Source organism: Saccopteryx leptura, chromosome 7, assembly GCF_036850995.1.
Source record: "Saccopteryx leptura isolate mSacLep1 chromosome 7, mSacLep1_pri_phased_curated, whole genome shotgun sequence".
NCBI classification, from domain to species: Eukaryota; Metazoa; Chordata; class Mammalia; order Chiroptera; family Emballonuridae; genus Saccopteryx; species Saccopteryx leptura.
The window spans coordinates 41,961,572-42,105,750 of NC_089509.1; the positions used below are offsets into that span (position 1 = coordinate 41,961,572).

The 144,179-nt window shown below is 36.8% G+C and overlaps 1 pseudogene; it reads right to left on the reverse strand.

Annotated features, from left to right (window-relative positions):
• Nucleotides 1–38,717: 38,717 nt before the first annotated feature.
• LOC136378666 (ER lumen protein-retaining receptor 3 pseudogene) lies at nt 38,718–89,203 on the reverse strand (annotated as a pseudogene).
• Between the last annotated feature and the right edge of the window lie 54,976 nt (nt 89,204–144,179).

A 144,179-nucleotide genomic window follows, 5' to 3' on the forward strand; every position in this document is an offset into this window, starting at 1 on the left:
AGAACTACATGATTCCATACATTGGTGGAACATAAAAATGAGACTAAGAGACATGGACAAGAGTGTGGTGGTTACCAGGGGTGGGGGGAGGGAGGACAGGGGGAGAGTTGGGGGGAGGGGGAGGGGCACAGAGAACTAGATAGAGGGTGGCGAAGGACAATCTGACTTTGGGCGAGGGGTATGCAACATAATTTAATGACAAAATAACCTAGACATGTTTTCTTTGAATATATGTACCCTGATTTATTAATGTCATCCCATTACCATTAATAAAAATTTATTTAAAAAAAAAAAAAAAAAAAAAAAAGATAGATCTATTTAATGCTCCAGTGATGAGTGAGAGAAAGTAATCTTCCATTATTTAAAAACTGTGTAATCATTCACTAGCACATTACTTTGTAGAGATAGGTATTTTTCTTGTATACATATTTTTGGGAAAACAGCTGTGTTAGGCTTGCTCACTGGTTTACTGGCTGCAAGCACTTTGCTTGACTAGTGCATGAGCATGTGGAAGGAACACGTATGTATAGGCCATGGATGCTTGTGCTCAAAGGAGATTGAGGATTGCAGATGGTGGATTGCCTGCTCACCCTTCTGAGGGGACTTTTTGCTGTTCATTTGCCTGAGAAGTGGTTTCCCCTGCTTGTTTGCTCATCTGCTGTTGTGAGACTTTATTAAATGGTAATGACCCAACATTTTCTGGCTCTGCATTTTCTCTACTGTCTGCCTGAATCTAATGTGGACCTTCTTGGCCTTGGCCACTGGCCTTACATCTGGTGTAGTGGAAAGGATTCAGATCAGATTAGTACAAGGCCACCAACACCCTTGAAGGGTGGAATAGAGGAGTGGCTGTTCCCAGTTGCTCTCCTGTTGGGGACTATGGGCTGGCTCTTTTTTACAGCCCTGCAAGAAACTGCATGAATTCAAAAGCTCCAGGATCAGCTGCAGACCCAGCATCAATGAGAGTCAACTGGAATGAGTGCTGGAGAAGGAGGCTAACTGGGTTCAAGAGCTGAAGTGTCAGATGCACCCTGAGTACCAATAGTGTCTGGAACTGAAATCGTCTCTGGAGGAGTTATAGGTTCATGAGCTCTAGTTTGCTCTGGAAGTGAAATGCTGGCACCAGCAGTTGTTGGTGAAACAAGTGTGGGTTCAAGAGCTCAATTCTCAGCTTCAGATCAAGAGCTGGCAGCCACAGGAGCTGAAATGATCGCCAAAGCAGCATTTGTGCTGGTGGAGTGGCTCTGAGCCCGGGGTAGCAGACATTTCCAACTCCTCCTCTTCTGAAGGGGAGGCTCAGGCTGAAGCTGCCATTCACAGACTCAGAGCCCAGTGGTCACCCAAAAGGTAAAAACCCAGCAACCAAGAGTCCCGAAGAGGCCGACACAACCCCTGCCACAGGTAGTTGAGCACTCTGTGGTCTTGCCCTATACTCAGGCAGAGCTGATAAAGTTGGGGGTGAAATTCAGGCAGAAACCCATCAAGTCACTGGCAGCCTGGTTGCTGTGGTTGTGGGACATAGGGGGTGGATGGCAGCATGCTCTCTGGAACAGAGATGGACTCTAAGGATGAGGGTGCTGCTGCCCATGCTGCCCCCCTGACTAATAAGAGAAATGGGCCTGTGAAGGTTACCTGAACACAGATGTGAATAGATTTGATTGTGGCCAGGGCAGACGGGGAGAAATTAGACAGCAAGCCTAATGAAGTTCTGTTGGAGCTTTGGCAGCAGCTTAAGCCACAACAGAAGTTCCAGCCACTGAAAAAGCAGCCTAAGCAGGTGTCCCTGGCAGCTGCAAAGAAAATGGCTCATATTTGGGTTGCATGGTTGCAAGATTACTTGCTGCAGACAGCTGTGGAAGAGGAGAATGCCCAAGACCCTTTATCCCAGTTTGAATAGGTGGAAGGCTGAGGGAGCTCCTCAACAGGGAAGGGCAGGGGCTGGAGAGCCCATGTGACATTGGCATCCTCTGATCCCCTTCTAATGTGCAGAAGGTGTTGGCATTAGAATGTAATAGGTGTAATGAATGATCATTGAGAGTGTAATGATCTCTTGGACTGTGACTAGAGGTGGGCACTGGCTTCCTCACTGATGGACACACAGCTTGTGGACAGTACCATAAGAACCCCTGCAGGGTGACGTGGCACCTGTAAAGGCCCTCCTGCACCGAGAAGCTGTTCCCATTCAATTGCAGAGATGCACCAAGGACACTTTTTGGTTTCAATGGCCATAGCCCTGGACTATATATACCCTCCCGCCTACTGTGGGGTAGGAAGCTAGAGGTGGGCCTCCACATAACTCCCTGGGCAGAGTGCTCCAGGAGACAATGTGAAGGATAATTTTGTAACTGTCATTTTTGGTAATAGTTTATGTATGTAATATAACTATTGCGAGGCGAGCAACCCTAAAGGGGTAGAATGTGGGGAAACAGCTGTGTTAAGCTTGCTCACTAGTTTACAAGCTGCAAACGCTTTGCATGATCGTTGTGTGAGCATGTGTCTACACCATGTGTGTACGGCCTATGTAAGGCTATGGGTGTTGGTACTCAGGAGGATTGCAGATGGCAATTGCCTGCCTGCTACAGTGAGGGGCCATTTTTGCTGTTTGTTCCCCTGAGAAGTGGTTTTCCCTGCCTGTTTGCTGTTGCAAGACTTTATTAAACGGTAATGGCCCAATACTTTTTGTCTCTGCAGTTTCTCTACTATCTACCCAAATCCAATGTGGACCTGCTTGGCCTCAGCCACCGGCCTTTCACATATTAATGAAAGATGTAAACTTACATATAAATCAAGTGTTTTATATTTTATATAGTGTCTTTGATTTTTAAATTTAAAAAAATCAAATCATAACAGTAATCATCATAGTAACGTCTCTAAATCATATTCAAGGTTTTAAAAAAACAAACAAAGATGTTAAGGATGTAAGTGAACAAGAATACTCTTTTTTTCCACTTAGAGGGAAAATGTGTTAATTGTGGCTTCTATAGGCCAATAGCTGTATTCTTGGCCTCTTTGGTTGACTTGAATTACTGTCTGAAAATCTCTATATTCAATAAAAAGAACAATAAGCCATGGGCTTCAGTGCAGACATAATTTAACTTCTGTAATTATCCTTTATTACTTTATAAACAAATTTGCTTTAAGGAAACATTAAATTATTATTCTAGTTTTAGAGAATATTGCCAGCCTTGTGTATCATTCATATACTCTGACTGTTCTAGCATTGGACTGGTAAAAATTTACTTTGGTTTTTAATATTTCTTCTATAACGATCAGGAAAAAAAACAACATTTATTTCCTCTTTTCCATTTTATCCTCACCTAACATGTTACCTTATTACCCTATAAACAAGGACTTTAAATGCAAATAAGAAAATCATACCAGAAGTTTCAACTGTCAACTCCTGCTTAGAAGATCGTTAATAAAACCTCCCTGTCAAGATTTGTGTAACATCTGACAAAATCACTGGTCTGAAGTTGCAAACAAAGTATTAATAAAGGCAGCTCCACTGTGGCTTAATAATCTCAATGACAGACACTTCTTGGCAATCAGGGTTTCTCTGATGATCATCTAATAAAAAAGAAAAAAAGTACTGATTTTATACCATCATCTGTTTGGTTGAGTTTATAGAGAAGAGAGAGGACTCATCCATAATCAAACACATTCAAACGCACCTTGCAAATCAAAGGAACATACACAGTAAAGTGCTTCTAACTCTGAATTTTGGTATCTAGGAGCAGTAAACAAAATAAATTCAGTAAAACTTTTGTAGGCTGAGAAGGCCGACAGTTTTCTTGGTCGGAGCACATATTAAAATTACAACTTTGAGGGAATCTGGTGTGCTAGTGTCTGAAACCTGACTTCCCCGCCATGTGAAGGTATGGCTATTAATTTGGTTAATTTCTACTGATCATCCATAATAACTTACAAAAGAGTTTGAATAATGAAATAATGTAGAAAGAAATTTGGTTCCAAAAATAAGCCTTTCTAAGACAGAAAATGTCTTAAAAACCCTCAGTATTTAGAGGCTTAATTAGTATACTGGTCCATTATGACATCTAGCTCGTTTCATTACCCTCCTAATGTATTATTAGTTGGCAGTTAAATACTGTCTGCTGGGACCTAAGAGTTTTTCCTCTTGTCTTTCCGGTCATAGTTATTGCCTGGGACGACAGCTTACCTGTAGTGAGAAAGAAATGGAACACCAATTAGAAAGCTTTCAGCCCAGCACCCATGGAAAAGCCAAAAGCTGATAAAGGTCAGCGTGAAATTTGAATGACAGGGCTAAAGTCTTTTACTCATAATTTTGTGTTTGCAATAGAATTCAGAGCAATTCACAGCCTTAAAGTCCTTAAGTGAGAACAGCAATTAATTGTAATGAATAATCTGACAAATCTGGTTGACATATGGCTGCTAATGCCCTCCTTTCTAGTGGGAGCAGTGGAAGGATTAGATTAACTCAAATGAAATCTGGGACCGCCATGCCATCTGCATGTTCAGTAGGAAACGGTACACGTTAAATGGTGAGTGGGTAGATAGCTGTCTTGTACTCATCTCTCTCTGAGCCCTTGGCAGATCTGGGAATAGCAGTTTTATTACTGCACCAGCTGCCTGTCAATAGAGTAATACGGAAAGGAACAGAGTACAACCTAGAAAGCTAATATACCAAGAAGCTGTTAAAAATTAACTAGATACAATTAACATGGATTTCTAAATTTCTCTGTTTATACAATGCATATTTATATTTTGATTTTTGGTTCACCCTGTTGAGTATTCACTAATTAAACAGTTTCATTGCCATCTGCACTATTTGTTTTATGCCCTATGTGGAGATACAAGTGGCAGGTAGAGAATGAATTTTCCATATTTTTGGAAGTGAATAAAACTAACTTGCACTTTTCCATTAGAGCAAGGGTCAGGTAGAAAATGATTAAATGAAATTTACAGATAATTGCTAAACCTCATTTAAAAGTTCTTTCTCCTGCTCTCAAATTCTGCCTCCCCCCTCTTTTAACTCCCAAGTTAACAAATAGTGGATTGGAGTTCATTCCTCTTTCCCCGGTTGGGTCCCTGTGCTTCCTTTGAAGAAGGAGGTGATCATCAGAGAAGTGGCTAAAAGCAAGGGTGAGCTCACAAGCGTTGTGTTTGATTTCTGCAAAATCCAGTGTTGACGTTTGTGTTGGGAGAGAAAGACGATGCACACACTTATCTCTTCCCACCAGCCTATCAAGTGTCCATCACCAAGCAAAATTCCTTCTTGATCTTGCTGCCTCGCTGAGTGGAGTTTACTTTTTATTTTACTTGAATACCTTGTATTAAATGCCTAGGCTACACTGGTATTTGAACAAACAGGCCATATACAGACCTTCCCTTCGGGGTGTGAGGTAAATCCCTACCCAACATACTCACTTTCACTGAGGCCCCGGTGGCCACTGCCGGTTATTAGTCACTGGAGAATACAGCTCCTGAAACCTCATTCCGCTGCTTTCTCTTTATAGGCTTTTCACATGATCAAATTAAATCCATACAAACCTGTGTGCTCAAAAAGAAAACAAACGAAAATTCCCCAATCTCTTGTCACTTGCCGTTTCTTAGAGGATTCCACAGAGCACAACACTCTCCCATCTGAGCTGTTTCTCTTTCTTATCAGAATTGCCAGTATGGCCCTGTTTTACACGGAGGTGAAACTGAAGTGCAAGCCCATTAGCTAGTTCACTTTTAATCTACCAACAAGTCAGCACTACTTGGCAACACTCAGCTTTGTCCAAAACGAGCATGTCAAGTGAAGGATGAAACAGAACTCATCTTCCTGCAGGCAATTATGGAGAAAAGTCAGAACACTCAGAGAGACAAAATGCCCACTCCAGAAATGTTAGCTTTGATGGCCAGTTTTTAATCCATTCTTGTCTGTAATTTAATGTGGAGGCAGTGGGAAAACAGTGAAAGAAATCACTGCTCTGTTTTAGGAAAATGTAATCTTGACCCAATGTTGTATGGTCTCAGACAAGACACTTCATCTCTCTGAGCTTTAGTTCCCTCTTCTGTATCGTGAATTGGTTCAACTACGTGATATTGGGGGAGGGGTAGATGTTTTCTATTTCTTCTTCATTTGAAGTGTCTATAATTAAAATGGAGTTGGCATTTCTCCTATCCGTAAGCAGTTTGATGGCCATCTCTAATTCATCTTAAGGCTTTTTAAATCTTAAATGTGCTTCAAATACCACATCTAGTAATGACATAGAGTAAAAATCAACCTGAAATCCCAATAACTTGTTTGTGGTAATTAAAACATATCTAAACTTACATGGTTGTAGAAGAATCTCCTACCTCTGGGTAGTTCTTTCTTTCATCTGCCTCCAAGCAAGATAGTACTTAGCAAAGCAGAAAGAAGTGATGCTATTTCAAAGGTTAGTAAAGCCAGAAGATTTTACAGCCTTTATTGGTAATACCACCCAATATTTTAAGAGCATTCTTAATATGAAGTTTTTATATCCTAAATGTAAGACCTCTCTCATTTTTCTGCTCACAAGGGTAATAAAGGTATTGCTGTTCATAATGGCTGAACTGTTTATTACTGTAGCTACACTAGTATTTTTAACAATTAAGATTTATAGTACCATATGAAATTTTTACTCTGTGATCGTTTTGAGATATTTTTAAGCAGCTTTTCTAGTTGCTAATTATACATGTTATGATTGAAAAAGTTCTACTCTTACTCAACCATAAAATGAAATATATAGATTAAGCCTAAAATCTCTATAATTTTCTTCTCAGTAAGAATAATTTTGGTATAGAATTAGAAATATATGGACACTTCCTGGATAACATTCAGGGGTACTGTTCAAAACATTTCATTTGATGTTAAATTGGTATGAAACAATGAAAACAGACACCATCTGGAAAAAAACTGGTATGGCCATAGAGATGTCTACTGTCTGAATATTAGTAATATTTAATGTAAATATTATAGTTGTTCAAACTAGTGGTTACATTTATGGTTTCAATACACAGGCTGTGGGACCTTTGAACTTTGAGCAGAGCAATGGTTCTCAAACTTGTGGCCCAGGGTCAGCAGCTTCAGCAATACCTGTAAAGATGTGAGGACAGCAAATTCTCAGGGTCTCCGCACTGGACGAGCAATTCTGTGTGCGGAGCCAGCCATCAAAGCTTTATGTAGCCGTTCAGGTAATTCAGATGCATCCCCGAGTTTGAGACCCATTGCTTTAGATGAGAAACTTTTAGTTACCTGCTTCAATGTAGAGCTATTCTCATAAACAGAGCACTCTCTTGTATTCAAAAAAGAACAAAAAAAGGGGAGATAAGTGAATGAATGAATGAATGAAAACTTGATCCACATGGGGTGATATAATGCTACAGACAATTGCCTTAAAAGTGTACTCACAGGCAAGAAAGCTACTAATTACCCACCCTAGTTTAAAATTCATCTGTTAGGAAGGTTAGCAAATGGTTTGTATGGTTTTTAAGGTCTTTTTCAGATTTTTTAAATTGTATTTTTTTTCTCACCTGAATCCCTGCTAAGCTTTTCTTCTTTCTCTCTTTCTCTTGTGAGTGATTGTAGAGATAAGCTGGTTACCACCATCTGTTGAAGAACACTTAAAGCGTTTTACCCCTATCTACTTCTTCCACGTTCATTGGTTGTTTGGCTTGGATGAGAACTGTCCTCATCCTTCCACCAAAGCTTAGACTCTCTGCTAACCCCATAACCTTTCTGTCTCTCTGGGAGCTCTTTCTTTCACCACATTTGAAGAGAAGTTTTCTAAACATTTTGCCTTTGTTTTCAGAAAGAACCTCTGAGATTTGTCATTTAATTGTTCATCTGAGTTTCAGAGACTTCTTCACAACAGATAAAATGAAATTACTAAAACGGGAAGCCATTATTCTCTCTCCCTTTAGTCTTCCTTAAGAGCCTGGCCTTAAAAGACATTCAATGATTCTTTATTAAATTGAATCACATCACTTAGCCTAAATCACCTTCCCTCACTGGTCATTTCCCCATCTCTCTAGCTTCACTGGCCTTTATTTGAAGGAAGGGTTGCATCATGATTCTTATATGGTACAGTTCTATCTATATAGGATTCATATATACAGGATCATACTGGATTTAGAAAAATCTACTGCTACACTGAAGATGGATTATTATTAAACTCTTATTAACTACAATTCCTTGAAACTCTTTGATATCTCTCTCTCATACAGTTTGTTTTTCACTAGTTTATTCTATTAGACACAGCCTGGGCACTTTCTCAAGATATTAAAATAATACCCATGTCATTTTGTGCTATTTGCCAAATAAATGAGCCCACCTACTTTTCTATATCCAGCTCTTTGAGAAAGACTATAAAGTAGTTATATTATCCACTGCTTGGGCACAGCCTGCCCTACATTTCAATACTTTTCAGGACATTTCCTTAGAGTTGGAGAATGAGGTTACATTTTTAAAGGCAATTTTGTGTACTGTGATCAAGCATATTAGATTTATACACATTACTTTGTACTATAAGGTTTGTCCCACAGTATTATTATTATTATTGCAGACAGTTCAATTCGGTCTGTTACCCATTGCTCTTTATGGCATACTGTTCTCATGGGGGTTTAATACAGGCTTTTAAAATTTGTGGCTGTGTATCCGATAGAAATTTAGAGAAGTTTTCTGTTTCTTTACATAGTAAGATATAGAAATCTTTTTCAAAGATAAGATTTTATGTGGAACTTGTTTTTCAACACTGCCGGATAAAAGCCAGTTGACTCTATTTTAATGTACCTGCCTATTTCAATAAATGCTACCTCTGAATTTCCTGTCCTAAATTTTTTAGTCACTGTATTTGTAAAGATAGAAAGAAGCATTTTAGTCTTGGGTGGGAGGTGCCATTTGTTATCAATCACTTTTACCAATTTATTAATGATAGATTATTTATTTATTTATTTATTTATTTATTTATTTATTTATTTTTACCAGTGTAACAGGCTTTAATGAAAGGAAATCTGCCGGGCTGTTCAGACCACGTTTTAAGGGTTAGGTTTAGGAAAGTAGGAAGGGTAGCGGGGCATTTGCTGATTGGCTGTCGCTATCGCTGGGCACAGGGGTGCTTTTCACCAATTATGGATGTTGGTGCATTTTCAATCGTCAGCAGTTTCAACCGTCAATGACTTCATCAGACATTCCTTTGTGGTTGGTCACCTGCCAGCAAGCCCTGAAACGAAACTCATGCTGGCAGGGTTAAAGAAATGAAACCTAAGAATTAAAGGAGTCACATTTTCTTTTTTCCCCACTCACCTCTTGAAAACTCTAACTTCAGTTGATCCTGCCATAAAGTCCTGGAAAAAGTATATGAGAGTTTGAAAAGCTAGCAGTTCCTACAGCATTGCGGTACATTTCAATTTTACAGCACAATGAATACTGACAATATAATAGAGTCTTTAAAAACAAAGGGAAAGCTAACTATGAATACTGTAAGAATTTTTAATTTCACTAAACTCAGCAGGTGTAAGAAAGCATTCTTTTGCATATTAGGCCTATCAAGCCGTTATAAAATTGAAGAATTTAATCTGCTTTAATAACACTTTGAGTCCATATCATATTTAAAAATGTTCTTTAAAAATGTAATTTTTAAAATGAAACACAGTTTCAGATGTCTATGTCCCTTATAGACACCTGCATATTTAAATAACATGTTTTAGACTGAATAAGGTTTATAAAAAAAAATCTGGGTGCAAATTAAAAAGTTATTTTTTTCTTGGATGGTTATAATAAATTTACTAGATCAAAGAATCACATCCTTTTATTTTAATAACTGTCACCTGGGTTAAGCATTACACTTAGTTTAAAAAATGCAAACACTACCTCTACTTCTAAATTTATTTTGTTAATGCAGCCACTACATAAATTTAGCACTTTTTTTTTTATTAATTGCTCACACTGAAAAGGGATAAATTCAGAATAACTCTGTTTCAAAGACCTAATTGCCAAGGACCTAGCCTTAATATAAACTAGGATAATTATTATGCAAAGCATACCCACCCAGAATGTTTGCATAGCTATCACAAGCGCTTTCATAAATGATGCTTTAATTAGTCTTAATTAGAATTTGTTTAAGTCAGCAGGGAATGCAGGGCCCGTGAAATGATGTATGTAATAAGCATCAGGCTCACTTTTTACTTGGGGAATAGAGCTGACAAAATCACATCACGTTAAATTGATTCAGTCAGAATTAAAATTCTTATGGTATTAATTAAATGGGGGATCTCATTAGCAGGCTGCTGGGTGACGGAACGACTCTTTGGCGACCAGATGTGAGGAGAGAAGCACGGAAGGAGCGTACCATTAGACCAAACAGTCATCTAATTCTTACATACAGACATGGTGACACTCAGCTTCGTCCAAAATTGTCCAACTCTATGTAATATACTCAAATACTAGGACCTCAGAACAATTTTTTTGGTCATTTGACTTCTTCAAGCTTCTGCACCTCACTAAAAATATTCTGAATATTCAGAAACATCATTTTTTATTTGACAAACGAACTTAGTAAATTTGAGAATCAATCAATAATTATAATGAATACTTTTTTATTATTTAAATATACGTTTTCCTTAATGGACGTGACAGTCATTGAGAAATTCTTAATTTCTTACCTCTTTTACTGTTTTTGATTCAATAACAACGCTAAAAACATAATTTCCATTTAGTCAAATAAATACGATGCCGATTAATGCGTTCACGGAGCCACTGGTATTTTTTTTTCTTTCTCCTATATGGTAAGGAAAAGTCATATTTTGTTATTTATAAAACAGTTCTGAGCTTGCAAGTCTAGTCATGGATGGATGATATTTACTTCCAATTAGCATATGTTTTGTGAATGGCAAGGGGCATATGCTGTGGCTGTGTATACTTTCGGTCAATATTAACAATTTAAGGCTTTGGCTTCATTCCTTCCAGCATTTGTAAAAATGAATATTTTTCTTATAAATGCTGAATGAGTAGAAAAATACTGAGGCTAAACCTTTTTATTAAAAGATATGGAATTAAACAGCTGATATTTAACTATGGAGGAAGTGAATCTTAATTACTACCCATAGGAAAACATGAAGTTTTTTGATACATAGCCAAACCTTGAAAGAAAAATTATAAAGTAAATTTAATAGTTGGTAGCACTTAAAAATTGTACCCACTCACAATTTGTCATAAATAAATAAATTAGTAAATAAAAGTGCAATAATCTATAGTCGACTACTATATAGATGAAAAAGTAGTTTAGATTTCCTATTATTTTAAAACTGGATAGAGTTCTTCCATATTTGAATGGCGAAAAATATTACTAGAAATATAAAGGTGAATGTGGACTGTGGGTAAACTATTTCAAAAGAAGAGATGCATCCTCGCTTCCCTAATAAGATGATAAAATTTAGTCTCAACAGCAGTTTCTTCTCTCCAGTAATTTTTATTTTCATGGAAGGAATTTTATGTTGTATTATTTTCTGTTTTACTTAGACTTTTTCTCCCCAAGATGCGGCAACAAAATTTAAAGGCGCAATATAGACTTTAAAAAACACAAAAGCATACAAGTAAAGATGGCAAAAAAAACCCCAAAAAAACAAAACACAAAAGCCAAAACAATAACAACAAAAATAACTGCTTAAGACTGTCTCGCTCTACTGTGAAATGTTGTGTTTTATATTTTGACTACCCATTCAGTCCCTTTCTGACAGGTTGTTGAGAGTTTAAGTAAGACATAACAATGACCAGCCATTCATGTCCTGAGAACATTCAAAACAGTCAAAACACAGTAAGCCAATGCCTTTTTAGCCTAGCGTAACAATTGAAAATACACTTCTGTAGCCATCATGCTTAAAAACCTCACTCTGGAATCAGTTTAACGAGGACAAAAATTGATCTAAAGTTGGGCCATTACCTTGACAACACGAAGAGAGAAAATGTAGGTTCACTCTGAGTTGATCCTTTCTGCAAAGATGTTGTTTTACAGAATAAACATTATGGAGTGTAGTTCTTCCTTAACATTTTCAAACACAAAGTCAAGTGGTTTGTTCTTCAACGCTGTTGTATAACACATACCAAATAAATCAACAACTGTGCTGGTGACAGGGCATTTGCATATCATAACTGAGTAAACATACATATTAAGAGGATCTGCAAATGGGCAGCCTTGAAATGAATTCTGCTTGCTTTAAATGTTCTTTTATGTACTTATTTTGGGCTTTAAAAATATTTTATGTGTTCAAAACAATAACCCTAGTTTGGTGCCACAATCAATCATGATTGGAATAAATAAATCCCAACACATCCTATTTAGGAAACTGGCTTTCTCATGGCTGTTTTTCTTCTTGGAGAAAAAAAATTGCATTAATTTTGTAACTATGCCTGGAGCCACCTCCTGTGTTCCTTGCCTTTAGCAACAGGCAAACCTCTGTTCAGGTATTTTGCAGCCTAAAGGAATATAGTAGAAAGCTTATATAAACATTCAGAAAAACAAATTAATAACCCTAAGCTCTCTAAATGCACTGAAGAGGGACAGGCTACATAGTATGGAATGATTTTGATTAAGGTAAGGCCTTCTGTCCAATATTCAATTTCATTTGTGAAATTAATAGCTCCTCTAGGAATCCAATGCATTTAAACTCAGAAACATCTACTTGTCATCTCATGAGGATACGGTGAAGGGTATGGGATTTAAAATCACAGGGCATACACTTGAACCCTGCCTCTTCTACAAGCTAGCTTTGAGATATTTGGGAGATCATGAAAACTCTACATCCCTTACATGAAGAATGAATGCTCAGCCTATCCCCTACACCAGTGGTCCCCAACCTTTTCTGGGCCACAGACTGGTTTAATGTCAGAAAATATTTTCACAGACCGGCCTTTAGGGTGGGACAGATAAATGCACAAAATAAAATTATGCGACCGGCGTAAAAACTGTGGTATTTTTAAATATAATTGTCGAACTTACGAGACAAGCATCAAGAGTGAGTCTTAGATGGATGAAACAGAGGGAATCTGGTCATTTTTTAAAAATAAAACACCGTTCAGACTTAAATATAAATAAAATGGAAATAATGTAAGTTATTTATTCTTTCTTTGCGGACCGGTACCAAATGGCCGACGGACCACTACCGGTCTGTGGCCTGGGGGTTGGGGACCACTGCCCTACACCATACTCCATGAGGGCAAGAGCTAGATTGTCTAGCTTTGTCAGAGTCCCAAATACAACACTGCTCATAAATTTTTGTTGAATGAATAAGAAAATAAATCAAATCACCTTACTTATGTAATGACAAAAGAAAACTGAAATTTTACATTTAGTAGCCATCACATCATTTGTGAAGAGCAGGGTATAATAAAGAAGGAAAGAGGAAAAACATAGGCACTCACCAGGAAATACAGTTTTGCAGCAATGGGTGAACCAGAAAAAGGTAACAAGAGTAGATTTATTAAATCTGGAAAGAAATATTGCTTGTTACATTATTTTGTTTAACTTGAGCCTAGGAACAACATCAGAACAGTTGTAACATGAGAAAATGACAACAAAAAAATGAAAATATTGACCAATTTGTCTTGTTTATGGAGTATCTATTAGGAGCATTTAACTCATTCAAACATTCTGTTCGAAATATTCCTGCATACAAATGTAATCTGGTAAGATGGCATGGCTAAATTCCACAGTAAATTAAATTACAAGACCAAATAAAGATCAGACATCATAGTATTCAGAAAGCTGAGAGGAAAAAAACATATATGTATGTATGATCTTAAAATGATGACAGTAAGAGTGGGAAGGGAGGTACTGATGCCAAATCAGAACTCATGATATTGTTGTCTATGTGACCCTAGGACAAATCCCTATTTTCCACCACTTCCACTATTGGTAAGTAGTTAGAAACAATCCATGTTCTTGAACTCTTAGGGATATAAGAGTAATATGATGATACTTTAAGTAGCAGATATATTTCTAGGTTAGGATCCAAATAAGAAATCCAGGAGCACAAGGAATCTCTATAGAACCCTTCAAACATTTTATTGCCATTTATTAGAAGAGGCGATTTTTTATGTCCTGTTACTATAGACTCTATCAGCTGTTATACTCTGTGCTTATAACATCCCATTCTAAAATCCTAAGTATGTTGACTTATTTATTTCTGTTATAGCTCCCAAACTGATTCTTTAACATATAATTCTTTCATAAAGTGTAATACACACAACATCTGGAAATTGTATACAGAAGGTTGATTGTAGTTAAGAATGACTCGGCCCTGGCTGGTTGGCTCAGTGGTAGAGCGTTGGCCTGGCATGCAGAAGTCCCGGGTTTGATTCCTGGCAGGGCACACAGGAAAGGCACCCATCTGCTTCTCCACCGCTTCCCCTCTCCTTCCTCTCTGTCTCTCTCTTCCCCTCCTGCAGCCAGGCTTCATTGGAGCAAAGTTGGCCTGGGCACTGAGGATGGCTCTGTGGCCTCTGCCTCAGGAGCTGGAATGGCTCTGGTTGCAACAGAGCAACGGCCCAGATGGGCAGAGCATCACCCCCTGGTGGGTGTGCTGGGTGGATCCTGGTCGGGCGCATGTGGGAGTCTGTCTGACTGCCTCCCTGTTTCCAACTTCAGGAAAAAAAAAAAGAATGACTGAAGTTTTGATGTTTGTGGCCAGCTTTCAAGCATCACCTCTCCCTCTTCACCCTCTATCTCTATTTCTGGGAAAATTATATATATACAAAAAAAAAGCATTCTCATTTTCTCCTCTGCCCAGGTGGGAAGTTCAAACCATGCCAGATCCAATCAGTGCATGTGAGACCCTGACCTCAGTCCTTCTTTTCAACCACCTTTAATAAAACCTCACAGCAGACTCCTTTCCCAGATCTGAAGCCATTTTCAGACTAGCAACACCAAATAAATATGTCTCCTTGGCACTGACAGAAATTCACGCTAAAAATGGAGGATAAGGATCTATTTATTTGTTTGTTTGTTTTAACACCATGTGCTTTTTTATCTGTGATTTCTTTCATGCCTTGGATGCCCTGTGGACCAACAGCTCTGTAATAGAACAAAAAGAAATAGATATTGATATGATTAAGAATATCAACAGCAGGGACAGAGGTTAGAATGAAAACTTGAAGGGCTATCAAGTCCCATTTCTTTAGGGCACAAGTTGATCTCCAGCTGGGATCAGAAAATTACCCTTGTGGTGTAGCACTGCCTAATTAGCTGCATTAAGGAAGGCTCAGCCTTTCTCTGAGAGCTGGCCTCAGTTGGAAACAGGAAACTCACCTACTTCACTGGTAAGGCTGTAACACTTAATTAATTAATGGTTGCAGCATATTTATGAACTTGGGATAAAAGGGCTATAGGAATAAAAGTATTACTATCTTTTTTTCTTATTGCTACTGGGAAACATGACTCACTTTGGCAAATTAGTAAATCCAAACTGAAATACATTTTCCCCCAACGACTGATGGATTATGAATACCTTCAGAATTTCTTGCCTTTCAATTAATTCTATGTTTTTATTAATTGAATTTATTGGGATAAAATCGGTTTGCAAAACCATACAGGTTTCAAGTGTACAACTCAATAAAATGCCATCCACACGCCGCATGGACACCCTCTGCCCCAAGCCAACTCTCTTTCTGTCCCCACTCTTTGTCCTCCTCTCCATGAGTTCTAAAAACTTGAGTCAGTTTTGTAACTCTGACTTATTTTTACTATGGACTTTGATGCCGGTGTAATAAAACCTTAAGCAAGCACTGACTGTTATTTGCTGTAATGTTGGACATGAGGAAAATGGAGAGTCATCGTGCAATAATGAAAATTCTCATTGTCCATACAGATAAGGACTCAAGGTAATGGTGGTGTGACTGAATGAAATTGGGAGATGGCTCTAACTGAAATTTAACTCGGAACACCTCTCCCTTGATTTTCTATGAAGTAAGTGTAGTGCATAAAAGCAAACAGCTCCAGTGAACTACTGAAGAAATAAAGGTGAGCAGAGGTGGATCCAGTCCAAGCTCTGCATTAATAACAAAGGCTGGAAAGGAAGTCAAACCATTAAAAAACACTGAAAGGAGAAATGAGGCAGTGGTTTGGCACATGGAATTATGAGCAGGATGACAATAAGAAATCTAAGTAGGACGATGCACACATCTTGAAAAGGTGGAGTGTTTATGTGGTCTTTCTCGTTTCATAATGAGCTTATATAGAGGAAAATAATATTAAAGTTTTTTTTTCTCCTTTTAAGTTTTTCCTTAAATCTTTTGTCTCTGCTCTATGAAACCAGCCCCAAATGTCAAATACCCAACAATGGCACCATAAATGCACAAAGAGAATTATGTTTTCCACTCACATCTTCTACCTTCTCACAGGAAGATAGCATGGAAAATATACTTCCACTGGGCTACTGCACTGACTTTTAAACTTCCTAATGTTAGAAAGGGACTTAGCCGGCAGAGAGGCCCCAAATGTGTTGATCTACAGTGCAAAACACAATTGATAAAAACTCAACAGAAGAAGGCTTTAGAGAAAATGATAGGTATGGAAAGAAAACCATTTTCTAAAGTGCCAAAAGCAATTACCACTTGCACTTTGACCTTCTCATTTTTTTTTAAATACCAGTAGGAAGGAAATGCCTGACCAAATGCTTTGCAGAAAGAAGACTGGGTCAGATAAGGAGTTCGGCCAGAGGATAACCAACTATCACGATGTTTTCTGGGTATCAGGGAGTAGGGTATGCCTTTGTGAAATGATTTCAAAATGCTTACTGTCATTTGGCAGTACAAGTAGTTGAAGCCTGTGCAAGACAATGCTGTTAATTTTAAAAAGAGATTTCTTGCTCTCTTTTGCATTTCTTGCCTTCTATCTTCATCAAGAAAAAAAAAAAAAAAGGTGATGTGGTAATCTGGCCTGTCCAGCCCAAACCTTCTCTGAAGTATACAGAAAAAAATTCTCAGCACAGAGGCCCTGTTATCAAGCAAAGTATTGATGCTTTAAAGCACTGTCCATTTCTTTCTCCAGAGACAGGACTTAAAATCCTCGCCTATTTATGTTTGCACTTTCCTTAGTCTCTGTGTTTGTCTACATATTGTTCATTATGAAAGAAGTATAAAACATTTATATATGTAACATATTATGTATTTATGAGAATATCATGGATATGCATACGCATATGTCTCTTTGGCCCAGTTAAAATTCAGGAAATGGTTCCCACATCTTGAACAAAGTATGTATGTTGGAGGTCATTTTTGAAATTTAGCATTGAGCAGACTTTGTATGGTGAGAATTTTCTATGTTTGGAAAAGAGAGCAGGAAAATACAGTGAAATAACCAACCAACCTACAATCCATGGGTAATCCCACGAAATCCTCTCAGACTAGTTGGTTAATCTGATCCTCCCATTTACTGTTTAAAAACATTTGTGACTACACCGACTAATGCTTTGTCAGTGCTCAGTTGTATTGCCAAAGCATAAAGACAAAAACAAAAACAAAAACAAAAAAAACCCCCACAAAAATCCAAGAGCATAAGGTAGAAGATTAAAAAGTATTGTAGGCTTGTTAGAGCTTCTATTTAACTCACTTTCTTGTTTGTGGCTCAGATCTATTAAAAACCCTGACACTGGGTTAATGTTACCAGCATCTAAATTCTGTGATCTTATCTACCTGTAGGTTTTGACTGGGGAACGGGTCTGTACTACAGTGAGGTACCTGCCAGCATTGAGAAGAAGTAGACTCAGGAATCTGAGACATTTGAAAGAAGACAAACAAATGCACTGGGACTATGAAATTAATAAGGGAGAAAAGAGCTGATGGAGTAAAAAACTAATTACTGGTGGTAACTATTTAAAAAATATTACTTTATGAGTTTTTTTTTTTTTTTGCTTACTAAGCCCAGGTCTGCAAATAAGAATGCAGTAAACAATAAATAACATCTTTCAGGACCCAAGAGACTCACCGCCATCAATCTATGAATTAATCACCATGTATTTGTGAAGAAAAGACATGGTCTTTATCTGCAAGAATATTATAATCTGGTTAGTGAAAAAGATACTCATGTAAATGAGGTTCTCAAGGCATTATGTCATATCTTCTAGGGAAACCTGAAGTTTTCATATTAGCTCATGCTAAAACACACAAATACATTTTTATTATCTCGGCAACACCTTCCCACACCATAAATCAGGGCAGAAACTCAGCCATCTCTCCTACACATGAAAGGCCCCAAAGAGTTGCTCAAATGTGCTCATGAATTGTTCATTTCTGTTTTCTGCCCCAGCTTCCTCATTGATACCTATAAAAATCTTGAAAAAATAGTCTCACCTCTTCAGTGGATGCCAAAGCCATCCAAAAGATGACTCTAACTTTGGATGGCACGTCACCTTTTCCTAAAGTGCAAGGGATGCACAGTGGTTTGCAGAATAGCCAGGGAGAAGACATGCTCCCTAATTTGTGTAGCCAGTGTCATGCCAGCCCCGGAAGTAGCACTACTTGCGTCCTAAGTATCATAAAACTATTCCTGAAAACATCTTAAACTCCTGGTTATAACTGCCCTGAAGGTGAAGGGATTTCTGCCATCACACAAAAACAAACTCAATGCCATTGCTTTTGTGGTTCATGCTTTTTACATACTTCTGGGTCCCAGGTGTCAGGCACTATCCTTACCTTTTTGACCCAAAATAAAACTTTCGTGCATATCAACTTGTGCAAAAGTAAACATTGCCCAAGTGGGGTGGGATTGTGTTGTAATCTTTAATCTGCTTGTCCTCTACTTGAGATCAGCTGTGTCCTGAGCTATTATGAAACAATAAAGTAATTCAGAGGAGTGGAAATTTTCTCTCGTCTAAGTAGGTCAAACCAGGAAAGAAATAACAGGTGGCACTTTACCTTTGTTGTAAGAATAAATAAAGTTCTGTAGGAAGGAAGGAAAAGGGAGATTCGAGTGACTTTCCAAGTGAAGGAATGATATAGTAAATGTTGGTGTGCCATCCATATTCCTGCTTCAGGAACCGGGCACTCATTGCCTCAGCTTCTAGGAGTGTGGGTTGCTAAAATTTGTAGCTGAGTCATGGTCCAAAAACATCCCTTAGCCCAAAGGACTTGTGTCACCCAAGGTTATGGAGACTTTCAAAGGGCAACCCATACCCAACAAATGGTTAAGGCAAAGGTACTCAATCCAGTCTCTCAACCTAACAGGAGACACCTCTGCAGGTCAACCCAGCTGTGGAGCTCCCACTGGGTTTGGTTGAGGACTCCACGGCAACCATATCACCCCACAACTTCTTCCTCTGCCCATCCTGCTTTCATCACTTACTTACAGGTGTCCCACTTTCTATTAAATTTCCTGCATGCAAATCTCAGTCTTACAGTCTGTTTCACAGAAACCCACTTAAGAAAAGTAAGAAATAAAATAAGATTTTTAAAAGAAAACAATGAATTTAAAAGCTGGCCAGGGTACAAGCTTAGTTAGGAATGCTTGTTTGGGACATAAAGCTTGAAATGAAAGTAGCACGGAGGTCCTATAATTCAAATTATAAGGTTAAGCTTTTATCTAACAGACCTAGATCAGCAAATATGTGGCCCAGGAGCTCACAGCACATTCTCATCCTACTCTTAGAGTGAATATCATCAATCAATAACTGCTCTCTTCCCCAGGGAGTCCCAGCCTGACTGTAGAGTCCTTCTCTAGGCTGAGAACCAGTCTGATTCATGTCTCAGGAAGCCTATACTCATCCCAGCTATACATTTTTAGGAGTAACTTAATATCATTCTAATTTTTCATAAGAACTTAAACATTGAGAATAGAGGAATGTTTGTTAATTAAGAGTAGTTATCTCGTAGTCATTTGATATACAAACTTTAGTACCACTCTGAGGTGTAAACTATAGAAATAGAGAACAAAAAATGCATCTACATAAATACTAAATATGTGTATATTCACCATTAGGGACAGAAATTTCTTTTTGAAGTTTACCTCTTTGAGAGTGTTTTGAGTCTATGGCCATACCACCCTGAACGCGCCCGATCTCGTCTGATCTCAGAAGCTAAGCAGGGTCGGGCCTGATTAGTACTTGGATGGGAGAGTATATTGAATTGGGTACCTTTTTTGAGGCTAACATTTTATATTCTAATCAGATAAGATATACTATATGTAAGATGAATTAATAATAGGATTTTAAAATATACTAAGTAATAAATAATATATGGTCACATAAATTTTAACATTTTCAATTTTTTTTTGTGACAGAGGACAGAGAGAGGAACAGATAGGGACAGACAGACAGAAAGAGAGAGATGAGAAGCATTAATTCTTCATTGAGGCACCTTAGTTGTTTATTGACTGCTTTCTCAATTGTGCCTTGACTGAGGGGCTACAGCAGACTGAGTGACCTCTTGCTCAAGCCAGTGACCTTGGGCTTAAGCTGGTGAGGCTGTGCTCAAACTAGATGAGCCCACGCTCAAGCTGGCAACCTCTGGGTTTCAAACCTGGGTCCTCTGTGTCCCAGTCCAACACTCTATCCACTGCGCCACCGCCTGGTCAGGCACATTTTCAATTTTGATTCTTCTCAATATCACTGTCATATTTAATTCTGACATTTTTGCATTATGAAAGTTTGTACTGTCTTATTAAATATGTCTTCGGGGTGGTGAGGGTCTGTATCTTGACTCACAGTATCTCGTGTTACTTGTGTGGAGTGACCACACACCCCCTCAGTCCAGAACAAATTCAAGTTGTGCCGTGTTCTACTTCACTATCATTAATAGTACCATTTTTCACTCTCAAGAGGGATAGAGTCACTCTATCTTTAAATAACTTTGTATTTACATTTGTGATATAAGTTGTATTTCAACCAAAGGAATGTGATATTCACAATTGCATTCAAATATCCATGGCCTGAAAGAAATTTTGTGCTTAGTGAGTTTTCATCTCTCTCTGTTGTGGAAGTGTAGCTGGAGGAGAAAGTGGTGTAAGGGTCAGCAGCTTCAGTTTACTCAAAATATCTGTCATGATTTTATTTCTCTTGCTTCACATTATACATGCACACTGAAATGTAGAAGAAATCCTGGGAAGACCATCTAGAAAAACCACTATTTTTTTTTAAAAAAAAGCATGTTCCTCTGATAAGGAACATTTTTCCTTATCAGGGAAGGCCCAAGAGGTGTGTGGGTAGATGGTAGTGTGTTTGAGAGAGCAAGAGAGAGAGAATAAAAGCACAGACTTTGAAATGTTTCCACAGATCTTCATCGTGTCAGTTGAAGAAAAGAGCCCAACAGTCCCCCTACTGTACCTTGAGCAACACTTTAAGTCATCATTTCATTTAAAGTTTATTTTTATTTTATATTGTTTGGGGCCCCATGATTTAACACAACATTGAACACTCCAGTTTTTCATATGTAGATATTATAAATGCCTTGTTTATTTTAATCATAACCAAGACACTAAAAGTGAATTCAAACATAGCTGCAAACAGATATTATTAGATTTATATACTGAAAAGCTTCTATTTTGCATTTTTTTTTGTATGCACCATTTTGATAAACATGATCCAGTTTCAGGCCTTAACAAAAGAGAACAAATAACAGTGCTGCAATTAAGTCTACTACTGCAACTGAATTGACAGTAAACAACTGAAAATGCATCCCATTGCGGGGCGCCTTGGTGTAGTGTCTCAGGCCCTACTACTCTTAGTGGGCCTTGAAGGCTTCGTTGTATGACAGAATCAAACACTAAATGTCATCAAGGAGCCCCAGGAAGAGAGTCAAAGAAAGGCTCAAAGAGCTCTACTCTGCTCAAGAAAGTAAGGATTTTAAGATATGTTTGAAGTCTAAACAAATTTATTAAAGCAAATATTTTAGTGCTCAAAACCGCAAATACTTAGTATCTGGAAAACTCACTAAAATAGAAAGATATTTAAGAATTCTAAAGAGCAGAGGCATTATTGCCTGGAAGTAAATACTAAAATTGAAGACAAACATATGCACAGTCCACATCTCAGCATTTATCCAATAGCACAGATAACAGAATTAGTGGGATGCACACGTGCACACGGCCACATCCACCCACAAATATAGCAGCACTAATCTGAGAAGAAAATGTGTGCTTTCTTCTGAATTTGGTTTCAGGCATGCTCATTGCATCTCAATGTTTGACATTTGAAGCTGCCACCTGCTCTATTTTAAAAGCAACTATTAGAGAATATTGCCCCAAAGTTAATTCTCAGAAAAATCCCTTTTTGCCTAAATTATCATAAATAAAGAGATCACATTTTTTTTTTTCAGTGAGAGGCAGGAGACAGAGACAAGACTCCCTTATGTGCCAGACAGGACCAGTATCCACCCAGCAAGCCCCCTAAGGGCGATGCTCTGCCATCTGGGACCTCTGCTCCATGCTCAGCAAGGAGATATTTTAGCGCCTGAGGTGAGGCCACTGAGCCATCTTCAGTGCCCAAGGCCAACTTGCCCAAACAGAGCCATGACTGCAGTAGCGGAAGAGAGAGAGAGAGAGAGAGAGAGAGAGAGAGAGAGGAACATATATCAAGTGCCCTGACCAGGGATTGAACCAGCAACTTCTGCACTTTAGTTGATTCTCTAACCAACAGAGCTATCCGGCCAGAGCATTTTTTTCCCTTAAGTTTTAAACCCTGTCTGAGGCTGGGTCCCATTTTGCTTTTTAATTAGAACAAATAATTACTTATCAGAATTTTCTGCCTGAGTGTGCTGTACCTCTTCTGCTAAAACTAAGTCTGCTTAGCTAGCATCTAAGTTTATTCCTTGAGAAAATGATGGTAACAGTTATTTTATCTATAGTAAAAGTCAGCATTTAAAAAAAAATTTTATGAAAAATAATATAATAATAATGGCATTTATATAATTATATATATTAAAGAGGAAATAAGGTAATTTTAAAAAATGACCACGAGAAGTTATTTTTCTCCTGAATGACCAAAATACCATGGGAAGTTTGGGACTGTGAACGATCCTTATGCACACCTGTACTGGGCTTGCTAGCACTGCTTTCTCTTCTACTGTTCTTTTCTCATTCTCTTTCGACCTCTGCATTTGTCACTCTCTTTTACTTTTTCCAGAATGGTACTTTGGCGAAGATCTACTTTCAGTGTTGGAGAACACTATAAGTGATAAAAAGATGGGAATGCTCAACAGTCCATTCACCAGCAAATATTTCATAACTTCACAAAAAATAAGTACTTAAATACAAACAAACAAAAAAACAAACAATACAAAAAAAACCTAGTCTTGCTTGATTGTGGTGGCATAGTGCATAAAGTGTTGACCTAGATTAGGACGCTGAAGTCACTGGTTCCAACCTTGGGCTTGCCTGGTGGAGGTATATATATATATATGAAGCAACTACTATGAGTTGATGCTTCCTGCTCCTCTCTTCCTATTTCTCTCTCTCTCTCTAAAAAAATAAAAAAAAATTTAAAAAACAAAACAAAAAACCTAGTCAAAACTTACTAAACATTCATCAACCTTACTGCCTAATGCATTTATTCATGGCCTATATATATTCTCTTCTATAACTTTTTCCTTCATGTCTTCATCAGAATAATTGGGCTTATGTGAAAATTTCTGAGTAAATTGTTCATTTTTTTCTATCATCAAGTATATTTATATACAAACTGATAACCTGTAATAGCTCTGAAAAAAACATTTATAAAATTTAAGCTAATCTTTATTTATTTCTTATTTGTCTGTCCTCCTATCTTATCTAATTCTTTATACTTTATTCCCAAATCTTTGGCTAGGGTGTACCTTGTTTCTGTTTCTTATATAATGATGACAAGCTGCTAAGTAGATGCAAATGCTAATTCTGTAGTTTTAATTTCACATGAAACTTCATTTATGTTAAGTATGGAAAATTAATTACTCCTTAATCACAAGTCCACAGAACTTAATCACCAACTACAAATAACTACATTAAAGGGCAATGCTATGGATCAACCATAAATCAACAAAGCAGGCAAATTTTGCATTAAACCCAAAATCCAGGTGGGTATTCATGACTTCTACCTGCTAATAAAAAAAGGGTACATTTTCTTGTGCTAGAACAATATTTTTCATGTGTCATTACTTTTTTAAATAATTTTTTATACTTTCTTTGGGCCAGACACAGAAAATAAAATAGTGATAAAATCATTTCAGCCCTTGAAGAGTTTACAGTTGACTAGATAAGCTGGACAAGTAAAAACAGAAGGGAATTAATGCCTTGATGAATGGTCTTTACAGATGTTTGAAAGGGCAACAGTAGGAGCAAGTAGTTCACCCAGCCTTTGGATAGTTTGTGAAGGTTTATGGGACCAGAGGATATTATACAGACACCCTACAGTCAAGATTTACTCATGTATTTTCTTATTTCACTTTTCTCCACCTTCTTCAGTAGGAATTATACTTTTTGATGATCAAAGCAGTGATGTGCTGGAGCTTCCACTGGCTGGCAGCTGACGAGAGCCCATTGTTAATGTTTCTTTCCAACTCAGTGATGTAATGTAAGTTGCTTGAAACTGGTAATGGTAATAGTGTTTACACCATGGAAATTGGCAGATGCTACAAAGCTGTGCTTAAACAAATTCCTCTAGAGAGTAGGTCATTAAATATTTACCAGCACACCACCTTGCCAAGGAATGTATGTAGTATTCCTTGATTCTAGTGGAAAATTTAGTGGAGGATAATAAGACAAAATAGTGTTTCCAATACCATTAAGGCATGGTCTCTGATAAAAGCAAAGATTCAAAGTATAAATAAAACACTGCCCCTGCTTTCTTAGATGTTAAAATAAAGAAGGTAAGACAACTTCATAAGTCACTATGTCAAGACCAAATCAATTTTAAAAGTTCAAAGGAGGAGAAAAAGGATAGAAGGACTGCTTTAATATATATATTAAATGACTGGTTTATAGATTGTTGGGTCATTAAAGCCCCATAATTATTGTCATGCAAAGTAGGTCAAGCAAGAGTATTGTTTTGGGAAATGAAATTTTTCAGAGAACTTTTATCAAGCTGCCATTCTTTCAAAATAATTCTACCCAGTGTCAGCAGTAGAGATTATGTAACAATGTTTAAGAATGCTGGCATATCCCTCTGAGTGCCTCCAATCAAATATTTCATTACTATGCAATACTGGGAAAGTTACATAAACTCAGTGTTTCAGATTCCTCTTTCTTAAAATTGGGAAGTAGGCCCTGGCCGGTTGGCTCAGTGGTAGAGCATTGGCCTGGCGTTCAGGGGTCCTGGGTTCGATTCCCAGCCAGGGCACACAGGAGGGGCACCCATCTGCTTCTCCACCCCTTCCCCTCTCCTTCCTCTCTGTCTCTCTCTTCCCCTCCCCCAGCGAGGCTCCATTGGAGCAAGGATGGCCCGGGCACTGGGGATGGCTACTTGGCCTCTGCCCCAGGTGCTAGAGTGGCTCTGGTCCTGACAGAGCAACGCCCCAGATGGGCGGAGCATCGCCCCCTGGTGGGCAGAGCGTCGCCCCCTGGTGGCATGCCGGGTGGATCCTGGTTGGGCGCATGCAGGAGTCTGTCTGACTGTCTCTCCCCGTTTCCAGCTTCAGAAAAATGTAAAAAACAAACAAACAAACAAAAAAACAAAAAAAAATTGGGAAGTAATACTAGTTAACTTATGGAGCTTGTTGAAGATTAAATGAATTCGATACTTGAAACCATTTAAGACCTGCCTGGCATATCCTACATATTTAAATGTTATCTATTGTCTTTATTAGCTCATGTTTACAAGAACTGGTGGCTTTCACAGAATGCCTTAGGCATGGTCTGATCCTATTATTTCAAATATTTTTACAAACTTCCAGAAGTAATTGCTGATTCTTCAGCCTGATAAATATAAAGATTGACAACTATAAAGATTTACCATTTGAACATTTGCCCAAATTCTCTACAATTAACCCAAAATATTTGTAATACAATTATTTTTTTCTGGTATTATGAACATATATAGAAGATATAATTTTTCTTTACAGGAGATATTACTTCTCACAATAGATTTACTTAAGCAATGAGAGAGAAAAGTCACAGATCTGAAAATATTTACAATGAAGTTGGTCTCATAAGATGATGTGTTAAAGAAAAATAAGGTTCATGGAAAAATATTAACACTTAAAAAAAGACACAGACTTCTTTCCCTCGTCATTGAATCATTTAGCACCTGTCGTTTCTATGCACTATTTATTTAAAAGCAATAGATAAAAAGTGACCTTTCAATAGCGAATCCTTGCTTCACTTACAGTTCTACTTCTGGTGTCCCAGAAATCCTGTTTAGAGCCTTGCTCAAGGCCACAAATGTGGCAATAGCTAAAATTATTTCTGAGACATAAGAATTTTTGGTGATTAATCACTTATAAAATTCTTTGAAAACAAAAATCTTCTACATAGGTTCTAATTCCACAAGACCCAAGAACTATAAATCACCTGTGCAAAGAACCTAATCGTATACTTATTAATGGAGTGATGTTTGGTTAGAAGATAAGAAGACGAGAAAGTGAGCAGGGTTCTTTTATGGGGTTTAAAAATTATTCTGGGACGGTTGTACTTAATGCAAATTAGCCCTAAAAATATACCAGATGCCATGGTACAAATAGTGATGTGAAAAACAGAGGGCCTGTGTTCTGATCCCAATGTTACCATTAATTTGCCAAGATGTTGTACATATCACTAGATCTCATTTTATTTTTTCTTAGAGTATTGGGTTAGACATAGTGCTTTTTGAACTGAGTTCCAAGAAGTCCTCAGTACCCCAAGAGACTGGTCTGAAGAATGGCATTGGGTAACATCAGCAGCACTCCAGCCCCCTCCCTCCCACCACCACCCACTTCAATCAGTCAAGACAACACCACTTCAATCAGTGTGATAGATGAAATATTTAAAAGTTTCCTATATTCGCTCTAAGCAAGTTTTGTTTGAAAAAGATCACCGGTTAAAGGTTGAAAACCAGTAACTGATTCAGACAATGGTTGAAAACCCTTCTTTACAGTTTTCCCATCACTAGCTTAAGGAGGTGATCCTTTTATGTAATACTCAAAATAAACATATTACCCTAGGTTATCTAGACTCATAATTATTCAGAACATGGATTACTATATGAAACTCTGATGAAATACAAATAATAAAAGGTGAATATTTATGAGGATGGACGTCCTTTCAGTACTTTAAATATTACAGGTGAACAAAAAAAGTATGATCTATGTTTTAAGGCATATTTCAATTAATTCTTTTTTCCATCCAAAGTAACTAACCAAGGAATTTTATACTGAAAAGTCCCTTGAGGGGCCTATTATTTTACAGATGAGTGATCAGAGGTTTACTCAGAGTTGCTTGAGGAGGTATTCCGCATCCAGAGTTATTTTCTCTGTGTCATATGGTTTTGCCAAAGGATTAATCCAGAAGCTACTTGAAGCAACCATTGGAGATACTTAATCATTTTTGTCTCTCTCTATCTCTGTCTATCTTTGTCTCTGGTCTTTATCTTTGTCTCTGTCTCTTTTCTTCCTTCTTTTTTTTACCCTCTTTTCCTTCATATCTTCTTTCTTTCTTCTTTTTCTTCTCTTCCATCCTTTCTTTTTTTCTCTCTCTTTCTTTCCTCTTTAATTTATTCTCAAAACACTTTTTGAATTTCTAAAAGGAGGAGCTCAACAACACTCTACCGGCATTGGACATTTGCAGTTATATATGAAGGTCTGGTACCTATCTCATGGAATATATAGATATAATCCAGAAGAGGAGACAGGCAAGTAAACTGACTATATGAATATAGAGTGCTAGGTGCTATGGGAGAAATATTCATGGGAGCTGCTGAAGCCAGAGGCAAGACTTTTAAGCCACAGAAGCAATTGGTAATGGACACAGAGGAAGTGGCATTCAAAGCATGTTTTGAAGAATGAGTAGCTATTAAATAAACAAAAGTGTGTGTGGGCCTGTACATTTATGGGTATGTGGCTGTTGACAGAGTATTCCAGGTAGAATAAAAAAGACACAGATGTCTAAACAGATGATGCAGTGGTGGATCTTCAAGAGTTTCAGGAAGGCTGGATGGATGAATGAATGACAGGAAGGGGTGTAGGAAGATGAGAGCTATAGGAAGCAAAAAAAAATGTAAGAGTCCTTATAGGAGAAAGTTTATGGGTATGAATCTTACCGCAAATATTATGATAGCTTTTGATCAAGGGAATGCCATTATTAGACCTGCATCTTAGAAAATAACTGGTTGGTTTATGTGGACAGACTGGCAGGGGCTTATACGGAGAGAATCCTGAGATGGCAAAACCATTAGTCAGTGCTTCCAGGCATCTGGGAGAGAGGGGTGAGGGCTATGGTGTGTGCTGGGGAGAACTGACACCAAGGAAGAAATCCATGGCAAATTAATCAACAATTAACCCTGACTTTACCTGAAGGGGATAAGAAAAATACATGGTAGGGAATAGGTTATTTTGGTCCTCCCACAGACCTGGCTGCATCTGACAGAAAAGATCAAAATCCTATTGCAATTCCACATGTAGGAAATACTCCCACAGGTCCTTCCATGACATTAAATTCAGCCTTCCAACTCCCATAAGTTCACCATTCAGCAAATGTTTCCAGGAGAGTTAAATATAGTACTGTTTAGGTTTTATGTTTTTTGGGTTTTTTTTTTTAGAGAAACAGAGTAACTGTAATAGTCTGACCTTGAGTTTTCTTCCCCTGGATGTTGGGTGCATTTTTATCACTCTGAAGTCAATCTGACACTACGTAAGTTCAGAGAGCTTTCCTAGTTTTGGCCAAAATTCCCTGGAAAAGAGTTAAAATCAGTTCAGGAAGGAGAGTCACATCCATGAGATTATTCAAAGTGGTCAATGCATTACTTGTTTAGACCCAGTTATAAGGACTGCAACGGACTCACGGGAGTTTGACATGGATGTGGGGAAGGATCTGTATTGTAAATTATAGAAACAGAAAGACCTTATTTTAAAACCAATGATTAAAACTACCACACACAAAAGTAGATCTGAGCATACTTTTATCTCATTTTACTTATTGTACCGGAAAGACTCAGTTTGGATCCCAGGGCCAGTGTTTCTCAAATGGTGGTGCCAGTCTCAGCAATAACAGCCTGACCTGGGAACCTGCTGGGAAACCAAATTTTGCACATTGCTTTAGACTTACAGCTGCATGGGGTGGGTGAGGTAGTAATCTGTGTTTAACCAGCCCATGAGGGGTTCTGATGTACATTAAAATTGGAGAACCACTGTGACTCAATTATTACCATAGTCCAAAGCCTGGACTCTAGAATCAGACAGACATAGCTCCAAATTCTGGCTCTGACACAAAATTGATTTACTTTATCCTGGGTCATTTACTTGCCTTCTCCAAATGTTAGTTACATCATTTGAAAAATGAGAATAAACATATGTCCTACTGCATAGGGTAGGTGTACAGACTCAATAACATAATGCATTTATTTATTAAGTGATTGATTCATTGATTCTATACTTACTCATTGGGCATCTACTTCCACTTAGGCACCATGTTAGGCCCTCAGTATTTAATGGTGAATAACAGAGACAAGATTGTTACTTAGGAGAGGGGCAGATATATATTCCAGCACATTACATGTTGTGGGGACTCAGCATCATGTCTATCTGGCACACAGAAAGCTCTCAATAGATGCTGTTTGTGATGAGTATTAGCTAATTGTTTCTTTGAGTCAGAATTCCAAGAAACATTGTTAAGATCAGTATAGGTCTGGCTGGAGCAGCTCCTTGAAAAAACAATACACACCCTAGTTCTTAAAACAGAATGAAACCTAGGGTCTGTAATTTATGAAAATCAAAGTGCCACAGAGTCTAAAGACAACATTTCATCCTAATGAAAACGGAGATAAACTCAAGGACTGCTGTTTAGGTCATTTTGAAACATTAACTGCGTTTGTAAGGACTTCAAACACCCCAAAGTTTCTGTCCTATTGCCTGCTGAACACATTTAAAAATGGACTGTTCCATTATTAAATGATGCTTGAAAGCTTTGTTTGATCTTCTGGGTATCCAGGAAAAGCTGCTACAACTTTCTTAACAGCCTCTCTCATCTGGTGATGGAGGCCTAGTCATTTGAATAAAAAAGGGCAGAGAAAATGCTGAGAGGCAGTTTGATCTAACTCAACCTTTTCAAATGACTACACTAATATTAAACATATGAATTTAACTGTATGTTTGCCCCTTTATAAACAGGGCGAACAAACAGTATATCATTTTTACACTTGAACTGTATTATGATTTTAATGCAGGCTCAGGTGAGGTGAGGTCAGAAGATACAATTAAATGGATCTGGTACCAGCTGGAGATTAGGCTCTCTTTAACCATGCTTGGGTGATTTATCCATCAACAACTCATGTACTGCTCCATAAAAATTGATATCTGTTTAAAAATAGGTATTAAAATACAATGTACTTTTAAAATTAGAGACTAAAATATTGTGTAGTTGCCAGCAGGTAGTTTATTTAATATTCATGTGCAATATGAAACAGAAAGATTCCTGTTCTTGGAATAAATATCTATTAGAATAAATTTGCCCTCGTTGCTGATAGATATGGAGCTTCTGTGCTTGGTCGGGTCCTTGGAAACAAATGCAGGAGCAAACTTTTAAATCATTTACAAGCCCCCAGCATATGCAATGGTGATATGTAATTGCCTCACTTGTTAAATAGGTCTATCTGCTCCTCAAGGATTTATTCTGATGCTGTTTTGTTTCCCCCATGAAAGGGAGCTTAAAAAAAACAAACAGGAAAAATAAATAAAACAAAAATGCCCAGAAAACATGTATATTAAGGGGAAATACAAAATCTTGGAGTTTTTTTTATATTCTGTGAACTATGAAAGGTAGACTTTAATCTTGTAGTAGAATTTGGTTCCTAATAGACATAAATTCAAATATTTGGATTTTCAGTATTGAAAGCCAACTTGGAGCTCTAAGTAAAGGGCAATCCTTTGTCTGTTAATATGCATATCAAAAACTTAAACAAGTGAGCATTTAACAGGGATATTTGATTAACCATTCACTGAAAGAAAAGTAATTCTGCCTGTCTAATCCAGTAATTTATATAGTTTAGTGATTTGCTTGTCAATAATGAACATATTGCCCTAATATATTACTGTAATGCTTCATTTTCATTAAGACATCTGCCAACTTTTCAAAAGACCTTTTCCATTTGGGACTTGACTTATAATTGTACAGTCCCTTGGGGGGAGTTTCAATATTATTCTAATCAATTTTATCCACAATAGACAATATGGATGATTACATCGCATTGTAATTTCCAAAGTTACCTTCTTGCATTAGTCATTTGCAAAGAGAGGAGACACCGTTTGACACTGTCAGAAAGAAAACTCGGTGCAGCAATGGAGCAAAGAATATTTTCACCATTTGAATGCATCACAACATGAATATGTATATGTACAGATATGCTTATATAATTTACAACCACACTTCAGAGCTTTATGGTCTATAACATTTATATGTTTTTTTATGCAATCAGATGATAATGGATTTTACAACCATAGATTCAAAGTTAGAAAGTCCTCCAAGATGTTCTTTCTGTGTGTGGACTCCATGATAATGCCAGTCTTTTTCCTTTTATACAATAAGGGGAGATGGATCATAGTTCTATGGAAAACTGGAAAAATAAAAGTGGTCTTAATCCCACTCCATTCCAAATTGAATAGAGGCTGTGAAAAAAATCATTCCACTAAACTCTTATTTATAACAACTGTAAGATGTTGGCTTCCATCTGTACCCTCTAATTCAGTTTTAGACTTCTTTTGACCCACAAAGGGAAGAGTCATACATCCTACTTATTGAAGGACTGCTCCAAGACCCCCGAAATCATCAGCATTAATGTCTTCCCCCTGGTCATTTAATCTATCTTGAAGTGTAGAAAGCATACTGCTGACATGTCACAGAATCCTACTTTCAATTCTGGAGCATTATAAAAGAAACAAATAGTCTAATAAATAATTTTAAATATGTAGTAACAAAGGACATCAGAATAACAAATAATAAAACTTTTGATAAAGAACAAGTCAGTGATAGTATCAGCAAAATTTAGGTTTTTGGATTTCCTTCTTGTTTTGGTAAATGTCAGTTTTTCTGACTTTCATTTTTTAAGCACTAGCAGGAAGTAGCAAAAATGATCTCCAAGTTTCAGGATTCTACATTCAAGAATTTTTCTTATTTTTAATGTATTTATAAATTGTTTCAACAAATCATTTTTATTTTAAAGTTTTTTTTTAAATCTTTGACTCTTACTATTAAGTTGAATTAAAAGAAATAGTATTGGCTCTCGTTAAAGTTAATAAAGATTTTTTATTTTTTGTTTATTGATTTTAGAGAGAATGAATGGAGGGAAGGAGAGAGAAAGAAAGGGAGAGTAAGCCAGCCAACCAGGCAGACAGACATTAATTTATTGTTTCACTTTTTTATACATTAGTTGGTTGAGTTTTCTGTGTTCCCTGACTGGGATTGAACCCACAACCTTGGCATATTGGGTGTATCTAAGCAACTGAGTTATCCAAAGTTGCCAGTAACAAATATTTATCAAACACAAGGTGATTTTTTAGAACATATATGGAGAAAAATTAAAACACTATCCAAGGACTTAATGAAAGCTTGAAAATGAGAAAGAAATTTGTTTGTAGATAAGAAGATTTAATACACAAAAGCTTTTAGTTTTATATAAAGTAATATAGTCTTATTCAAAATATTACCAAGCCTTTTTAAAACTTGAATAAATGAGTTCATCTGGAAAAATAAACTTGGGGTACATGGAGTAAAGAAGAAAAATATTCTGGGCTGGAATTGATGGGCCAATCTGGGAAGGATGTTCAGAAGTTGACAAGTAAGGACATTTGATGGAATGCAAAGTTCATCTAGAACAGAGGAAGATTAGGTTATAAAGATAGAATGGACCCAGATGGGGAACAACTCTTTATTTTAAACTAAGTATGGGGACTTTCTTCCAAAGGAAAGTAATTTAAGAGTTTTAAGCCTGGGAATTACACTTGGAAAAAGCTACTCTTTAAGAGCAGCTCAGCAGTAGTGCACATGATGGATTGGAAGGGGAAGAGACTCTAAGCAGGCAGAATAGTTAGAAGGCTATTGAAGTAATCTATGCATGAAATGGTAAAGGTCCAGAATGAAATAATGTAATTTATAAGTGAAAGGACCTTCACATCATCTACTGCAGTAGCTTTTTAAGCTTTTTATTTAATCATAACCTATATATAGTTAAGAAATGTGTTCTACCTATACGTACATAGACATAAAACAAACAAAAAGTTTAACAGAACAGTATTTATCCTTAGTATTTATAACATTTGACATTTTTTCTCTATTTTTTTTGTTTTAGAAAATACTGATAGGAACACACTATATTTAAGATTTTCTAGCAGATTGTAACTTGCTGTTTGTAAACATGTCAGGTGCAACCCCTTTACTTTTCAAACAGAGAAACTAAGGGACAAAGACACCAAGAAACTTGCTCAAGGTCTCACTCTTAATAATTACACTCCAGGTTCGTGGCCTTCCATGATAACACACTAGAGTTAGGATGGTACCATGGGAGAAATTCATAGAGCTCATAGTGATTTTGGAGGAGGAATAAGGCAGAGTGACTGACTGTCAAAAATCAAAGTCAACTGCAATTTTATTTTTGGTTAGTAGGGTGAACAGGTTTGCCATAGAACTACATACAGATATCTGAAGAAGAACTGTGTTGGGAGAAATATATGAGTTCACATTGAAATGAAAAGGGCAGACGGATAGCAAACTTCCCAGCAGACACAGAGAGCCGCAAAAGTAAGTATTCAAATGAAAACTCTTGTAAGTCATTGATTTGGGAATGGCCAATGACATTCAACATAATAATTGTGTGCTGAATACCTCTCCTCATCATGGCTCTGTTACTCAAAGATGAGTAAAATCAGGCCCCTTTACATGAGAAACTCTTAATCAAAAGTTTGTTGATAGTACTATATTTCCTTGGAGTTAAACCGCTATTGTTGCTAAAATTTTAATAAAATTTGTTTTCAAACCTTTAAAATTCCCTTTAAAATTTCAACCTTCTACTGTTTTATCCAATGACTTTACAGTGGCTTTTACACAAATGTGTATTGTTTTTCTCTACAGTAATGTATTCGTGTGTGTGTGTGTGTGTGTGTGTGTGTGTGTGTGTGTGTGTGTGTGAAGTGTCATTCCTTTTGACATCTACCAATATTCCTTAAGATGGCAAGTTGCCTCTTACCAGATTACCTCTGAAGAGAAACAGCTTTTGCCAGGGAAGTGAGCAGCTGGGTGGCAGCCTGCCGCAACTCTGTTATGTTATTTTTCACTGATATAGCATTTTAATATAAATGGCTGAAATGCATTCTGAAAATAGTTATTCATCACAAACAAACTCCACAAAGCTGGTTAGCATTTAAGCTGTTATATTTGTGGGTTGACTTCTTTCTAGGCGATTCTCTTCCTTTAACAATAATGATGGTGATTTTTATACTACCTGTTGAAGGAGGAAGAAAGGGTGCCAGTTCTGACTTAAAGGAACTTTAATGTGATGTAGTGTAGGGGTTTGTCCACCAGAACCCATTTGGCAGTGTTTGCAGACATTTTAGAGTGTTATTGATTGGAAAGAGTTTCTTTGTTACTGGCATCTAGTAGGGAGAGACCAGAGATGGTGTTAAACCTCTCCCAATGCACGGCAAAGCTTGCTCCCCCACACCTCCATCACAACAAAGAGTGTCAACAGCCGATGTTTTTGATAAACTATAAGTGCAAAAAACAGAAGAGAAAGCAACATAGAAAGATTTTCATCCTAAAGTCTTCTTTTATACTCATTTTAGTTTTCTATACAATAAACAATCTTATCTCAACGAGTCCCTTATTGAATTCTTGCCACCACCTGACTCTGATCCTGACCTAGTAAGCCCACTTCTGAAAATTTACTGTATGGAAATAATCTAAAAGAAAGACATCACCATAGGCATATTCTTTGCAGTTTTATTTATAACCTAAAATCTAACCCTATTGTAAGATGAATTGATTTAGAGGTCATAATATAGAATGTAAGAGAAAATATAGATTTTACAATCAGAACTGAAATTTAGGAGAGAGATCAAAGCAGGTAATATAAATTTGGAATATTAGTGTTGCCCTAATAATATTCAATGTATCTATATTTCTGAATGAAATTTAATCTGCTTCAATTTTTACCTATCTGGTTGGCAAAAAACAACCTCAGTTATTATTGAAGGTTCCCAATCCTGCCTTCAATATGATTATAAAAAAATTCTGAGTTTACTTGGGGCTGGAAACCTAGGGGGCAACTAAGCTCTTAATCTGAGAGAGTCTGTGTCTTCAACATTACTTCTTCTGCTTTTTCTTTTATGTGTTACTACTCTTGAGCCCTGGTACCCACAGCACAAACGCACGAAGAGATGTCCTCTCAGTGTTCATTCTCTCTGCTCCTGGTGGGCTTGGGAGGAATACCATATGGAATTAGAGTCTAAACCTGGACACCCTTATCTGTTTTAAGGTGCTTCAACTTCTTTCTGGTCAGATTTTGCTCCATCTACTTTTTCCCTTTCAAAAAATCTCATGTTTGTGACCCAGAAACACCAAAACTCCTTCATTTCCCATTTTTATCAAGGTCAAAGAAAATATTTAGAAATGCCATAAAGAGATTATCTGGATTTGGATGGTTGTGTGTGTGTGTGTGTGTGTGTGTGTATGTGTGTGTGTGTGTGTGTGTGAGAGAGAGAGAGAGAGAGAGAGAGAGAGTATGAGAGAGAGAGAGAGACAGAGACAGACAGAGATGATGATTAGGGTTTTTTGGTAAATGATGAAAGATATGAGAGATTAGTTGAAAACTATAAGCAAGAAAATGAGAGCCACACAGCAAAAAGTTGACAATACCTTCTTTAGTGACTGTTAGCAGAGAAGCCAGTGGAAAGAAAGAAAATTATAATCAGACAGATGAAATAATATTCCAGGAAAAAGGAGATATTGGTTGGAATCATATCCCTAAGAAATTACAGAAATATAGAGGGTTATAAAACCTGATAAATTATTTGAATGAGCAAAAACTGATCACCAAGACAATGAAACTTTCAAGAGTATGATTTCAGGAGCATAATACAAGTTAGGTTATACATAAGAGGGTAGGTAATCAGCGTATAAAAATGAGCGCAGTCGGATCAGTTGATTTTCAAATCTGATAGTTAAAACAAGTTAAGAAAGAGAACCTACCTATGAGGGACAATAAAGTATAAAAGAGAATTTGTTGTGTAAAGAGATTTATACATACACTTGTATGCAAAAATAGGGCGTTTCACTGAACAAGAACAGCTTGAAGACAAGGAAGAGCTGAGAAATCGAAAGGGAAGTAACTGAATAGGAGGAAATGAGATTAAGAGCACAAGTAGAAGGCATAACCTTTAAGAGGAGGATGGATATGATTTTGAGACTAAAGAGAGGAGCTATGTAAAAATGTTTTTAAGTGAAGCAGGAAAATGAGAAAGATTCCCTCTTAGAGCCCCCACTACTTTAGTAAAGTATAAATAGAGTCCCTATAAGAGAGGGCTAGCAGCTTGGGGACCTGATTCAGAGACTGATGATTTGCAAAGATGTTTTCCCCAAATTAAAAGTTTAATATAGTTCATTAAAATTAAATAACAGTAAAACAAGCCTAGCCTTGTGTTAATTTTTTGTTTATATGCAAATTTATAACTACCATCTCACCTCCTTATAAATGCCAGGACACGCTAATATAAAATCATTTTAAAAAAATGAATTATGAGCACAACCAGAAGCACAACCCATGTATCAACTTGGGCTGACACAATTGTTTTTATTTCTAATAAAGGCCTTCATTTACTTAAAATGTCGCTCCCTAGGTATTCTATTTCTCTCTTAAACGAGTAAGACCATTGCTGTAAAAAAAGGAAATGACACTGAATCAAAGCCATTGAAAGTATTATTTGGAAACTTGATAGGGCTACAAAGAATCTTAATTTTGAAAATGCAGTAAAATTTGACTCCATCATAATAACCACAAGAGGCAGATCAATATGACTGAGTTAAGGTCTGTTCTATAAATCATGACTAGGTGAATGAATTAGGAAGAAGATAAGCTATAACCAAAATGGTGTAGAGTGAGATAGGAACACTCCTCTCTGGAACTGGAGTCTAATAAAGTTCAGCTCAGGGTTGCGTACTGTGGACAATGGTATATCACTGACAAGTCTATCCTAAGCATAAGCATAGAATCTCGGTTTTAAAGGCATAGTTCTCATTCTCTATTTGTGTAAAATAACAATAACACAACAAAAATAGAAACATAAATTACAGAGGCTGAAGTTGAATATGTGAGTATTAATGTGAAGTTTGGCAATATATCGTACATTTACGATGTAAGGGCTATATATGTGTTAATGATTTTTATTGCTTAAATTGTTTAACTAAGCAAACATTTGTCATGGACCACATACAAGGTACTGCATAAGCACATAAGAACAGTACGTAATTCAGAGATGTAAGAGACTGGTCCCTGACCTTTAGGTGCTTAGATGTAGCAGGTAGAATAATCCAATTTTTTAAAATTGCTCACCTATGGACAAAAAGCTTCATCAGAACTATTGTGAGGGTACAAATAAAATTTTAAGACATGGGGGAGAAAGTGTTTATACTCCCATTAACGTTATAAAAATATACTGTTAGAGTAATTTTTCTATTTCTTTTTACATTTGTATTATTACAGATTAGCATGGTACATGCCTATGCAAATTAAGCATTAAATAATTAAATAAAAATGGAAGGAAGAGTGTTGGAAGTTTTTAGAGAGAATATAGGATTCATTGATTTAATCAAATACTTATGAATCTTTCTCTGTTGAAGGTACAGCAGTTGAGAAGATGGTTCCACAGTCACAGTTCTTGTCCTCATGAAGCTGCTGGTCTGGCAGATTTGAATGTTGAAGGCATTCAATTAATTTCAATTAGTGTAATATATTTAAAGTTTAAAATTTAAAGATGAATGACATATCACAACCATGGGTATTAAATAACTAAGAGAAGAAAAAATGTTTCTCATATAAAAGACAGCTTAAGTGAGACAGAAATAGTACCAGGAGTCACTATGAAGCATTAAGAGTCAGTCTTTTAATATCATAGCTAAAGATTTAAGCATCATATTGGTCGAGTTTCATACTAGAGAGGGTACAAAAAAATATATCAGGAAGAATAAAATGCCATTTGTGCTTTGTTCATGTAGTAGAAATTTAATACAGAGTTTTTCATGGATACTAGCCAATTTCATTCCCTTTTAAAGTATGTTTTCTGTTTTGTTTTGTTTTGTTTCGTTTTTGAGAGAGAGCAGTAGTATATTTGACCCATTTGCAAGTTTGGCACCTAAGGTTTCTTGATGTTCTTGTTGACATTACACAGAGCCATGGTTGTGTAATTGGCTCAGGTTTTTCATTAACTCTATAGAGGAGGTATTATTGATAAGGTCTTCTAGATAGAGTGACCAGTGCTTTGCTGAAATCCATCTACACTAAGCATTTTTCTGGCATTAATTTTAACATTTGGTCTGAGTCATGTATATGTACCTCAGTAGAACATTTCAAATATTTTATTTCAATATCCTGTTCTTTAAGGGCCCTCAAATTGGCATTGGAAGAATTACCTTCTCTCTTTTAAGGACTTTGATCAGATATAAGTAGAAGAAATCACAGTAGAAGATGGTTTGTACCATTCCAGACACTGCTGTAATTTAGTCATAGAGATTCTTATTCTGGTACCTCCTGGTCCAGTTAGCTAGGTAGAGTGCCCAGTATTGTCCAAGAAAGAATAGATAGTAAGTAGTAATGGTCTCTTTCTCTCTTGCTGATCATGAAGACCTGGGGCAGCATGGCCACTGATTACAGGTAGATGGAGAAACTCCAGAGGATCTCCAGGGGAGTGAAATTATAGTTCTCAAGGAAGGAGAAGCCAATTGACTGAGGCCCTAAGAAACTCAGGCAGAATGTGCCATTCTCACTGTCAAGCATTTCTGAAAATTTCCATAGATCATATGAGTATATTATGACAGGCACAGAGGAGAAAAAAGCACATAGTGACTGTGTTATAGAAACGGATGAAACTAGTTAATAGGTCTAGGTACCTGGTGGCAAAGAAGAGAGTGAAAAGGATCTGGTTCTTCCCAGAGATGTCTGTGTATGTAACACTTGGACCTCCACATCTTCCCCAGGAGCAAGATCATGGCCAGGGGATGGCCAGGGGACTGAAGGGACCACCTGTATTCATGCTATCCAGCTGGCTCTGCACCCACCTGTAACTTACATAGCTCCTGGGAAACTTTCTGGCAGCCAAGTGGCTGCCACTTCCCTTAGCCAGCCTGTGACAAGCATGCCCTCAGCTCTGCACTGTGCCTAGTCTCCGATCTCCACTGTTGGGACAGCAGGCTCTCAGCCAGGGGGTAATGTGGCCAGTAGTCATTTTCAGAATCATTTTTCAATTACAGTTGATATACAATATTATATTAGTTTCAGGTGTACACTCCAGTGATTAGACATTGCATAACTTATGAAGTGATCATCTCAAAAAATCTCGAACCCATCTGACACTATATATAGGTATTAAAATACTATTGACTATATTCCCTGCACTTTATATTTCTGTGGCTGTTCTAAAACCACACATTTGTATTTCTTAATCCCTTCACCTTTTTCACCCATCCTGTTAACTCCCCTCCTATCTGCCAACCATCAAAATGTTCTCTGTACCTTTGAGTCTGTTTCTGTTCTGCTTGTTTATTTATTTCATTTTTAGATTCATTTGTGGGTAGATATTTATTTACTGCCTTCTTATTGTTTATATTTTTAAGTCTTTTTTAATGAAAAAAGTAGAGAGGGAAAAGATTTGATTGTAGGATGCAAAGTAGGTGAGTTTGCCTGAAACGGTGTAAGAGAGAATGTTTTGCATTGCAGTAACAAGGAAGCTTAAGATAGTCTTGAGTCAGATAATGAAAAGCTCTAAATGCATATTAAGGAGTTTGCACTTGATGTAGTTGTGAACAGTGAGAAACAAAACTTTCTTTTTTGATAGAGAGAAAGAGGGAGAGAGAGGAGAAGCATCAACTCGTAGTTGTGTCACTTTTAGTTGTTCATGGATTGCCACTCATATGTGACTTGACCAGGTGGCTCAAGCTGAACCAATGACCCTTTGCTCAAGTCAGTGACCTTAGGTTAAAGCCAGTGACCTTGGGATCATGTAGATGAGCCCATACTCAAGCTGGCAACCCAGCAGGCAAGCTGGTGAGCCTGTGCACAAGCCAGATGAATGCCTGCGATCTCGGAGTTTGGAACCTGAAACATCAGCATCCCAAGTCAGTGCTCTATCCAGTGGTGAGATGCAGCCAGTTCACACCAGTTCAGTAAAACAGATACCTAATATTTTGTAGAGTTCAGCGAACTGGTTGTTAAAATGGTACTTGTAATCAGGGTTCTCTCTAAGATTGGTGCCTGGGCAGCAGTCTAATGTGGAAATCACAAATTTACATTCCTTCTTCTTTTTTAATGTTCATCTGCACAACAGCATATTCTAAGTGCCCATAGTGATGTATATTCCACCTATAAGTGAAAAAATTGCAAATGAGGATGACAATCAAGAAGCAATATGAAAATATCTTAAATAAGGGATTTATTGTTTCCATCAAGTATTATTTAATATTTTTTCATTAATATTTTAAAACTCTTTATTACAACATAATCTAGTTTTGTGTACCACTTTTATTGTTCCTATTTAAGTACTTAATGCATGAAATAAACTTTCAGTATATCTTTTTTATACTTAAAATGATCATTAGGGCAGAAAACCCATTGTTAAATTCACTGGGGAACAATTTCTTTTTCATTTTCTGGTGTATGAGATTTTAGAACTGTTTCTATATATAAGGTCTACCGGAAAGTTCTGTCCGTTTTTGGAATAAAACAAAATACAAATTTTTCTTACTGTCAATAAACTTTATTAAATAATATAATCACCATTATTATTAATGATTTCTTGCCAGCGTGAGGGCAATTTGTATATCCCATTTTTGAAAAATGTTTTATCTTTTGATGCAAAAAATTGAACCAGTGCTTGTTTGATATCTTCTTCATTTTTGAATTTTTTGCCCTTCAAAAAATTTTGTAAAGACAAAAACAAGTGATAGTCAGAGGATGCTAAGTCCAGGGAATATGGTGGATGCGACAGACATGCTTCTGTAGCATTTCTTCCTTGTTGAAATTCATAAAAATTACAGTGGCATAAATGAACTTTATCAGTAGCCATGGGTACACTATCGCTTCACACATAAGACTAACATGAATCAACTTTGTTTTAGTTAATTTGCTACGTCAGTATGTATACATTAAGTGATAAAAATAGAGAGGCACACATGCGCCAAATAAACATGTGCTTACGTTTCAAGACTTGTTGTGATAGAAACGGACAGAACTTTCCGGTAGACCTTATATTTCTGCATCGCTGATTCCAAATCTGAAATTCGTCTTTGGTGCATGCTCTAGTTTTTATGCAATTTTAATTTCTTTTTGTTACAGTTAATGGCATGCATTGGTTTTTATATTTTTTTTATTAATTTTTTTTTATTTTTTTATTTTTCTGAAGCTGGAATCGGGGAGAGACAGTCAGACAGACTCCTGCATGCGCTCGACCGGGATCCACCCAGCACGCCCACCAGGGGCGACACTCTGCCCACCAGGGGGCAATGCTCTTTCGCGACCAGAGCCACTCTAGCACCTGGGGCAGAGGCTAAGGAGCCATCCCCAGTGCCCAGGCCATCTTTGCTTCAATGGAGCCTCGGCTGCGGGAGGGGAAGAGAGAGACAGAGAGGAAGAAGAGGGGGAGGGGTGGAGAAGCAGATGGGCGCTTCTCCTGTGTGCCCTGGGTGGGAATCAAACCCGGGACCTCTGCACGCCAGGCCGACGCTCTACCACTGAGCCAACCGGCCAGGGCCTTTGCATTGGTTTTTAAATTGGAGTTAAATGGCAACGACTCTTGGATTGAACATAACCACAAGGCAATTAATGTTTTACAAACATCACTTTTACATAATTGTAGTTGTTTTTAAATGTAAAAAATTATTATCTGATAAAAACATCCTCTTATTTTGTTTTAAGATTGAATCATGGCTTCTTCGAGTAGGCATAAATGTAAGAATAGTCCTGACCTCTTCTGTTATATATGTGGCTGTTACACACTTCAACATTAATTGCAATATTTCATCATTTGTGACACATGCATATATTGCCTATTTTCAAGTTCCCCTTGGCAATCAAGACAAGAATTGGGCTCCTCATATTGTGTGTCATAATTGTGAGGAAATGCTTTGTGACTGGACAAGAGGAAAATGCAAAGGAATGCCTTTTGGTATTCCCATGGTTTGGCGTGAACCTAAGGACCACAGCAGTGACTATTATTTCTGTCTGATCCATACAAACGGCATCAGCAAGAAAAAAACAGCATATGAGCATATGATCACATATCCTAATATTCCTTGAGCCAATACAACCTATCCTACACTCTGATACACTCCTGGACAAAGAAAGTGAACATGATGATCAAGAGTATTTTTATAAAATTCATGAGGAAATGGTTGTAGAATCTGAAGGGTCTTCTTCTGATGCCAAGCAGTCATTAACCCCTCAGCAGTTTAGCCAACTCGAATTGAATGACTTAGTAAGAATGATATAAAAATTGTCCTCAACTTTCTGAAGTATGAGGAGCATAACTAGATCATTTGTGTGGATCTTAAAATGGTAAATTTCCTGCTAGGACAACAGAGAGGTTTCACAAGTATCCTTGCTTTCTGTGTTTGTGGGACAGCCAAGCTCAGGAGAAAAACTGGGCACAGAAAGAGTGGCCAAAACATGAAGCTCTGGAAGTAGGGATGCAAAATATTGTGAATGAACCTGTAGTTAATCGGGACAGGATCATTTTTCCCCCACTTCACATTAAACTTGGCTTAATGAAGCAGTTTGTTCAGGCTTTGAATAGAGAAAGTGAATGCTTTCAACATATTATTTCTGCTTTTCCTGCCTTGTCTTTCAAGAATATAAAAGCAGGTGTATTTAATGACTTCAAATTCGAACCCTCATACATGACAAAGAATTCGCCAGAAAGATGAATAAAGAAGAGAAAGTAGCATGGCAGTCTTTTGTGGCAGTTACAAAGAACTTCCTTGGCAACAAAAAAGCAGAAAACTATGAACTTCTGATTCAAAGGATGCTGTTGGTTTTCCGTGACATTGGATGTAACATAAGTGTTAAGAGTCACTTCCTGAACAGTCATCTTGATAAGTTTCCCAAAAATCTTGGAGCTATTAGTGATCAGCAGACTACTGCTGGAGCATCAAACGAGATTGTCCTCAATAAATCCACAAATGCAAGAGCTACAAATGCAAAATTTTGCCTGAATAGAATTTAAATAAGTTTTGCGCAAATTTCCTAATTAAAGTAAGTGTTTTAATATGTTCTATTTTGAAATTGTAGACAAATTCTGATACAATCATATCTTTTAGTGTATTAGTGTATTTACTGCATTATGTGAATTATTATATTTTCACAAAGATTATGCCCAAGAAGACATTCTACTTCATTATGTTAAACTAAATGTTGAAAAATTTACAATAAGATGAAAACATAAAATCTTGAATTGCAAAAGAACTGTAACTTACAGAGAAAAACTAGTGTCAGATTTGAGATCAGCACACTTGAATTAGGTAAAAACAAGTGTTTTTGTGGATGCAACAAAAATTTTGTTCCCCAATGTTATTTGAATTCCTTCACTGGCTCTATCCACTGTGCCACCACTGGCCAGGCAGAAAAAAAGCATTTTTTTAAAAATAATTTTATTTTTTTAATGGGCGACATCAATAAATCAGGATACATATATTCAAAGATAACATGTCCAGATTATCTTGTCGTTCAATTAAGTTGCATTCCCATCACCTAAAGTCAGATTGTCCTCTGTCACCTTCTATCTAGTTTTCTTTGTGCCCCTCCCCCTCCCCTTTCCCTCTCCCTCTCCCACCTCCCCCCGTAACCACCACACTCTTATCAATGTCTCTCAGTCTCACTTTTATGTCCCACCTACGTATGGAATAATGCAGTTCCTGTTTTTTTCTGATTTACTTATTTCACTTTGTATAATGTTATCAAGATCCCACCATTTTGCTGTAAATGATCCAATGTCATCATTTCTTATGGCTGAGTAGTATTCCATAGTGTATATGTGCCACATCTTCTTTACCTAGTCATCTATTGACGGGCTTTTTGGTTGTTTCCTTGTCCTGGCCACTGTGAACAATGCTGCAATAAACATGGGGCTGCATGTGTCTTTATGTATCAATGTTTCTGAGTTTTTGGGGTATATACCCAGTAGAGGGATTGCTGGGTCATAAGGTAGTTCTATTTTCAGTTTTTTGAGGAACCACCATACTTTCTTCCATAATGGTTGTACTACTTTACATTCCCACCAACAGTGTATGAGGGTTCCTTTTTCTCCACAGCCTCTCCAACATTTGCTATTACCTGTCTTGTTAATAATAGCTAATCTAACAGGTGTGAGGTGGTATCTCATTGCAGTTTTGATTTGCATTTCTCTAATAACTAAAGAAGATGAGTATCTTTTCATATATCTGTTGGCCATTTGTATTTCTTCCTGGGAGAAGTGTCTGTTCATGTCCTCTTCCCATTTTTTTATTGGATTGTTTGTTTGTTGTTGAGTTTTGAGTTCTTTGTATATTTTGGATATTAGCCTCTTATCTGAGCTGTTGTTTGAAAATATCATTTCCCATTTAGTTGGCTGTCTGTTTATTTTGATATCAGTTTCTCTTGCTGAGCAAAAACTTCTTAGTCTGATGTAGTCCCATTCATTAATTTTTGCCTCACTTCTCTTGCCTTTGGAGTCATATTCATAAAATGCTCTTTAAAACCCAGGTCCATGAGTTTAGTACCTATGTCTTCTTCTATGTACTTTATTGTTTCAGATCTTATGTTTAGATCTTTGATCCATTTTGAGTTAATTTTAGTACAGGGGGACAAACTGTAATCCAGTTTCATTCTTTTGCATGTGGCTTTCCAGTTTTCCCAGCACCATTTATTGAAGAGGCTTTCTTTTCTCCATTGTGTGTTGTTGGCCCCTTTATCAAAAATTATTTGACTATATATATGTGGTTTTATTTCTGGGTTTTCTATTCTGTTCCATTGGTCTGAGTGTCTATTTTTCTGCCAATACCATGCTGTTTTGATTGTCGTGGCCCTATAATATAGTGTGAAGTCAGGTATTGTAATGCCCCCAGCTTCATTCTTTTTCTTTAGGATTGCTTTGGCTATTTGGGATTTTTTATAGTTCCATATAAATCTGATGATTTTTTGCTCCATTTCTTTAAAAAATGTCATTGGAATTTTGATGGAAATTGCATTAAATTTGTATATTGCTTTGGGTAATATGGCTATCTTAATTATATTTATTCTTCCTAACAAAGAACAAGGAATATTCTTCCATCTCATTATATCTTTTTTGATTTCCCTTAACAATGGTTTATAGTTTTCATTATATAAGTCCTTTACATTCTTTGTTATGTTTATTCCTAAATATTTTATTTTTTTTTGTTGCAATCGTGAAGGGGATTATTCTTTTGAGTTCGTTCTCAAATGTTTCATTGTTGGCATATAGAAAGGCTATTGACTTCTGTATGTTAATTTTGTATCCTGCGACCTTATTGTATTGGCTTATTGTTTCTAGTAGTCTTTTTGCGGATTCTTTGAGGTTTTCGATGTATAGGATCATATCATCTGCAAAAAGTGATACCTTTACTTCTTCTTTTCCGATATGGATGCCTTTTATTTCTTTGTCTTGTCTGATTGCTCTGGCTAGAACCTCAAGTACCACATTAAATAAGAATGGAGAGAGTGGACAACCCTTTCTTGTTCCTGATTTAAGGGGGAAAGCCTTCAGTTTAGTGCCATTTAATATGATGTTAGCTGATGGTTTATCATATATGGCCTTTATCATGTTGAGATATTTTCCTTCTACACCCATTTTGTTGAGAGTCTTAAACATAAAATTGTGTTGTATTTTACTGAAAGCCTTTTCTGCATCTATTGATAAGATCATGTGGTTTTTGTTCTTTGTTTTGTTGATATGGTGTATTACGTTAACTGTTTTATGTATGTTGAACCATCCTTGAGATTCTGGGATGAATCCCACTTGATCATGATGTATTATTTTTTTAATATGTTGTTGTATTTGATTTGCTAGTATTTTGTTTAGTATTTTAGCATCTGTATTCATTAGAGATATTGGTCTGTAGTTTTCTTTTTTTGTGCCATCCTTGCGTGGTTTTGGTATGAGGGTTATGTTGGCCTCATGAAATGTGTTTGGAAGTATTGCGTCTTCTTCAATTTTTTGGAAGACTTTCAGCAGAATAGGAACCGAGTGTTCTTTGAATGTTTGATAAAATTCGCTGGTATAGCCATCTGGGCCTGGACCACAAAGCATTTTGAACAAGAAAATGTATTGAAAAAAATAGGGTTTTGGAAATATAAGTTTGCAATTCTTAGCAGGATAGACTAGATGAAACTTTGAGAGATGTCAGTCAGAATTATTTAGTGCTATTACAGAAGCACTAGGGTGCAAGTCCCATGGGAGTATTGGGGATGTGGTATTCAATAAATGGTTGCTGAACTAATTAATGGTTATGTTCTCTTATTGGAAAAATCTAAAGTTATCAACACCAAATTCAAAACAAGACTTGCCAGGAGTTTTACAATTTATATACTGAGAATATTTTCCATTGAGCATGCCCCATGACATTTTAAATCTATTTATAGCCCTACATGTCAGTTAAAAGAAATAAAAACACATCCATCACCTCACTTAGTTAACTTTGTGTGTGTATGTGTAACACTTAAGATCTATTCTCAGTAACTTTCAAGTATAAAATAACATCGTATTAACTATAGTCATCATGCTGTACTTAGATCCTCAGAACGTATTCTTATACCTGAAAAATTGTGCATTTTGATCTATATCACTTCATTTTTCCCTCTCCCCAAACCCTGGCATCCACCATTGTACAGTCTATAAAATCAGCTTTTTTAAAATGTCTTTCTCTCTCTGACATGTCCCTTAACATAATGTCATCCAAATATCCATGTTGTTACAAATGGCAGGATTTCCTTCCTTTTTAATGCCTGAAAAATACTCCATTGCATTTTATTGATCTTTTCATTCATTAGAAAGCATTAGGTTGCTTCTTTATCTTGTTTATACATGAATAATGTTTCATATATCACATATATGTTTTGAAAATATTTTCTCCAGTTCTCTAGAACATATTTGCCAGTGATACATCTGGTAAAGCAGGGGTCCCCAAACTTTTTACACAGGGGGCCAGTTCACTGTCCCTCAGACCGTTGGAGGACTGGACTATAAAAAAAAACTATGAACAAATTCCTATGCACACTGCACATATCTTATTTTAAAGTAAAAAAACAAAACGGGAACAAATACAATATTTAAAATAAAGAACAAGTAAGTTTAAATCAACAAACTGACCAGTATTTCAATGGGAACTATGCTCCTTTCACTGACCACAAATGAAAGAGGTGCCCCTTCTGGAAGTGCGGCGGGGGCGGATAAATGGCCTCAGGGGGCCACATGCGGCTCGCTGGCCATAGTTTAGGGACCCCTGTGGTAAAGGGTTAATATCCAAAATTTATAAAGATTTATAAAAGTTAATACCAAAAAATCAAAGAATCCAATTTAAAAATGGGCAAAAGATCTGAATAGACCCTTCTCCAACATGGATATAAAAATGGCCAATACACATGTGAAAAGATTCTCAACATAATCATTGAAGAATGCAAATTAAAACCACAGTGATATATCACCTCACATCTATCAGAATGGTTATCAACAAATCTACAAACAACACGTGTTGAGGGGGATGTGGAGAAAAGAGAACCCTCGTACACTATTGGTGGGAATGCAAATTGCTGCAGCCACTGTGGAAAGCTGTATGGAGTTACCTCAAAAAAATTTAAAAATGGAACTGCTTTATGACCCAGCAATTCTACTTCTGGGAGTTTATCCAGAGATATTTGAAACACTACTTCAAAAGAATATATGCACGCCTATGTTTATGGCAGCATTTACAATAGCCAAGATTTGGAAACAGCCCAAGTGTCCATTGGTACATGAATGGATAAAAAAAAGCTTTGGTACATTTACATGATACAATACTACTAGGCTGTAAAAAAAAAAAAGAGGGAAATCTTACCCTTTGTGATGGCATGAATGAACCTGAAGATTATTATGCCAAGTGAAACAAGCAAGTCAGAGAGAGGAACGTTCCATGTAATTTTACTCATATATGAAATCTAATAAACAGAATGAATTAATAAGCCTAACACTTGTTAGGGGAAAAGGGTTAAATAAGGAATGGTGAGATTGCGCAAAAGAGAAAAAACTCCTGAACAGGGACAACAATGTGGTGAGTGATGGGGATGCAAGGAGTGGGGAGAAGTGGAAGAGGATATGAGGGAATAAATGGTGATGGACAGAGATTTGACTTGGGATGGTGAATGCATAATACATTGTACAGATATGTGCTGAGAAATTGTGCACCTGAAACCTGTATAATTTTGTTAACCAGTGTCACCCCAATGAATTCAATAAAAAAGGGGAATAGAAGAAAATATTTTCTCCCATTCTGTAGGTTGCCTTTTCCATTTATTAATAGTTTTCTGTATCCTACAGAACTGTTTAGCTTGTGGTAGTCTTACTTGCTTATTTTAGATTTTGTTGCCTTGCTTTTGGTGTCTTATATAAGAAATCATTGCCAACAGCAATGTCAAGGGTTTTTTTCTTATGTTTTACTCAAGGAATTTTATGATTTTAAGTCTTACATTTAAGTTTTTGATATATTTAGAGTTAATTTTTACACATGGTGTAAGATAGGGGTCCAGTGTCATTCTTTTGCATGTAGCTATCCAAGTTTCCCACTACCATTTATTGAAGAGACTATCTGTTCTTCATGATGTGTTTTTTGGAACCCTGGTCGAATATGAGTTGACTGTATAGGCATGGGTCCCACTGATCTATGGCCTGTTTTTATGTCAGTACCAATCTACTTTAGTTCCTATAACTTTGTAATACAGTTTGACCTCAGTTAGTGTGAGGCCTCCAGCCTTGCTCTTCTTTCTCAGAATTGTTTTGGGTATTCGGAGTCTTTTGTGGTTCCATACACATTTTAGGATAGTGTTTTTATTTTATTTTTGTGAAAAATACAATTGTAATTTTTTAAAGGTTTTATTATTTTGAAAGAGAGAGAGAGAGAAACATTGATTTGTTTCACTTATTTATGCATTCATTGGTTGATTCTTATATGTGGCCTGACTGGGGATCAAACCTATAACCTTGGTGTATCAAGACAATTCTGATAAAAATTGCTTTGAATCTGTAGAAGGCTTCTAGTAGTATGAACATTTTAACAATATTAATTCTTTCAAATCAAGAACACAGGATATCTTTCCATTTGTTTGTGTTATCTTTAATCTCTTTCATCAAAGTCTTATAGTTTTTGGGGTACAGATCTTTTACCTCCTCAGTTCAATTTATTTCTATGTACTTTATTGTTTGAATGTCTTTGTAAATGAGATTGCTTTCTTAATTTGGCTTTTAGTTAGTTGTTAGTGTATAGAAATGCAACTGGTTTCTGCATGCTGATTTTGTGTATTCTTAGGCTCATTATATTCTTTCAGGGTAAATGAGTATACAGAGTTGCTATTAAAATAGAAGAGAAAGTGATCTTTTTAAGGTACTTCTGTTTCATCTGTTTAAATGTTGTTCCCTCAGTAAACTAATAGCTTATGTCAGGGTCATGATGTCTTCCATATCCCATACAGAGTGTATAGTATCAATTAAATGTTTCTTATTCATGTATAAAATCCCAAAGCACTCCATGTGAAAAATTCAAAATCTTTTGTCATCCGATTGCTTGTTATACGTAGAAAGACCATCTTAGTTTCATTATTATGCATATTTATACAAATAAAATCCAAGTTCAGTAAAAGATAATAAAAGTAACTAACATGATTGAATGTTTACTATGAGCCAGTCTCTGGTCTGAGTTGTTTACATAGATGAATACATTTATTCTTCACATCAATTTATGAAGTAGGTGCTATTATATTTCTGTTTCATAGAGGAAAGAGTTGATGCAAGGGGAGGTGAAATAAATGGTTCTAGTTGGGACAGTACTAAAAATGGTGAGGAGGGTTTTGAACACAGACAGTCTGATTTTAGAGACATACTTTCAACCAGAAATTTTTTTCTGTCTGGGGCCAGATAGTAAATATTTTAGGCTTTGCAGGCCATACGGTCTCTGTCGCAACTACTCAACTCTGCCGTTTAGTGAAAAGCAGCCATAGATAATGTGCAAATGATAAACCTGGCTGTATTCCAATAAAACTTTATTTATGGACAGTAAAATTTGAATTTCATAAATTTCCATGTGTCACAAAATAGTATTTTTCTTTGAATTTTTTTTCTCAACCACTTAAAAATGTAAAAATCATTCTTAGTTGTGAGACATAAAGAATGGAGATGGTGACTGATTCTGTGCCCCAGGCTCTAGTGTACTGACCCCTGTGCTCCTCCACAGTGTTCCTTAGTCTCTATGAAGAGGAAAGCAGTGTCTTCCTAAATTCACTACTCGCAAAAAAAATTGGGACTTTTTAATTTTTCTGCTGAATTAAGGAAGTATATGAGGATCTACTAAAAAATGATTGAGGATGGACCTAAAAATAAGTTATTGGATGAAATAACATCTAAGTCCCCAAACAAGTTCCTGAGGACACAAGATCTTTTTATGTCCATTATTTATTTGCTGCAGAAAAGACCCTTTCTGAGAAAGATGGCTCTTTGTTGGGATTTAGAAACAAGGATTGTAGACAAGTTATCATCTAAACCAGGGGTCCCCAAACTACGGCCCGCGGGCCATATGCGGCCCCCTGAGGCCATTTATCCGGCCCCCACCGCACTTCCGGAAGGGGCACCTCTTTCATTGGTGGTCAGTGAGAGAAGCATAGTTCCCATTGAAATACTGGTTAGTTTGTTGATTTAAATTTACTTGTTCTTTATTTTAAATGTTATATTTGTTCCTGTTTTGTTTTTTTACTTTAAAATAAGATATGTGCAGTGTGCATAGGGATTTGTTCATAGTTTTTTTTATAGTCTGGTCCTCCAATGGTCTGAGGGACAGTGAACTGGCCCCCTGTGTAAAAAGTTTGGGGACCCCTGATCTAAACCATGAATGGGCCAGCGAAGGCCTGCTGCCTCTTTCTGTCCCTTCTGTGAACACTACTCCAGAGAGCTAACACGAAGAGCCATGGAGGCCATGGGACAGTTGAGAAGAATAGGAGAAGGAGTTCCATCCTCATTATCTCTCCACCTTCAGTACTGCCTTCCCAGGCATACCTTGCCACTCTCCAAGGTCCATGCTATTTGCAACCTGTACATTAGGAACTCTGTTGTTGACAACCGGGGGGGGGGGGGAATGTCAACATCTCAGTCTAGTGCAGGGGTCTCAAACTCAACTCAGCATGTGGGCCGCAGAGCAAGATCACAGCCGTTCAGCGGGCCGCACTAGGTCTACAAAAGGCAACTGTTACGCAACACTTTTCTCACTGCAGTTGAAAACAAAAAAAAAAAAAATCAGTGCAACAAGCACAATCGTACATGCAGTTTACTCAGTGTCACAAAACGACCAGAAACTGTAGTTTGCATCACAACTGCTGTTAACTAAGCTAATATCTAGCTAGGATGCTAGAGAAATGAAAAATACAAGTAGGCCCCTAGGCTTACTTAATTTTATCCAAAATATTTTGAATTTCGTGGATTAGTCTGCGGGCCGCACAAAATTGTTCGGCGGGCCGCGAGTTTGAGACCCCTGGTCTAGTGAGTGGCCTTACCACTGGGCTGCTGCCCAACTTGAGAGGGCTGCAACTGTACCCGAGTGTCACTGAGACAGACAGTGAAACTGATCATGGTGGCCACCTACCTCACTGTTTGCTAGGACTCTTCCCCTTTGATCTAGTCCATCATCACCCTGAAAAAGTCTTCTTTAGATAACAGCTCTTCACAAACCTTCTCCACTACCTGGAATATCCACCTAGACAAACAAGCCAGGCCAGGCCAAGAGTTTTTCTATTGTTATATAAGTACTAGCTTTATATCTTCAATTTTGCCTCTTGGTTCACAAAACCTTAAATATTTAATACATGTCCCTCTGACCCAATTACTAAAACCTGTCTTAAATCATGGCAGACACTACCAAAATAAGAGGAATAGGGAGAGTAAAGGGAGGTTGTTTTGAATTAAAAGATGTATGCTTTTGCTACAATTTAGCCTGTTCAGTATTTCATTTGATAAAAGGAAAACAAATGAAGCTTAAGCAAATGCATGTCTAGAAAGTGATGGGACTGACAATCTTTCTCTACAATCATGTGTGACATGTGATTATCTTTCAAAATGGCACCCTCATGAAGCTCCTCATGAAATTTAACAATGTTGTCATTGCTGTAAAACATTTTGACACTCTGCTTTTGGAGTTGCCCTCTGAATTTACAAGTTGCAAAAGATAATCTTAGAGGGGGAATACCAAGTCATATTTTAGATTTGGAAGAACATTTGAAATCAACCTCAGCATTCTACAGTCGCAAGCCTCCTTCACCCCCCAAAATTAGTTCCCAGTTGACCACCTTTCTTGTTAGCAATACTGGCTCTTTTCTAAATTAATTTATTATTCTAGGATGAAATATATATTCCTATTGAGGATAGTAAGAATGATAAATCATATATTGTGAAAGTCATTTTACAAAGAGGAAATAAAAAATGCTCTCAGTGAAAAGAATGATCATTTCTAGTAATGATCAATAATTTGTTTGGCTACATAAATTTAGGTGAAATTTTTTTTCAAAAAAATCATGTTACTCCATGATCAAGGAAAGTACTTTGAATTCCTTAATATTAAAAAGTTTTTGGAGTTTAATAACCTTCTATTACAAAAAAAAGTCTATCTTATTTCATGTTTTCTTGGATAATTCAGCATTACCCAATAAAATATATATTCTAAGATAAACACATCAGTATAAGTATTTTTCTGAATATTTTCACATTGGTTTTTAATGAAGGTAGACAGAGGGGAAAGGTCATTATGATAACTCTATTATTTTAGCAATAATCCTTAGACAAAATAAGAGCATTACATTTTGTTTTGTCACCACCAACATGGTAACTAGGTTTTCTTCTTTCTCTTTCTTTCTTTCTTTCTTTCTTTCTTTCTTTCTTTCTTTCTTTCTTTCTTTCTTTCTTTCTTTCATTCTTTCTTTCTTTCTCTTTATTTCTTTTTTTTAATTTCACAGAGATGTGCAACAGAAAGCAACCAAATATAACAACTCCCTTTCACAACCATGTGGAAGCAACTTGCTTCCTGCCATTTCTCTCTCTTGTGATATTCCAAAGTGAAAATGAAATACAGATACTATCAAACTGTGGCTGTGACAGATAAAAAAAAAGAAAGAGAGACTTCTATTTTACTGAAGTTCATTTGTTTTCCTCCTTCATTTTACAGGAAGCATCACAAGCCCACAGAGTCCCTGAGAGATGGATTTTACTCAGAGGCAGAATGCTAACTTTGCTCAAAGATGTGTAAATGCCACGTGCCCAGATGGTCCTTTTGCCTATTCATAGGGAGAGGCTCAGAAACACACATGCATCTTTCTGTGGTCAGTCATAACAGATTTGTTCTAAATAAGCCGCACTGTTTTGCAAGATGGCAGGGAACTGTCAGGCTGTATTTTAAGCACAAATGTTTCTGCCAGACAGACACAGCATATACCATGTGCTTCAGGAACACACACACATGTGGCTTTGATCTGAGGACAGAATACAGACCTTGTGTTGTCATTTCACAGCTCTGATCAATAAGCCCGGGATGTAGTTCTTGTATTGCCATTCAATTGACTCAAGAGATTTTATGGTATTCATCATACAGATACAGAATGAACTAGACAGACAGACAGGCATTCCTTTTTATTCTTTACATAGTGATGGTCCTTGGCCAAGTTTGATTCTACATATTGCTCCTGAAAGGGTCATTGTGTTGGGAGTGGGTAGCCTAGTAGTCTCCTACCTAATTTATTTTTACTACTTTTTTTCTATTAAGAGTCATTTATCCATCAATGTTTTAATAATAGTAAAATTTAAGCTACTTAACATTTTGTATATTATCAGTTAGAATACAGTCCTTGGAAATTTACAATCTCAAGTAGATATTTTGAGATAGATATCTTTAGTTAACAAAGATTAATTTTAAAAAATAGAAGCAACAATTTGTTACAGAAACTACCTTTCAGAGGTTAACTGCAATGTCAGGTAATATATAATACTTATATAACTAACTTGCTGACTAAGTTGGGAAAGAGCCCCATAGTTTTTAGGTCTGACTATTGTGGGACTGGTGATTCCCATTGGGTTTGTCCTGGCAGGTATCCTGAAGCAAGTGAGCAAGGTGAAGTCATACACAAGAAAGCACAATTAGATGTGAAGAATGAATAAAAGTGACCATTGGACTGGGGAGGAGGGAAAGCATGCTGTTTAATGCAGCTAATAGTTAATTAATTAACTAGTTAATTATATCCCGCCCTGGCTGGTTGGCTCAGTGGATAAAGCATCAGCCCGGTGTATGGATGTATCTGGTTTGATTCCTAGTCAGGGCACACATGAGAAGCGACCATCTGCTTCTCTCCTCTCCCTCTCCCTCTTCTTTCTCTATTCTCTTCCTGCAGTCAATGGCTCCACTGGTCTGAGTGTTGGCCTCAGGCACTGAGGATAGTTTGGTTGATTTGAACATCAGCCCCAGATCATGGATCTCGGTCAGGGTTCATGGCGTAATCTGCCTCTCTATCTCCCCTTATCTCACTTAGCTTAAAAAAAAAGAAAAGATATATATATCCCATCTCATTCCAAACAGAATTAGAAGAGGTTTACATAGATATGTATTTTTGTGAAGTTGAAAACGGGGAGGCAGTCAGACAGATTCCCGCATGTGCCTGACCGGGATACACCCGGCATTCCCACCAGGGGGCAATGCTCTGCCCATCTGAGGCGTCTCTCGGTTGCAACCAGAGCCATTCCAGTGCCTGAGGCAGAGGCCACAGAGCCATCCTCAGCGCCCGAGCCAACCTTGCTCCAATGGAGCCCTGGCTGCGGGAGGGAAAGAGAGAGACAGAGAGGAAGGAGAGGGGGAGGGGTGGAGAAGCAGACGGGCACTTCTCCTGTGTGCCCTGGCCAGGAATCGAACCTGGGACTCCTGCATGCCAGGCCAATGCTCTACCACTGAGCCAACTGGCCAGGGCCCAAAGATATGTATTTTAAACTTAATGGTGAATAACTGAGAAAAATAAATTAGGATAGGAGAGAGGGAAACAATCAAGATAAAGATTATACTCAAAACATTGGCTCTAAGAATTTTACCCGAGCTGGCTTATACATTTGACTTTGTGCTTTCCAGCAGTCTAAAAGAAGATAAATAAGATCATGGCAAGTTCCATAGTGTCCACTAGGTTAAAATACACCAGTTTTGTAAATTAATCCTACTTATTTCGAAGATGAAGCCTCAAATAAATTTCTCTCCTGGCTCTCATAAGGAAAACACTATGATGTAATAAACAATATCTAACAACACTCTTGTAGTCAAAACAGTAAGTTCCATTAGATACCTTAAAAAATAAACTTACTTAAATTTAACACAGATATAATCTAAAGTACAATTCAATGAAAGTAATTCTATTTCAAACTTTGTGATCCATTATTTAAAGATAAAGCTGAGTGCTTAGAGAAATGAATAAACATACAAGTTTTAAACAATTTGATAAATATTTCTGTGACCAAGTTTTGATTATTTTCCAGTGAAAGCCTTAAGTGTGGGTATTCTTTTGGAGATTAAGGACAAATTTTTATGCCTTACTCTAGGCAAAATTTGAGGTACGATTCAACACCTTTTATAAACTTGAATATTACAAACTAAAACACACCACACACACACCTAAATAAAATATCGCTCATTGTCACAGCCAAGATTTTTACTAGCAAATAATATCACACACAAAAATGGCCATTTGGGACATCTGTATTTACAATACTTTAGCATGTTTTGACTTTTTAAAGAAAATGTGTGATATGACCAATGAAATTATTTGTATTATGTCACTGCAATCAAAAGTGTCAGATGAAAAGCCAGGAATCAAAATTTGGAAACGTCTGTTATACAGGGTAAGAATGAAAATATAACATCTTAATAAATTATATTAATACTGATCAGGAAATCCAAGAGTATATTTGCAGCCTGTAATGCTAATATCATACCAAGCGTAAGGCATTTCCTAGGGGATTAATGACCAGAGGGAATTAATGGCCCTTAGCTTCATCTCAGGCCACTTTCCCAGCCAGTCATTAATCCTAAGAAATGTCCTGAGCCTCAATCATTACAGCTTAATTGAGATGTCATGAAAAGGGTTAAAGAAGTTTTGACTACTTTACTACATGAATACTAGCAGTGAAATGCATTTAGAATCCCTGTTTAAAAGACATGTAATTGCCTCAGATTCTTTATATTATCATAACTCTTCAAAATTGATTGGTTTTAGGTTTATGGAAAAATATGCAAATTTACAGAGGATATGACACACAGTTCTCATTGTAGGAATAAAAGTAGTTCACACAGAATTCATCTGATTGAGTTTGATTACTGAACAAAATTTAATTATTTCAGATACATGATCAGACTTTTCTGGAGATGCACATTATAGAAAAGAAGTAGTTGGCATGCATGATTGTTTGTCAGTTCAAATACGTCATCTTAAACAATAGTTACTTGTGGGGGGTGTCCATCATTTCTAAGAAGCACTGCTATCAGTAACTGCATTCAAAGTAAACAAAATTTAAAAAGGATTCCTTTCCTACTCAAGATGCACATACAATTAGTCCACATGGAGTCAGATAAAGGACCAGCAATTTGTCTTAGTATTTTGGAACTATACCCCCTAAATAAAGTCTCTAAGCAACTTACAAGAATGTTTTGTTTGCATAAGAATCTAAAGAGATCAGATAAAACAAGGGAAGCTGGAGAATGGACAAATAATAAAAGTGGCCAATCAGAATAAAAAACAATTATAAAGACTCTCAATAAGGAATCACTTTTTAGCCAAATATACTATCTGATGTAAAAAGGAAAAAATTCACTAGAGAGAGATCTTAAAATACACATTTGATTGTCCTCCTTGTAGCTTTGATCTCAGCTGCTAACCACAGGGGCCCCTTTCAAATTTTGATTTTTAGTGATGATGTTTTATTCACCAAGTTGCATCAAGAGCTCAGCAATTCACAAACCTTTCTTCTTCCTCTTCTTCTTCTTCTTCTTTTCTTTTTTTTTAAGTGAGAGGAGGGAAGATAGTGAAACACACTTTTGCGTGTTCCCCAACTGGGAGCTACCTCACAATCCCTGTCTGGAGCAAATGTTGGAATCATCTGAGCTATTTTTAGCACCTGAGGGTGCTGCACTTCTACCAACTAAGCTATCCTCAGTGCCCACAGCCAACCCTCAAATCAATAGAGCCACTGGCTGTGGGACAGAAAGAGGGAGAGAAAGAGGAGAGGGAGGGAGAGAGAAGCAGATGGTTGCTTCCCCTGTGTGCCCTGACCGGGAATTGAACCCAGGATGTACAAACTCCAGGCCAACACTGTATCCACTGAGCCAACCAGTCAGGACCACACATCTTTTGTTTTTGATTCTCTTCTCAGAACCACAGTGAACCCATTTTTTAAGGAATAAGTATGTCCATTCTACCATATTCTTGAACACTAATTATCTGAGTGGTGATAATATATATATAAGTGCATGTGAATATGTATTTTATAGAATTGTACACTTGAAAGATATGTAATATTATTATTCAATGTCACCCCATTAAGCTTAATTAAAAAATAGACAAGCATAGCTTTCAACAAATCTCCTGCTATAGCTCTAATTCAGTTGCCTACTCACTTTTGGAGTATCTTTGGTTTAATAACACCATTTTAATTGTGTGTATCTAGATATGAGTGCATATGTATTTGGATATAAGTAGGATATGAATAGGATTTTTCTTGTTGCCTTAACTTGAACCTAAAGTTTAGGACAGAGAGTTGCTATATATCTTCTCCTTCAAAGAGAGCGGACAAAAGTGGTGGCCAGCCCACTGCTTCAGGGTTTATTATTGAGGTATTTGGGCTATTTGATATCTCCATCCCACACTCAGCACCCTCACTCCATCCCAAGCTAGTAAAAAAGAATTAAAATACAGTATAGAGGAAGCAGAAGGCATGGCCTGAGTCATTTGGAATGCTGTGATTCACATAACACCAAGCCAGAGGAGAAGGAAAATCTAAAAGAATCTTCCCTCTAGAGATTGGAGAAAGGTGCAAGGTTGACATCTCATTCCCTAGTCAGACATCTGTCAGTCCATTCTGAGCATCCCTGAGCAAGAGAAACAAGGACTGGGAAGAAGTGGCAGTGTGGAGAGGGAGGCAACTGAGGTGTGGTAAAAATGTAGGAGTTTCTCTTTGCGCTAAGAGACACTTTGAAGAAGAAGAAAGCAAGTGTAACTCTCCAGAATACTTAACTAGTGTAGAAGAGAAATTCAACAATATTTCATGCTTGTACCTCTGAGTTGCCATAGTTCAATAGATTGGTTACTAATGTAATAGATGCAAGCATGCCTCTTGATGGTCTCCCTGTGTGTCCTGGATGCTTATCATTCTTATGAGTAATTTATCAAGTCATCAGTTCTTGTATTTACAGAATAGTTAAGACTGTAAAATCAGAATGCCAGTCAACTTATTAAAATCTTTGTCTAGGAGATTTAGTTGGTGACTTTTGTATACTCCTTAGCATAATCACCAGATTATAGAAAATCCAGGAGTATAATTAATTTTAGCTATAGCAAATACAATGATCAAAGCCATTAATTATTAATTAATGTTATTAGTTACTAATAGCCATTTAAAATATATTTTTCTTTTGTCATTCTTTATGTCCATATGTCATCAAACCTTGTTATTTTATTATCTAACCTTTTCTTTGTTCACTGTTTCCACTGTTATCAGCTTGGTCCAAATCACTGGTATTTCTCCCTCAGATTACTGTAAGGAGTACTTAACTGGTTGTTGGGCAGATAAAATATATTATGCTCACTTTGTTAAAGATGGCCCTGCCCACATGGAAGCCCATCACTCAGGTGATATTAATGTGTGTTGGAGGTGGGCTGTGGGCAGGCAGGATCCTTGTAGCCTGGGGCTTGGTTTTAGGACTAAGCCTTTCCCACCCTTTTTGATGTCGGGTGATGCAATCCCATCATGCCTCAAGATAAGTGACTTTGTATTAGAAACTTTCCTATTTTGTATATTGGATTAAAGGTTTTGATTTCTGCACTATAAAGTGGGGCAGACTGGGAACTTGCTCTCTCTCAGTTACTGAGATTAGCCTTAGAGAGGAGAGCAGGGAAAGGCCACATGAAAGAGGTCAGGAGAAGCAGCCAAGATGGTGGAGTGCTGAGTGAGAAGCCAGTTTGTGCAGAGTTTATGCAGAGAGAAGGAAGGAGATGGGGAACAGAGGTTGATAAGTCTGGTGAGCTAGAAACCTTTGATTCTAGGAAACTCGGATAAGTCAGTAGCTTTGTGAGCACTGAATGAGTGGGTTTTGGAGCCCAGTGTGTGTTTTTACTTGCCTTCCAGGTACAAGCTAGGATTAAAGATGATTGCTCACCAGTTCTTGGCTCCATTGTTTCATTACTGTCTGTCCAAATCTAATGTGAACCTGCATGTGTCAGGCTGCTGTGATAGTGGCTGTGGATACTGGCCATACACTGGTCTCCCTGCCTTTACTGTTGCCCTTTTATGGTTTATTTCCACTTGGCAGCCAAAGCAATGATGAAAGCCCAAGTTCGATCATGAAACTTCTTTCGGTAGAATTTTCTAGGGTCTTTAAATTATGTGCAGAGCAAAGGTCAAAGTCCTTCCCATAGTTTTTAAGGTTTGTTGGGCAGATAAAATGTATTATGCTCACTTTGTTAAAGAGGCCATCGCCCAGGTGATATTAATGTGTGTTGGAGATCGTTGTAACCTGGGGCTTGGTTTTGGGATTAAGCCTTTCCCACCCTTTTTGCTGTAGGGTGGTACAATCCAATCATGCCTCAGAGAAGTGACTTTGTATTAGAGACTACCCTATTTTGTATTTTGGATTAAAGGTTGTGAAGCTACACTATAAAATGGGGGCAGAACGGGACTTGGTTCTTGGTTCCTGAGATTAGCATGAGAGAGCAGAGAGAGTAGAGCCAGCAGCAGGAGGAGGCCACGTGGAGGAGGCCCGGAAAAGCAGCCAAGATGGCGGAGTGCTGAGTGAGATGCCAGTTTGTGCAGTTTGACGCTGGAGAAGGAAGGAGATGGGGAACTGAGGAGAATAAGTCTGGTGAGCTAGAAACCTTTGATTCTAGGAAACTCGGATAAATCAGTGGCTTTGTGAGCACTGAGTGTGATTGGGTTTTGGAGCCCAGTGTGTATTTTTACTTGCCCGCCGGTGCAAACTAGGATTAAAGACTATGGCCCACCAGCTTTTGGCTCCGCTGTTTCTTTACCGACTGTCCGAACCCAATGCGAACCTGTATGGGGGAGGCTGCTGTGATAGTGGCCACAGCCCTGGCCGTGGCTTCTGGCTTTACAAGGTTCTACAAAATCTGCTTCTTTATCTCTCATAATCTATCATCTCCCTTTTTATAGTAATTCCTCACTCACATTTTATGCTTCATGAGAAAAATAATAGCCAAGTTTTATTTAGCATCTACAATGTGCTAGACACATTCTAAGTACTGCCCCAATATAATATAACTAGTAAGTAGTGGAGGTCCAATTTTATCTCAAACAGACTAAGCCTACATGCTAAATCCTTATACAATACTGCCATCCAGTATGTATTGTGGAGATGGTGTATTCTCAATAGTCAATGTTTCTTAGTAATTAAGCTGACACTTTAGAGTTAAGTGGAGCCAGATTCAGACCCTGATTTCTCCTCTTCTTATCAGTGTCACCTAGCAAATTACTTAACTTTCCATTATTCAACTTCTTTATCTGATAAATGAGGGTAAAAATAACTCCCTCACAGCATTTTTTAAAAAGAATTTTTATGAGTTTATTTTAGGCAAACTGTCATCAATTGCCAGGAAGCAAAATAAGGCAGTTTTACCTCTTATTTTATACATCAAAATCATAGGAGCCTGACCAGGCGGTGGTGCAGTGGATAGAGCATCGGACTGGGATGCGGAAGGACTCAGGTTCGAGACCCCAAGATCACCAGCTTGAGCGCAGGCTCATCTGGCTTGAGCAAAAAGCTCACTAGCTTGGACCCAAGGTCGCTGGCTTGAGCAAAGGGTTACTCGGTCTGCTGAAGGCCCGCAGTCAAGGCACATATGAGAAAGCAATCAATGAACAACTAAGGTGTCGCAACGAAAAACTGATGATTGATGCTTCTCATCTCTCTCTGTTCCTGTCTGTCTGTCCCTATCTATCCCTCTCTCTGACTCTCTCTCTGTCCCTGTAAAAATAAAATCATAGGAGACTACATAAAACCCTTGGTGATTGTTGGTCAAATAAGTTTGTAAATATGATATATATGTTTGCTCGCTTATAGTTTGCATTGGGTGTGGGGGACAGACTGTAAGCAGGCAGGGTGGTTATAGCCTAAGGCTTAGTTTTAAGACTAAGCTTTTCCCCACATCCTTGACTAATTGCATGATGTGGGGTGGTGCACTCTTATGAGGAATCCCATTATGCCTCAGATAAATGACTTTGTATCAAAGACTTCCTTGTTTGTATATTGGATTAAAAGGTTTTGATTTCTACACTATAAAATGGGGCAGACAGGAAGCTTGCTCTCTCTTGCTAATCCTGAGATTAGCATTAGAGAGCAGAGAGCAGATAAAGACCATGTGGAGGAGAGGAGCAGCAGCCAAGATGGCAGAGTGTTGAAGGAGAAGCCAGTTTGAGCAGAGTTTGTGCAGAGAGAAGGAAATGGGGAACAGAGGTGAATAAAGTTAGTGTGCTAGAAACCTTTGATTCTAGGAAACTCAGATAAGTCAGTAGTAGCTTTGTGAGCACTGAATGAGTGGGTTTTACTTGCCAGTAAAACCAGTGTGTGTTTTACTTGCCCGCCAGGTGCAAGCTAGGATTAAAGATGATGGCCCACCAGTTCTTGGCTCCGTTGTTTCATTACCGACTGTCCGAATCAAATGCGAACCTGCATTGGCCAGGCGGCTGTGATGGTGGCCATGGCTACTGGCTATACAGTGATAGATGGAGAAAGTGAGAGAAAGTAAAGCAGAGGAATCTTTGAGAATAGATAGAAAGAAAAAAGATATATACTGAAAATTGTTTTACATAGGCAGGCATAAAAATAGTTAACAGTTAATTAACATGATAGTAATAACAATTAGGGGGTTTGTTGGTTTCTGGCCTGGTGTAGTGGCTGCATCTTGAGGAGGAAGGAAAAGAATACTCTTACATTTCAAAGGTATGTTATGCGGTATGCTATGGTAGATGTAAAAGACGACAGACAGGCTGGATTAGACAAACTACCTCTCTAGTTCATGACTGCCCACCATGAACTGTGTGTAGGTAGAAAGTTTTAATCTCAGACCATTTTATGTGGTTATTTTAGGTCCCTGAGTTTGCAATGCCACCATGCAGACCTCCCCTGAGCTTATCAGTTTCAGCATGTGGCTCTCTTTTTGTCCATACTTCCTCCTTTTGGTCATAAATCAACCCACATGATTCATTAATGACCAACTTTTGGTTAGATAATGGCCCTCACAGCATTATTACAAAGGATAAATAACAATATAAAAAATATTTTTAGTGCTGTATCAGATAAAGCATATGTGCTCAAAGCACTGTAAATTATAATTATACTTATATAAGGGTATAGTTTCAAAGAAAATCAGTATTTCCCTTCTCAAGGTTCTTACAGTGCTTTAAATGTAGACATTTAGAAATATGTATTAAAATCTGTGTTACATTTGTATTAAATATTTGTAGAAAATTGAATGTATTTACTACGTTATCAAACTAAAGTGCAGGAAAGAGGAGTGGTTATTTTATTTATAATTCTTCACAGGATGTTCAAGAATATAGACTTCTCATTTCACTCATTACAGACTTTTTTTCTAAAATAATAGTTTATATGAAAGCTGACATATACATACTAAAATTTTATATTGATGCAAATTAAAGGAGACAAGTAATAATTTGGGATAACAAAGTTTATAACAGACAGAAACTGAACCTCCATAAGTCATAAACTCAAAGTTCTTTTCTTTTAAATAAAAGGAGAAAAAGTGGGTATAGGGGCTACTCAGGAGGCCAGCATGGATTTGCACATCTAAAAGTCATGATAATAGCTAAACATTGGTTATGTTAGATGTAAGGTATTTTTCCCCACCGAGAAGGAAGGATGAGGGCTTGGAGCCATAAAGTGTGGAATAATAAACGGCTTTATTGAGTACAGAGCGCGCATCCCGCCCTGCAAGGTTCCCTGGCCCTGAGGTAAGATGGAGGCTAGGGAAGTTGCAAGGATTAAACCGCGCGGGAGATATTTAAAGGGGTCCCTCTAGGGAAGTCGAGCTAACAAGACATGGTGAAATCCCACTGGCTGGTAGACGGTCACTTTTTTTCCAAACGGTTCCTGTAAAACCTCCTTTGGCGCACTTGGTTGTGGGCAGTCCTAGTCAAAGTTCGCGGGTCTGAGTTTTCCAAGTGACCATTCCCCATTATCCACCAACCTTACATTAGAGTCAATGAAAACTAGTTTACCGTTGTAAAGCATGGTCTTAAATTACCTAAATATGTGTCTTGAGTAGAGTCTCTTTAATTTTTGTTATATTACTTCAATACTAACATTTTTTTCCAGTTTATATTTGCTGCCTCTCCTCTCCTTCATGTGGCCTTTCTCTGCTCTGCTCTCTAATGCTAATCTCAGGAACCAAGAGAGAGCGAGCTCTCGGTCTGTCCCCATTTTATAATGTAGAAATCAAAGCCTTTAATCCAATATACAAATAAGGAAGTCTCTGATACAAAGTCACTTATCTGAAGCATAAGTGGGATTCCTCATAAGAGTGCACCACCCCCTATCATGCAACAGTCAAGGGTGTGGGGAAAAGCTTAGTTTTAAAACTAAGCCTTAGGCTATAATGACTTTGCCAGCTTACAGCCTATCTCCCACACCCAAAGCGAGCAAACATATATGTCATATTTAAAAACTTATTTGACCAACAGTCACACAGCTAATATATGGCTATATGGCCTGTAGTCATGGCCACAACAGCTGCCAGGCACATACAGATTTCCATTAAATTCAGACAGATGGTAGAGAAACAGCAGAGCCGATAACTGGTGGGCCATCCTTCTTTTTTAGCCTCATACCTGGCCAGCAAGTATAAAACACACTGCTTTCCAAAACCCACTCACTCAGTGCTCACAAAGCTACTGACACATCTGGGTTTTCCTAGAATCAAAGGCCCCACTAGTCTCAGTCACCTCTTTTTCCCCATCTGCATGCCTTCTCCCTTTTCATCTCTGCAGAAATTGGCTTCTCCTTTAGCACCTGGCCATCTTGGCTGCTTCTCTGCTCCCACTCTGCAGAAACAATATACCCTTTGGCAAAAATGGCCTCCTTCCCCTCCGTCTTAAAGCTTTTTGGTGTGAAAACCCCTCCTCCAGCACACATTAGCATAACAAAGCCCCTTCCCAAGCAGGAAGGTAATTAGTAGTTTCACCTGGCAGCAGCCATTCATGTGGGCAGTGGCCATTTTTAACAATAAAAGTGAGCAAAATTAAATAACACATATTTTACAAACTTATTTGCCCAACAATGGCTAAACTGGAATTTGAATCTGCAGAGTCTAATATCAGACTACATTTCTAACCTCTACATCATGATAAGAAAACAGTCCGATATAGTTTTCTCATAGTCAAGAATCAGAATTAATATCTATCTTGAAAAACATGTCTCCTAAGCATCTATTAATATCACTAATGCCTGCAGTTATAAATGTATAGATCACAGTTGGTGATGTCTTTCAATTCTTTGCTTTGTTTTGATACAACCTCATTTCTATTTCCCGTTTATCTCCATTAATGGGACTATTTTTTAGAACTTCCCTTTCCCAATGGTTCTCTGAACTCTCTTTAGCATGGAAGCTATATTTTCATTTTATCACATGACTTGATGAAATTTATCACAACTCTTTGTTTCCTTTACTGTTTGGTTGAATTATATCTTTATACAGTTATCAAATTAAATTTGCTAAATGCCATATAATAATAGCTATAAGTAATATTTATATATATTTAAATCTTTAAGGATTCAAAAGGATTTTCCAAGTTGCTGAAAGGCCTGAGATGCTATTTGTTTAAAATGTAGCACTGAGATGTATATTTCCATAATGCCATTCTTTGAGAACTCTGTAGCCCATGCCATTGATTTTTAACATATCCCTGCTTAACATGGCTAGCAGTTTTCATTTAAGCTTCTGTAAAATAGAGATAATGAGGCAAAGGAAGTAAAGACCTTTTCTTATTGTTAATTGTATTCTTTAACTCAAACTATTCAGTTTATTATGAATCAAAGAAAATGAGTAGTGTGCAATGACAATTAGAAAATATATCATCATGAATAGGAAATGTTGATTAATATTTTAGTAAGTTATGTGAAGAATAGTATCACCTTGTAAAATATCTGCTGCATAACTACCCTTGTGCAGAAGAATGGAGATGCCTAGAGACAATGTCATGTCAACAGGGCCAACATGGCTACCATGAGAGTATACCACTTTTATAACTCAGTGACATAAGCATTTTGACCAAAATTTCCAATTTCTTTAGAAAAAGTGATGATTGATTGTGTGGCTTCAGTCTTATCAATAGGAGCTTTTTAAAGATAACTTTATATTGGAATTCAAATGTCATCTTTACTTTTGCACAATCTTCTGGCTCTCTTTCCTGGCTTATATTGCGTTTACTCTTAACAAGAGCTAAACAGGGTTATATCAACAGAACCTTGCTTAGAAACTACTCCATTTAACACAGCACCTCTTAGGTGATAAAATGGCTGGTTAACAAGTGAAAAACTCCTACTCTCAAGTTTTACTTAGGTTGGTTATATTACTTGATTAACTACTTTCTTCCACAAATTATGTGATTATATAAAGACAAAAAATTAAAAATGAAACTGCCTTATGACCCAGAGTTTCCACTTATAAGAATATATTTTAAAAAACCCGAAACATTCGTTCAAAAGAATATATTTACAATAGCCAAGATTTGGAAACAGCCAAAGTGTCCATCAGTAGATGAGTGGAAAGAAAAGCTGCGGTACATATACACAATGGAATACCATTCAGTGGTTAAAAAAAACAAAAAGGAAATCTTACCCTTTACAATAGCATGAATGGACCTGGAGATTATTATGCTAAGTGAAGTAAGCCAGTCAATAAAAGACAACTACCATATGATTTCACTCTTATGTGTAATCTAGTGAAAAAAATTAACAAACAAAATTTAAAAAAATATTCATAAATAGAGAACAGTTCTTGTTCCTGTAAGTGCCCTGACCAGGGATCCAACCAGCAACCACTGTGCATTGGAACGTTATTCTAACCAACTGAGCTATCTGGTTAGGTCAACATTTGTCATTTCAACATTACTAAATGTGACCACCAAAATTTTATGGGGAACAATGATATATATATTTGGTTACATAGTTTAGGGAAATTATATAGAAAATATATCATTTTAGCTGGTGATACTAGCAAATATTTATTAATCTTTCAAAATTATTAATTCTAGAATTTTATAATGAAAAAATAGTAAGTCTAATTCTATTTAATTGTTGAATGTTTATATGAGTCTGGTGTTGTTCTAAGGGCTTAACAGAAATTAAACTAAAAACAGGACTTGCCCCCCTTTTAGAGAAAACTATTGTTTCAAAGTGGTTAGAGACTCTTTATGTCTTAAGAAAATTGCCTCACCCAGTAGAGCACCTTTAATTTCTTCTCTTACATGTAATTTATTTTGACTATGAAAGTAGTATATATATATCTCCTTTAGGAAAAATTTGTAAAAGTCAGTGAAGTCTGAGGAGAATATGTTTCCTCATAACAATCCTTTATAGAGCCAACTACTGTTAGCATTTTGGAAGATGTTTTGTTTTCTTCTTTCTTTTTTATTCTTTTTTCTCTTTTCTTCTCTCCTCTTTTTCTTCCCACCTTTTCTTCTCCCCTTTTTCTTCTCCTTCACTTCTCTACATATAATGGTCTTTTCCATGAACTTTCTGAAACATTTACCCATTTTATTTACATATTTTTATTTTTAAACTATATTTTGCCCTGGCTGGATTGTCAGTTGGTTAGAGCATCTTCCTGAAATACAGAAGTTGTGGGTTCAATCCCTGGTGAGGGCGCATGCAGGGATGCAACAGATTGATGTCCCTGGGTCACCCTCTTTCTATTTTATTTTCTCTCTAAAAATCAATAGAATAAACATTTAAAAAACATTTTTAACTGTTGCATAGTAGTCTATTAAGTAACCATTTTACTTTGCATTAGGTACCAGAACCATCTTTTCAGTAGACATGCCACTTTGTGATCATGGGGTAGCATATCAGTGACAGAGACTCTTGTGGATTAAGAATCTTCAGAAAATTTTGCGATCACATGATAACTGTTAGACCATGGGAACTAGGGTATGGATAGTTCCTATGTGCTTCTCAACTAGAGTGGACACTATAGCTATCTCTCAGAAATGAAGACAGTGAGTTTTGGGACCTGCCATCTACTTGTTTTGAACAGAGTGAGAGTATGTTTAAACATATAAATACTTTTTTTTAAGTCATAGAAAAAGTGGTTTCAATAATTAAATTGAAATAAAGTTTTTATAGAAGAATGTGTTATATAGAAGATGTTGAGTAGATAAAGTCTGGACCACTGTGATCATTATAATTCTCTCTTTTAGCTTCAAACCCACTCTTCTATACTCAGTTTTTGATACTGAAATTGAATTAATTTATACTTTACCAGTTAACCCCCTTCATATTTTGCCAAAAGAGACACTAGAGAAAATTTGGAAGATTGAATAAATAAAAAAGAACTCATTACCTCTTGTTTTCTTCTAATTGTTGTCAGGTGATAGCTCTTCTCCCTGGCTGTGACCATTGATCCCACAAGTAGCAAATGATTGCTGTTTGCAATTTTTCCATGCTATTAAAATTAACCTCATTACATTCCTCTCAGAAAACTCAGCATCAGCTAGACCATGTTTCATCCTCAGAAGACTGAGTTCAGTGGGATTTCTACTTAAAGGTCTTAAACACCAGTACTAGCTGAGAAGTGCTCTTTCCTCAGAGATCTGAGTCCTAGTACCACAGGTTTTTCAAGTTGTGAAGCTTTAATGATTCTCTTTGTTCCTCCAGCTCAGGTTTAACAGTTGAAACTGTTCCCCTTTTGCCTTTTTAATTTTCTAATAACCAGTTAACAATTCTGTTTATTTTTTTCTATTAAAATAATGAATGTAGTTTCTGTTTCTGCAAAAATCCTAACCTAGTCTGACCGTGTCCAGCCCTTCAATCTGAGGCCTCAGGAGCTTTTGCTCTCTTCCTTCCCTTCAGTTTCTCTAGGTCCGTCTCCAGCAGCCACAGAGGCCCAGCTTGGTCACTCTCCAGCCAGAGGGCTCCCTCCTTTGTCCCAGCTTCGGGTGGAGATGAGCGGGACCACGTTCAGAAGAAAACATTCACTAAGTGGGTCAACAAGCACCTGATGAAGGTAGGACTCCTTCATAATTGCTGCCCTAGCACCTCTGGCCTCTTTTAATCTGGATCTACCAGTCTCTTCTCTCAGATGGTTTGGATTGCTTTTCCTGTCTCAAGTTATTAGAGATACACATGTAACTTTTTTGCCCAGCTGGGGAGGAGTGGACACACGAAAGTGGTCAAGCCCAGCTGTAGGCTGCCTGCAATCCAGCCTGCAGGGAAGGGCAGGAGCCCTGGAAGGAACAGAGACCCGCCCTTGAGCAAGGGCGCAGGAGCGCAGCCTTGCCCCGTCCACGGAACTGAGGCTTGTGGCTTGACACGTGAGCCGGCTCATCCCGCAGGGGTGGAGTGAAAGCCCAGAACAGGCAGAGTCCCCTGACTGAGCGTGGGCACACAGCCCCATCCGCTGGAGGAGCTAAGGCTTGCAGTCGCCCCACGACTGGGCTCCTCCTGCTGGGGCGGGGCAAAAGCCTGTAATCAGGCAGAAACCCACAGCTGAACAAAGGTGCTCACCCCTACCCTCAGGCAGAGCATAACCCCACCTGCAGGGGGCGGGGGGGGGATGCAAAGGCCCAGGCCACCGAGGCTTGTACGCCCGAGCACGTGATCATAGCCCCTCCTGTGAAGGAGAGGCAGAAACCACAGCAACAGCCTCAGTGGGCTGGCACTGGCAATGCCCATACCCTAATGCCCTTGGCAGCAGCAACAGCAGAGTGTGGCCGCCTGCAGACAAACCACACCTAGGGAACACAGAGGCTACACCCAGTGGACTTTAGTGGCCAAGACCTTCTTTTACACAGAACATTTTTTATTCTCATTTTGAAGGCAGAGAAATGCAACACAAATGAATTAAGAGAAATCCACAGAAAAGGACCTCAATGAGTCAGATATAACCAAATTACCAGATGCAGAGTTTAAAATAACGATTGTTGGGATGCTCAAAGATCTTAGAACAATAATAGCTGGTCATTATGAACACCTAAATAAAGATATAGCAAATATAAAAAAGGACATTTAAATAATAAAAAAGAATCAGTCAGAAATGACAAATACAATATCAGAAATGAAGAACACAATGGAAGGAATTAAAAGCAGGATGGATGAAGCTAAGAATAAAATCAGCGAGTTAGAGGACAAGATACATGAAGGCATGGAAGCAGAGCAGAACAAAGAAAAGAGACTAAAAAAATCTGAAGAAACTCTAAGAGAGCTCTGTGACAACATGAAAAGAAATAACATCTGTATCATAGGGGTTCCTGAAGAAGAAGAGAAAGAACAAGGGAGAGAGACTTTGTTCAAACATATTATAGCTGAAAACTTCCCTAAATTAAGGCAGGAAAACATCTCACAAGTTCAAGAAGCACAGAGAACTCCATTAAAGAGAAACTCAAATAAATCTATACCAAGACACATCATAATTAAAATAACAAAACTAACTGATAAAGAGAAAATATTAAAAGCTGCTAGAGAAAATAAGGCTATCACCTACAAAGGAGCCCCCATAAGGATGATTTCTGATTTCTCAACAGAAACACTTGAGATCAGAAATGAATGGCAAGAAATATTCAAAGTAATGCAGAACAAGAGCCTATAACCAAGACTACTTTATCCAGCAAGGCTATCATTTAAAATAGGAGGAGAAATAAAAAGCTTTCCAGACCAAAAAAAAAAAAACTCAAGGAATTCACTACAACCAAACCAAGGCTGCAAGAAATGCTAAGGGGCCTGTTGTAAACAGATCAAAGGAGAAAAAGAATATAGAAAAAGAGGAATACAGTTTTAAAGAATAAAATGGCAATAAACAACTACATATCAATAATAACCTTAAATGTAAATGGATTAAATGATCTGATCAAAAGACATAGGGTAGCTGCATGGATAAGAAAACAGGACCCATACATATACTGTCTACAAGAGACACACCTTAAAACAAAAGATGCACATAGTCTGAAAATAAAAGGATGGAAAGAAATATTTCACGCAAATGGAAATGAAAAAAAAGCTGGGGTAACAATACTTATATCAGACAAAATGGACTTTAAAATAAAGTCTATAGTAAAAGATAAAGAAGGTCACTACATAATGATAAAGGGAGCAATCCAACAGGAAGATATAACCATTATAAATATCTACACACCTAATATAGGAGCACCTAAATATATAAAGCAGACTTTGATGGATTTAAAGGGTGAGATCAACAGCAATACTATGATAATAGTGGAGGATTTCAATACCCCACTAACATCACTAGATAGATCCTCAAAAAATAAAATTAACAAAGAAACAGCAGACTTAAAGGACACACTAAATCAACTTGATTTAATAGATATCTTCAGAACCTGTCACCGTAAAGCAGCAGAATATACATTCCTTTCAAGTGCTCATGGTACATTCTCTAGAATATACCAAAAGTTAGGACACAAAAGCAGCCTCAACAAATTTAAGAAGATTGAAATCATATTTAGCACTTTCTCTGATCATAATGGCAGGAAACTAGAAATCAACCAGAACAGAAAAACTGAAAAATACTCAAACACTTGGAAACTAAATAGCATGTTATTAAATATGAATGGGTTAACAATGAGATCAAAGAAGAAGTAAAAAAATTCCTAGAAACGAACAATAATGAGCATACATCAACTCAAAATTTATGGGACCCAGCAAAAGCAGTCCTGAGAGGGAAGTTCATAGCATTACAGGCATACCTTAAAAAGCTAGACAAAGCTCAAATAAACAACTTGACCCTGCATCTAAAAGAACTAGAAAAAGAACAGCAAGTAAAGCCCAGAGGTAGTAGAAGGAAGGAAATAATAAAGATCAGAGCAGGCTAAAGAAACAATACAGAGGATCAATGAAACCAGGAGTTGGTTCTTTGAAAAGGTAAACAAGATCAATGAACCTTTAGCCAGACTCAACAAGAAAAAAAAGAGAGAGGACTGAAATAAATAAAATTAGAAATGAGAGTGGAGAAATAACAACTGACACAACATAAATATAAAATATTGTAAGAAAATACTATGAAGAACTGTATACCAAAAAACTAGACAACCTAGATAAAATGAACAAATTTCTTGAAACATAATCTTCCAAAAATTAATCTGGAAGAATCAGAAAACCTAAACAGACCGATTACACCAAATGAGATCAAAACAGTTATCAAAAAAACTCACAAAAAAGAAAAGTCCTGGGCCTGATGGCTTCACAAGTGAATTTTACCAGATATTCAAAGAACTAACTCCTATCCTTCTCATTTACAACAACATGGATGAACCTTGATAACATTATACTGAGTGAAATAAGTAAATCAGAAAAAACTAAGAACTATATGATTCCATACATAGATGGGACATAAAAATGAAACTCAGAGACATGGACATGAGTGTGGTGGTTACAGGGTGGGGGAGGAGAGGGAGGGGGTGGGGGGAGTGGAAGGGCACAAAGAAAACCAGTTAGAAGGTGACGGAAGACAGTTTGACCTTGGGTGATGGGAATGCAGCATAATCAAATGTCAAAATAACCTGGAGATGTTCTCTCTGAACATATGTACTTTGATTTATCAATGTCACCACATTAAAATTAATAAAAAAAAGAAAAGGAAATTCCTAATCTAAACAGTGGGAGTTGAAAATTGAAAATTACATCACCAAAGAGATCTGTATTAAAGAAAAGATAGAGGCTATAAAAAAAATCCTAAAGGACAGAGGATGCCTGTGAAGGTAACCAGATAGTTAAGAAGTGAGTGGGTATAGCACCAGTTAAGAAAAAGTCATCAGTGAAGCCATGTAGCAGAACATTCAACATGGCTAAGAATAAAACTATTTTTCTGGAACTTTATGTACTCAATTACTCTCATTACAATGAAGGTGGGGCTATTTGATCTGGAGGATAAGCTTTAGAAATTTTAAGTCATTCATGTTTGGCAGCCTTCATCTTCTGTAGAGTCTAGGGTAAGGAGCATCAGACAGTAAGTGAAAATGAAGACAGAGGCAATAAGAGAAGTAGTATTCACAGGAGGTCAGAACATTGACTGGGTGTTTGATGGTGAAAACAAGGCATAAGGTTGTTTAGTATACTATTTTGTTCTAAATTTATTAAGATTAGAATTATGTTTTATTGCATGTCAGTATAAAGGGACAAGGTTACCATTCTGTATAAGTGTTCAGTGTTCTCTCATGGGAAGAATAAATAGCAATTTGACGGTATCCATTCCAAAACACCAAGGAGAACAAAAAGAGCTATGTTTTTAATTAATAATCTCAACTCGTCTCAACATTGAAGTTGGTAGTTTACACTCTTATAATGCTTCAAAGCAGCCTTTGTTTGAATTGAAAAGCACTGGACTTTTATACTGCACATTCCCAACTGCTAACAGAATAATCATTTCATCTTTGGGATGTAAAAATCGTGAAACAAACAGGAGAAATACACAAACCCTCAGGTATGGTTGGAGATTTTAACATCCCTTATTCCACTCATAGACAAAAAAAAAAAAAAAAGAAAAGAAAGAAAAGAAAAAAAAATCAGGAAGAATATAAAGAAATCTAAACCACAGACCTGAATTAATTGACATTTACAGGACACTAAGATGACACAGAATAACTATAGAACATTTATTTTTTCAAGTCTATATCTAATGTCCAACAAAATAGCGCATATTTTGTATCATTAAATATGTCTCAATAAATTTCAGGAGATTGAGGTCTTAAGAATGTGTCCTTTGACCAAAATAAGATAAAACCAGAAATCAGTAACAGAAAAATATCTATAAAATCTCCAAATATTTACAAGTAGTGTTGGTAATTTTTTCTATTTGTGTTAAATGAATACTAGATAAAGCAATACTTAATTTTGCATTGACACAAAAATATAAAGATAACAGTTATTTTTATTCAGTGAGAGGAGGGGAAGTAGAGATAGACTCCCGCATGATCCCTGACTGGGATCTACCTGGCAAGCCCACTAGAGAGTGATGCTCTGCACATCAAGGGCATTGCTCTGTTGCTCAGCACCCAAGTTCTTCTTAGTACCTGAGGCAATGGACATAGAACCATCCTTAGGCCCCAAGCCAACTCTCTCCAATCAAGTCATGGCTGCAAGAGAGAAAAAGAAAGAAAGAGAGAGATAAGGGAGAGGAAGAGGGGTGGAGAATCAGAAGGACACTTCTTTGTGCTCTGACAGGAATCAAACCCGAGACTTCCACAAGCCTGGAAGAAGCTCTACCACTGAGCTAACCTGCCAGGGCCAATATCATTTCTATGACAATAACAGTTAAAAGAAGAAAAGTTGAACCTATATAAATGAAAAAATTTTGTATACTACCAAGTTAGTATTAACCCAAGCTATGCTATTATAAATGAAAATGGCCATCCTCAGGGCCATTACCAAAAAAATAATACGAAAAGTATAATAAAAGAAACAAAGGACTTAAATAATACAGTAAATATATATATATATTTAAATATATATGTATATTTAAAAAAAGAGGACAATAATGGAAAAATATAGGGCAAAAGAGACATGAGACAAGTAGAAAGCAAATAGCCAAATGGCAGTTATAAATTCTATGCTATCAGTAGTTGCATTAAATATAAATGGAGTACTCATTTCAATCAAAAGGCAGAGATTGGCAAATGAATTTGAAAACAACAGTATCTGACTGTATGTTTCTACAGAAATTTCACTTTAGATTGAAAAATATAAATAGATTTAATAAAACACTGAAAAAGATATACCATACAAAAAGAAACCAAAATAGAGCTGGAGTAGCAAAACTAAAACCAGACAAAATAAACTTTAAGGCAGTGTTTCTCAAACTTTCTGAAGTCGGGGCGCATTTAAAATCCTACAAATAATTGTAGGTGCACTATATACAAATTTCTGAGAAATATGTTATAATAAATAATTAAGTCAAATATTAAAAAATATAAAGTGCAAGCATGCTTTTATGGTAATTAAACAAAATAAATATGACAAAATTAAATTTATTCTGACATTAAAAACATTTTATGTTACATTTTTCAAGTTATGCTTTTTAGAATTCATAAAAAAGAGGGGTTAAAAGATAATAAAATGACAAAAAGTTATATATATATACATTCTTAGTAAGATTTAGTAAATTCAGCATGTCCTGGCATGAATGTGTTGTTTTTTCATTCTTGTGTTTATGACAAACATGAGCCTGATTGTCCTAGCAGTTTCTTCAACGTTTGGGCATATATTTGAAAGACAAACTCATTTCCTCATCAACATATTGAAGAATTCGTCTCTTTTTACTCTTAATTGTGTTGAGGGTAGAAATTCCTAATTCACATAAATAGGATGTTGAAAATTGTAGTAAAATGTTCAAAGCTTTTTTAGATATTGCCACATATTCTTCTTTTATAGAAATCCAAAAGGCTTTAAGAGACTATTTCTTCCCTGATCAGGCAGTGGTGCAATGGATAGAGCATAGGACTGGAATGGGGAGGACCCAGGTTCAACACCCCGAGGTCACCAGCTTGAGCATGGGCTCATCTGGTTTGAGCAAGGCTCACCAGCTTGATCCCAAGGTCTCTGGCTCAAGAAAGGGGTCACTTGGTCTGCTGTAGCCCCCCCCTTCCTGGTCAAGGCACATATGAGAAAGCAATCAATGAACAACTAAGGAGCCACAATGAAGAAGTGATGTTTCTCATCTCTCTCCCTTCCTGTCTGTCTGTCCCTATCTGTCCCTCTCTCTGACTCTCTCTGTTTCTGCCACAAAAAAAAGAGGTAGAAGAGACAATTTCTTATGTTTAATTATTAATCCAAATCCCCCACCATACATAAAATCTTAACTTACACCAAACAAAGAATAGAAGAAACTTGCCTCCAGTCTTTCCAGGGAACATGGGAGGTAATGTGAACAATCCAGCACCTCAGTTTAACAGCCTTTTGCAACCTAATCAGGCAAGTGAGATGGGGGTTTGGGCAGACTATCAGCTTACAGCCAATTCCCCACACCTCTGTCCCCCAAAAATCCAAACTCCAAAATCCCTGTTCGTTTTTTGGTCTCTAACAGGCACATATTTCTCTGGAATACCATAGGGTGCACCTGGAAATCTTCTAGGGTGCACCAGTGCACCCTGATGCACACTTTGAGAACCACTGCTTTAAGGCAAAAATCACTACTAGAAACAAAGAACATTTTAAATTATGTGTCAATCCATTAAAAAATATAATAGTTATAAACATATTTACCTAACAACAGAGTCCCAAAATACATAAAGCAAAAAATAACATAATTGAAAGGAGAAATAAACAATTCAATAATAACAGTTGGAGACTTCAATACGACAATTCAATAATGAATAAAACATCTAGCCAGATCAATAAGAAAATATGACTTGAACAACACTATGAAGCAGTAGACTTAATGTTTATAGAGTACTCTACTCATCAACAGCAGAATACACATTCTTCTCAAATACACAGAAGATTCAATAGGATAAACCACATGTTAGAGCATAAAACAATTCTGCATAAATTTAGAAGTATTTAAATAATACAATGTCTTTTTCAAACACAATGGACTAAATTAAAAATCAGTAACAGAATAAAATCAGGGAATTCAAAAGCATTTAGAAATTAAATAACATATTCTAAAATAGCCAATGGATCAAAGAAAAATTCAGGAAATTAAAAAGGAAAATATGTTGAGATGAATAAAAATTAAAACACAGCTCAGTAAAAGTTGTGGAATAGCCTGACTAGGCGGTGGCACAGTGGATAGAGTGTTGGACTGGGGACGCGGAGGACTCAGATTCAAAACCATGAAGTCACCTGCTTGAGTGCGAGCTCATCTGGTTTGAGCAAGGCTCACCAGCTTGAGCCCAAGCTCGCTGGCTTGAGCAAGAGGTCACTCAGTCTGCTGTAGCTCCCCAGTCAAGGCACATATGAGAAAGCAATCAATGAACAACTAAGGTGCCGCAACGAAGAACTGATGCTTCTCCCCTCTCTCCCTTCCTGTCTGTCTGTCCCTATCTGTCCCTCTCTCTGTCAAAAAAAAAAATTGTGGAATACAGTTAAAAACAATGCTTACAGTGAAATTTATAGCATTTTTATAGCATATGTTGCCTATAAAATGGCTATGTTTAAAAAGAAGGAGTTCAAATCAATAAACTAACTTTCCACTGGAAAGTTAAAACACTGGAGCCTGACCTGTGGTGGCGCAGTGGGTAGAGTGTTGACCTGGAACACTGAAGTCGCCAGTTTGAAACCCTGGGCTTGCCCGGTCAAGGCACATGTGGGAGTTGATGCTTCCTGCTCCTCTCCCCACCCTAAAAAAATGGGTAAATAAAATCTAAAAAAAGTAAAAAAAAAAAAAAAAGATATTGAAAAAAGAAAAGCAAATTAAACCTAAAGCAAACAGAAGGAAGGAAATGATAAAAACTAAAGTGAAAATTAATATAATAGATTAGAAGAGGAATAGAGAAAAATCAATGAAAATTTAAACTTGTTTTTGGAAAGATTAACAAATTTGAAAAGTCTTTCACTGGATTGACCAAAAATAAAAAATAAAAGAAGATTCAAATGACTAAAATCAGAAATGAAAGAGGAGATATGACTACTGACAATAGAGAAATTTAAAAAAAATTATTAAGAGTGAAAATAAATATGTCAATAAATTAGATTAATTAGATAAAATGGACACATTCCTAGGAAGGCATAAACTAACTAAAGCGAAGAAATAGAAAATCTAAACAGACCTCTACGAAGTAAGGAGATTAAATTAGTATTCTAAAACTTTCACAAAGAAAAATGTAAGCCCAAATAGCTTCACTGATCAATTCTACTAAACAATTGAAGAATCAACACCAAACTTTCACAAACTCTTTTATAAAAAAAAGAGGGTGAATATTGACCAAATCATTCTATAAGGGAAGTACTAAAGTACTGCCAAAATCAGGCAAGTGCATCACAAGAAACTGTAGAGGAATATTGTTTATGATAGATGTAAAATCCCTCAACAAAATACTAGCAAAGTGAATCCAGCAACATACCAAAAAGATTACACAGAATAGCCTAGTAAGATGTATCCCAAGAATGCAAGGTTGAGTAACATACAAAACTAAGTCAATATTAATAGAATAAAGACAAAATGCACATCGTTTCATAGTTGCAGAAAATGAATTTGACAAAATCCAACACCCACTTAAAAATCATTATATTTAAAAAATTAAATTTAATGGGCTGATATTTATCAATAAGAGTACATAGATTTCAAGTAAACATTTCTATAACATTTGAACTGTTATGTTTTCTATCCATCACCCAAGGTTAAATAATTTTCCATTACCATATATTTGTCCCTCTGTACTCCTCTCCCTCCTAACCCCCTTCACCTGGTCATCACTTCGCTTTTATCTATGTCCATGAGTCTCATTTTTATATTGCACTTATGTGTGAAATTCTATAGTTGTTAGCTTTTTGTGATTTACTTATTTCACTTAGTATAATGTTCTCAAGTTCTATTCATGTTGCTGTAAATAGCAATATGTCATCAATTCTTACGGCTGAGTAGTATTCTGTTGTATATTTGTGCCACTTCTTCTTTATCCAGTCTCCTATTGAAGGATACTTTGGTTGTTTTCGTGTCTTGGCCTCTGTGAATAATGCTGTGATGAACATGGGGGTGCATGCATCTTTGCATACCAGTGTTTTTAAGATTTTGGGGTAGACACCCAGTAGAGGGAGTGCTGTGTTATAGGATAGTTCTATTCTTAATTTTTTGAGGAATCACTGTACTTTATTCCATAATGGTTGTACCAGTTTATATTCCTACCATCAGTGAATGAGAGTTTCTATTTCTCCACAGCCTCTACAACACTTATTACCTGCCTTGTTAGTAACAACCCATCTAACAGGTATGAGGTGGTATCTTATTGTAGTTTTGATTTGCATTTCTCTAATATCTAGCAAAGATGAGCATCTTTTCATATATCTGTTGGCCATTTGTATGTTTGCAACACCCTTTAGTGATGGAAAGAAAACATTCTATAGACTAGAAATAAAGGGAAACTTCCTTAATCACATAAAAGGCATCTACAAAAAACCACAGCCAATGTTATACATAATGTTGAAAGGCTAAAACTTTCTTCCTGTGATAACCATAAGATAAAGTTGTCCATTCTCCCCACTACTTTTTTTTTTTTTTGTATTTTTCTGAAGCTGGAAACGGGGGGGGGGGGGGGGGGGGGGGGGAGGAGACAGTCAGATAGACTCCCGCATGCGCCCGACCGGGATCGACCTGGCCCGCCCACCAGGGGCGAGGCTCTGCCCACCAGGGGGTGATGCTCTGCCCCTCCCGGGCATCGCTCTGCCACGACCAGAGCCACTCCAGCGCCTGGGGCAGAGGCCAAGGAGCCATCCCCAGCGCCTGGGCCATCTTTGCTCCAATGGAGTCTTGACTGCGGGAGGGGAAGAGAGAGACAGAGAGGAAGGAGGGGGGGTGGAGAAGCAAATGGGCGCTTCTCCTATGTGCCCTGGCCAGGAATCAAACCTGGGTCCCCCGCATGCCAGGCTGACGCTCTACCGCTGAGCCAACCGGCCAGGGCCCTACCCACTACTTTTTACCACTGTGTTGGAGATTCTAGCCAGGAAAATCAAGCAAGAAAAGTAAATAAAATTGGTTTTAGGAAAGGAAGAAATAAAACTATAAATATTTGTAGATGACATGATCTTGCATATAGAAATCCTAAAGAATCCATAAGAAAATGTTATAGCTAATAGATGAGTTCAGGAAGCTTACAGAATGTAAGATCATTATACAAAAATCAGCTATATTCTATGAACTGGCAATAAATAATTTGGAAAGGAAGTAATCTCATTTAAATAGCACTAAAAAAATTCTTAGGAATAAATTTAAGAAAAGAAGTGAAAGTCTTTGAAATATCATTGAACAAAATTAAAGAGGACCTAAATAAATATAAAAACACTTATGTTTATGAACTAGAAATCTTAATTGTGTTTAGTCAACAGTGTTCCTTAAATTGTTCTGCAGATACAGTGCAACCCTTATTTCAGCTCCTTCTTTTATTTTGAAGAAATTGACAAGCTGATTCTAAAATTGAGATGGGAATGCAAGAGATTCATAATAGTCAAAATCATCTTGATAAAGAAGAACCAAATTGCAGGACTCACATTTTCCAATTTTAAAATTTATTACAAAGCAACAGAAATCAAAGTTGTTTGGTACTTGCCTAAGGATAAATAAGGTAAAGAAAATACATTTGAGAGTACAGAAGTCAACCTATGTATATAGAGTTAATTAATTTTTGACAAAGGTACCAGTACAATTCAATGGAAAAAAAAGTACTCTTAAACAAACAGTACTGGGAAAACTCAATAGCCACATGAACAAAATGAATTTAAACTACTTACTGTTTAACACCATATATAAAGTTACTCAAAATGAATCAAAAACCTAAATTTAAGAGGAAACTATAGTCTGACCAGGCGGTGGCGCAGTGGATAGAGCATCGGACTGGGATGTGGAGGACTCAGGTTCACAACCCCAAGGTTGTCAGCTTGAGTGTGGGCTCATCTAGTTTGAGCAAGGCTCTCCAGCTTGAGCACAAGATCGCTGGCTTGAGCAAGGGGTCACTCAGTCTGCTGTAGCCTTCCAGTCATGGCAAATATGAGAAAGCAATCAATGAACAACTAAGGAGCTGCAGTGAGGAATTGATGTTTCTCATCTCTCTCCCTTCCTGTCTGTCTGCCCCTCTCTCTGTCTCTCTCTGTCTCTGTCACAATAAAATAAAAAAAAATAAAAAAAATAAAAAGAAATAAAAAAAAAATAATAGAGGCAAACTATAAAAGTCTTAAAAACAAACATAGGTGTAAACCTTCTCGACCTTAAAGTACGCACTAGTTTCTTCGGTCTCACACCAAAAGCACAAGTAAAAGAAAAAAATTTTGATTAAATTAAAGTTTATAAAAGTTAAATCTTCATGTGCTTTAAAAACACTATAATAAAAGTTATAAAAGACAACCTACAGAATGGGAGAAAATATTTGCAAAATTATATATAAGATCTTATATTTGGAATATATACAGAACTATTTAACAAAAAATAATAATAATAAATGACCCAGTGAAAACATGGGCAAAAGATTTGAATAGTCATGCACTCAAAGTAGCTATGCAAATAGTCTATAATCACATTAAAAAATTGGTCAACATTATTAGTCATTGGGGAAATGAAAATCAAAACCTTAGTGAGATACTGTTTCACACTTACTTGGATGGCTACAATATAAAAGAAAGACAATAACAAGTATTGGCAAGGATATGGAGAAATTAGAACAGTCATACATTGTTGCTGGAAATGTAGAATGATGCAACCACATTCAAAAGCAGTTTGGCAGTTGCTCAAAATGTTAAATGTACAGTTATCATATAACCCAGCAATTACACTCCTAATTATAAACCCCCAAGAATTACAAATGTGATCACACAAAAATTTGTACACAAAGTTTATAGAGCATTATTTTTAATGACTGATAAGTGGATAAAGGTCAGATATCCATGCTTTGAATGGAAGAGTAAAATATAGTATACCATAAAATAAAACAATTTTTAGCTTTTAAAAGAAAGCATGTACTGATGCATGTTACCATATGAACCATATGAATAAACCTTGAAAGTTGTTGTTGTTTTTTTACAGAGACACAGAGAGAGAGTCAGAGAGAGGGATAGATAGGGACAGACAGGAACAGAGAGAGATGAGAAGCATCAATCATTAGTTTTTTGTTGCAACACCTTAGTTGTTCACTAATTGCTTTCTCATATGTGCCTTGACCATGGGTCTTCAGCAGACCGAGTAACCCCTTGCTTGAGCCATTGACCTTGGGTCCAAGCTGGTGAGCTTTTTGCTCAAACCAGATGAGCCCACGCTCAAGCTGGCAACCTCAGGGTCTCGAACCTGGGTCCTCCGTATCCCAGTTCAATGCTCTATCCATTGCGCCACCGCCTGGTCAGGCTTGAAAGTCTTATGGTAAGTGAAAAAAGTCAGAGACAAAAGACCACAAATTGTATGATTGCATTTATATGAAATGTCTAGAATAGTTAAATCCTTAGAGACAGAAAGTCAATTTATGTTTGTTTATATTTGAGGGAAGGAAAATTAGGATTGACAGTATTTAGCAGTTCTCCTTAGAATGATAAAATTGTTCTGGAATTAGATAATGGTGATGGTTGCACAACCATGTGAATATACAATAACACACTTTAAAAGATAAAATTTATAGTATGAAATTATATCATAATTTAAAATAGTTTTAATATAAATTGATTAAGGTTACCTATGTATATTTGAAGAAACTGGTCAGTTTATTAAAAAATAACAGTATTAAACTAAAAATTAAAATTATCTTTTTATTTTAGTTAATCCTTGATTCTAGCACTGGCTGAATGGCTTTATTGTAGTTTAGTCTTCATTGTTACAAAACATACAACCATAACTTTGTACAACCATAGCAGCTGCAAATTTGGAACAAACCACATGATCATCAATAGTACAATGAATAAACAGATACTAGTCTGTTCAATGAAATGTTACTCAGTAATAAAAAAAAATCAACTCTTGACTGATGATAGATCACAGATCTCAAAATATTACTTGAAAGAGAGAAGTCAGGCACAACAAGTAAATACTGTATGAATTTATGTATATGAAATTAAAAAACCAACCATATGAATCTTCAGGGATAGAAACGAAAAGCAGGTTTTTCTGAGAGACCATTAACCGGAAAGGGTTAAAAAGAAATTTTAAAAATATATGACTATGTAAGTTATAGCATAAAATGGAATTTTCTATATTAATGGTAATTTTCAGTATTTTAAATGGTTACATGGATACAGACATAACTCTAAAATCATACATACACTTAAGATTTGTACTTTGTTAGTTTAAAACATTTTTATAGTAGCATAATTGACATATAACATTCTATTATTTTCAGGTATACATCGTAATGATTTGATATTTATATACATCGCAAAATAATCAAGATTTTTACATTTTGATGTTTATACGTTGTAAATGTAAAAAGAAACCTAAAATAAAGAAAATCAAATTTAAACCCTGGCTGGGTATCTCAGATGGTTAGACCATTGATCCAATACACCAACATTACAGGTTTAATCCCCAATCAGGGTACATAGAAGAATCAACCAATGATCGCATAAATAGATGGAACAACAGATTGATGTTTTTCTCTCTCTCTCTCTTTTTCTCTCTTCCTCTTTACCTTCTAAAATAAAAAAAAAAACATAGTAAGTAAAAAAAGAACAAATTAACTCAGTTTGCATAAAATAAATAAATGGATGAAACAGAATTAATAAAATAAAAAACAGAAAATCAACCAAAGCCAAAGTCAGTTCTTTAAAAAAATTACTAACACTGACTACAATTAGCAAAAGAAATTCAAGAGAAAACCACAAATTTTAGGAATTAAAAAAAGAGAGAATATTATTACAGTTTTCACAAACATCAAAATAATAAATCTAATATTTTAAATAACTTTATGTCAAGAAATTAAATAACAAAGGTGAAATGGTAAATTTTCTAAGGACAACTTTTGAAGTTGACACAGTAGAAACAGAAAATCAAAATAGCCATGTATCTATTGAAGAATTTGTATTTTAAATATTTTCCCATAATGAAACTCCAAGGCCAGATAACCTTACAGATAAATTTTATCAAATTTTTCAGGAAGAAATTATAATTATTTTTCATGAACTTTTTTAGTAAACAGAGAAAAGTGAATTTATCCTTCATATTTTGAAACCAGTATGACTTTAATATCAAAATCTGACAAGAAAATACAAGCAATGATAATAATGATCAGTGTTCTTCACAGATCGAGACAAAAATTCTTAACAAAATATTAGGAAATTTAAGTCAGCAATATATAAAAAGAAAAGAATGCACCAAGACCATAAGGATTAATGTCATAAATTCTAAATTAGTGTGATATTTCATAATCACTCAAATCATCTCATCAAATGCATAAAAAACATTTAACAGTTTCATAATAAAAATAAAACTCTTAAGAAATGAGAAATAGAAAACACCTTTTCAACCCAAGAAAAAGAATCTATTAAAACCTACAAATAACATTATATTTCATGTTGAAAGACTGAATGCTTTATTCCTAAGGTCAGGAACAAAGCAAGAATAGAGCTTTTACAATCTCTATCCAATATGCACTGACGATCTATAAATAATGCCAAAAATTTTAAAAGCTTAAACCTTGGAAGGAAATAATGTCTTTCTCTGAAGATGACATGTCAACATAGAAAACCCTAAATAATATACAAAAATCTATTAGAATTAATCAATGAATTTATTAAGATTATAGAACACATCATCAATATACAAAAATCAACTGTATTTCTCTAACAGCAACCAATTAGAAAGTGAAATTTTAAAAAATCTATTCAAAACAACATAAAAATAGAATACCTAAGAATAAATTTATAGCTGTGCAAAACTTCTAAAATAAAAACTAGAAAGCATTGCTGAGAATATTTTTAAATTAACTAAAAAATAAAAATATATGTTCATGGATTGAAAGACTCAGTGTTAAGATATACATTTTCCCTAAAACAGTTTATAGATAAAGCACAATTTTAATAATAATCTTAGTAAGCATTTTTAAGAAATTAAGAATTCATTGTAAATTTTATATGGAAATGTAAACCATAACAATATTGAAAACAATAGAGAAAATACTAAAGAAAATACAATTTTGGAGGACTTTTAATAACCAATCACAAAGATTTAATAGCTAAAACCAATGAACTAGAAATCAGAAAAACAGAAGGGAAAAGAAGCAATGGCAATCATGAAAAATGTGGTATAAAGATAGATATATAGATAAATTAAAAGTCCAAAAGTTCACTCATAAATCTATGGTCAAATTTTTTCAAGAGGTGGCAACATAATTTAGCAGATGAAATTATAGTTTTTTCAACCAATAATGTGGAAACAACTGCATATTTATATGGAACAAATAAATTGTGGCCTCCACGTCATATTGTACACAAATATTAACTCAAAAAATAGATTAAAAGGCAACATCAATAAGATGAAAAGGCAAGCCTGAGATTGAGAGAAAAATTTTAATATACATCTCTGACAACAGACTCACAGAACTTAATAAGAAGCCATCTACTTCTCCCACTTTTCTCAGATAGACTAATGATTTGAATGGAATATTTTTAAAGAATATAGCCAAATGGCCTATAAGCATATTAAACAATTTTCAACACTGTTAGGCATCAGGGGAATACTAAATATAACCGCAGTGATTCCATTTCACATTTAATAAAATGGCCAAAGTTAAAATGATAGCATAGCTAGTGTTGACCAGGTTAAAGTTATGAAAACCGAGGTCATCTTTCTTTACACCTGAAATTACCTCAATCTTCCTGTGTAATCAGGGTAAACAAGATTGCTCCTGAAATCCACTTAGTGGTTGGAGATTCTTTGCCATATTTGTAATGTTCACAATGCTGCAAATAATGTATTAGTGTCGTCATTATCCAAATATTTATAGATTATCTACTTTGTATGGGACACAATACTGGTTGTTGAGTTTAGTCCTCAAAGAGTTTACATCCTATTGCAATACTTGAGAAGACAAGTGTAAACAGATAAACTTCATTATTAAACGTTACAAGAGGTAAAGCAATGGTATGGTGAAAGACCTAAAAACAGCCTTTGAGAGCAAAGCAATGAACTCTACTTGAAGAAGACAAAAAAATCTTCTCAAAGCAACATATAATCAGGACCTTGAAGATGAGTAAGAGTGCTCCAGGTAAGAAGAAATGAAAGTGGAAGAAGCATTTTTGGAAATAGGGTATGTGCAAGATACTCGGCCGTAGAAAACCATGATGAGCTGCAGGAGTAGAGAAGTTCCAGGTGGTTGAGGCATAGAATATACAACAGTGGTCTCCAACCTTTTCTGGGCCATGGACCGGTTTAATGTCAGAAAATATTTTCACGGATGGGCCTTTAGGGTGGGACGAATAAATGCACAAAATAAAATTATGCGACCGGCGTAAAAATTATATTTTTAAATATAATTGTCAAACTTATGAGACAAGTGTCAACAGTGAGTCTTAGATGAATGTAACAGAGGGAATCTGGTCATTTTTAAAAAATAAAACATCATTCAGACTTAAATATAAATAAAACATAAATAATGTAAGTTATTTATTCTTTCTCTGCGGACCGGTACCAAATGGCCCACGCACCGGTACCGGTCCGCAGCCCGGGGGTTGGAGACCACTGATATACAAGAATGATGGGAAATGGGGAAGAAGAAAAGTGAAGCAGATGTGAAGGAACATGCAGGTTACTCTTTTAAGCAAGTCAAATTCATAAGTATACCTACATCATTACTGTGTAATGAGCACTGTTGTCAATTGATATTCTATTTTTTTACCTGATTATTATAGATCTCAGTTTCCTTGACTCCATTTTTATATCTTAGCAACATAGTGTAAAATCATCCCAGGTAACTATTTTATTTTTAGGTATAATGGCAAAATAAGAGCATAACGTATTTTAAAAGATTTAGAAAAAAGAAATATAAAAACTCAAAATACTATCATTCTTCTCTTTTGCCTTTATTTCATTAAAATGTATGGTGCATGAAAACTATGCACAAAGCATAATAACAAGTTATCTATATTATCATTATACTATTCCGTACTTATATACTTCAGATATTTTCTTGTCAAGAATCTCTAATGTGCCTGACCGGGCGTTGGCACAGTGGACAGAGTGTTGGACTGGGATGTGGAAGACCCAGGTTTGAGACCCCCAGGTCGCCAGCTTGAGCGCAGGCTCATCTGGCTCAAGCAAAGCTCACCAGCTTGAACCCAAGGTTGCTGGCTTGAAGGGGTTACTTGATCTGCTGAAGGCCCACAGTCAAGACACATATGAGAAAGTAATCAATGAACAACTAAGGTGTTGCAACGAAAAACTAATGATTGATGCTTCTCATCTCTCCATTCCTGTCTGTCTGTCCCTATCTATCCCTCTCTCTGACTGTCTCTCTCTCTGTAAAAAAAAGAGAATCTCTAATGCCTTGTCAAATGAGTCAATACAATTTCTTCCAATTTTTCATATATATTATTGAGATAAGATGAAGTAGCGAAACAAAGTTGAAGCTTGATACCAAGGTTTTAGAATAATTCAGAGGAGTCCACAAAAACTGAACATAATTTATTTGAGCCTGTTCTAACCTTTGGATCCTATCCCTCCCAGAGGAGAAAAATTAATCCATCCACTGAAGCACAATGAAAATACTGACTACAGTGTACAGTAATTGTTGGGTTAGGAATTATTATCTGTGTGCAGTATGTACAGCCCGGGCATTCAACCCAGAGACAATGAGCAGAGGCCAGACATGCCAACGCTTTTAAAAGCTTTTGTTGGGATACTAGAAATGCTAAAAAGACTAATATTTTGCTTCTACCATTTATTGCAATCAATGTTTAATCTAGAACCATTGCCTACTCTCTTTTCATGCCTTTAGATTCCATATAAAATCTCACACTAAACTGCTGGGCAGTTTAAAATACTACTTAAATAAAATCTATTTAGAAGGCCTTATAAGGAGCTGGGTTGGGTATTTGAGCAAAGGTTTTCCCACCTGAAGCCAAAGACATCTATTTAACTGCTGTGGTTCTCCAGGCCCTGCGTATTGACTGATTTACTGTCACAGATAATCCAGTGTTTGGCCAGAAGCCATTTCAGTTTAAGGGCATGTGGTTTGGCAGGCAGCATTGCTTGCAATAATGTAATAAAACAGAAAGAAATCCATACCTGGTTGTGAAAAAAAATCTATCTCTTTTGCCAGAGGCAGGTGAATGGGTCTGTGTGATTTAGTGGTGGGTCAGAGCAGAGCTGTATAAAATAACCCACCATGACTTGTATTTCTGAAAATGACCAACATGCTTCAGAGTTCTGAAATTTTGTACACTACTGAAAGGGGTGGGTGCAACGATTACTAGTTTTATTTGTCTTCTCAGGCCATTGGTTTATGATGGTGCTATTACCATTGATGGTGGCTCTGGTCAAGGTTCCTTTGGTTGCAATGACCAGAATGCCGTGTAAACTCACTCAAATTACATAATAGCTGAGGCCAGGAAAAGATGTAGAGGTAGGCACTTCGAATAAGATGGAACTGAGACCAAGAGGCTATGCTCTGTTTCTAGGGGCTGCCTGCCTCACTCCTGCCTCTCCTTGCAGAGAGGCTCCATTCTTCTCTTTCAGGACGTTATCTTTCCCTGTTTGCACATACAAATCACTGCATCTCCCACTTTTCCTTTCTTGTATCACAGCCTTTATACTGTAAGTCCATTGCTAACTAACAGTCTCTCAACGCTTCATTTCCAAACTTCCAGGACAAAAATCTGATTGGGGCAGCTCATCTGTGTTTTGGTCAAGGTCCTTGCACTAGGTGATATCATAGGTTTCTCTCTTGTCAGCCTGTAAATTGGGGCCTCGAAGGTGGTTTGAGTGGAGACCCTCATCACATGGTCTATTATTGTTCATTCAGCATGGACTATAGTCAGGAATGGCAACAGTAGGCAGAAACGGCATGTTGATTAAACAATGGCTTCTATTGTTATTAAAAGTAGATATGTCTTCTTTCATTAAAACATGTTGAGTGCTTAGTATGGGCCACTGTATTATATGTACCATGCTAAATTCTGGAGATGCAACTGTCAGTAAGATGAAAAATCTCAGTTCTTCCCTGACCTGCCCTGGCATGTCACCCTCTAATCTTCCTTAGGCCCCTCCCACAAATTTACTCAATGTGTCTTTTATTTGTGCTTTATAGTACCACCTCTGAGCTTTCCTGATATTCTATATCTGAAAGATCTTTGTTTATAATAAAGCACAAAGCCCTTCCATTTCTATTATTCCAAAAGTTACGTAAAATTACTGCTTCCACACCATCCTCTCACTCCACCTATATCAAAACCACTCCCTCTTTCCCACCAGTCCGTCACTTTACCTTTCTCATGGTTAACACCTTAATCTGTCCATCTTTCAGGGTGAGCCTCTTTCCCTGTCTGAGCTCGTTCATGGCCATGAGATGATGAGAAGACCTGTTGAAAGAGTTGAGGCCACGCTGTCCTCTATTGAGCTTGTTTGTCTTAAATTAATGTTAATAACCTAGGACTGAAGAAGGAGGCTTTATTATTTAAAAATCTGCTTTTACACTACAGAGGTGTGAAAAAGCATTTCCATGTCACACAAGAAACCGACTAAATAAACGTGTTTATCTGGTGACTCCCCGAGCTGGTAAAAGTCCCGGCATGCTATTGTAGGTACTCTAGCAAACCAAGTGAATAGACCACTGGAGAAAAGTTGTCACTTTCATTGACTCAGCAACATTTTTTTTCAGCAATCACAGTACCTGTGCCATCTGTGTTTAGCACTTTACAGAAGAAAAAAAAAACCTCTGTGCGACTGCCATACAAATCAGGGGCACTAACAAGGTCACACAGAAGAGAATTTCAGGACTCTAGGAAGATGCTCTCCTGCATGGCAGTAAGCAGTAACACAGTAATGGCATTCTTCACAAGTTCTCCTCCATCCCGGGCTGCTCCGCCCCAGCCTAGAGCAGTGTCTGATCCAGTGGGAAATGTGTATTATGCCTGGGTTAATTTGCTGATTAATCTCTAGTCAGTGGTTTGTGCTTTCCCCAGATGGCCAATTAAAATTTACAACTGGCAGAAGAGTGTCCCATTGGTAGGCTGCTGAGTGGCTAACGCTGGAGGCAGTGACAGAAGGCGTGGGCCCAGTTTTGCCTTCGTTTCTCCTCCTCTTGTCTTTATTTTTCTCCCTTGCTCTTTTTAAAGCTGCTGGATTTATTCAGGGGGAAGCGTAAGCCGCGTTTACGCGGTAAATGCGAGATGTGTGGTGTGTAGTTTACAACTCGGCTGCTATTTACTCTCCAACACTCCCAGGGCCGCTCCAGTAGTCCAGGCATCAACGGTTTCACCCACAGCAAATATAGCTGACAAAACCAGCCAGGGGGCACAACTGATTTAACAGCTTCTGAAATGTAATAGCCTTTTTTCCCCCTGATTTGCAGTCCCTGTGGATTGATGGTCTAATATCATTCACTTCCTCACAAATATATAAAACATTTACAGTTGTTTGTGTAAATCAAAGGCGAAGTGCTATGTGTGAAGCTGATAATAAGTAATGTTGCGATATATATATATAAAAGATAACATACTTTTACAGTAATAGTCCCCCAAATTAACTGTTACTTTTTATTTAGCATTCTATATAAACTGCTTTCTATACACATCTGAATAAAACACAGTGAGAAATTTAATTGAAGAAATGCAATTTGATATAATTATTTTATAGTGAAATATTTACTATGTGTTTCAAATATGCATGAGTCATCTGGATTGGAAATTCTGGAGGAAATTGTTAATCAAGGACCATTGATCCTTAAATAAGCCAAGCATGGTGATGATATATGGTATTATGACAGTTTGTTATTTCCACTAACTGTTGATAACAGTTGCCAAAATATAAAATAAATAATTCCTTGAGGTGAAGAAAAACATGTAAGGTAAATATTAAATTATTGATGGTAAAAGTAATTTAGGGCACACAGCTATCTCACTCATCTAAAATAAATAGGAGGGGAGGAGGCATTATATAAAATTACCTTTGTATAAAATACATAGAATTTTGGATTTTGATTTTATCAGTGTATGTCACAAAAATTACATACTGGACAGTGATGAATCTCTACTAGATTTCAAGATTAGACTCACTGGTGTAACTCTGTGAGTGATTTTCACTATACTATATACCACAGAAAGTACATAGTTGTTAAATTTATTTTCATGAAGTAGTATTTGGAAATGATTAGAAACGCAATTTCCATACAGGATGTGACTGTATCACTATCTGGCACAGTGAGCACTCAAAAAAGATGGATCTAGTCTACTAACTTTCCCAACAAATAGGAGAAGCTCAATTTACTCCCCGCAAAGATTTCCATGTGAAACTCCATTCAAACAAAAGATTTCAGAATGTTTTCAGAAGGGTTCTTTGCCTCTGGCCAGATTTCTCAGGGGTTAGGGCTTCAGCCAGGGGCACCAAGGTTGCAGGTCCTATCACTGTCCAGGGGACATACACGAAACAACCTGTGAGTACACAACTAAAATTAAACAACTTGGTGGAACAACAAGTTGATGCTTCTCTCTCTCTCTCTCTCCCTCCTTCCTCCTTTCTTTTGCCCTTCTTCTCTCTGTCTCTCTCAAATCAATGGGCACTTATTAGAAAGTGAGTGATTTTTGTCTGCAGAGATTTAGAAAGAATTCTTGGGGAAAGTGAGCCTTAAGGAAAAATCTAGGCTTTGACTAGGAAGAAAGAGCAGGGGAGCAGGGAATGCTTTCCAGGAAGAGGGGATCATATGAGCAAAGGTATAGAAGTGGAGGAAAAATATTAATTTAATTGAAGGAGTAAAAGTTGATAGAAAGTATGATGACATGTGGGTGTATGAATGCATGTGCAAAATGAGGCTGAAAGTGACAATTGGTAAATTTGAGGTGTAGAAATTTGAAGCAGGTTTTTAAACAATGCAGAATAGTCAAATTAGTTGGGTAGGAAGGTAACCCTAATCTTATCTACATTTAACAAAAAATAAGAAATGGGAGTCTGGCAGTAGATTGGAAAGTCCCATCTATTACAATGAGATAAACAAGAAATGTGAGGACCTGGATTACCATTGTTTTGGGGATGAAGAAGAGGATATATGACAGAGCTAATCCTGATGTAGATTTGATAAAATAAGATGGTAATCAGCATGTTGAAGATAAGAAAAGGGTAAAGTCAGAGACGTCCCAGGTCTCTAGACTGACATCCAGAATGAGTGGAAAGAGGAGAAAATGAAAAGATTATGTTTATAGGAGATGAGAGTCCATTAAATTTTGAATGTACTGAATGTGAAGAATTGACAAGGTCTCATTTTTATTTTATTTAACAGATTCTTATAAATGAGCCAAAAACTAGAGCTGTAGTTTTGTTAGTCTCCTGAAGAGTGTGTTATTTGGAGTCACAAAAATGGATAAAAATTGTGGTTAGCTGATAGTCCGTACTTACATTATCACAGTGATTATTACAATATTGAATTATTTCTATATTGGGTGGTAAACATAACTGTCTCAAGCTTTTCAATGAGCCCTCTGTCCTAGCCGTCCCAACCCCTTTTTAGAGACTCTTAGGACTACTGCTGCAAAACGACAAAATGTTAACATCTATCTAGCACATGGCATCCAGGACCCTGCCATAGTGTTGTGGCTCTACTTGTTCTAATTAGTTAGTGCCTTTGTCGTTACTCTCCATTATTAATTTTCATGTCACCCTTGTTTACAGAAGGACTATATTGCAAAAAAAGAAGCATGCTAAGTAGTGTGCTAATCAGTGGTTTTCAACTGCTGGTCCGCGGACTGGAGTTGGTCCAACAGAATTTTTGTGACTGTCTATGAATGATTTAACTACCCTGATGTATGAAGATTATAGACCCAATGATTACAGACTCCATAATCTTCAAATTAATTTTTATTTAAATTGATTTGAACAAAATTATAGACTCAATGATTATAGACTCTATAATCTTCATACAACATCAGGGTGTTAACATTTTTTCTCAGGCTGGCGCCGGTCGGCATGGAAGTGGAAAGCTACTGTGTTAGGTGGTTACTAAAGCTACTGTGTTACTTTGTACCTACTGTATGCTTTAAACTAGTTGCTATGGTAGCGTGTGGTAAAGACAATTAAATAACAAGATGGTATATACAAGATGCTCAATATAAACTTTTAGTTCCATTTCTTCATAAAGTGCACATAATTTGGCAATATGCATTTATGCTACACAAAGGGCCCATGAATTAGAATGTAGTGGTATTTACACAAACTTACAAGGTTTTATTCTACATAATCCTACAGACTGAGTTTTGCAATTTTCTGAACTAAAGGATGTTAAATTTCACTGGAATTATTATATTCATTGTTACATACGATATTTGTCTATATTCTCTTTTTATAGATTATACCTACATTTGAGAACTTTAAAGTGAAATCATCTAGAACAATGCAAAACAGAGAACATACATCAAGTCATTGAGTCTATACCAAAAACAACAGCTTTGACTACTGGATTATAAATGTATTACCTACCCTACAAGCTTCAAGTATCCTTGAAACTGTCTTTTTTTTTTTTTTTTTTTTTTTTTTTGTTGTTTGTTTTTTATGCTAAGAGCTTATTTGAACAAAAAATACTGATTTGAACTGGGCAGTGCCAAACCAGAAATGGTTAGGAGTGCTTTACCAACAGAAGCTTGGGTAAAATTTTTGTAGACAAAAAATATAGAGAAAAGACACACAACCAAGTAAGAAAATTATTAATTGGCTAGAGCTAAAGCCTAGTTTGCTGTGATTGGTTGTCCTTAGGTCTCAATTCCACAACCTTTAGAAATCTACAGGATTTGATTTTGGTTTGCTTATTTAGGCCACTGAGGCATTAAGGCTACCTCAGACTAATGGCCTCCTTATTAGTTAATTTAATAGCATTAAGCTGCTTTCTGAAATACAAAAGGGTGATGGGGTAGCTGTGGCATACCACTACTTCCTTGAGAATGTTTCTGTGCTAACTGCAAATTACTGGATTGCAGGTATTTCTCTTATTTTTCCTTTTGTCAGGTAGAATGGAACATAAGAGATCATTCTAAGGCAAGATGGTTTGAGTTTTCCAGTTGAAAGGTCACAAAGCAAAATCAGTGTGCTAGCTGTAATCTTATCATGGTTGTATCAGCATGAGAGAAATTTAAGTATTCATGATATTGTAATTACTCATACTGATCCTATGTTTCATTAATGACCTTGGAAGAGAGACAGAAAAGTGTGTTTTCCTTTAATCACACACACAAAAATAAATTTTCTAATTATTTCTTATTAAATTTAGATGATATAATATTAATAATTTGATGTGACAATTAATTGGCCCTAAAATGCTATTATTTCCTTTCATTAACTACTTTCAGAGAGAATAATTTTGGAGACATATTTCTAAGTTACTAACCAGTGATTGCATAAGCCCTTAAGTAAATAATGATAATGTAAATATTAGATGTATGCCCTAAAAAGAGGTGGTCAGAGTACTGTTAGATATTATAGGGTATACTCAGCTCATTATCACTGTTTTCATTCTTTTAATTATCTATGCCTATTAATTGTGCACTTAAGTGATGCAGAATGTGGTGATCCCATAGCCACTTTTTGCATAAATTTATGTATGATTATTTAATTGAAGGTTAAATCAACCCTTTGCCTGTTTTATAGCAATCCACAATATCTAATAAGAACAACAGAGTTCTTTTCAAAACTGCCAGGTCAGTAGCAAGCAGCGTACATCTACACTCAGGACTTCTGTCAGGACTTCTGGTAATCAATACTATTTATGTTTCTCTCCAAAAATGGAACAGACTTAATAAGAGGTTTGATGTATTTAGTGAGAATTTTACATAAAAAATTTTTGTTTTATAAAAATATTTTAAGAATATATATATAACCTTAATGAGAAAATCAAAATGAAACAGTACACCTTTGTGCTTTATTCTCTTAGTCTAAGATATTTGAAGACAAAATGTAGAAATACAGTTAATATATTTATTCTTAGGACCAACAATTACTACTCAGAAATTTAAGCCCTGGTCAGAGCTTGGTTGGTTGGAGCATTGCCTTAGTGTGCCAAGGTTGTGGGTTTGATCCTCAATCAGGGCACATACAAGAACAGATTGATGTTTCTGGTTCTCTCTCTCTCCCTTCCTTCCTCTCTCTCTAAAATCAATAAATAAATTTAAAAATAAAAGAAATTTAAGCCCTGGCCTTTTGGCTCAGTGGATAAAGTGTTGGCCAGTGTATGGATGTCCCAGGTTTGATTCTGGGTCAGGGCAAACATGAGAAGTGACCATTTGCTTGTTTCTCCCTCCCTCTCCCCCTTCTCTCCTTCTTCCCCTCCCACAGCCAGTGGCTCAATTGGTTCTAGCCTGGTCCTGAAGGCTAAAAATAGCTCTCTTGTTTTGAGCACTGGCCCCAGATTAGGGTTGCCAGGTGGATCCTGGTCAGGGCGCATGCAGGAGTCTGTCTCACTATCTCCCCTCCTCTCACTTAAAAAAAATTTTTTTTTTATTACATGATATTTATTTATTTATTTATTTATTTATTTATTTATTTATTTTGTTTTACAGAGACAGAGAGAGAGAGTCAGAGAGAGGGATAGATAGGGACGGACACAGACAGGAACAGAGAGAGAGATGAAAAGCATCCATCTTCAGTTTTTTGTTGCGACACCTTAGTTGTTCATTGATTGCTTTCTCATATGTGCCTTGACCGCAGGCCTTCAGCAGACCGAGTAACCCCTTGCTCGAGCCAGCGACCTTGGGTCCAAGCTGGTGAGCTTTGCTCAAACCAGATGAGCCCACGCTCAAGCTGGCGACCTCAGGGTCTCAAACCTGGGTCCTCCGCCTCCCAGTCCGACACTCTATCCACTGCACCACCGCCTAGTCAGGCTACATGATATTTAAAGTGAAGAAATGGTTACTCATCAGCATGCTTGTGACATGTGCATAAACACTGCCCTTCAAGAGATGACACAGAGACAGGAGAGTATCTGCTTATGGACTCTGTGGTGCTGAGTATAAGCTTCATAAGAGGCAAGGTTAGGAAAGGTTCTATTAAATAAAATATATATGTATTTTATTATAATAGTTTCTATTTATTACTTATGTACAGTTTTATTCATTTATTCATTAAAACTATTGAATGTCTGACACATGGTAGATATAATAGTGAATAAATCAGAAACACTCCTATTGTGATGGAGTTTACATTCTAGTGGAAAAGACAGATGAGTAAATAAACATATAGTAAGTATGATGGTACTTAGTGTTATGGAAAAAATTAAGAAGTAGGTCAGGGAGTGCCTTAGAAGGGGACGATGTGATTTTAAATAGGAATGCCAGGGAAGGCCTCATTTGGAAAGTAACACTAGTACAAATGCATAAGAGAGGAGAGAAGGATAGTGTTGGCAGGGAACAGAGAACCCCTGCTGTTAATGTGCCTAGAATTTTCAAGGCAAAAGAGGAAGCCAGCATGCCAGCAGCACAGGGAGGAAGGAGAAGACTAATAGAAATAAGATTTGAGTGGTCAGAGGAAGCCTTGTAGACCATGATAGGGTACATTTTTTGTTGTTGTTTTGATTGTTTGTTTGTAAATGGAGGGGGGGTTTATACAATGATACCACAGGAGTTTTTGAGCAGAGGAGTGACAAGGAGACAGGGCAGAATCAGGGTCATTTATTAGGACGTTATTTATAAAATATAAGGCAGAGGCTATGGTGGATTGATGGTAATGGTAAAGGAGTAGGAAGTGGTTGGATAATGATCTACTTCAAAGCTAGAGCTGGTAGCAAATATTATCAACTGCATGTCGGCTTTAAGAAAGACAAAGTTGACTTCAAGGTTGGGACCCTTAGAAACTGGAAAAATAGAGTCACTATATTCCTACAGGGAGAAACATTGCAAGAGAAGCAAAATTGGAGGGAATGGTAAATATAAACAGCATTTAAATATATTTAAATTTAAATTGTGTTGGGATGTTAAGTAGGTGGTTAGATCTATGAACTCGGAATTCAGGAGAGAAATGGTGAGCACAAAATTGCAATTAAAATCACAAGACTGAATGAACTTCATCTTTAAAGTGCTTGTAGATCAAAAGGAGTTCATCTAAGACTGAGCTTTAGGGGTTTGCAATGTATAGAAGCTCCGTGGAAAATGAGGAACTCCAGCACAAGAAACAAAGAAGTAACTATAGTGGTGGTAATAAAACCAAGAGAATGTGATGTCTTGAAGTTAAGTTAGGGAAGTGTTTCCAGGATCCAGGGGTAAAAATTTGTGTCAAATATTGCAGATACATCAAATAAAAAATAAAAACTAACCACTGGAGTTAACACTTAAGGATGCCCTTGACATCATGGGCATCAGTTTCATCTGATGCCATCTCTGAGCAAACACAAAGCCATGTCTACTCTTAAATCATCTTTTCCATCTGGGCCATAAAAATCAGGATGACTAGCTGCTATGAATGTGGAGAAAGCAATCACCTGTGCAATAAAGACAAAAAGAGAGTCCTCCACATAGGCCATGATACAGGATCTGAAAGTACAATTTTCTATGAGGAATTTGAAATGAAATCTCACTTTTTTGATCGTTGTCTTTCTGCATAAATAAATTTTCTGCATTGCTACATTTACGTTTAACACTCTGTGAGTGAATTAAAAGGCCCAAAGAGGAACTGTCACACACTTGGGTCATACCCTAGATGTACACTATATTCTGGAGTTCTGCAATAGCAAGGCAGCCTGAGCTGCACCCTCAAATCTAGCTACTGAGTCATATTGTTGGGATGTGGTTGGAAATACAGCCTCAAGTCCCTTGAGAGCCAGTCTACTTTGGTGGGTCCCAAAGGGAACTTCATGGAAAAATAAATTCAAGGGTTTGTTAGTGGTGTTTGTGATCTTTTATCTTTTTTTTTTAAATTTTATTTATTTTAGTGAGGAGAGAGAATGAGAGAGAAGAGAAAGAGAAGGGGAAGAAGAGCAGGAAGCATAAACTCCCATATGTGCCTAGACTGGACAAGCCTGGGGTTTTGAACCGGTGATGTTAGCATTCCAAGTCGACCCTTTATTCACTGTACTACCACAGGTCAGAGAACTTATATCTTATTTTCATATACTTTACTTAAATAAACACACAAAAAAATTCATAATAAATAGAAGCAAAGTTTAATGACTGGAAACAAATAGAATTGTTTGGTAAAAACTTTAAGTTCTTCTCAGAAAAAACAAAGTTATTTTTGCAGTAGTGTCAAATGCTGACCTGCAATGGAAAAATAGAGATTTTATGTATCAAATGCATTACACTGCCCTGGCCGGATATCTCTGTTGGTTAAAGTGTCATTCCGATATATAAAGGTTGTCAGTTTAATCTTCGGTCAGGGCACAAATAGAAACAGATCACTGTTTCTGTCTCTCTCTCTCTCTCTCTCTCACTTCCTCTCTCTCTAAAATCAATAAATAAAATAACAAATTTAAAGGCCTGATCTGTGGTGGCACAATGGATAGAGCATTGACCCAGAATGCTGAGGTCGCCTGTTTGATACCCTGGACTTGCCTGGTCAAGGCATATACGGGAGTTGATGCTTCCTGTTTCTTCCTCCTTCTTGCTCTCTTTCTTTCTCTCTCCCCCCCCTCTAAAATGAATAAATAAAATCTTTTAAAAATGTTTTTAAAAATGCAATAAACTATACAATTTCATAAAAGTGAAGCAATAATTCACTTGCTAAATGTTTTTACTGGGGATCTACTATGTTCCAGCCAGCACAGAGAATACATGCATTTCGAGGATTTATAATCAGAGTTTTTATTAAGCTTAGTCTCATCTCATAAGTCAGGGAACTTTGCCTGTCTAACCAGACTGCACGCTCCACTCAAAGTGCTTTCTTGTCCCTGGGATGGTTTGGATTATAGGGCTGATTCTTAGAGTCTGGAGCTGCAAAATGGTTTCCACCCATTCCCTTCTGTTCTGCAGCAAAGCAGAGGACTGCCCTGCTAGCAGAGGAAGGCAGCACATGGGTATGCAGAACGGGGCTCGCCTAACTTGCCCACATGACTGCACAAATGGAGGAAGTGGTAGAGTGAGCATTCATGGCAGGACAGTGCAAGGACGCTGGCCTTTAAGACCCATTAGTGTGCCAGTTACAAGTGGCCCATTTAATGTCCCGAGCTCTGAATTACCAGATTAACAATTCTTTCTCCCTGAAAGCTTGCTAGTAAGGGGATGAGGAAACTGGTCAGAACCCCCTCCCCAAAGACCTTAGTTGTCTCATATATATAATGAAGCAGTTAGTGTGGCATTCTCCAATTCCTTCCAGACTAAAATTTTATGCTGGATTAACAAAAACATAATTTTGAGAATAATATTAACATAAAAAAAGGTTTTCCTGAATTTTGTAAGGATTGTTATATATTTGTTTCTCAAGATGTGGTGGGAGGAATCAGTAGGCTCAACATCACGTGGGACTTGTTAGAAATCCAGAGTTGTCAAGCCTTATCCCAAGCAAGGGAAATCAGAATCGGCATTTTAATGAGACCCACATATCAAATGCATATTAAAAGCCACACAGAGACTGATCCTGTAGTAGCATGCTTCTATAGATAAAAACTACAGATGCCTTGAACCTCAACAATAACGGTTTAACCTAAGGCTATTATATATAAATGGGCCAGTTCTCCTGGCCAGCTGTTGAGGGTCCTATTTACTACAGATAGTTATGACGTAACTAGCTAATGAAAAATCTGTCTGATTAAAAAGAAATGCCTTGCTGGTACTTCTACATTTATGTTTAAATTTTATTTAAACTTCTCATAGTTACATATCCTTGATTATTTTAATTGTGCTACTTTGAGATTTCCAAAAGTTTGCCTGTCTCACTTTCAAGCACCAGTTTGAAAAAAGCAGCGGTTCTCAACTTGTGGGTCGCGACCCCGGTCGGGGTCGAACGACCAAAACACAGGGGTTTCCGATGGCTTTAGGCGACCCCTGTGTTTTGGTCGTTTGACCCCCGCCGGGGTCGCGACCCACAGGTTGAGAACCGCTGCTCTACAGTTATTGGGAACCTATGCAGTTGTCTAAAGATTGTTAAAAAACAAGTTCCTTTGAATCACATAGCTATGTAGGTTGGCTTCAACTAAAACTGTAAAAGAAAATTTAAAAACATAGTTGTACATGTGTATCAATGTACTTATTTATAGTCAAATTGTCTTTTCGTCACTAAAAATTATACTTTTATTTTATTTGTGAAATTAAATGTTTATAATGTGAAATTAAATAAAGTTGATATCAAATTTAAATTACATCTTTATTTTTGTACAATTTCAAGACCATTATTAATCTTAGGAGATTATAGAAATGACTAAAACACCCTAGCATGAATGTTATTAAATATATTATTCTGGCAATATAAAGAAACTACAATTCAAGGAAATACCTAGAAGGAAATGAGACAGTTATAATGTATTTAGATGTAAATACAAAAAACTAAAATCAGTGTAATTTCCCAAGAAAGAAAATTTTATTGTCTCCAGTGACTTAAAATTCCAGGAATAGTCTGGTTTTAGGTAAGTCTTATCCCAACATTTCAAGATCAGGACTTGATTTTTTTTTTTTCCATTCATCTCCTCTCTAATAGGATCCATCCTCTGCAAGTTCCTTCCTTTTTCATCCCAATTTGTTACCAGATCTACTTGCTTTCTTGATTTACTTCAGCAAACAAAACTAAAATGTTTTTGTTTCAGTTATTTCTGCAAATTTCTGAAATTCATTCTAATCAAATCCACTTAGAACCAATGCTCACTGTCAAACCAGTGACTGAGCCAGGGGAATGGAACGCACAGTTCAATGTTCATGGTGGATCTGAGGTTAGCGTGAACTTAGATGCACATAAATATCTATTAGATATAAGGGAGAATACACTCTGGGAAAGCAACCAAAAAACTTCCACTGTCGGGGAGCCAGACAGGAGTTGGATTCAAATAAGCAAGTGAAATTTTGTCTGGTGGTAGGTGCATTTTCATATTTCCATGAAAATATAATAAGAGTAAGACCATTCTGGAGGTACGAGTTAAGTTGTTAGGAAGAAAGAGAGAGAGAACTTAAAAATTTCTGAAATCTAAAATCAGTCTTTGTGATCTCAGAAAAATGAGAAGCACTCTAAACTATTGAAAAATATTTGAAGATTTAAAAATTAAATTTAGTTATACAACTACCCTTTCCATATTTTGTTTTAAATCTAAGTTTTAATAATTGACATCCATTCTTTTTAATGTGAATATACTATCTTCCTGAAACAAAGGTACATCATATTTTTCTCTGATAAGAACCATTTTATGATGACTTATTGTTTACAAGTCTTAACTCTTTAGTAAAGGACTTCTGCAGACTCTTCTGCTAATATTTGAGCTTCAACTTCTTTCATTTTCCCTCACCTTCTGTTCATGCCTTTGGGCACTCTGTACCTTTCTTCTTCCCGACAGACCACACACTTTCCTAAGTCCCTCCCTTTACTCATTTGTGTTTTCACGTGGGGCATCTGTCCTTTATTTCACTCAGACTTATTCATGTCAGGTAGAAGCCTCCTTCCAGCTTCTGTGCCACCTTATTTTATTTTATTTTATTTTAGATTTTATTTATTCATTTTAGAGAGGAGAGAGAGAAAGAGAGAGAGATATAAGGGGGCCAGAACAGGAAGCATCGACTCCCATCTGTGCCTTGGCCAGGTAAGCCCAGGGTTTTGAACCGGTGACCTCAGCATTCTAGGTCAATGCTTTATCCACAGCACCACCACAGACACCACCACAGGTCAGGCATGTTCCACCTTTTTATAGTCATGTTCACAGTGTTACCACTGGTTGGATCTAATTTTACTGTGAACTCACTGAAGTGGTAAAAATACTTTGCTCAGCTTTAGGTGATACATAAGACATAAATGTGTACAATGAGTTGAATTTCAAGGTACTCAACTATCACTGGAGACACTTCATCAAAGAAAATATTTTTGTAAACATCAAAGATTATAAATTCAAATCACTTGTTTGGAGGAGTTATATTCATAAATTATTATTATATTAAATGTTTATTTAAAGATCTCATAAATTGAGGAGCTCATTTTCTGAGGTAATATGTTACAAAAGGAATTATTTGTATAATTAGTACATTATTGAATTTGTTGAGCATCTAGCTGATAATTTAAGCAAAAAAAGTTATATCTAAAGAACTAAGTGAATGATGTAGACATAGTTTTAGTAAGCAATTTCCAGATATTTTGGAAAATATGTATTTAGATTGAGTGTGATATAATCTCATTTTTGAATTGGCAGTTGTTTATCTGTGGTCTTGGTGAATATACAAAACACACATAGAAAGAAGCATAATGAGGTCAAACACCAAGGGAAATAAGATTTGGGTTAACTGGAATATTCCATTTATCCTCTGCACCTCAGTGTTCCAGTTTGTGAAATGAAAGTGTTAAAATAAAAGCAAATATATTTTGTTTGTTTTTTTTACATTTTGAACCAACTTATTGAAACTTAAGCACTAAGTGATTGTTTTTCCCTTCCAAAACTGTCATCTTGTGTAATTAAAGATATATTTTGTGGGTTTTTTTGTATTTTTGTATTTTTTTTTCTTAAGCTGGAAACAGGGACAGTCAGACAGACTCCCGCATGCGCCCGACCGGGATCCACCCGGCACGCCCACCAGGGGCAACGCTCTGCCCACTAGGGGGTGATGCTCTGCCCCTCCGGGGCGTCGCTCTGCCGTGACCAGAGCCACTCTAGCGCCTGGGGCAGAGGCCAAGGAGCCATCCCCAGCGCCCGGGCCATCATTGCTCCAATGGAGCCTTGGCTGCGGGAGGGGAAGAGAGAGACAGAGAGGAAGGAGGGGGGGGGGCGGGGGTGGAGAAGTAAATGGGCGTTTCTCCTATGTGCCCCGGCCGGGAATCGAACCCGAGTCCCCCGCACGCCAGGCCGACGCTCTACTGCTGAGCCAACCTGCCAGGGCCAAAGATATATTTTAATGATACTGACAGCATTCAATATATTTCAGAACAATTTTATAATTTCCTTTAGAGATTAAAATATAAAATTTGAATATACTATAACTATATTATATAAGTAAACTATATTCTTAATGTAGTTTTGATCTTTGGAACCAGGGAAAATTACTTTTAATCCAATTTAATGAATAAAGTATTTACTATGGTTTGGAGACAAAACTAAGCTGACAATACAATTGGATTTTTCAGAAAAGTTATACTTTGAAAATGTCTCAGAAAGCATATTTAACATGGAATTTCAAGGATGTGAGTATTATTTAGGCAAGTACATATAGAACTTTCAAATTTTATTTCTGCTAAGGGCAAGAAAGATATGTATCATTTCTATTTTTTTTTTAAATAAGGACCTGATTTCCTGAGACTGAAGCAATGGTTAAAAACAAAGGCTTTGAAATCAGATATGAGTTCAAATTTGAGTCCTGTAAAACAGAAAATAAGAAATAGTCACAGGGTTGTTGTGAGGATTAAACAGTATATTCATTGCATAACAAAATGCCCAGAGAAGCCAGCCTTCAATAAATTTTTTTCTATTAATATTTTCTATTAATAATTAGTACCTTATAATTATCATATAGTCAGAAAATATATTCCTAAATTACTTTGTTATAGATAGTAATTGTTCTTAAATAGTCAGGTGGCATGAAATCCATATAGGCCAAGAGGTCAAAAGTTGAAAGCATGAAAAATTTAATGCTATGGATAGACCCCCATAAAATTTAAAATACTGCATCCTAGTAAAACTTGTCTTTCATTAGTAGGGCATGCTTTGAGAATTGGAAAAGGACTAGCAGAGTTAGCTTATGTGAGAAAGATTTTTTAAAAACTCGGCTAATGAGTCTTATATTTAATAATATGTTGTCTCCAAAAATTTTCTCATAAATTTGATCCTTGGAAAAACATTTATAGTAATCAGAATACATTCAAAATCTACCTTTAAATGTGGAGGAAACTGACAAAGAGTATGTGATTCATCTGAAGTCACATGGTTAGAATGAGCTAGAGCAGGAAGGATGGCCTAGTTTTTGTCCTCTTGGTAGATCCTCCACCCACTAGCATCTCTTTTTCTGTTAAAAAAAAAAAAACTAAATAAATGCATTTGGTTTCTTGACTTAAATATTTTATTTTATTTTTTTGCATAAGAGATTATAAATCGCCCTGGCCAGTTGGCTCAGTGGTAGAGCGTCGGCCTGGCATGCAAGGGGTCCTGGATTCAATTCCCGGCCAGGGCACATAGGAGAAGCGCCCATCTGCTTCTCCACCCCTCCCCCTCTCCTTCCTCTCTGTCTCTCTCTTCCCCTCCCGCAGTGAGGCTCCATTGGAGCAAAGATGGCCCAGACGCTGGGGATGGCTCCTTGGCCTCTGCCCCAGGCGCTAGAGTGGCTCTGGTCGCGACAGAGCGACGCCCCGGAGGGGCAGAGCATCGCCCCCTGGTGGGCAGAGCGTTGCCCCTGGTGGGCGTGCCGGGTGGATCCCGGTCGGGCGCATGTGGGAGTCTGTCTGACTGTCTCTCCCCATTTCCAGCTTTGGAAAAATACAAAAAAAAAAAATAAATAAATAAAGAAAGAAATTATAAATCATCAAATTCAATAAAAAAGTCTCTAAACTATTTTTTTTTAATTTTTTACTTTTTTAATTGAATTTCTTGCAATGACATTGGTTAAGAAAATTAGATAGGATTCAGGTGCACAATTCTATAATACATCATCCGTATATTGCACTTTGTGTTCACCTATTTTGTCTCTAAACTATTTTGAAATATAATTGTTCTCTAATATTAATTCTTTAGTTTACTGTCTTGAGTTGCTACAATCTAACATAGAAATGTTGTTCTTCTGATGAAAGCCTGGGATAATCAGGCAATGAAGATGAGCAACAGCACTATCTACTTATGGCACTTTGTGGTGCTTAGAGATAACAGTCCCTACAACTCCAGAAGTATCATAAGCTTTGACTTCAATGTGAAGTGACTCTGCACTAGGTATTGCTAAGAGATTAACTTGATTTTCTAAGTGAGAAATGGAACCTCAGATATAATAAAATTATAGAAGTGTTGGTGTTTGTTTTTAATCCAAATCAATAATTTAATCCTCAGATATGTTTAAGAATCAATGTTTTATTTAATATAAAAATCAATATTTTGGGACAACCACAACCTTTATATGAATAATTTTATCTCCTGAAATACTGTCAAAAAGATAACTTTTTAAGCTCTAAAAGAAGATGTGAATTCTAAGTGAATGGCAAACAGATGTTAAAAATACAATGCTCCCTGTTTTCTCAAGACATGCAGGTGGAAAAATTGATTATAAAGTAGAACAAGGATAAATAATTACACCATACTTTGTAAGGATTTGCAAGGGTGCCACATTTTTCCAAGGTCTATTTTTACAGCAGTTAAAAAAATAGAGAATTATGTTTATTATATATAAAAAGTAACTAAAGAAAGAAGTATAAAATGGCCATAAAGCATATATGAGCAAAGAATGGGCTATTGCAATAAGACACACAAAAGAAAAAGAAATTAAGATTGTTGACCTTAAACAAATAGCCAGATATTTCTCCAGCAAAATGAGTTTATTCAGTAACAACAAAGCATTGCAATTCAGGACATGCCAGCTAAAGCAGAACCACATGCAAGTCTCAAGAAACAAAGGAAAGGAGACTCTTTTTCTGAGAAGAGGAAGTTGGGAAAGCTCTTATAAACAAACAGTTCTTACTGTTGGGGTCTACGCTGGAAGTGAGGCATGAGAGCAACCCCTTTCTGGCTTCTTGATTTCATTTTTAATGAGGTTCTTTGTTATTGACTTTTACAAGATGAAAATAAGTGTGACAAAAAGGGTTAAGCTTGAGAATCTGGAATTTTGCTGACTAAGGTTTAAATCCTGGCTTTATCACTTATATCTTGACCAAATTACTAAATATCTTTGAACTTCATCTTTTAATTGTACTCTGTCATGGGGCATTAAAAATGATAATGCATATAAAATGTTTTACATAGTTCCTAGTACATAGCAAATGCTCAATAAAATGATCTATATACACAATGACACACAGAATTGAAAAGATTCTGCACATCAGAACCAGAATAAAATACTCTGCTATAAATGGATTGCAATTGATATTAAGAACTTAACTGGTACACTTAGGCAATGCCGTCTTTTTATGTTAAAAAAACAAACAAACAAACAAACAAAAACTAATAAGAAGAAAAAACTATGGTTTACCAAGTGAGGACAATCACCTTTCAATCAAACTTGCCAATTCATAATACTTGATGATGTAATTTCATTTTAGAAGGTTTTCTCCTATAACACTCAAAAGGGAAAATATAATTCAGAAAATGAAGATTCAGTTTTTTTGAAAGATTGATAATTTTTAAGATTTGTTGTTCAACTAAATTTAACATTTATTTGTTGAAGGTCTATAAAAGCCTGAAATTTATTTATCAAATGGTATTAACTTTATAATACTTTAAATTAAATCTATGCAAAATACTGTACAAAAATAGTATCCATGAGAGACAGCATAAGTACAGTATCTATTAAAATAACTATTATCCTACTCAGTTTTTTTCCTCTAGAACAGATATGAAAAGTTAAGAGTTTAGCTGCTTCAAGAAATAAGATCAGTCCAGAAAATAAACAACATATCTCAGTTACTACTCTCAGCCTGGCACAGAGCATGGCAACAAATGCTTTTCTGAAAAATCAGTGAAAAGAAAAAGTGGCCCTAATCACACCCATAGATCAAGCAGCTGGAGTCCTCCTGCCTTCCCTTGAGCCGACTGCTCATGCTCAGATAATGTGAGCCCCAGGACTGATTCTATACAGGCAAATGGAAAGAAAACTCTTACTCTGATTAAAGAGGGGACATGAAGCCACACATTTTTTTTTGTTAAATATATGTATGCATATAATGCATATGTGTGTATGTGTATATATATACATATAATGCTTATATATACATATATACATATAATGTATATATACATATAATGCAAATATATATATATATACAACAAAGAGAAATATAAAGTAGGTCAGTCAAGACATTAAAAAAAACACCTCTGAAATTATTTTTTCTGGCTATATTATGTTTTGGATAGTATTTCTGAGGAGACAGATCTTTAGCAAACAATAATCAAACTGCAATAGTTGCCTCAGTTAACCTAGAAGTTAACATAACTATGCCCACGGCCCATTTAACTTAATGGCTTCCTTGTCCTGGAATTGTGGATAGGGCTTACAATAATCATCTTATTCCAGAGTGCTATGGACCAGTTATGTAGCAATTGTTTGGAAAGAAGTTAATTCCAAACTCTCAGGCCCCCAAATGAAAAGACAAAATCTTAGAGAAGATGATTGTACTCCTGAATTGCGGAATCAAAAGGGGAAAACTGATTAGGTCATCTGCTGTGAGATACAGAATGATAATGAAGTTGGGGGCTTAACAACTTAGAAAGGGTGAGAGGTGCTTTTTTCAGCATTAAACAAAGCGAAACTAAAACTACCCATGACTGCAAGCTCGCTTTGTAGTTTTGCACCAAAGTCCTCATTTTTCTAGGCAATATGCACGAAAGAGCACAACAGTCTGTGATGTGAAAATTTCACCTACCTAGATTCAAAGTGGGCATTATAAGCTGGTTTCTTTTTGTCTGAAAGGTAATGGTAAAATGCTATACTTCCAACAATAAAAAATGAATTACACTTTAGTGAGGGAATAGTAAAGGTTTCCAGCACTTTCACAGGCCAGCCAAATGTCTTCCTCTGCCATGTAAATGCAGTAAAAAGATATCTGCATTAAATTACAGGATTTACAGTCGGCAGAAAAAACGAAACCACATAAAGATCATTTTTGCATTAAAATTTGGTTTTCTCTACCAGTATGTATTTAAAAAATATAGGTGCCTTTTACTAATGAAGTACATCAAAGCATATTATGTTCTACATTTTGTGAGAACTAGGCAATTTATAAATGCTATTCACATTTAATTAGTAGTCATTTCTTCTTCATAAGCATATTTACTCGGATCTCTTGTTCCTACGGCAACCCAGTGAGTACTACAGCTACAAGAACGGCCTAGACTAACCTAAAAAAGGATGGAGATTAATGAGCAACCTCATATTAAGACTATAATGCAAAAGACCAAGCAATAAGATTGGAGAGAGGAGCATTATCAAGAAGCCTCAAATAAGAATCTCTTATTTCAAGGAGCCTATTTATAGCAGCACAGATTTTATTTATTCAAGAGTGCCTATAGTGTACATTGAGTAAGAGAGATGACTCATTTAGTGTTAAGTTCTGCTTAATTGGCTCTCCACTCAGGTACAGTGTTATACATGCACATACATATTGTATATACATACATGTATATAATTATATTCTGCTTAACACATTTATCAAAGGACTATCTAAACAATATTATAAGCAGTTTTGCTATGGATGTTTCCCTTAAATACTGGACTTGTGTAAAAAAAGAAGTCTTTAAAATTAGCTTTGATATAAGATAATGTCATTAAACATTTACTGAAAAAATGATTCTTAACTAGGCGTTTATGTTATTTTAAGGGTAATTCTCCAATCTGTTTTTTATTCTAGTTCTATCACTCAACTCTTATCAAAAGGTTGACTTGAAAGTAAATAACAAAAATAAATGGTTAACAGAAACTTTGCATATTCCCTTAAATTCTGTTTACAAGCAACAGTTGTTAAAGATTTAGGTGGGGAAGCAGGTGCAGGAACCTAGGACTAAATCTGTTTTATACAAAAAGTTATACAATTTTACGTTACCCATGAAATATAAATTAGAAATAATTATGAATGATTTAAACTTAAAAAAGGACGTCATAAAAATAAATTTCCTGGAGTCAAACTAGGTTTGTTTTGTATGTTGAGGTTGGGTGGCAAAATAATTACCACATATTATTTGCCCTAAAATCTCTTCATATCTCAAAACAATATGTGGAGGAGACACTGAATATGAAGAAGGATAAATTAGAACTTATATAACCGTTGTTATCAAATCATGCTTAGTAAAAGTGACAGGTTCTCTTCAGAGCTTGCGCAGTTCGTTCTTGCTACAAGAGGCAATAGCATCGTTATCAAGCCTCCAAATTATCCTGCTCATTGGCAAAAAGTAAAAATGATGCCTTCTGACCTTTCTACATTGCTTCATTAACTCTAACTTGTGAGCAACAAGTAAAAATGCATAGCTTTCTGCAGCCCCCTCTGATATAACTGATTAAAAAAAAGTAGCTGCTGCATCTGTTCAGGAGGCTGGGTACCGCTCACGTGCTAAATGAGGGTAATTCTGTGTGTGGCAAGCCATGCTTGCTATACATTCACTAATATTCATCCCCATTCAACAAGAGCATTTCAAATTGTTTCTTTTTAGATTTAGAGGGATAGTTGCAGATGTAAAACTTTGTATATCGCCTCCAGAATTATTAGTCAATATGAAATTATTTTGTATAGCTCTATAAATAAAAAATGAAGCAATATTTTATAAGGATAAATCTGTGCAAATATTAATGGTCAACCAATTTTATTGTCTCAAATCCAGTTTTATAATATCAAATCCCTTTCAAAGTATACATGATAGTTTCTACCTGTAAGTTGCCTTTGTGAAAATGAGCCTTTACCAGCAACTATTGTCTACGCAGCAAATTAATTATCCTCAACAATTAAATCGCAAGGCATTTCTCTCCAAGATAATCTATGAATTTGATTTCAGCATTTCTATAGGTACTTTTGTGCCTGTATGGATAGTATTTTAATATCAAAGAACCCAGCAACTTAAATGCCATTCGCTGGGTTTTATGAAAAAGCAATATAGGAGAGAAAATAGGGCAAATATCAACAACAAAAAAATCTTACTCTGAGTCAAACAATAAATGCAAATAGAAGAGCTAAACCCAAGGAGGGAGTGGGACACTGTGGCATGAGTATTCCTTGCTGAAAATGTTCACCAGCATGTTTAAGGCAAGAATATTCTGCAATCTTAAAAAAAAAAATCCTGATCGGCCATGAGTGAATCCTCTCCGCTCAGCTTCACAGGTAGAATTAAAACGTAGTCCCAGAGCACCGGGACATGAAAACTGAACCCTCTTGCTGCAGATAATCAGCACAGAGGAGCAGCTAACTTCCTAAATAACCACAATTAAATTTCACACTCTCTCTTCTCCCTTCCTGGTTTTCAAACGTGGGGTTATTTATCAGAGAAGAAAAATTGGAGGCTGCGTCTGTAGGAGGCAGCCAGGCACTCCTAACCTAATTAGCGTTAGCCACCTCTGAAAATAAATCCCCTGAATCCTGCAATTCAAAAGTCCCTCCCCCACCCCCACACTGCTCCATACACACCAGCACCTGGGCAGCATCAGCAGCCCGATGGATAATAACCTTCCATCCTGACCCCAGCAAATAGCAGTAAAGAGGCATTTGCAACCACCTTGCAGGAAATCAGGTTAAAACAAAAAACAAAAACAAAAACACAGGGGAGGTGGGGGCAGGGTGAGATGCAAGCGCTTTGCTTTGCCCGTCTTTAAACTTAATGCCCAAGGCACGACAAAATTCTGCCCAGAAGCTGACAGAGCTGAAAGCCTCCCTGCTCAAACAGAAGGCTCAGAAAAGAATGGAGATTTGCAGATCTGATAATGAGCCAGTTAATGACATAAATGATACCTCAAGAACCTCACTAAACCATCCAGGTCCTACAATTTAATCTGTAATAAATACTCCTGCATCATTGCGAGATGGCTGCTCATAATGGCAAATGAAATATGCTGGTATGATAGGTACAATAAATCTGGATTTTCCTATGGTTCCCTCAGGCTAGAACAATATGTAACCACAGTGCGCACTGTCAGGATGAGCAGATCTCAAAGCCATCATAAAATCTAAATGGGGACTAATTAGGAGGCCCTTCCCTTCCAGAGTTACTATTTCTATTGACATTTTCCATGCATGAGCCCCTCCATAACATCATAAGTCACCAAGATAAGAACTCCCTAGATTATAGGGAAAAAGCTTTAATGGAGAAGTTGAACTCAAAGGCGATGCATAAATTTTCCTTTTGATACTATGGGAAGTCTGTGTTCAGTACTTTCTTTACAAACTTTCAAGCCATGAGCAGGGTACTTTTTAATCCCTGTGCAGCTTTGCTACCATAGCCTGGCCGGTCCCAGTTTCTCTGCACCAGAAGCGTGAGTGTTAGGTGGTGCCCGGGAGGGTTTTAAAGGAGAGTGAGCCGCTTGTAAAACTGATGGCTGTAGGTCAGGAGAGTCAGGAGGTGCACTTTCCTTTTGGTTTGAAAGTTGGGAATTCCTAAAGGTCACTAAAGATTAGGCTTTCCCAAGACTCTTCCAATCAAAAATGGAGCAGATTTCTTTAAACAAGCCCTTTCAATACAGGGAAAGGGAATGAATTCTTTTGAGGACAGGAAGCCACAGGTCCTTGGGAGAAGGTGAGGTGGACGTGCCATTGTGCTTGGCAGTGGGTGGGACTGAGATCTCTAGGCACCCAGAAATGGAAAGGAGCTAGAGAAACACCAGGGTATTAGTGTCAGATGAACCTTCTCTTTACTTGTCTACCAAGGATATGACAAATTCCTTAACATTCTGAGAAACAAAATTCTCCTTTAAAGCGGGAATAAAAATCTCATAGAGATGTTAGAAAGGTTGAAATATGTATGTGGATAATTTTAAAAATAACTATGAATATGGTCACTTACGAAATTTTTATTTCATTTCAAAGGAGTAAAATTAGGACGATACCTGAAAAGGGGATGCTTAACTCTGTGTTCTCTTTTTTTTCAGTCTTTGTGTTATGGAAGAGGAAAAGCCAAATATTATTGGGGATGAGTTGTCACATGACCTCATGAAATATAAGTCCTATATTAAAGAGACATGGTCCTATTCCTCATTTAATTATTTGCAAGTATTATCTGAGTGTTGCGTTTGTTAAAGTATTTTTGGTCGCTGAATGGAAAGCTGAGTACTGAGTACAGAGACGAGGCAGCACCATTGTACTGCTCCTCAACACTGCAGCCTTATATACAGGAGCAATTTCAAAAGACTCAAAGCCTGGGACTCTGCTGGCCTTAAACATTTTCTATCCAAAGTGAGTGTCTGTGACAACTAACACCACCTACACCTGTACATAAAAAGTTAATTATATACATATCTCCATCATGGCAAATAAAGTTGGCAATATTGCCTATTGATTTACTCACTAGTAGAATAAAGACCTTCTTGTTCCTGATCAACATCTACTTTATGCAAGAGATCAAACTATATGATACACATTTGGTGAATGGTTTTAGTTGCAAATCTTCCAGTTTGAGTTTAAGATTAAAGTGATGGTATCTGTAGGGCCAGATGCCACCATCTTGGCCATGCAGGTTCTCATTCAAACCTATAGTAAAGGAACTGTGGAGCCCCAAAATGGTGGGCCATTCTGTTTAATAAAATCTCCTAATGGCAGATGAGCAAACAGGCAGGAAAGACTGGTTCCCTTTTCCCAGGGGTCCCAAGCCCCTTGGCACTTGGACTCACCTGACTCATTCTCTAGACTCACAGGACTCACAGGCCTTTCCCGGGCAAACAATAGCAAACAATCACCCCTCCCTATGGAGGCACATAATTCTCCAACTGCAACTGCAGGCAGTTTGCAATCTGCTTCCCTGAGGACAAGCACCCACAGCCTTCCACAGACTACACACACATGGCGCTGCCCCACGCCAATGCAAAATACAAGCGAGCAAACCTAGCAAACCTAAATACACCTTACAGACTTGTTTGCCCGGCCCTGGCCGGTTGGCTCAGCGTTAGAGCGTCGGCCTGGTGTGCGGGGGACCCAGGTTTGATTCCCGGCCAGGGCACATAGGAGAAGTGCCCATTTGCTTCTCCACCCCCCCCCCTCTGTCTCTCTCTTCCCCTCCCGCAGCCAAGGCTCCATTGGAGCAATGATGGCCCGGGAGCTGGGGATGGCTCCTTGGCCTCTGCCCCAGGCGCTAGAGTGGCTCTGGTTGCGGCAGAGTGACGCCCCGGAGGGGCAGAGCGTCGCCCCTGGTGGGCGTGCCAGGTGAATCCCGGTGGGGCGCATGCGGGAGTCTGTCTGACTGTCTCTCCCCGTTTCCAGCTTCAGAAAAATACAAAAAACAAACAAAAAACAAACAGACTTGTTTGCCCAACAAACACCATTTAACGTTAATAATTTTCAAACTTCAGGTGTGTTTCCAGGCTCTGGTAGACTGTTAAGGTTCAAGGCCATGGAGTCTGAAATGTTCTCTTACAAACTGAGATTTATAGAGAGAGAGAAAAAAGAAAGGCTGCTGAAGGTCTTGTGAACTGAGATATCCCAGTTTTGCACTGAAAATTAACTCCCAGCTGCCAACACCCCTGCCTTCATGAAGCCTCTAAAATACCAGTTGGCTTAGTTTTTATTGACTCAGACTGGATCCTAAGGTTTAGGTGTTTAGAGGTACAGTTTATTTACTCAATGAATATTTATCGTTAGTCTAGTCTGTGTCAGATATTATTTTGGGTGGTACAGCATTAACAAAACAGGCAACCCCCTGACTTCATGGAGCTTATATTCAGCTGCAGGAAGAAAGATAATAAATAAACATATAGGTAAATTCATAATATGTTGTATGGTGAGAAATACTATGAAGGCAAATGAAGCAAGGGGATAGGAAGTGAGGAGGATGGCACTGACATTTTACACGGGATATTTAGGCAATGTCTCACTGAGAAAATGACAATAAGAAAAGTCTGAGTACAACGAGGGAGCCAGCCTTACGGATATTTGGAAGTAGAAAAAACAGCAAATGCAAGTGTACTGAAGTGGGGTCATTTATGGCATTTTAAAAGAAATGCCAGAAAGTCAGTTTAGAAAAAAGTCAGGCTAGAAAAAAGGGAGCAAAGAAGATAGCAGTAGGAGATCAAAATGATGACAACTGGCCAGTCAATGCAGGGCCTGACCCTTTGTAAGGATATCACTTCTATGTTGAGCTAGATGGGAAGGCTCTGAGCAGAGGTGTGACAGGATCTGATTTAGATTTTAAGACTATCATGCTGAGCTCCGTATTGAAATGAACTTGAGGTAGACGGGAAAGGGAGAGTGGGAAGACAGAGTAGAAGCAGGAAGACCGGGAAGAAACTACTCTGGAAATAATCCAGGGAAGAGAGAAGTGGAGCTAGGACCATCGTGGTACAGTTTAGTGGAGTCAGATTTTGGATATATTATATAAGCACAATTTATAGAATTTACAAAGGGATTGGATGTGCCTGTGAGTAATGAAAAAAAAAAAGCAATTAAATATCCTTTAAAATTTATATTTTTATAATAAACAGTAATCATATTCTCATATTAATGTAGAAAACAAAAATAATTCTTTTGTTATGCTACATTGTTCTTGAATATAAAGACATTCCTTCATTTAACAGACTCAACAGATGTAAATAGGATACCACCTGGCAGGTACAGTGATGGGGATATAATAAAGAACAAAGCAGGCAAAATCCTTTATCTCTCTGAGCTCATATTTTAGTGGGAAAGAAGGAAGAGGAGGAAAAAAAGAAGAAATAGAGTAAATAAAAAATTAAAAAATAAAGAAGATTGTAGATGATAACTAGTCATGTTGACATGCTTAAGAGCAACATCCATAGTCATGAATACTCTGTAGGCTCACTTTTTTTTTTTTTTTGTATTTTTATTTTCTGAAGCTAGAAACGGGGAGAGTCAGTCAGACAGACTCCCGCATGCGCCCGACAGGGATCCACCCGGCACGCCTACCAGGGGGCGATGCTCTGCCCACCAGGGGGCGATGCTCTGCCCCTCCGGGGCGTTGTTCTGCCGCAACCAGAGCCACTCTAGCGCCTGGGGCAGACGCCAAGGAGTAATCCCCAGCGCCCGAGCCATCTTTGCTCCAATGGAGCCTCGGCTGCGGGAGGAGAAGAGAGAGACAGAGAGGAAGGAGAGGGGGAGGGGTGGAGAAGCAGACGGGCACTTCTCCTGAGTGCCCTGGCCGGGAATCGAACCCAGGACTTCTGCACGCCAGGCCGACGCTCTACCACCGTCTGTAGGCTCACTTTTTGGTGATGATCTGTAAAAAGGATTCGGCCTTAAAAATTTTGCCCATACCTAAGTGGACATTTCTTTTACTGAATATATGAAATTGAACATTAATGAAGTCAGGATTCCAGACCCATAGAAAAATGAAAGAACATTTAAGGCTCACAAACTAATATGTAATATCTGCCAGAAACATAAAGCTACTCCTCAAATCTAAGAAGAGGTAGGAAACAAAAACCATACTTACACTGTATTAATACAAGAAGACCCATTATGTTTTTCATTTCGTTTTCATTTTAAACTGAGGTAAAATAATTTACTGCTAATTACAAAAATGGCAACACTCAATGAAATTTGTTTTTGTTTTTTTTCTATTCTAAGTGTGTTTTGCCAAGTTGGGAAATTGAGATGACATTGATTTAGAGATCTGGGTTATTTGCTTAGCCTAAATATATTAGGTAATTTCTTCATGATTCCTTTGGATGATGTTATTTACTCCTATAATTTCAACTACCATTCAGAGCATGGGTCCCCAAACTTTTTACACAGGGGGCCAGTTCACTGTCCCTCAGACCGTTGGAGGGCTGGACTATAAAAAAAACTATGAACAAATTCCTATGCACACTGCACATATCTTATTTTAAAGTAAAAAAAAACAAAACGGGAACAAATACAATATTTAAAATAAAGAACAAGTAAATTTAAATCAACAAACTGACCAATATTTCAATGGGAACTATGCTCCTCTCACTGACCACCAATGAAAGAGGTACCCTTCCAGAAGTGCGGTGGTGGCCGGATAAATGGCCTCAGGGGGCCGCATGTGGCCCGCAGGCCGTAGTTTGGGGACTCCTGATTTAGAGCAATGGTCCCCAACCCCCAGGCCGCGGACTGGTACCAGTCCATGGGCCATCTGGTACCGGTCCACAGAGAAAGAATAAATTACTTACATTATTTACATTTTATTTGTATTTAAGTCTGAACGATGTTTTATTTTTAAAAAATGACCAGATTCCCTCTGTTACATCCGTCTAAGACTCACTCTTTTTTTTTTAATTGAAATTATTTAGTTTTATATTTTATTTTAAATTTTATTTTATTTTATTTTTTTTATTGTATTTATTTTTAATGGGGTGACATCAGTAAATCAAGATACATATATTCAAAGATAACATGTCATGTCCAGGTTATCTTATCGTTCAAGTATGTTGCATACCCATCACCCAAAGTCAGATTGTCCTGTCACCCTCTATCTAGTTCTCTTTGTGCCCCTCCCCCTCCCCCTTCCCTCTCCCTCTCCCCCCTCCCCCCGTAACCACCACACTCTTATCAATGTCTCTTGGTCTCACTTTTATGTCCCATCTATGTATGGAATAATGCAGTTCCTGTTTTTTTCTGATTTACTTATTTCACTCCGTATAATGTTGTCAAGATCCCACCATTTTGCTATAAATGATCCGATGTCATCATTTCTTATGGCTGAGTAGTATTCCATAGTGTATATGTGCCACATCTTCTTTATCCAGTCATCTATTGATGGGCTTTTTGGTTGTTTCCATGTCCTGGCCACTGTGAACAATGCTGCAATGAACATGGGGCTGCATGTGTCTTTAGGAGTCAATGTTTCTGAGTTTTTGGGGTATATACCCAGTAGAGGGATTGCTGGGTCATAAGGTAGTTCTATTTTCAGTTTTTTGAGGAACCACCATACTTTCTTCCATAATGGTTGTACTACTTTACATTCCCACCAACAGTGGATGAGGGTTCCTTTTTCTCCACAACCTCTCCAACATTTGCTATTACCTGTCTTATTAATAATAGCTAGTAAGACTCACTCTTGATGCTTATCTCTGTCACCTTATACATTTATCCATCCCACCCTAAAGGCCGGTCCATGAAAATATTTTCTGACATTAAACCGGTCCGTGGCCCAAAAAGGTTGGGGACCACCGATTTAGAGAACATCTAAGTCTCTGTATTCAACCCTGAGAATCCACTGAGCTCATGTACCTAAGTGTTGATTGAACACATTTACCAGGATGACACAGGTACTTCAGATTCTACATGTCATCACATTGCCACCTCTATATCTTTCCAAACTAATGTATTGATAGTTCATTTTTACAATTGAATTTTATCTCATTGAGTAGTCATTAAACCATGCAACCAATCATTAAACCAGAAACATGAGAGTCACACATGTGTTCTCTCATTTCTTTACCCTTTATACACAAACAATAATAAACCCTTACTGATACATTTCAGTCAGCACAGACCAAAATTATACTATAGTAATGAATGACACCAAAATCTCAGTGAATTCACAAAACAAATGTTTATTTCTTGTTATCAAAAGTCTTCTGCATTAGCCATCCTTGTGAAAATTCAACATCCTGCCCATCTTTGCTATTATGAGATCTTTTCTGCACATGTGCTTCCACAAACACAGGTGATGGAATGATGGCAGGTCACACAGAGGTTCTTTCCACTTTAGGCCCAGAAGTGATGTTTGTCCTTCTTATTCACAGCATATTGGCCAAAACTAATCACATGGCAGCACCTACGACAAGAGATTTGAGAACTTAGTTTTATATATAGCCCAAAGGACAGGATGGTTAAGCATGTTTCCCTGCCTTCCAAACATATCTTATTATTTTGCACCTTGCTTACAGTAAGTATATCAATGTCTCCCAAGATCTACTGAATGCAGTCCATTATGCTCAGTGCTCTGTGTCATGCTTTTTTCACCCAGTGATGTGGCTCATGCAGATGGGAACTTGCCTGACATGCTTTTCCCCCTTCTGCACTTAGTTAACATGCGATGATCCTCAGGGTAGAGTGTGGGCTTCATATTCTCCAAAGGCATTGCAGATCCTCAGGTTGAGCCAGTCAACATTATTGGTGTCCCCAGAGTTCTTGGCAGTTAACACATCATTGCATTAAATTATTTTATAAACAGCCATCAAACTCCAAACCCTGATTGGTAAATCCATCAAAGATAGATAAATGTGCTCTTACCTTTGCATCCCTACCATTCAGTGCAGTGCCTGACATTCAGTAAACTTTTATAAACGTTTATGGAATTAAGTTATTCTTTAGATTTTACTATCTTATTTAGAATCTAAACATTGTGTTTAATATTTGGACATAGCAAAAACAATAACAGGAACAATTTGTGTGATTTAGGTTAGAGGAAAGGGGTTGGCTTTCCTACTAATTGAAGCACAATAGGTAAGTATTAGCTAACTTGGTTCTTCTTCCTTTGCAGTAGTGTTGCTACTGAAATCTAGTTTGGGAGGAGGTACAGTGCCAGATCCCAGTTTAGCCATCCCTCCTTAATCTTCCCTTTGAAATGTATTAGTTGTGGAGTGTCTTTTTGTAGAAGTATGTTTTAGTATAGAATTTCTGAGCTACAAACAAATTGCAAGGCTTTAAAAGTATTTCATGAACTATTGATTACACTTTTAGTTTAGAAATAAAAAATCTAGAAACAATACATGAAGAAACAAGTTAACACACTGTAAAACTTACCCAAAGATATGCAAAAGATACATGCTCATTCAAACCAGGTTATCAATATTAAAATTAACCAAATAAATATTCCTAGATCTCTTAGGTTAAAGTTATCTTCTTTGTGTTTATTAATGGTGGGTATATATGATTTATCTATGTATTTGCTGCACCAATATTTATTTACTTGACAACTGTGTATATCAGGGGTCCCCAAACTATGTCCCGCAGGCCGCATGTGGCCCGCTGAGGCCATTTATCCGGCCCCCACCGCACTTCCGGAAGGGGCACCTCTTTCATTGGTGGTCAGTGAGAGGAGCATAGTTCCCACTGAAATACTGGTCAGTTGTTGATTTATATTTACTTGTTCTTTATTTTAAATATTGTATTTGTGCCCGTTTTTTTTTTGTTTTTTTTTTTACTTTAAAATAAGATATGTGCAGTGTGCATACGGATTTGTTCATAGTTTTTTTTTTATAGTCCAACCCTCCAATAGTCTGAGGGACAGTGAACTGGCCCCCTGTGTAAAAAGTTTGGGGACCCCTGGTGTATATGATAGAAATATATAAAATATTAATAATTTTAAAACAAATGTAGATAGATAAATTTACCAGGCCTCTTACTGATACAATGAGTTGGTTAGAATAGATAATATATATGACTTAATATCTTAAGAGTCTGTGAATAAGGTTACATAGGCATAAGGGTACAATATAATGGATTGGTCAAGTTGCAGGTTTAGAAAAATCAGTAAAAAATTTTCACAGAATTAAAAAAGTATAATCACAAAATATTAGAAGACCTAGGTTCAAAATAATAGTAATAGCTAATTTTTATTGAAACAAAATAGTATGACTATGTGTTAGTCACAAGTCTGAGTATTCTAGATGTATTATTTCATTGACTCTGTATGACTACACTGCCAAGTGAATAATGATAATATCCCTATTTTAGAGAAAACTGAGTCTTAGAAAAGTTAAATTATTTATCCAGGGTCACAAAGCTAGCAGGTAGAAGTAACTAATTCGAAAGTAGGCAGTCTTCCACCAGTGTGTCCACATTATTAATCAACTTAACATGGTCTCTTATTGAGTGTTATGCTTCTTTTCCTCCTGATTGCTGAAATATGTTTATTGATATTTTTGAGTCATCTCATGATAGTAAATTACAAATACTTAAGAACTTCTTTCAATTTTGGTATAAAATACCTATTAGATGTACTATTTTTTTTTTTTTTAAGTACTGGCCACACTAAAAGTGAATAGGAATTAGCACTTTACCTTAAATTACTTTTGCTTTGGGGTCTTTTTTCTGGGTATAAAGTTTTTGTTCTCTATTTAGGTCAAATTTATATTATTTCAGTTTGCAAGTTAATTTTTTTTCCTTAGATGGCCGAGAGCATCTTATCCTAATGATAGCTATCAGGCCTTCTGAATATGGCCTTCTGACGATTAACCTTTGGGATGCCTAGGGTCATCCTAATAGAAGGTTTAATACTTAAAAATGCAAATCTGATCACCTGGGATGTTTGAGTGGATAATCATCACTTCTCAAAATTAATGACTCACATGAAAAAAAAAATTTTAGAAAGTACTACATCTCTCCTCTATCCAGGTTTATGATTGGGATTGACTGTCATTTGAACATTATATATACATTGAATATTATATATATTATTTTATATATTCAAATATATGTATTATTCACACATATACATTAGATTTCCAACAAAGATGGCATAAAAAGTCTTTCAAAATTTGCTACTTATACAAATCAGCAAAAAAATGATCACTGAGAAGAAAAATGAAAGTTCGTGTATTAGCAAAGAAAGGTGAGGTGGTGCTTTTCTATCAAACAACCACAACTTTTTGTTTCGTTAATTTTTTTTTTTTTTTTGTATTTTTCTGAAGCTGGAAATGGGAAGAGACAGTCAGACAGACTCCCGCATGCGCCCGACCAGGATCCACCCGGCATGCCCACCAGGGGGCGACGCTCTGCCCACCAGGGGGTGATGCTCTGCCCCTCCGGGGCGTCGCTCTGCCGCAACCAGAGCCACTCTAGCACCTGGGGCAGAGGCCAAGGAGCCATCCCCAGCGCCCGGGCCATCTTTGCTCCAATGGAGCCTTGGCTGCGGGAGGGGAAGAGAGAGACAGAGAGGAAGGGGGGGGGTGGGGGTGGAGAAGCAAATGGGCGCTTCTCCTATGTGCCCTGGCCGGGAATCGAACCCAGGTCCCCCGCACACCAGGCTGACGCTCTACTGCTGAGCCAACTGGCCAGGGCACAACCACAACTTTTTAATGGCTTACCACACCATACTTTACTTCTCAATCATACTACATGTTGAACTTAGCTTTTAGCTCAGTAACTGATGGGGGGGGGAGCACTCTACTCAATGACTGAGACTGAAAGATTGATAGGTGCTTCATCTCAATACACTGTATATATAATTTTTCAGCAAAAGCCACATAAAGGTAAAGAACATGTTCAATGGTATACTGGCTCTAAAAAGTTCTGTCTGCAAATAGTACCCATCCTTTCCTTATTCAGTTCATTTGTCCAATCACTTGGAGAAGCCTAAATTCCTAAGAAGCAGTGTAAAGAAAACACAATTCCACCATGGTACTGTAAGAAAGGGAGCTGGAAATATCTGGTGAGCAGCTATCATGACTACTGGAGTATAAAATTAGTTCTGAAATATATGAATGATCTACCAAACTTCTAAAAAATCTGACAGACTTTAAAACAAAAAAATAGTCTTTTGCATAACAGAAAACTTCCATTTATGACAAGTTAAAGAATTATTACAGAAACCAACTAATATTCCCTACTTTTAAAGGACTAGAACTCCAATTGTGGGAATGCCATGAAAGAGATAAGAATTGAACAATTTTGGCTGGCAAATAAACTTCAATCCAAGAATACAGAGGCAGGACTAAAAGAAGAAATATGTGTAAGCTTATCTCTCTCCTAGTCCAATTCTGGTTTCTTAATTACATTATGGTTTTTCTCCCAAGTAGGGGAAATCTCCCTGATTTTCAGGGACTAGTGAAAGCCATGGATAAGTGGCCATTATTCTATGTGACCTCATTTTTATAACTGTGGACCAACAATAGCAAATAAGGTACACAGAGGTAAATAATTATATTTCTATTAAATAAGCAAACAACAAAAAAACACTTTTAGTTTTCTTTAATCTTTTTTTCCCAACAACATGGCTCATCCTAAAGAGAGGTATCATATCCAGAACTGGAGGGAAACCACTCATTTAGGACAAAGCACTTTTCAAATTTAGCAGACTTCAAATAAAAGGCAGCCCACTTGCAGAATAGAGGTCAGACCAACCTCAAAATTAGATATAAACACTTCTTTACCTAGTCATATATCTGGTAACAGACTAGCCTTCCCAGAGTCAACAACTGTAAAAGTTAGCAGATATATATTATATAACCATTTTTTTTTTTTTTTTTTTTTTTTTTTTCATTTTTCTGAAGCTGGAAACAGGGAGAGACAGTCAGACAGACTCCCACATGCGCCCGACCGGGATCCACCCGGCACGCCCACCAGGGGGCGACGCTCTGCCCACCAGGGGGCGATGCTCTGCCCATCCTGGGCGTCGCCATGTTGCGACCAGAGCCACTCTAGCGCCTGGGGCAGAGGCCACAGAGCCATCCCCAGCGCCCGGGCCATCTTTGCTCCAATGGAGCCTTGGCTGCGGGAGGGGAAGAGAGACAGAGAGGAAAGCGCGGCGGAGGGGTGGAGAAGCAAATGGGCGCTTCTCCTGTGTGCCCTGGCCGGGAATCGAACCCGGGTCCTCCGCACGCTAGGCCGTATAACCATTTTTTTAAAAGATGGAAATAAGGAAGTGCAGAACTGTAATTCATGAGGGAAGGAAATTTTTTTTTTTTTTGCCTGGAGGCATTTTCTAGATTGCAATACAGGGAAGAAGAGTTCAAATAGAGTATGGCAGTCTCGCTAAAAGGAGCAGTCAAGAATCAGTGTTAAGAGCTCCGAAACAGTTGAAATTGTGAAGCAGAATACCAGTGAGAATAAAGCTATGTTGAGAAGGAAATTAAAAAACATGGATAGGGTTTTATTGAGTCTTTGGCATAATACTGTGATGATCAGACCCAGGGCAGGACTCTTTAGGATGGGTCAAAGAACAACTAACCAGTGAAAGAATTATTGCCAAGAAAAAAACTACCAGAACCTAGGTGAGCAATGTTAAGTCCCATAGAGCCAGAGTTCAGAAACGTTATTAAAGATTTGGGGCATTCAGGAGAGATCACTAGAAAGATCATTTGTTTGTACCAGAGCAATACCAGACCTAGAGAAAAGCTTATTCCAGGCACACTTTAACAAATCTTACAAACCAGCCTTAAAAGAATTGAGCTAATCTAGAAGCCAATTAACTACACAATAATGTAACATTCACATTGGCCAGCATCCAGTAAAATATTACTAGGTGTGGAAGAAGTAGAAAACTGTGACCCATAATCCACAGAAACACAACAGAAAGATAAACAAAAACAGCGTTTAAATACTTAAAAGAACTAATATTAATATTGTCATGGTTTCAAAGAAATATGTGAATATAATAAGGATAGAAATAAGGTATCTATCTCAACTTTAAAATGAGATCTATTAAAACAAACCAACTACCCCCCATCCTTGTGTCCCCCATTATACCCTCTTTGTCCCCTCCCCCCTAACTCCCTCCCCCCTTCCCTCTGGGAATTTGCTGTCCTGTTATGTGTATCTCTGTGTTATGTATATATAGTTTCACTAATCCCTTCACCTTCTCTGATCCCATCCCCTCATCCTCTTTCCCTCCTACAGCTGTCCCTCTGGTTCCTGTGACCCTTCCTCTGCCTCTATTGCATTCCTCAGTTATATTGAGTGGGACACTTGAATCCGTGTTAACACAATAAATTAAAATTAATAAAAATTTAAAAAAAACAATGGAAATTCTAGAAGTAAAAATGTAATATTAAACATAAAAATATCTATTGCTATGTGTTCAATTTAATTTTATATTCATTTAAAATTTTTTATTTGTTTTTAAATTTTCTTACTTTTTTCATTTATATTTGTCATCATTTATAGTTATTTTTTTTACCTCTTTTTGCAACTTTCAAAATTTTATTACATTACTAATTTTTGTCCATTTTTAAACTTATTTTTCCTTCTTTTTATAAATCACCTTTTCCTGCTTCATTCTCTTAAAACATTTTTGTTTGGATGCTGGATATTGTCAGTGTTAAAATGTCAAGTGTCTGGATTCTGTTATTTATTTTAATGTAATGTTGAAATATTTTCTAGCAGGCAGTTACTTGCAAAAAACAACAAAAACAAAATTCTATGCATTTATAAGTTAATTCATCTTAGCATTATTAAGCGTATTATTGGCTGGTTTGGTGGAGTTTTAACCTAAGCATGCACAGCTTAGTGCTTAGTGATAAAAACAATGGAAATTTCATGATTTCTGAAGCTGTTCTGAGCATAACTACCTTATCTGCAATACTTATTTGTACAAAGGTCAAAACTAGTTGTATTTTTATATACATATAATTAAAAATTTAAAAGTGTATTAAAAATACTATTCAGAGTAGCACTAAAAACCATTATATGTATATTATTTGAATAATATATAAACTATATATATATATAAACAAACTTAACAAATATGTTTGATCCTGTATACTGAACATTTTGAAACAAGAATAATACAGTGTGGAAAACTTGATAAGGTAATTAGGATGTGGTATTGGTATTTGAATACACAAAGTATCAGTGGAACAGAATACAGGTCCAAAATAAGAAATATATATATATATATTTTGATAGGATATATATCAAACCCTATGAGAGAATTGACATTTAATATATGTAAATGGGTGCATAAAAGCACAGTGAAAATTGTTACCCACATATAAAATTATTAAACTGGATTTTTAGCTCATGCCATAACATAAATGAATATTACATAATTTTAAAGTTTAAAAATGAAATAGAAACTTTAAGACTTTAAAAAGAAAATACAGTTAAATACATTTATATTATTGAGTTAGAGAAAGAAGTCTTAAATAAGACTCCAACAGCAAAATGATATGTGAAAAAAAAAATCTGTCTCATTAAGAACTTCTGTTAATCAAAGAAACCAGATAAATTTAAAAGATAAATTATTTGATACTTTGGAATATATAGATTATATAATGCTCAGAACACACACACACACACACACACACATTATCTATTATGTGCATAAATATATATAAAATCTTCTATAAATCAACACCAAAAGATAACCTGAGAAAAAAATAAGTGAAAAAGAATTTAAGGAAAAAAACAATTTCTTAATATATATAAAGACTTTTAATCTTATTTACCAAAGAAATGCAAATTGAAATCACAATGATATATCATTTAGTATATATCGGCTCTGCAAAATTAAAAAGTCAGACAATGGAAAACTTTTGGAGAGGAAGTAGAACAACAAGAACTCATATACTGCTGATTAAAATGTAAATTGTTCCAACAACTTGAAAAATTATTTAACCTCTATTAAGGTTGAAAATGCAAATATTTACTAACTCAGCATTTCAATTCCTGGGCATACACCTGACAGAAATATTTTCAGGTAAAATTTTCATAACAACTTTGTTTAAAATTACAAAAAAAAAATCTGGAAATAATCTGATTTGTTTATTGACAGATTAAATTCAGTAATAGCAATAAATGTGCTATAATATTAAATGAAAGTGAAAATAAGTAACTTTATATGTAGCTACACAGGTAAAAATTTTGAGCATACTATTATTAAAAGTGTAAAAGAATTGCAGACAAATGTATGCAGTATGATAATAACAAAAAGTTCATAAACCTGAAAAACTAAGCAATACAGTCATTTCTCTTACATCAATAATTTGAACTGAATCTCTTTTTCTTGCTCTGAAAGGAGCCCTAATAGTATGGTGGACGTTTGAGGGAAGAGAAGAAGATGAACAGGGATATCTGGAGGGCTCCCAGAACCTTGAGTAGGGTGCCAATGAGGCAGGAAGATGCTCCAAAAACTGTAGATGTACATTTGTAAAAATTAAGAGGTTGGCAAGAGAGATATTCCAACAAAGTCACAGACAGAAAAGGAGGCATGAGAGAGGAGGGATGCTAAGTGAAAAGCTGGTATGTCTCTGAAGCTTGACTTGCTTCATTTCATAACTCTCAACTGCAAAAATGCATTCTATCTCTACTGATGCCTGTGAGGGCGGAGGGTGGGGGTTGCAGTAGGAATGGAATGGCAGCTTATGGTTTTATTAGGGTCTTTTGGTGTTTTGTTTTATCTTTATTGTTCTGTTAGCAAAAGCCGACCTGTAAGAACAGGACAGGCCCCGGCCGGTTGGCTCAGTGGTAGAGCATCAGCCTGGCATGCAGGAGTCCCAGGTTCGATTCCCGGCCAGGGCACACAGGGGAAGCACCCATCTGCTTCTCCACCCCTCCCCCTCTCCTTCCTCTCTCTCTTTCTTCCCCTCCTGCAGTCAAGGCTCCACTGAAGCAAAGTTGGCCCAGGCGCTGAGGATGGCTCTGTGGCCTCTGCCTCAGGTGCTAGAATGGTTCTGATTGCGGCAGAGCGACGCCCCAGAGGGGCAGAGCATCGCCCCCTGGTGGGCATGCCTGGTGGATCCCAGTCGGGCACATGCAGGAGTCTGTCTGACTACCTCCCCGTTTCCAACTTCAGAAAAATACAAAAAAAAAAAAAAAAAAAAAAAAAGAACAGGACGTGTATTTCTCAGTGAGAAGGTCTTCAATCATCAAGTCCTGTTCTAGTCTGAGAAAAGCACAACTGACAGGAGATACAGAGTTTGGAGAGAGTCCAGAGGCAATCAACACAAATGGTGAAATGGTTGAAAAATAGGACCTTTGGGGAAAGGTTAAAGGAACTGAGCTTTTTAGCTTGGAGAAGAGGAAACTCAAGGGGAATATAACTTTGGGAATATGAGTGGTTATTGTAAGGACGATAGAGACCAGCTGTTCTTCCTGATCATGAAGGACCAAACTGCATAAAACTGCAGCAAGAGGGATTTATGCTAGTTAGAAGGAGGAACTTTACAGCATGTCAGAAAGTTAAATGCTATTTCCAATTATTACAATAACTTAAAGCTGCCCTACTTGGGAAGAATTTCTGAACAGGATGGTCTAGTTTGGGGACGAAAAGAACTCTTTGAATACCCCCACCATTATTCTGTTTTATTCTTGCTTTCCAGGCTTTATTAAAACTTTTGATTTCTAATAGTTCCAGGTGGCAGCATGGGGCCTAAGTCACATTTGTAGCACATGTATAGCACAACTGAAAGAAACAAGGGTTTGAATCTTATACAGTTTTCTTCTTGATATCAAAATGAATATCTATGTTCATGAGATTTTAAATGGTACCTGAAATTAAAGACAATTGTGACTTTGATATAACCTTGTTTATATCATTTTGAAGAGAAACGAATAAAATGCTTCTTTTGTTTGGAACCAACTTAAAACTTTCCTTGGAAAACCACAGTGTAAAAATCTCATAAAAGCACCTCTGCTTCTTAATTTGAGGTACCCCGAAAAACAACCAACCAAACAAAAACCCCTACATGGAAGCAGTATAGACTAAGCAAGTAGTATGTGGTATTTTCACATTTCCCATGTCAGAAACACAGAACTTACTGTTCTTCTCTGTGGTTTAGAGAAGAATCTTAATCACAGCTTTACACAAAGGGTATCGCTGAAATATTTTTAGAGGTGGTTTACAGAAACAGAGAGATGAGAAAGTGACATGAATAAATAGAAGAAAAGTTAGGTGCTTCTGGGACCTTAGGGATAGACTGGACCGCATGGTACTTGCCACATTAACCCACTATTACATCTTTATTATATGCGGCTTAAGTGTCTGTTTGTCTCCGATAGCTTATTGGTTGCTTGCGTAACTGTAATAGCCAATGGGGTGAAGTTGCCACGGCTGAACGCAAATTGAGCGGGTCAGGGGGAAGGTGAACATTTGTTTGCATTGGCAATCATCTCTTTTACATAAAAACTACATCTTAACGTAATTTCTTTTAAGAATGCCTCCTAGAAAATACAGCACTGAAGAGGAGAGAAAAGGAGCTAAAGCTGCACAAAAACGGCTTTCTCGACAAAAAGAAACCACTGAGCAGAGAAAGACAAGACTTGCTTCAGTCACAGAGCAAATGCGTCTTTCTCGGCAAAATGAGACTGATGAGTGTCTTAAAAATTCTGATGTAGACAAACTAAATGATGATGTCTTAAATATCATAGAAGGGAACGACATGACATATTTAAGTGTTGATTCCGTTGTAGCTGATAATAAAGCGAGTGCCAACAACTTTCCAATGGAATTTTTAAATAGTCTGTCGCCTTCTGGCATGCCACCTCACAAATTGAGGTTAAAGATTGGAGCAATTATTATGCTGTTAAGAAATCTTAACACTAGAAGGGGTCTTTGCAATGGTACAAGACTAGAGGTTCTCCAATTGTAAAATAATGTCATAATAGCTAAGTCTTTGACTGGCTCCTCTAAAGGTGAAATACATGTCATTCCAAGGATTGATTTGGCTCCATCTCAAACAGGGTTGCCATTTCAATTGAGACGTAGACAATTTCCTGTAAAACTTGCCTTTGCTATGACCATCAATAAGTCTCAGGGCCAAATGCTTAAGTGTGTTGGCATTTTTTTACCTGAGCCTGCATTTGGACACGGTCAACTTTATGTTGCCTGTTCAAGAGTTTGTGAAAGAACGGACGTAAAATTAAAAATAATTGATGGTCCTCTGCAAGGCGAGCTTAAAAATGATGGAAAGATCTACACAAGAAATGTGTACAAAGAGATCTTTGACATGTGAATTAACATTTTATTATTTAAATCACCTTTATTTATTGAGCTAGTGGTGGCTCTTAAGAAATGTACCGCCAGTGGTTTCCTTCATTGCACTCTACTTTAAGCAATTAAGCAAGTAGAAGGGGGAAACCCCGTGGGGCACTAAGCAAAGGGGCGTCCTCGCCGCCTGCCCTGGGTAATTCAGTTTGAATTAGCAGACATCTTTGCACAAATCATTTTAATTACAATTTATAATATCTAGAACAGCGGTCATTTTGTATGACCGCCGGGCTTTCTAGTGTGTATATATTGAGTATGATTATTTAGTAACAACTGTGAACTACCACCCAGACCCTAATGTTATCAAGTGAAAAATAAGGAATCCATCTTCAGGCAAAAGGGTAGTTTTGCATGGGAATGGAAAGATTTGTGAATGCAAATAATCTAAGAAATTCAGCAATTTCTAAACCATTTGAAGCATTTCTTTTTTCCTTCAAATGACTTCAAAAGAAGAGTGCTATGGTAGTGTTATTATAGCAATTAATGATGTAACTCCTTTATAGTATGGAAAGCAAACTATATATAGTCTGTGGACCAAATCTGACCCTTTGCCTCCTTTTGTATGTTTGGTCCTAAAAATTATTTTTACCCTATATATATAGGATTTGGTGGGGGGAGAAGAGAAATGTCACATTCTGGGATCCTCACACAGATGGGCCTTGTGTAGATCACTTCTTGAAAGAAACATCTCCTAGAATGTTCCTAGAGACAGACTGAATCCCGCTATAACTACTTCTAAGGGAAAATATGTAAAAAAAAAACAACAACAAAAAAAACAAACTCAAAAGTTCTTTCTCTGGTTTTTCCATCTTTGTTTACACATTTCTTTTCCATTCATTCCATCACTGACTGCTCAGATGCAGTGCTCCTTTAGAGCATTCAGTTACCCAGCCCAATGCTTGCTAGGAATAATACATCTTTCCCAAATCAAACATAGTAACTAATGTTTTACCTATTGTAAAAGCTGCTTACTAGAAATACTAGCAAATGTAATTTGTTAATTTTAGTTGGTATCAAATGCTCAATATCTTTTCCTTTGGCAGAGGTATGTTATTTAAAACTGGAATCTTAGGGAGATAATGCTTTTTATTTAGAGTTACATATATATTTCTACTGGTGGATTATCAGAAATCATGTCGTGGCAGATTCACAGAAAAGCAATCAGACAGGAAGTTTTTCCATAATGCCTCCCATAATTATATTTATTTTTAAGTTTTGGCTTATTATCTTGTCTGAATATATTCAATATTATTGATTTACTTAATCAAATATTGATTTCTTATTCATTAAATATTTATGTTTTAAATACTCTCCACTGGGCACTGTACTAATAGCTGGGAATATAATAATAGATAGTTATAATTTTCAAGTACGTTCTGGCTAAAAATGAAAGCTGAAATATAAAGATAGTGTCATTGTTCATTTTTTAAAAGTTGTTGACATATAATTTATATACAGTAAATTTTATCTATTTAAATTTGTAAAAGCTTGATAATTTGGGGCAAATATATATTCATGAAACACAATTACAGTCATGAAATATTTCCATTGACTCAAAAAATGCTATAGTTACCCCCATCCAATGCTGATCCTATATCCTCAGCAACTTCTGATACAGTTCCTATGTTTAAAAATTTATTCTACCTATTCTAGTAGTTCATATAAATAAATAATAGAATGTGTACTCTTTCGTGTCTTAACTTCTTTTGCTCAGCATAATGTTCTTGAGATTCATGTATGCTATTGTGTGTTTCAGTAGTTTATTCCATTTTATCACTGAGTAGCATTTCACTGTGAGGTATGACAGTTTGTTTATTCACCTCTTGATAGATACTTGGATTGTTTCCAGTTTTTGATTTAATGAATAAAGATGCTGTAAATATTTGTTTACCAGACTTTATGTAAACACGTTTTAATATCTCTTAGGTCTAATATTGCTGCTCATGGTAAATGTATGTTTAACTTTAAAAGAAGTTGCCAAAATGACTTCCAAAGTTAGTGTACCATTTTACATTCTAACCAGTAATATAGAAAAGTTCTAGTTGTGGCATAGTCTTTCCAGCATGTGATACAGTCAATCACTTTTATTTTAAGTATTTTAGTAGGTAATAGTACCTACTTATGATTTTTTAATTTGTCTTTCACTAATGACTAGTCACATTAAATATCTTCCTATGTCTTTGTTACTCATTCATATATCTTCTATGAAAAATGAGTTTGTATCTTTTGCCCTTTTTTTCCCATCATTTTTAAATGATATCTTTTTTTATTCCTGGGAGTAGTCTCTTTCATCAAGGTTATTTTATAGACTTTATAAAAGAAATCCATTTATAGATTCCTTTAAAAATATTCAGATATATTGACATAGACATTTCAGCTTTCTTCTGTTTAATGTTTGCATAAAGTACCTTTTTCTATGTTTTCACTTTTAACATATATATCTCTATTTCAAGTAGCTTTTACGTAGACAAAATATAATTGAGTCTTGATATTTTATTTAGAAGGACAATCTCTTTTAATTGGAGTTTTAGGTAATTTATAGTTAATGTAGCTGTTGATACTCAAGTTCAAATCAATCCTCTTGTTATATATATTTTCCAACTATTTTTATTACTTTTGCTCTGTATTTCTTCTTCTTTTAAATTTAGTACTTTTTAGTATTCCATTATATCTCAATTATTTTGGCTTATTGTTTATACTTTTATATTTTTAGTAAATTCTCTGGAGATTCTTTTCTTTTTTATTGAATTTTTGGGGGTGACATTGATTAATAAAATTATATAGGTTTCATGTGGACAATTTTATAAGACATATTGTCTGTTCGTTACCTCCGGTGAAGTCTCCTTCCATCACCATTTACCCCCACTATCTCTGGAGTTTTCTGTATGCAGTTTAGCATATCACAATCCAGCTCAGGAATTGGCAGATTCTTATAGTAAAGCCCCGAATCATAAATACTTTTGGCTTCATGAGTCTCATAAGGTCTCTGTCATATATTCTATTTTTTAAAATTCTCATGTAGCCCTGGCCGGTTAGCTCAGCGGTAGAGCGTCGGCCTGGCGTGCGGGGGACCCGGGTTCGATTCCCGGCCAGGGCACATAGGAGAAGCGCCCATTTGCTTCTCCACCCCCACCCCCTCTTTCCTCTCTGTCTCTCTCTTCCCCTCCTGCAGCCAAGGCTCCATTGGAGCAAAGATGGCCCGGGCGCTGGGGATGGCTCCTTGGCCTCTGCCCCAGGCGCTAGAGTGGCTCTGGTCGCGGCAGAGCGACACCCCGGAGGGGCAGAGCATCGCCCCCTGGTGGGCAGAGCATCACCCCTGGTGGGCAGAGCATCACCCCTGGTGGGCGTGCCGGGTGGATCCTGGTTGGGCGCATGCGGGAGTCTGTCTGACTGTCTCTCCCCGTTTCCAGCTTCTGAAAAATACAAAAAAAAAAAAATTTTCATGTAATTTATTGAATTTTTTATTGACTTTATTAGGATGACACAGGTTTCAGGGGCACAGTCCCACAACACACCTTCCGAACACTGTATTTTATGTTTACCACCCACGTCAAGTCTCTGTTTATCACCACTTATCCTCACTACTCTCCCTTCTATCTCCCCACCACCCCGTTCATCTGGTCTGTCATATCTGCTTTTTGTAAAATAACCTTTTTAAAATGTATAAAAGTGCTTAGATTCTGGGCCTTACAAAAGCAAGATACAGAGCAGATTTTTCCTATCGGTTGTAATTTATCAGCTCATGCTCTGGCTTTGAATATTATACCTCTTCACAAAACATAAGAAATTTATAATAATATAATGTTTTGTTTCATTTTATCATATATTTTCCTATAACATGTAATCCCCACAATTTATTTTTTATAAATTTCACTTTAAATAGTCAATTGTCTTTTAAAGAAAATTTAGAAGAAAGAATTTTTAATATTTACTTATGTATATTATTTCAAGTCCTCTTTTTCTAGTACATCTGTTATTATTTTTCAGCTTAATTTTTTTGACATTTACTATTTATCATTATTAATAGTTCTTTCTATGTTAATCTTCTAAATATTCATTCTCCTTGCTATAACTGTCTGAAAAATTGTTTATTTACTCTGCAATTTTGAAATAGTCATTCAATATAGAATTATTTGTTATTTTATTTTTATATTTTGTGAAGGGACAGACAGGGACAGAGATGAGAAGCATCAATTCTTTGTTACAGCACCTTAGTTGTTCATTGATTGCTTTCTCACATATGCCTTGACAGGGGGAGTTACAGCAAAGAGATTCAGGGAGTACTGGGGCTGCCAAAGAGTGTAACTATTGAAGGAACAGTAAGTGCTGATATGGCTCCTGTGAGGCTGGGAACAAAGAAGGTTAGAGACCCTTATCAGAAGTTTAGGTTTGAAATTCGCCACTAAGCTAAAACCGGCCCCTGTTGCTATGCTGCGTGTGACCTCCCTAGCCAATAGCTAAACTGCCACATCTGCTTCTGTACTATGCTTGCTCACTTAGGATATATAAGGGCCTGGCTGTAAGCTCCAGGTGCGGCTCCCATTTTCAGCTCCTTGTGGGCATGGTGTCTCTGGACATCTCGGGAGTTCGCCCCTGAGCAGGTTAAACTGGCCAATAAAGTAACATCTTAACTCCTGAAAGTCTCCGACGTTTGTTCTCATACCTGGTGGATGCTACACAAAGCAAGTGACCTCTTGCTCAAGCCTTGGATTCAAACCAGTGATCTTGAGTTTCAAATCAGCAACCTTGGGGCTCAAGCCAGCAACATGACCCCATGCTCAAGCTGGTGAGCTTACACTCAAGCCAGTGACTTCAGGGTTTTGAACCTGGGTCCTCAGCATCTGAGGCCAATGCTCTATCCATTGCAAATCGCCTGGGCAGGTTTGATATATTTCTTTTAATACTTTAAATATGCTATTTTATTAAATTTGTCTTGCATTTTTCCTATGAGAAATATCTCATTTTTGCTATGAGAATGTCTATACTCATTCTTATGTTTGTCTTCTCTATATGTAGAATGTCCATTTTTTTTCTTGCCACTTTAAAAATTACCTTTGGTCTTGGCTGGGTAGTTCAGCTTGTTAAGGCACATACAATAATTAACCAATGAATGCATAAATAAGTGCAGCAACAAATTGATGTTTCTATCTCTCTCCCTTCCTCTCTCTCTAAAAAAAAAATAAATCAATAAAAATTATATTTATATATTTTTGTTACAGAGACAGAGAGAGAACGACAAAGAGATGGACAGAGAGGAACAGACAGACAGGAAGAGAGAGAGATGAGAAATATCAATTCATTGCAGCTCCTTAGTTGTTCATTGATTGCTTTCTCATATGTGCGTTGACCAGGGCGCTACAACAAAGCAAGTGAACACTTGTTCAAACCAGCGACCTTGGGCTCAAGCCAGTGACCTTGGGCTTTAAGGCACCTTTGGGCTCAAGCCAGTGCCCATGAGGTCATGTCTATTATCCTAAGCTTAAGCCAGTGACCCTGCACTGAAGCTGGTAAGCCCACGCTCAAGCCGGATGAAACTGTGCTCAAGCCTGCGATCTCAGGGTTTGAACCTGGACCATTTGTGTCCCAGTCTGATGGTCTGTCTGTCCTCTGTGCCACTGCCTAGTCAGGCTAAAAAATATTTTTCATTATTAGTTTTAAACAATTTAGCTATAATGTCCTTGGTATGTCTTCCTTTGAATATTTGTGATAATAATTCATAAAATTTGAAATATTTTGGTTATTATTTCTTTTTGTAAATTTTTCTGCCCTCTTTTTCTTATTCTTCTCTCTATTTTTGATCCCAACTACATATGTATTAGAACACTTAATATCATTTCACAAATGCCTTAGGGTTCAAAATATTTTTTCAGGTTTATTTTTCTCTCTGTACTTTGATTTGAATATATTTTACTGTATGTCTTAAAGTTTTCAATTTATTTTTTCCTGAAAGATAAGATGTTGTTAAACCTATGCAGTGATTTTTTTTAACATTTCAAATGTATTTTAGATGTTCCATTTGTTTTTTCAAATGTTGCTACTTCTTTAGTAATATTTATATAATAAAGAATAACACTAGGGCCCTGGCCGGTTGGCTCAGTGGTAGAGCATCGGCCTGGCGTGCAGAAGTCCCAGGTTCGATTCCCGGCCAGGGCACACAGGAGAAGCGCCCATCTGCTTCTCCACCCCTCCCCCTCTCCTTCCTCTCTGTCTCTCTCTTCCCCTCCCGCAGTGAGGCTCCTTTGGAGCAAAGATGGCCCGGGCGCTGGGGATGGCTCCTTGGCCTCTGCCCCAGGCACTAGAGTGGCTCTGGTCGCAACAGAGCAACCCCCCGGAGGGGCAGAGCATCACCCCCTGGTGGGCAGAGCATCACCCCCTGGTGGGCGTGCTGGGTGGATCCCGGTCGGGTGCATGCAGGAGTCTGTCTGACTGTCTCTCCCCGTTTCCAGCTTCAGAAAAATACAAAAAAAAAAAAAAGAATAACACTAATATCTATAATACATATTTATTAAATCTGTATAATATAATTAATTAGATGTTATATATTATGAATGATACATTGTTAAATATTTTGGACTTTTTTAAGAATATAAAAGATTTTTTGTCATGCAGTTAAATTATTTGCAGATCAGTATAATTCTTTCAAGGTCTTTATTGTTTTTATTTGTTACCCCAGGTCTTAAATAGCATTTTATCTAAGGTTAGTTTAATCTTACTTCTATAGAGGGATCCTTCTGAGGTCTGTATGAAATACCCCAGGTATTCACCAAGCAGTCTTTACTATGGCTGATAGACCTTGCATATTTGCTAACCCTATGTGACCTTTGAAATTGATAAGCCGATAGCTTCCTGACAGTTGATCTTTGCCAGGCCTCATAGAGTTTCACCTGGTACATATGCCAACTGGTACTCAACCTAGGATTTAGCCTAAGAATTTTAGGGCCCTTGGATACATTTCTGGAAGTCCTTCTTTCAGGAATCCTTTCTTTTCCAGTACTCTGCCCTCCAAATTCTAGCTGCTTTGTTCCCCTTGAACTTCTGTTCTCTGTCTTTTGCTCTCTGTGAACCTGAGTTTGTTCTACTCTGGCAGAAAGCCACGTTGATCATAAATTTTTTTCACATTTGTTTATTTATCAGGAAACACATTCCCATTCTTCTCACAATCCCAGTGGTGGAAAACAACTGTTTCACATAATTAGTTTAGTTTTCTAATTTTTAGTTGTGTTTGGTGCAAAGTGAGACCCATACCATTTACTTTATCATGGAAGGAAGTGTAGTTCTTACCCCTGGATATTGAAGAATCTTATTTATTCAGCAATGTGTCTCCTGAACAAAAGTACAAACATTTCTTGCTGAGTAATATAAAATTTGGAAAATGGGACCAGAAGGAATCAAGTACCATTATGATAAATCTGTGCTTAATGACTACACAGGCAAGATGGAAGCGTGTCTCAGGGGTGAGTTCTGTGAGACTCATTAAGTATTTTAAAAGGGCTATTTACAAGTACAGTAGTGGGGACAAGAAAGAGTACTATTTTTATTTAGGGAGGGATTAGAGAAAGGTTTACAGAGGAGAGAAAGATATTTGAGTTAAGATGCAGGATAAAAATATGAAGATTAAGCGTGGTTATTTTCCAAGCAGAGGTACCACGTGGAAACATAGAGATTTAAAATGGAGTGGCCTGAGCATGTGAGTTTGGAGAGAATGAAGCATAGGTTGGAGACATAAACAAAGAGAGCCCTGATTGCATGATATGCTAATAAGTTTAGACTATGTAGTAATTGAGAGAGAGAATTTAATGGGAGAAGTTATGTGTTCAGCTAGAACACAGAACTTTTTGTAGCCACTGTGGCCAATTTATTAGCCAGAGTATTGGCTGGAGACAGGGCAGGATTTTTGCTGATTTTTGTTTCTTTTTTTTCAAATTGTAGGTTGCAAAACCCCATCAGTGAGGTTGTAAAATCCAGTTTGCTTTTAAAAATAGAATTGAGAACATCACTATGCATCACATATTAGAATTTTAAAAACTTTTATTTCATAAATTGTGGACAAGTCCTGCCGGGGGTGAGGACAACGGAGACACAAAGACCTGACCCCGGGGACCAGGTTCAATGACGCAGATCCACTCTATTCAGGAAGTAAGCTAGCTTATATACGTGGTTCAGCCGATAGGATGTTACAGCATGTTCTTCATAGCCAATGGCTGAAAAGATCAGGGAGCTGCGTGTTTGGCTCTAAGTTACTTCCTTATAGCGGGTGAGCTTCCTTCCTGGGTATGCCCAGGAGGCTTCTGGGAGCTGGAGTATTCTCACAGCATTGCATCAGCCACAGCTGCTAGGAATGCACTCTGCGCTCCACCCACAATAAATATATGTGCATAGTGACTCACAATATAAATGCATTCTTCATGGTTATAAAGAAACAAATTGAGCCTGACCAGGTGGTGGCGAGGTGGATAGAGCATCAGACTGGGACATGAAGCACCCAGGTTTGAAACCCCAAGGTTGCTGGCTTGAGCACAGGCTCATCTAGTTTGAGCAAGGCTCACCAGCTTGAACCCAAAGTCACTGGCTTGAGCAAGGGGTCACTCAGTCTGCTGTAGTCCCCCGGTCAAGGCACATATAAGAAGGCAATCAATGAACAACTAAGGTGCCACAATAAAGAATTGATGCTTCTCATCTCTCTCACTTCCTGTCTATTCTTGTCTGTTTGTCCCTATATGGCCCTCTCTCTGTTTCTGTCACAAAAACAAAACAAACAAACGAAAGAACAAGTTGAAACCCCCAGCTGTAGTGGACTATAACAACTGTCTAGGTAAAGTACTATAATGAGGATTTAGCCAAGGCATAAACAAATGAAAGCTCATTGGCACAATAATAAAATGTAGAACCTAAATAATGTAGAGTTTAATGAATCATTTTGAGAGTCACAGAAGAATGCAGCATGGTATCTTTATTATCTAATTTATATAACTAGGTATTCGGTAATAACTTTAGCTGAAAAGAGTACAAGTTTAGGGAAAAATATCACTTTAAACAGAGAAAGACTAAAAAGACACAGAGGATGGTTAGGAAAGGATCCAAAATATGTCTAAAGTTTTATTCAACATAAGAGGTCTATGCTGTTGTTACCCTAATTTTTCAGCCCCTGGAGATGAAAATTTACAGAAAAAAATTGTAGCAGTAGCTAACTTAAGAATAGATATACAAAGTAGAGCAACAACCTAAATGAAATCAGACATTTTCTTTTCAGTACTTTCTTTTTGTTGTTGTCTTCAAAATAGTTTATTTAATGATGAAGTAAAGTCCATCGGATAAGTTTTATAAAATATAGAAATCTAAGAAGATAGACAGGAGAACAGTACATTATATGTAATACATGAGAGCTTAAGCCCTTGATGACATTTATCTTCACTTGCAAGAAGAGATTTAATAAAGTAATTTATTAGGTCCCTTCTCACTCATGAAAAGGAATGTCATAAAAGACTTATTCCTTTATAGATTGTCCATATATTGAATATTAATCTTTATATTTCTAACTCAGTATGGTATGCTAAAATTTCAGTGGTCCTGCCTTAGAGTAAAACACATATAGATGCGAAGAAAATCTTAAATTTGGGGGACAGAAGAATTTCAAGACTGGCATATATTTATGAGTCCCTCAATTTTAAGTGCTTGTTTATTTTCAGAAAATAACTAGCCTTGGAAAATAAGCTAAAGATTATTTTGGAAGGTTAAATTATGAGGTCAAGTAAGATATCTGTACAGATGATGAGACCGCATTTTACATGGACCGTGTCTACTTTTCCACCACACCTCGCTCACAGGAGAAGTAATGAGTGTTGGTGATGTGATACAAATTTACTGTAAGAAAACAACCCAATAAATTTAATTTTATTTTATCGTTGCATATAAAATTCAAATCCTTAAAAGATAGGTATTTAAAATATATATATGAAGTTTATAAGAAATTTACAAAAATGACTAGGAAAATTGAGAATCAAGTATGAGTCAATTGTAGCTCAATTTACTGTTTTTAGAATTAGTGGTAATGACATCATATTTAATTTAAACATTGAAGTTTTGCTTCACTTTAGTTAGATATTTTAGTTGTTCGTAAAACATTGACTATTTTCCACCTTTGCCTTTCATGCTTTTCTGCACTTGGGAAGGGAGCTGTCTTGTCCAATAAATTTTCAGGTACATCTTCAGTTGCTTGAGACATGAGCAAAATGATGTAATGCAAAGCAGATATGAAATGACTTCAGAAATTGACACAAATTCTTGCCATTGACACAAAGTGACAGGTGTTTTCAAAGGAAAAGTCTACTGACATAAGATTGGTTATGTTCTTTAAAGCAGAGTTAGAGTTACAGCAGGATAGGTAGAGGGAATGGACACAAGAACAAGATATACTTTCATAAGTGGTCATTGTAACAGGTCCATATAGGCCATAATCTTTTATTTTTTTGTTTAAAATTCTAATTCAGAAATTTAATTTTGTTTTGAAAAATCTAAAATGCATCTAATGTCTAGAAACAAAGATTCTAAAGCTTAATTCAATTCTAGCTTGTCAAACAAGAACTTTTGTAAGAATGAACTATGATACCTGAGGTTGTGAACTTCTTACTCTACAATTCAGAAATATTTGTTTTAGGTAGAAGTAACATAACAATTAGCAGAAGCAGTATATGAGCTTCCATTGTTTGAATGTTCCCTGACTTCTCTGTCTAAAGCATATGGTCATGTCTGATTGCTTGGTGAGTACAATACAGTGTCTTATAGATAGCAGATACACAAAGTATTTTAAATTGTGTTTCAGTTTGTAAGTATCAATTCTGTTAAGAAAAATCTGACAGGTGTAAAAGTATATAAAAGCAAATTTTGGAGAGTCTTTTCTTTGACATGATTTTTACAAGAGTTACTATTAACAGATTGGTTATTAAAAATGGATTGTCTTTGGCTTTTAAGATTTCATTAGACTCAAGGAAAAAATGCCATTTATTTTTTTAGTTTTGTTTTTTAATGTTTATTTCAGCAGAGTTAGAGTGCTAATATATCTAATTATAGCAATAAACTATTTTCTATTTACATATACATTGCTAAGATCTTAAGAGAAAAAAACTCATGAGTGAAAAGTGAAAAATAGAATTATTTTAAAAGGGAAATAAACATTGCTTATTTTTAATTAAATAATATGATGAGGTTGGTTCTGGAATAATAGAGGTGAACTGGCAGAAATTGTATTCTTTTTTTATTTTCCCATGAAAGTCTCGCAGACATCTCTGCATTAAGGGTGGAATAGTTCCACAACATTAGAAACCAGAGATTTTCATCAATTCTCTGCATAACCTTGTAAGAAATTTCTGTTTAACAAAATTAGGCTGTATGCACGTTTTGACCAATGATTAACATTTACTCTTACATCAGATCTTTGCTGACCAGGGGACTGAACATGTTATGTGGTAGTTGTTTTCTAAACTAACTAAAGATATTTGTTTTTGATCATCCTTATCATGGCCACTCTTCTATAGTTATACAGGTATAAGATGTTTTAATAGATGGATATAGATGTTTATCCTAATGAAATTGATGGAGAAAGAGGAAATGTGAGAAAAATAGTGAAAATTGTGTACTCTGAAAAATGTGTACAATGAAATTTATTCAACATGAGACTTTGAATATATTATTTAATATGAAAAGCAAGGTACTATATCTTCAAGATATAGAGAAAAAACTTTACAATATGAAAGCAAATTGATAGCATTTATTTTTATATATAAATTTTTGTTAATGAGATAAAAAATAATAACAATGACCGGATGAGATAAAGAACATAAAGTCAATGTAAGCAAAGATGAAAATCAATGTAGAAACATGTAAAGATTATAAAGAAACCTGAAAAGCATTAGCACAGTTAAAATCTGCTTTAGAAGCAATATAGTGCTAAATCTAAATTATAGAAGTAGTAAGATTATATTGTAGACAAACATAAATAAATTCTCAAGAAAGCACAGTACCTTTTAGTTAAAAATGAAAATTGTGTGAGAGAAAATGATAGCTACCAAAAATATAGAAAAAGAATCAAGCATACAAATAAATGGTGTCCCTGATGAAGAGATAAAAACAAATAAAACAGAATCTATAACAGCAATGTCAGAAAGGAAACTTCCTTAGGTGAAGAAAAACTTTAGATAGTAATAGAATTCTTCAGGGAAAGTATCTTCAAGAAACAATAGTGTTTAAAAATTTTCTGGTGAGTGTTTTATAATAAAATATTTAAGCCTGACCGGGTGGTGGTGCAGTGGATAGAGCGTTGGACTGAGACACGGAAGACCCAGGTTCGAGATCCCCAAGGTCGCCAGCTTGAGCACGGGCTCATCTGGTTTGAGCAAAGCTCACTAGCTTGAGCCCAAGGTCTCTGGCTCGAGCAAGGGGTTACTTGGTCTCCTGAAGGCCCGCGGTCAAGACACATATGAGAAAGCAATCAATGAACAACTAAAGTGTCGCAACAAAAAAACTGATGATTGAGACTTCTTATCTCTCTCCATTCCTATCTGTCTGTCCCTATCTATCTGACTCTCTCTGTCTCTGTAAAAAAAAAAAAAAAAAAAAAAAAAATTTAAGCATATTAATACATATTTAATAAAAAATTATATTAAAAGTTTCAGAAAAAAATTACCCTAACCTTAGATATCTTTGGAATAACAATTACCAGCAATCAAGGAAAATATCAATTGATTCTTTAAAAGGAAAATGGTGTCACCAAAATTCATGTATATAGACCATAGCAAAAGAGTTTGTTCTTCCAGCATTCAAAATTTCCATCTTTTCTTCACGTGCCATTCTCATATATATATAGAAGTATACTTCCCATATACTTTACTTGGAAAGGTAGTTGGGAGAATACCTCCTATGTTCCTTTCCTTAAAAAGTTAGATTTAAAAAATAGTTAGATATAAATCAACTGACTAATGTTTAAATCAAGTGGAAGGTTAAGATTGGGCAGTTATGCTATAATTTGACTATAAATACAAAATTACATTTAAACAATTATGGAAAATACACTTAAAACATGTAAAACAGTTCTTGAACAAAAAAATATGGTATAAAATAATTACTAACTATATAATAGGTTCAAAATATTAGATAATAAAATAAAAACATTTTAAAATAAATAATAAAGGGAATTAAAATTGTTCTTTATTTTACAAAAAGAGGCATCAAATAATTTTACTATTGATTATAAATAAATATTATGTATATTAATACACATATACATATATAAAACCATAAACATATTAAAAATTATATAGATACTCTCCAAATTATCACATAATTTGTCTTCTGAGTCTCCAGAGAAAAGAAGCAAATAAAGCATAAGATATTTATTAAAGACATCAAGAAAAGAAAATGTTTTCCAAAAAAATGAATTAGCAAATGGAAGGATTAGAAATATAGGATATGACATTATAAATGAGTTAAACATCTTATTTAGAAACAAAGATTGATGCTTAAAGGAAATACCCAAAACAAAATGCTATATTGTAAATTAAAAAATATAAGGGCCAGAGGTTTTGCTCAAGAAGTTGATGTACATAAGTCCAGTACTTGAATCCTCCCACAACCACATTAAAATTACAATGAAACTACAAAATAACCATTATTCAGAACAGCCTGAACTCTATCCAGCTGAATAGAAGTCTCACAACTAAGGATATAAAGAAGAAACCACATCTAGACTGATAGGAGAGGGGGAGAAGTGGAACAGGCTGGTCCCACACCCATGTGTGGCTGATAAAAATTGGGAGAAATATCTGGGCTATGGAGGTCACCCCAGAGTTGTGAGGGTTATCAGCCCCATACCAGGGTCCCCAGCCTAGGGTACCAGTACCAGAAAAAGAAGGTCCCATAATTTCTGGCTGTAAAAACCAGTGGGGAGTGTGGTTGAATGAGACAGAGGGCTGCAGGAGACACATGTGTTCCTCTTAAAGGGCTCACACACAGACTCACTCAGACACACACTCACCAGGGACATTCGGGGAGGGATTGAATTGTCTGGCATCAAGGTGAAAGGAAGGTAGAGAAGTAGCTTTCTTTCAGACAGAAGGGCTGGCAGACACCATTGTTCTTTTTCTGAGCCTTCTCCTTAGAGTCAGCAGGTGGTTGCCATATCTGAGTCTCCATCAATTCACTAACATTTGTCCTATCCTGTTGATTCTCTGAGACCCCACCTCACCCACCCAACTTGAGGGCCCAACCCAAGCTGTTACCATGGCTTTTTTACAGTAATAGCCTGTCTTGGCTCACGTTTCAAACTTAAAAAAAAAAATCTCTCAAAGAAGAAACAAATGACCTTAGTGTGCCCCATACCTCTTGCTAAGCGGGCCCATGCCAGCACTAGCACCAGCCAGCCTTGATGTACAGCTTGGCTTCTCCTGGGCACCTCCAAGCACAGCACAAGTAGCAGTCATCTATAGATCGCTTTGTAACTATGCTGAGTGGTCCTGGACAGGTCACAGGTGGCAGCTGTGTTTGACTTTGCTTTAGGGAGACTCCAGAGCCAGTGCATCAGGTGGACAGCTTCAGACCATGTCCAAGCACCACCCAACCACCTCCACAAGTGACACACTGAAGAGATAGAGCCAGTTAGCACCAGAGCCCTGCTGAAGTAAACTCTGCTCCATGGGCTGCCTCCCTGCACAACTGATCCTCTAGGATGATCACAGCCAATCCTAGCAGCCAATGGCCTGGGGGTAAATCCCATCTATTGAGGTGAAAACAACCAAAGCTTAATTATAACAGGTTATACACAGCCCACGTGGGGTTCATACAAAGGAGGATTTAATGGCAGGCACAATAGGCAAACACCCTGGGCCCCAACTTCTAAAGGGCCCTACAGAACCCCAATTTTACACTTTTTTCCAATGACACCAAATTTGATTTTATATGTGCAATTTTAACATTAATAATACATAATATTTTTTATTTATTTAAAAATGTGGTTAACATGAATTTTTATTTTCCCTGTTTCTCTCTCTTTTTTTTAGGGGGCCCAATATTTTCCTCTGTGCCCGGGGCCTCAACTGACCTTAATCTACCTCCTGGTTCATACCTGGAGTGCCCAGCTCAAGTGAAAAGGGAAGCTGTGTCATTGAACACTACAAGACACATACTACATAAGGCCACTCTACCAAAGCTGGGAGATGGAGCAGCTCCACCTAATACATAAAAACAAACAAGGAAGTATGTCAAAATGAGGAGAAAAGGAAACATGTCCCAAATGAAAGAGCAGAGTAAATCTCCAGAAAAAAACAACTAAATAAAATGGAGACAAGCAATCTAATAGCTGAGAATCTAACAGAATTCAAAACACTGATTATAAGTATGTTCAATGATCTCAGTAAGAACTCCAATAAAGAGATAAATGTAAAAATGGAGATAGAAAACAGAAAACAGAACCAATCAGAAATGAAGGCTACATTACAATAGAGTAGAAGAAGCAGAGGACTAAATGAGATATTTGAAAGATAAGGAAGCAGAAAATACTCAATTAGAACAGCAAAAGGAAAAAAGTTTCCAAAGGAATAGTATAAGGAGCTTCTAGGATGACTTCAAGTGTACCAACATTTGCATCATGAGGGTGACAGAAGGAATAGAGAGAGAGCAAGAAATTGAAAATGTATGTGAAAAAATAATAATGGAAAACTTACTTAACCTGTTGAAGGAAGTAGACATACAAGTCCAGAAAGCATAGAGTCCCAAACAAGAGAAACCCAAAAGGCCCAAA